The sequence below is a fragment of the Strix uralensis genome, chromosome 2, assembly GCF_047716275.1.
Source record: "Strix uralensis isolate ZFMK-TIS-50842 chromosome 2, bStrUra1, whole genome shotgun sequence".
Taxonomy (NCBI): domain Eukaryota; kingdom Metazoa; phylum Chordata; class Aves; order Strigiformes; family Strigidae; genus Strix; species Strix uralensis.
Genome location: NC_133973.1, coordinates 62,711,749 through 62,834,987, shown reverse-complemented (window position 1 = coordinate 62,834,987; position 123,239 = coordinate 62,711,749). Strand labels below are relative to the sequence as shown.

The 123,239-nt window shown below is 40.2% G+C and overlaps 3 protein-coding genes across 10 annotated transcripts; 1 reads left to right on the top strand and 2 right to left on the bottom strand.

Moving 5' to 3' along the window:
* Positions 1-2,011: 2,011 nt before the first annotated feature.
* CYFIP1 (cytoplasmic FMR1 interacting protein 1) lies at positions 2,012-86,424 on the bottom strand. 3 transcript variants are annotated; one of them, XM_074858966.1, is made up of 31 exons: positions 86,305-86,424; positions 61,236-61,359; positions 60,969-61,058; positions 59,490-59,567; positions 58,350-58,451; positions 56,937-57,118; positions 55,509-55,605; positions 55,246-55,374; positions 53,855-53,959; positions 53,588-53,679; positions 52,238-52,355; positions 51,422-51,544; positions 48,816-48,941; positions 48,393-48,559; positions 46,853-47,000; positions 45,274-45,421; positions 43,427-43,583; positions 42,755-42,851; positions 42,335-42,411; positions 42,134-42,242; positions 41,405-41,524; positions 39,165-39,364; positions 32,203-32,290; positions 19,895-20,038; positions 17,593-17,683; positions 9,546-9,676; positions 7,203-7,275; positions 5,964-6,058; positions 4,577-4,815; positions 3,545-3,692; positions 2,012-3,073 (listed from the first exon to the last, which is right to left on the bottom strand). In XM_074858966.1, exons 1-31 carry the CDS (start codon positions 86,355-86,357, stop codon positions 2,909-2,911), a joined length of 3,816 nt encoding a protein of 1,271 aa, XP_074715067.1. In that variant the 5' UTR covers positions 86,358-86,424; the 3' UTR covers positions 2,012-2,908. The 3 variants fall into 3 exon arrangements, with proteins under 3 accessions (XP_074715067.1, XP_074715066.1, XP_074715068.1); XM_074858965.1 differs by lacking the exon at positions 45,274-45,421 and adding an exon at positions 44,816-44,969; XM_074858967.1 differs by lacking the exons at positions 46,853-47,000; positions 48,393-48,559; positions 48,816-48,941; ... (10 more) ...; positions 61,236-61,359; positions 86,305-86,424 and adding an exon at positions 44,816-44,969 and having other exon boundaries at positions 45,274-45,393.
* Positions 23,269-28,083, top strand: LOC141940178 (fibronectin type III domain-containing protein 9-like). Its single transcript, XM_074860951.1, has 2 exons — positions 23,269-23,724; positions 25,714-28,083. Exon 2 carries the CDS (start codon positions 25,848-25,850, stop codon positions 26,511-26,513), a length of 666 nt encoding a protein of 221 aa, XP_074717052.1. The 5' UTR covers positions 23,269-23,724; positions 25,714-25,847; the 3' UTR covers positions 26,514-28,083.
* Positions 86,425-87,848: 1,424 nt separating the features above from the next.
* Positions 87,849-114,104, bottom strand: TUBGCP5 (tubulin gamma complex component 5). Of its 6 annotated transcripts, none has more exons than XR_012627568.1 (25): positions 113,906-114,104; positions 110,816-110,869; positions 110,630-110,738; positions 108,443-108,539; positions 107,741-107,851; positions 107,108-107,187; positions 106,495-106,630; positions 105,333-105,450; positions 103,842-103,931; positions 103,210-103,303; positions 102,658-102,904; positions 102,258-102,460; positions 101,421-101,536; positions 99,596-99,864; positions 98,427-98,625; positions 96,816-97,004; positions 95,714-95,896; positions 95,351-95,435; positions 95,132-95,252; positions 93,947-94,125; positions 93,078-93,203; positions 92,394-92,482; positions 89,889-89,989; positions 88,773-88,890; positions 87,849-88,487 (listed from the first exon to the last, which is right to left on the bottom strand). XR_012627568.1 is itself a non-coding variant. In XM_074858969.1 (25 exons), exons 1-24 carry the CDS (start codon positions 114,067-114,069, stop codon positions 88,844-88,846), a joined length of 3,207 nt encoding a protein of 1,068 aa, XP_074715070.1. In that variant the 5' UTR covers positions 114,070-114,104; the 3' UTR covers positions 87,849-88,487; positions 88,803-88,843. The 6 variants fall into 6 exon arrangements, 5 of the variants coding, with proteins under 5 accessions (XP_074715070.1, XP_074715069.1, XP_074715071.1 ...); XM_074858969.1 differs by having other exon boundaries at positions 88,803-88,890; XM_074858968.1 differs by having other exon boundaries at positions 87,849-88,890.
* Between the last annotated feature and the right edge of the window lie 9,135 nt (positions 114,105-123,239).

Sequence of the window (123,239 nt, the reverse complement as noted above, 5' to 3'; positions counted from 1 at the left end):
CTGCTTGGATAGGTGAGGTGGTAGCTCCTGCCATGCCAGGTTATGCAGGAGGAAGGATTGGAGTCGTTAATAGTAACCAAAAAAAGCTACTCCCTCTTCTGTAAAAGAGGTCAGGTTCTGTCTGTCTGCTGCGCTGCCGGGGTGCAGTAGAGCTGCGCTGTGTTTTTGATGTTACAGCTTCAACTCCCAGAACTGCAGTTTTGTTTGCAGTAACAGTTAGTGTCACAGCCAGTAAGTTTTTAAAAAAGGGCCAAAAATTGGAACATAATGTCATTGCTTAGAAAAGGGGTGAGACAGGTAGGTGGTAATTTAAGTTTGCAAAGGCAGAAAATAGTGATACAGTTCTTATAAGCACATTTCTGCTATAGATGCGAAGGTTAGAAATTATTTGGGACAGACACAACCAGTTACTGCTGTAAGGTGTCAGTTTTAGGGTTTTACTGTTTAAGAGTAGAATTTAAGATTATTACTAGGTCAAAAAACAGTTCCCACCTGTGAAACTAACTGCTGCCTTCCTTTGGTACATGTCATATGTGTCAAGCAAGAAAAAGCTGCTTTAAATTCTGATTGAAGAATGGGACTTGAACTTCTACCTAATTTTAAGAGACATGACTCCAGCAGTGCTCAGTTATGGAAACACGGCCCTTGAATGCTGAGGCAGCAAAGAGCACAGGACCAGGGAGCAGCCAAACAGCCCCGGAGTCACCAAATTCCAGGCTGCCACCTCCAGTACCAGAGCAGCAGCTTATCCAAACAGCAGGTTACGACTTCAGGTGGTGGAGTCTGTTACTTTATGTTGCAATAGGCACTTTGGCCTCGAGACCCAGTTTTTGATGAGAAGTAATGAAAAAATGAAAAAGTTAAGGCTTTTGTGCACCTTGCTGCATTTTTCCTTTTAGGTAGGAGAAGCAGTTACACCAGGTGAAGAGGTTTTAGCTCCCGTCAAGTCTAATAATCCTGTTAGAAAAAAAAAAGCAACCTACCTTTGAACAACAGGAAACAAACATCTCATAGGACTAATGTTTGAATTCTCTTAAACTCATACTAAATGGAAAAAAGTGATCATATAATGCTAGTATTTAGAGACCAATTCTCTTTCTTCTAAAAGTTAACTGGTAGGAATTAGAACTTACTTTACTCACAGCGTTAGTTACTTTAAATTGTTCTTGAACAAAAAAACAGGCTTTATTAATTAACCACAGTGCCAAGCCAAAGCCTCAGGTGTGTGAGACTTATCTGAAAACCAATGATTATCTGAACAAATTAAGGAACTTGTTCATTTCCTTAATTGAAGCCTGAAGCATAGGGAAGTATTTGGTTGACTAGAAGTCGTCTGAGAACTAAAAAGAAATGTTACTTAAAGAAAACTGTCTGTTAAGCACCTTGTGAAAGAAATCCTGCAACAAGCTGGTGTAGCGAAGCACAATGTTTCCTACTTGTATCTCCCACGCACCGGGCAGCCTCCTGTGTGCTCCCACGACAACAGCAGCTCTTGAGCACAAATGTCTTGGGAAAAATGGTGGTAGTAGAAACTTGCTTATAGGGTGCCTGGCAAATCTCTATCCTCTCTTTATTTCTTTCCTTACAAATCCAGTTCCCTGCCACCCCGGTACCTACACGTTCCTCATCTCTTGTGCTCATTTCTACCCATTACTGGACTCAATTCCATTGCGGTGAAACAGCTGAAAAGAGCTAAGCAGGACAAGAGATGTGCTGTAAACTAACCTTGAACTAGTAAGAAGGAAGGGAGAAAAAGGCGTTCTCAAAGGGAGGTGTTCTTGGTTTCACACTGTAGGTTAGAAACATTAACCAAATACCATCTCCAGAAATCCATATCCTGGGTAAAATGGGTAATTATCCATCTGTGTGTTCCAGCCATCTTAACTCACATTTCTTTTTGGGTTGATGCTGATGGCCAACCAAAAAGCGCTGCTAGGATCCTGCAGTAAGCAAGCAGGAGTTAGTACTTTTGGCTGAAGAGGTTGCTTTAAAATTCAGCTTTTACAGTTGCAAAGTTTTACAAACAATTTTACTGATGCAGTGTTTGCATGATACAGTAAGTGTAATTAAACAAATACTTTCCATAAGTAAATCATGATTAACATCGTTAGAGCTTATGTACTGGGATAGATTACACCTGATCACTGTAGTCAAGATTCCTGTAAACAAGAATTCCTTATCACTTGTAAACATGTATTTTGGTACACAGGTATGTCTCGCCAATCAAAAATATAAATTGTGTTAGAAGCTCTCATTAGTAAAAAGTAAACAGTCCCCATTCCAATCAAACTACTGCCTTTTAAAAAGATCAGAATACTATCAGTCACCTCCATGTTAAATAACTTTGAAACAATCACCTTAATTAGCCTTCATTTCCGTAATTACTGATCTCAGAGAATAGTTTTACAAAGAGAAAAAATAATCAACTGACTAGAAAAATTATTCACAAAGCACCAGCAGAGTTTGTTGGTTGTTTTTTAATAAAGGCTAATTAAGCAATTAATGCTCTAATACAAACAATTAGGAATTGATTTCTAAATTTTTTTTCCTACAGAACCCAGTTTCTTATCCTCCACAGCTATTATTTTGACAGCTTCAGGGGAAAATTACACCAGTCCAGTCGAAAATGGCCACCTCAGTACAGGAATGCAAAGAGATTTCAAAAATCTTTTAGAGTCGCAAGTTTTTAATCAGTGTATAAAATTTTAGTCTAGAAAAATAAGTATGGATTGTATACAGTTACTGTGCTTGGAGACTGAAGAGGACAGTGCACCACTCAAATGGCACAGGCATACTGAAAAATGCTGATGAGAATATTCCTTGGAACTGTTGGTGTGGGTTTTGTTTGTTGTTTTTTCCTCATACTTTCAGCCTAAATAGGTGCAAAATGTATTGTTAGGTGGGAAGTCTAGTTGCTGGCAAGGGACTGATGAATAGGTGGCTGGAAGCAGCGCACGTGTTCCACGGGTGTGCTCTCTCCATCGCCAGACTTCAAATACTTGTCCAAAATAGCAATTATTTCATCATTCAGAATCTGGAACTTGCGAATTCTCTCAACCATTTTCTTCAAAGGCTGCAACATCAAAAAAACAGACACAGAGGAATTAGCTTTGGAGATAAAAAGTCTTAGACACAAAAGCAGCAAATGCTGTTACCTCACCTCTCCCAGCAATGTTACGAATGTTTCCCTTCCACTGCTAAACCAGTGAAAATCCAAGGTGCATTTTGGTTTTTGACAGTCCTGCTTTTTGTACAAAGAAGGGCTATTTACAGCAGCCTTGTCATAATCTGAATGCATTTATATGAGATGGAAAGCATTAAGAAAATCCCACATATTGAGGAAATCGGAATTCTCACTAACCAGTCGTCAAACTCCAGTACTAATGCCTTAATCTTTTGCTCCTAAAGCCCCCGGTGCCCTCATTTTCAGCATTTCACTCTAAAAAGCGATTGCTACATCTACACTGCATCCAAGTACAAACAGTTCTGATCTAGTGTTGTCTTTTTTACTGCAGCGAATACAGAACAGATGTTTCCAACTCACCACATTCTTTATAACCTCGTCTTTGCCATCATGCTTTTGGACTTTCAACAGGTGGTAGCAGAAATCCAGCACATCAAAGCGACGCTGCTGTCCCAGAAGCACGATGATCATACAGCCAGCCCAGTGCAAGCCGTCTCCAAAGCACTGCCTGAGACAGGAAACACACCACGTAAAGCACGTTTCACCTAAATCTTCAGAAACGTATCCACAGGAAATGCTCACTAATCGGCCATTATACTAAATAATGAATATGTTAGACATTAATCCAGAAAATACTGCAAAATCTCTAGTAAATTCTCTTTCCAGATACCACAAGCGATGCAAATGGATGCTTAACCAAAAAAAAAGTTCCCCCCCTAGTTTTACACAAAGCAATTACTCCAAAAACATTTACTCCCCATGAGACTCCAGCAGCATTACATTTCATTTGCAAAGGAAACACCACTTGCAAAGGAAACAAAAGTGGGAACACCACTCTGCTCCTTTGGGCTGCAGGCATGAAAGGAAGCAAACGTCCTATGCTGTTGCCTCCATAATTGCTCAGTGAAAGCACGTTACAGCTCAACGGTTTTTCAAAATAAGGGTATTATCAAAATTAACAAAACCAAGAACTACAGTTCCTGGTTAACTCGTGTTAATCATGTTAACTTCCAAGTGCTCGTTCTTGCTCTTAATTCAGAGAAGAAATACTTGTTAGAAATACATGCACGAATGTTCAGCTATTTTATTTAAGTTCAGCGTCCGTAGGGGTCTGACTACTATTGAAAGACGCCTGCTAGGGCCTGTTTGTTGTGGGCTCATTCATTATACACTGGCAGTACTTTAAAATAGAGGGTTATTTTCAATAAAGATACAATAATATCTGTGTTCATGAATTATGAGCCCCTCCCAGCGACTGCAACCCTCTCCCTTGTTTTCACACTGAGCTCTTGCAGACGGGCAAACAAACGCCTCCATTCTAGGCCCCCCGGCCAGTGACAAGCAGAGGGCTGTTGCCCGCAGGCGGACCGCTGGCAGCTGGGCAGTACGTACTCCACGGTGAACTCGTGCGTTCCCACGGGGATGCAGTAGACAAACTGCATCGCGCTCCAGAGTCGATGGAATTCCACGCACTCGTCCACGTGCATCACCCCATTGCTGGGCAGGGGCCCACGCCAGATGGGATCGTCCAGGAAGGAGCGGATCCTCGTCAGGATAACCTCAAACATGGACAGGCCGCAGCAGAGGCGTTCTTTGGTCAGCAAGTCCCCTTCCCTTGCGATTGCTATTTGCTAAGGGGGACAGAAACAAAGTGAAAAATCCTGCTAAAAGCCACGTGACCACAAGACTTTCTTTAGAAAAAAACAACAAACACGTTTTTCACTTTCACTTGGTTTATTCTAGCAGCAATTTTTTCTGACTTTAAGTGAGGTCAGAGGCCGCTCACCTGGAGTTCAGTTCAGTGAAAAAAACATTCGGAGAAAACTGTAAAAGCCCTTTCAAGCAGACAGGCTGGAAGGTAACATTAACTGCAGTAATGCTAATCTGGGACTCGTCCCAGGGACCATTAAAGAACTCTTTGCCTGAATGGAGGCAGAGAGCAAAACCAAAGAGTTCAGTGCTGTGCTGCTAGTACGGGCAGCAGCTCCTGCCTGCGCTCTGCTGCACGTCTCCCACGCCTGCTGCTGTTAGAGACGGGAAAGCTCCACAGGCAGCACAAACAGGCTCAGACAAAACCCATAGGAGGCAAAGCCGGTTAGGGCTTGTCCCAGCTCGTGCCGTCACACTGAGAGCTCTCTCCTGCTGCAGCAACACCTGCCAAAATGCAGCACCTATGCTGACAAAAGCAGTCTGAAGTCTGCTTCAGAGCACTCTGCTCTTAGCTTCTACTATTCACATCTCAATCGCTTGTAAACTGCTAAGGTTAGCAGGGAATGAATGCACCCCTCACACTGAGAGAAAGGAAAATAGTGCTGAAGCTGCAAAGGCAGTTCAAGAACGTTCTTTTTCGTCACTGTTTCCAGGAGAGCTCAGCTCAAATGACAGCTGATTTTCCAAGAGTTTCTAATCATCTGGCTGAAAGAGGAATAAATTGTTTTAAAAAAAATATATACACATGCACAAGAAAACTGATGGCTTTTGGTGGAATTTGCACTAAGACCTCCTAGGCTGGCCCTTACACTGAGAAGGTATCACATAGCAACAGACATACAAATTAGCATTTTCCCCAAAACGTGTCACCTCCACGCCACTCTCAAATGTTTTAAACTTCTGAGCTTTAACAGCTTTACCAGATCCATAGATCTAAAAAAAAAAAATAAAATCCTGTTGCGTGAACAAGCTGGATGTGAAGGTTCTGACACAGCACATGTGAAAGGACAGGCTTTCTAGCACTCAGAAATTTCTTGGAATTGCTTCTGACACAAATGAGAGAGATTACCTGGGGTGTGCCCAGTCTTTCAATGAGAGGAACCAAATGTAGTGGAGCATATTTTGATTCCAGTCTCTTCATTTTAGCATCAAGTCTTTCACCCTCTGAAAGGAAAAAACCAAAACAGAGCACTGATAAATTGCAATTAACCAAGAAAATTCTTATTTTCACACAATCTTTATTCAGTGCAGAAGAAAACTGGGTGTATTACTTTTATAGGTAATTTTACTTCTAAATAGCTGGTTAATCTTCAAATATATTTATATTCTAAAATGTTGCATTACATGTGCAAACAGAAAGGATTTGTAGTAGAATACATTTAATTAATTAATTCAAGAAAGAATATAAGGCTCTATTATGCTGCTGCTGCGAACATATTTGACTCCCACTTGTACTAAGCCAAGAAAATTGTCCTTATCATCCATAAAATGCTTGACTCTAGGAGGTGGGGTATAATGAGGGTGGAATCTTATGTGTAGCAAGGCTTAAAAAAGCAGCTGGCACCCCCTCATCACTGGCAAGTAAGAAATGTTCTCTGGCAAATGGGAAAATACTGTTTACAATGGTCTGGTTAGTTTTATGCAGAGATGCAAGTAGCTAATGATGAGCCTGGACATATTCGCAAAGATTTTTAGCTGAGAGGATTTCTCTGAGCAGAACAAATCAGCTGCTCTGGCAGCGAGAAACGGAGAGGAAAGGAGACAAGAGGAGCAATGCAGAAAGAAGCGTTAGGGGGGAAAAAGCTCATCATCTGATGATGAAGGATGAGGAAAGCAGATACCAAAGGAAGCAATCCTGCAAAGATTCACCACTGCATGCCCAGTTTAGTAAAAAGGCACGTGAAAAGTCTCCTGGGACCAGGGACCACTTGTATTTACTTACTCTGCTGACAGACTTCCTATACTCTGTATGATCAAGCCCACCCCATGTAACTGACAATCACATAAGCTAAACAGCACCTTTGGAAAAGTCTCTCACCACACCCACATAGAGGGGTAATACTATCCTGGGTATCCATCCCATGTTCTCCTGTCAGAGCATTCCTCCTCCTCCTCTTGTAATTTGCACTGAGCCTCACTAAGCAGCACATATTTTTCAGCCAGGCAATCAGGCCTGAATCCGTTACCTCTGTCCTGTCATTAACAGCGGTGTTGTAAAGGATGGCTGGGGACAGTCACAGAAACCGCAGCAACAGGCAAGAAAACTGGAAACCATTACCCCAGGAAGGTGTTTTCACTTAGTCAATACCTTTGACGTGAACTCTGGGCAGGATATTTTGGAACGGCGCCGCGTGCAACAGGTCACACACTTCCTCTAGGGACTGGAACAAAAAGGAAATGAGAGGCATTTAGGATGGAAGAATCCCCAAACCACACCAGATCCCCAAAACGGGCTCCCAAAAGCACACCATCGCAGAAACACCAGAGGGCAGCCAGCCTCCATCGCCACCGCACGGCCGCTCCCAGCCTCGCTCTCCTCAAGGGATCGCTCCCAAAGACGGATTGATTTCACCAGGTTACCCTGGATTCCCAAATAAACTCCAGCAGCTCTCCTCTCACCTTCAGATGGCAGTTCGTAAAGGACAGGGTATTTATTAAAAAAACTAATGCAGAGTGAGTAATTGCGGAGTGAAAGCAGCAGACGGCCCCTGCACAGACAAACAGAGCGGTGAAGATGATGACTCACTGCTTGGTTATTTTTACCAGCCCTATACCCACAACCCAGTATCGTGGTGGGGGCATCTCCCTGCCAGGCGGGCTGAGACGCAGGACAGCAGCAGTGAACCACCTCTCAGGAAGTACTTTACATCTTTAGGGACAGGGTGAAGGAAGACGCATGTCTCCTGGTTCTTGGCTGCTGTAGGTATGTGCAGAGAAAATGCAGAGATGACCAAAAGACAACACGTGACATGGTAAGCCCCTCTCCTCATTTTTGGAGTGAGGGCCCTGCTCATTTGTAATCTCTCACCACTAGTGTTGGAATAGGTGTTCATCAGCCACACCCTTGGCAAGGCTGGAGTACCAGGGCTTGTGTGCCTTTCCCAGGTCTAATTCCTTGATGCCAACACCATGAAAATACACGTGCTAGGAAGTCAAGATTACAAGACCCACCCACTAGCAGAGATGCACTACAGACCTACATTTTGCACCGGGGTAAAGTCTAGTTTAGTTATGATGGATGACCACAGTGGAAAAATACTGAAATACGTGATAGGACATTGGGGCAACACCAAGGGCAAAAATAAGATGGGAAGCAAGCAGAGGTGTATGACTAGAAAGTGTCACCAAGGTGGCGTCCCAAAGAAGGTACCTCCAAGTGCTGGTGTCACTTTGGTACACCCTCAGGCAATCCTCCCAGAAGGTAGTGAGGGCCCTCACCTGCCTGGCCCTTCCTTACACATCCTCCTAACCTGAATCCAAAGTAATCCAGTTCCTCATTTTGTTTCAGTTATCCCATTACTGACTATGGGTTTGCTGCTTGTCACCTGGCCCTCCAATTACTCTCCACCACGAGGGAGGGATCCTCTAACACCATGAGCAGCACTCTGAGGAACAGCGTGTCTTCATTACCTTATCTAACATCAACAGCTTTAACACACCCTAGAGAAGGAGTCTTACATGAGAATTTATTTTGGTGCAGAGGCAGGCCCCCAGCCAGCTTGCTGAGGAAATGCCATAGCTGGTTTGCAGTCAGAAGAGATCTCAAGGTGATGGGCAGCCCAGCCTCAGCAGCAGCATGTGCTTGCACAGCGTGGGCAGATCGCCCTGTGTGCACAGGCAGGGAGGAGACTCCACACCCAAGTCCCAAAGGCATAACGCAGGTAGAGGAAGGGAAGACAGCACACCTGTTGCTTTGCTGGTCCATAAGCAATGCCCACCTTTCCCTCTGTAAGCACCCAAAAGCATGAAGACAAAGAAATGACACGTCTGGCCATTTTGCTTAAACAGCAGATAGTAATAACGCGGAAGAAGAGTGGGAAAAGAAAAAGAGAGGTAGGGATAAAGAGCACCATGCCCTCAGCAGCGGGCAGCTTTGCATGCTGTAAGGTAGAGGCTAGGCTTATAGGAAGCAGCTGAAAGACTGGACATGTTTCACAGCTTCACTCAAACTAGGACAGATGAATTTCTGGCAGAGCGGGCACTGCTGGTAGCCATCCAAGCGGCAAGAAGGATGTCCAAGGCTGTTCACATTAACTCTGCGATATTTCAGATGACAACAGGAATGACAAGCAGGAAAGGAAAACAACAGTACCAGATGCACAACTCATTGACATAAGAAAGTAACCACCCCGTGACTGACTGCAGGAGTACTATATGTGATCGTAATTTATGATAAAGGTCACAATATTTGATCCTCAGGTACCATACATGAGGCAAGGTCTCTCACCCAGCAAAGTCAGGCATCCCTGGCACCTCGCAGCCCCTCCAAGACCGTAAGAGATCGGAGCAGGGAACTGTTTCTATCCATCTGCCCACTAGCAATAGCAAACTTGCAGATTTCAGCCTTGTTATTTATGACGTTAGTAACAAAAATTTGAGAGTACATTTTGAGAGACAGATGGGTTTTCAAACTAGCACAGCAGGCACCTACCAGGCTCTGTTCAATGAGGAGACAAAACAGGACGGCATTTCCCACTTCCCGCAAATTCTGGAAGCAGACGGTCTTCAGTTCGGCATATTCAACAATGTCCTTCAACTGATGGTGAAAAAATTCCAAGATACCTGAAATCAAAAGAGAAGAATAAAAGTTAAATCTGGGGAGCCAGAACAGAATCTAGTGATGATCACACAGGCACACCTGTTACTTTGGAAAAGCAGACAAAAGATTCCAATCATGTGGATAAGAGTCAAAAGGATCAGGATTAATTTTTCTTTCTGCCTCAAAAGCATACCAACTTTCTAACCAATCTGCCTATTCAAAGGTTGCATCGAATGAGCATAAATACACAGTATCAGAGCACAACTAACAGAGGGTGCAGGTTTATAGTTTTCTCTCTCTGTGTATCAGCACATGAGATTTTTTTTATCTCCAGATGTGCAGCCTAGAGAAAACTGAAAGGAGCAGTATTTAAATACATTAAAAATCAGAGGTTACGAAGTGTTAAGCCAGTGGTGTGCTGACTTTTTTAACTGGACAAATCATGTTAAATGGAGTGCCTAGCTTCTCATTCCTAGAAAAGGGAACCAGTATAAGAGGTAAGAAAATAAATTCCAGGAGCGGGAAGAGAGACTAGGGCTCTGGTCTGCTATTAGTCCTGTTCCAGCCTCTGTCCCCCAACCTGCCACACCACCCGGCACGTTCAATGTTATTTTCAAGGATGACAGAGGCAGAAAGGAGCCAGCGCTACAGATACAGGGAACAGGTGTGGTGTCAGGCTACAACTCTGTCAGTGTCACAGATGGCCAGAGGTGATCTGCAACCTCACAAAACAAATACAGAAATCACAAGTCAAGCTCTGCTGGCAAGGGTACATCAGATCCTGCTGACAAGCACAGTCAGAACACTGTTTCTGTCAAGTTTTGCCAAAAGCTGTTAAAAACCAGCTAAAATTATGATTTTCAAAACCACATAATTTACATAAACATATGTCTTTTCCACCAAACCCATCCCAAACAACGGTGATGCGTAACATGCTGGTGTATTTCCAGCTCCTTTCCCCCCAGCCCCAGAAAGGTTGTGCAGTCCCTTGGTTAGAGACAAGCCCAGGAAATCCCAGGCTTGGCAGCTTCTGCAGAGACCCAATCTGGTTAGCACCGTGGAGGTTAAGGCGATGTGCAGGGTGGGTGAGGAAAAGCAGAGAACTACAGAAGGTCAGACAGCTCTCTGGCTTTTTACATGTCAATTTTTATCAGCATTTTTCCATCTGTCTGCACAAGCCTGGCCCTTTAAAAAAGCCACCAAAAACCTCGACTAATGACAGAGGAAAATATATTGTGCAAAGCTTTTGAATTGCGTGCTACATATGGCAGTTCATTTCCATTACATTGAATTAACTCAGACAGTTAAATCACCACCCAATCCCATCTAAAGCAATTGAGAGGAGACAAGGAAAGAGAGCACAGATGCCCCCCACCACCTTCCCATGTGTTCCTTGGACACAACAGATGAACACTTCCCATGCAGGAGATTAGGCTTCAGTATTTACCCAGCAAGGCAACGGCTGAGAGGGGAGTGCACAAACATGAAATACAGCCTGAAGCGTATCTATTCCAAGGAAATCCCTCAAATTCAGCAGAAGAACTTGAAAATGTACAGTGAAGGAGGGAACTGTGTAGCTAACCCACACACTTCTACTGAAAGCCTCACATCATTAAAATTAGTAACACAAAACATCAGTAAAGTGCATGGCAAGGGGATGCAAGGCTGAATCTGATACATCTCAAAGAGCTGTTTGTCAATAGAAAATCTGCAGTAAATGAGCGTTCCCACATGCGTTCAGTGGAGATAAATTTCAGAGCTAACTTTAGTAGTTTAGTGACTCAGTAGAAAAACAGAACTGAAAAACTAATGGAGAAAGGTCAGATGTAGTGAGTGCTTGCTGAGCTTGATTTATTCAGAGAAAACACATTTAAATCTAGCTAAAAAGCAAACAAGTCATGCCAGCGCAACACCAACTCCCTCCTTCCCATAACATGGGGACTATGTAATGAAAAAACTCTGGAAAAGACTGTCAGTGTTCAGTATAAAGGCCAATTGCAATTCCCAGGTGTTTGAGCAGCAGTGAGCTCTTGGGTTTATTGTTTAAACACACCTGCCCACCATGGCAATGGGATGCTGCAGTGCTGAATACTGGGGCTCCTGTTTTAAAGATGAGGTTGAAAAGGCAGAGTGATACAACAGAAAATTTTTCACAATTCTTGATGCTAGGAAAAAAATGCAAAGTGAGGGAATTGAAGCAAGCTTTACCACAAGTCTACAGTGTGTTTCAGTTACACGCCCTAGTATTTCCTTTGTTTTTTCTCTGCTGATGCAAGGGCTTCCACGTCTTGCAAGAAAAGTCTTCTAAGGATCAACTGCTAGAAGTCAAGTCCAATACTTTCCTCATACCAAGACTTTCTGGAAACAAAAGTCCATCATGTTATCCTGAACTTAGATCTGTGCCATAGAGGAAATCAAACTAGAATATCTACCTACATTTCTGGTCTAAGTATCCATGACATGTACACAGAGATTGATGGTGAACCAAGAGGAGGGCTGGAAGACTCCCTGAAACACAGTGAGTAACTGCAGACTTCTCCACATAGTCACCATGGTGAGAAAGCACTATCCGAACAAGCAGGATATCGGTGACAAGGACAGACATGGGGATGTTTTCCCCTTTAGCTTGTATGGTGAGTGGGGAGCAACTTGGTGAGAAATAGAAGCTGAGCACAGCAGCAAGGATGATTCTGCTACTGCAAAGGGTATCAACCATTGGTCATGACAGGGATGGAAAAGAGGAGGGGTTTCAGACTCCTCTCAATCCCCCGCCTGGCCTGTGGATTTTGTGGGGTTTCAGAAAAGAGATTGATGTCTGATAAAATTTTCTCATCATCTTTCCAATGTTATATGGGCAGTGAAATCCTGAGAATAACCCATGTCACATACAGCAAACATAAAGGAGCAAGATGGCACAGAGAGAAACCAGGAGCAGCACAGAGGACTGTGACCGGCAACAAGGAACTCATACTGAAGGTGTGACTAAAACCAAAGCAAGACAGTAAATCCACCCAAAAGCAGCAGAATAGCAGAATTCAAAGAGGCTTGAGGTTCATACCATAAAAATTACATATTGTCTTTGACGATCACTCCAGGTGACAGAGTTTCTCTCGAAGTCCTTAACAAAGAACCTTATTTCATCACCCAAAGCCCCAGTGTCCGTACACGGATATACAAATACACACACACAAACTGTGTCATTATTTTGAAAATATGACACCCAGTTATTTAGCATGCAGTTGTTCCAAACGTTGCCATCAACAGTGCATTACTTCCCCTTAGATGAAGGGCTTGATTTACCAGCAAAACAGGCAAAAGTTTACAGCGCTACAGAGGCTATTTTTGGTGGAACAGAAATGACACTGAAAGCATGATCTGCTCCCCAGTGGAGTCCTGTGGCAGAAATACATCATCATGTTTTCATTAATGTTTGAGCAGTGGCATTCCTGGTTTCACCTCCTTATACTGTGCAGGACACAGAACTGTATTTTTATCAAAGACTACGCTTGCATACTGAAGCCCCGGAAAAAGAACAAGTGTCTTAGGAAAGTTTATTTCACTTCACTGCCTGCAACCTTCCTCCTTCCCCTAATTTTATTTGTGGGTACAATTCACAAATTACTGAATTAGTTATATATACATAGCATTTTTGCAAGGCAAATGAATCAAGGTTTTCCATTCCTTCTCTCCAAGAAAGCAATTTTAATTTAACTCCTCTATTCCTGCAGATGGGATGATGTTAGGTGTCATAATAATCGATGTTATAATCTCAGTTTCTGATTTACACAGATCTCAACAGAAGCATAGGCTGTTGATATAAAATAGATCCAGTAAAGCATAGAAGATTAGTAAAGGATTAGGTTCCATCTCTGCTTCCAAAATCCTATCTCAACAGCACTCAAACAGCAGATGCCAGGTTTCAGCTGTGCAGCCTGTACAGTAATTAATTTAGGAAGTCAGACCGAATCAACACATGCAATGCAAAGCTGGTGGGATTTCTTCACTTCATTTTACAGAAAATGAAAGGTGACCAATCTCAGTTCACACCTACAGACTCAAATGAAACACGTTCCAGAGCTTGGAACAATTCTGGTTCCTCAAAGATTAGGACATAAATTAGCTATTAATTCTAGAACTGAATTGCTGAGTAACAACAAACTAGATCTTGAATATAATTCTTGGTCTAGTTGTGTTTTGGGTTATTTTCTGCAGAGTACTGACTTGACTATTGTCAAGTAAAATCTGCTAATCTGCAACAGCAAAACTGCTCCCAAGAAACTGGGTGCTATAATGACCTTTAGTTTATGTTCACTTTCATACAGACCTTCAAATGATAGCCACAAATACCTCTTTGGCTCACAAGAGAAATCGTTAACTCTGCATATTAGCAGTCATGCCATTCCTTTCAACAGAAATGTTCATAAGGTTTAAGCATATCCATGTATCTGGGAATTATGATCATGGAGCCTGTGCTCTGTGTTTATTTTGCTAGAAAGAAATATCCTATTATTCTGCATATCTAATGAGTCCTTACTGCCCTTTCACAATCATCTAGGCGACTCCCTCCCAAATCTTTCTCCAATGGACAGGTTCCAGAAAAACCTGTGAAAAAATTCCTTTCACATTCTTCCCTATGAGGACTCAAGCCAAGAAATTAACTTATTCTCCTACTCATCCAAGTTTGATCAAGAACCTGGGATAATGGGAAGCATTGCTTAACCCTTCCTGCTGTGCCCCACGCGATGCTTCCCCAGCAGCCTCTAGCCGCTGCTGTCCTCCACCACGCTTCCCGGCCCATGCTAGATCCAGTTACCACTAGACCCTGACCCAAAATACTGCAGAAAAAGGAGGGGTTGAAGACTGCTTTTTTGCCAGGTTGCTGTGCTGGAGCAGCTCAGAAGATGTTGACAGCAGCACAATCAGCCCAGGGAGGGACAGGAACACTGCAGCCAGCAACATGAGGCACTGGGAGGCTTCCCCACTGCTGTGCGAACAAGGAGGATTTCAAGAGATCATGGCCTGGTGTAATGAGTATTTTGCCTTGCACCAGCTTTAGTTTTTTTGTTTCCTTGATTTTATTTTTTTTTTTTAAAGAAGAAACACAGAAATTCTGTATTTAGGAAAAAATACACAATTGGGCTAATTTCACACCAAGTTTATATCTTACTAAGCTCATTGATTTCTTTTTAAAATCTTTCTTTTGGACGGGTGATATACCAGTGACAAAAATCTAAGCCTCATCTCACAGCAGAGCTGACGAACTAGTTTCCTCATCGTGTCCAGTGACACTTCAGAGTGGCAGGACATGAAATACTCATTTATTAAAAGCAGGAACGCCATATTCAAATATTCAAAAAATAGCATAAGAAAATGTTACCTCCAAGATGAAATTTCAGGCTAAAACTCTTACAGGCCAATACTCCTTTAAGAGCTTTAGTGACTTTAAGAGGTCCCTTTAAAAATCCTTATGCTTAATGTATTTTTAGACAAATATTTTTATGACTACAAGATGAGCAAGTTCCGCAGTGCTTTAGACTGTTCCTATGGAAACAAACCCATTGGCAAACAGGACTCCTGAACAACTCTGATGCCACTGTCTGTACCCTGCTCCTTTTAGGAGGAATAAATCACCATTGAGAAATCCACAAGTCTAGAGGGCTGATTGTGTAGGGCTCAAGGAACTGCAATCAACAGAGTCCAAACAAAGCTCTCTAAATGAAAAGTCGGAAGTGTATGCAATAACTAGAGACTTATTTACTTGCATAATTAAACTGCTTTGCATATAGAGAATGGACTCAGGAAACTAATTCTGAATTGCTAAATGTACGTTACGTCAAGACAGATGAGAATCTACATATTTAATCTGTGGATCGGAATCACATTTTTGGTCTGTACATGTAGTGCGTGCCAATTATAAAGAAGTGATTAAATGATTTGTTATGAAAGAATAGAAGCAGCACACAGACATGCTCCATAGCACTCAGACTTACTACTACAACTACTAGCTTCTGCAGGAAGCTTTCAGAGGCAGAGGAGGGAACAGACAACAGTTGGCATGTATTAGCTTGCATTTTCTGTGGCAAATCAAGTAAACAAGGTGTGGCAAAGACTACTACAGGGGAGAATTCAGCACAGAAAGGAGAGGACAGTGATTTCAATCAAGCACGGTTTCAGCCTGCCCTTCTACAATCTGGCAGTTCCTCTCAAGATGCCAGATGAGGGCTAAAATCTACACATCCCCATCACAGAGAACATTTTCCTTTATCAGTCAGAGCTGCTCCATGAGCAGACAGCTCCATGATGGGGAGGCATCAGAGAGCACAACGTGATTCTTCAGTGATGCGAGAGAGGAATGGAGGTGCCCTGAGCTTCCACACACCTCTTCTGTCTAGTGTGTTCAAAAGGAAAGGGAGAGGTAGTGTGACAGTGCTATAAAGGCTGTCTCTGCCATTTCTTGGAAGAGACTCTCCAGAAGGTTATTAAGTGTCCACTGCTAGAAATAGTTCAGAAGAGGAAAAAAACATGTGTCAAGAGAAAACCTGTCAGGAACAGGGGCAGTGAAGGAGCAGAGAATCAGGCGAGTTTTTGAGATCCAGTCCAATTCTAGTTGCTATGATCTTCCATCATAAAACCAAGAGTTACTCTGATCTCTCAGTACAGTAGGCATCTAAACATACGGGACTTCTTTTGCAAGAGTAAATACAAAGTCAAAGCAGTTTGTGATCTCTACAAAACAGGAAAGTGATGAAGGACTTTAAAACGTTTTTATCAATCCCGTGAAGGCTACCATTGCCTAAGTAAAGTTTTGCCTTTCCTATAGGATGGATTGCCTTTTAACCTCAAGAGAAAGCTTCTGCTTAAGCTCCTGGGCATCTCCTGCCAAATACTTACAGGTGAGGATTTTTGGCAAGAGACTATGAGCTTCCTAATGTCACCTGTAGCATCACAGACTCTGGTGATGCATAATCTATATTTGAGAATACCTACTGCTTTTGCGATCAGACCTTAATGAATGGCTAAAAACCTCAGATAGATTATTTTTATACTGCTAACTACCATGATTCATCCATTTCTACGTTCCAGGGAGAAAAACAGGAAGGAAGCACTTAGTAAGTCCTCGATTTCATTTAACATTGGTAATGAACGTCAAGCAATCTGTGGGAAGCAGAAAAAAACCAACCTCATTCCAGTTGGAGTGGCATTTAATAAACCTAAGCGACTCTGGAAAAATAAAGATATACTCAGGAGGTGGGTGGCACATGGAAGGATTAATTTGTGTTAATTAGAAGTTGTGGAGGAGGAGTATTTTGAAGGGGGGGAAGCAGTTTCAGAATTTCAGTGAACAATGTGATAAATACTAATTAGCCAATTATTTCTCCACAGTGGCAAGCAGCTTTCAAAATCATTTCTTCATCTGCAACTGTCATACCTCCTGTTAAGTGGCTAAAACGTGCCCCACACATAACTATTCTGGCAGGACCAGTTTGCCTCTCAGCAGTATCTTACATTTGATAAGGGCAAAGGAAGAGGGAATAGAGCTTTTCCAGAGAATCATGGTTATCTAAATTAGACATTTAAACAGAACAAGTGTGAGAGGCTGACTTGCAGAGGGAAAAGATCAACACACTTATGAAAAAAGACTAGAAATAGAAACTATTGTGAACATCCCAGCTCAAGATCATTTATGTCATAAGGCTGTCTATATACAGGCTGTCATCCTTTTATTTGCCCTACAGAAGTCTTAAAACTTCATTAAGTACTTCCAGAAAGCCCAGCATTGAATGATTCTTGTTATGAAAAAAACCCCAAAACCTGACTAAGTGCTGATTATTGGGAGAGAGAAGAAAGGGAGGGGAAGATGGAGGTACACATGATCCAGAATACAGTCATTAGTATCATTGTATTAAGGCTACTGCAGTAACACCAAACAGGAACTAACCTGGAGAACCATACTCATGTCTTGGTAACCTACAGATCTTAGGCATCACTTCCATTAGGGTCTTGACATACTGAAGAATCGTCCCTTGTAACTACAAGAAAACAGATGGTGTAAACATGTCAGCGTTATTGAACTGAGAAACTTTACAACAAATTGCATTCCAACTACACGTGAATTGAACAAGCACTAAAAATCTTGCGCTTAATTCTGTCAGTCATCATCTTCAAAAAGGCAACTTTTTCAAATGAATACAGTTGCTAGTCAGAGAGGGACCTGGGGGTGTTGATTGACAGCCAGCTGAACATGAGCCAGCAGTGTGCCCAGGCGGCTGGCTAAGAAGGCCAATGGCATCCTGGCTTGTATCAGAAATAGCGTGGCCAGCAGCGACAGGGAAGTGATCTTACCCCTGTACTCAGCACTGGTGAGGCCGCACCTCGATTACTGTGTTCAGTTTTGGGCCCCTCACTACAAAAAGGACATTGAATTACTCGAGCGTGTCCAGAGAAGGGCAACGAAGCTGGTGAAGGGTCTGGAGCACATGTCGTACGAGGAGCGGCTGAGGGAACTGGGGTTGTTTAGTCTGGAGAAGAGGAGGCTGAGGGGAGACCTCATCGCCCTCTACAACTACCTGAAAGGAGGTTGCAGAGAGCTGGGGATGAGTCTCTTTAACCAAGTAATAAGTGATAGGACAAGAGGGAATGGCCTCAAGTTGCGCCAGGGAAGGTTTAGACTAGATATTAGGAAGCATTTCTTTACAGAACGGGTTGTTAGGCGTTGGAATGGGCTGCCCAGGGAGGTGGTGGGCTCCCCATCCCTGGAGGTGTTCAAGAGGCGGGTTGACATGGTGCTTGGGCATATGGTGTAGTTGGGATCTGTCAGTGCTAGGTTAACGGTTGGACTGGATGATCTTCAACGTCCTTTCCAACCTAGATGATTCTGTGATTCTGCATTTTCCTTCATATGGCATTAGCCACCTTTTGCTACAGGAAGAGTGGCACAACAGCTAAGGCCAGGAAGGTGAAAAAGAGGAAACCATGTTCTTCTCTTGCAGACTGTCTCTATTGCCTAACCAACTTTTATTTTTTTGGTAAAAAAAGGTAACATCTGAATGCTTTCAAAAGCAACATGAGAAAAACCCTCAGCATTAAGTATGTCTGTAACAGCTCACACTGGCTATTCTGGACATACCAGTTAAGACACAGTCCCAGCCTACAGTCGTCTGCCTTCCTCCCACTAGACACCTATCTCCTATCTGTCTCCTTACATCTGAGAACCTGCATCAGGCATCAGCAGGATACCTCCCCCAGCCTTTTAGCCTTCTTTATAAATATCCAAGCTTTCAATGCTACCTTTAATGAATTGAGATGATTTACCACCTAAATAATAATAAAAAAAATCCCCCCCCCCAAACAACAAACCAACACAACCCCAAACTATGAAAAATATCTGTGTTTTCCTCCTTCCCTGAAGATTAGACCTCACCACCCCTTCAAGCAAGCTCCAGTCTTTCTAGAACATCAAAAATGTACTTAGAACATTGTGGGAATTACTGTAAGCAAACTGCCAAATGTGTTGAGTGTCTGAAACGAGATTATGAATACTACAGCTATCCCCTGGTATAGTTGGATTAATCTGGCAACATGCTCCTTACAGGCAACAGGGACAGGGAGGAAAAGACAATTTCTTTGGCTTAAACTTAACTGCAATGCATTATGCCTATATACATAGATACTAAAAATACAGCAAACAGCCAGTCCCTCAACCTCCTCCTAGTTACAGAAAAGACCCTTTCCTATAAAAGACACTAAGGCTGTAGGGATAATTTCTTCAACATTTGGTCTGAGCACTCTTCTAAATAGGCTTGATGCTATCCATTGCTAGATCAAGCACAGATTAAACCTCCCCTGTTATTAAGGTGTCATCTATCAATGATGTTATTAATGAAAACCCTGAAGTTAGGCAAAGCAGAAAGCACACCACAGCTCTGCTCCAAAAATATCGAGAAAGTGAATTTACAGTACAATCTTTAAGTTGAAATCAACTAATTTGAAACATTCATACTCCAGAGTTTACCCAGGACCTAACAGCATAGGTTTTCAAAACATTGCTCAGGCTACCAAGGCACATCATCTACCGCTTCCACAAGACATTGAGTGCTCTCAAACACAGCTTATATTGAACTTCAAAGGAAGTAACATTTTAATTAGTTTTATCTGAGATCTTACTTTCACTTTGTTTTTCTTGAGATATTTCCTACCAGAAACCATTTGGAATAGCAGAAAATGAAAGACAATTGGCATACCAGGCTCTTGACAACTTTCAGCAACTCCTCCATCACCACAGCAATACCCTGATACCCAAGAAGTCTACAGATGACTTTAAAGTGAGGGGGACCAACAAAATTCCTGTAGTTGCTGTAGATGCTGGAATATGCCAGATTTAATGCCTAGAATGAGAGAACAGATATGATTAATGACAATTTCAGCTGACTGCTTCTTTATAATAATCTAATTTAAAGAACATTTTAAAGCATGTTAAAAATAAAAGAACAACTTTGTATTTCACTCTCTCTCCAGGGAGTTAAAATACAAAGCTTCCCTTCTGTAAGGCAGGAACTTCAACCAAAATCTCTGTATTAGCAAGAAAAACTTGTAAACACTTTTTAAATCACCAGGCATCTTTCACTTACCATTTATAAAGCCATGAACATTTCCTTTTTTTGCATTTTTCTATTTACACAGTATAAAAGGACAAGAATAGTCAATGCCAATGTTCAGATCCCTGAATTTAAAGCACAGCTTCTATTCTTATATAGTCCATTTTATGTACAAAACAACTTGAAATAAGTTACTTCAATTTTCAGTTCATAATAGGTGTTTTAAGTATCTGAGGACTAAACTACAAAAAAAACAGTCTTCAGCAGTTACTTTTGGCTCTGCCACTAATTAATAAGGATTTCTCTTTTCTGAACCCCTTAGCTGTACACCAGATCAAAGCAAATCTAAGTCTGGGATTTAACCTCATGAAAAATTATTCCAGAGTTGTATAAATAGGACTGACAGGGTGCTGTGCCATATTAATGACTATTTCTTCAAAGTGAACACAACTGTACAGTCTGATGCTGTGTAGGGATTTAGGAACTGTTTGCTGAAGCTGTGGATCAAAGAGGAGTTAGCTAACCTAACATCCTCCATTTCTGTAAGTGGGTTGTTCTCCTAATATCCTGGAATTTAATTCTAAAGGGGAATCTTGTCAACCTTTCTTGCAGAAGGTCCTGTTGTGTTTCCTTCTCTTTTTCATAGTTTTCATTCTCTCTAATACACACATGACAGTCAGGATACTGCTAGACTCTCAACTCCACACACATCAGCTGTAACAGAAAACCTTCCTTCACCAGTACCCAGGAAGAACATTGACCTTCCCTTCAATGCAGATCCTGCCCCAATCATCCATGCAAGTCAATGCCAGATACTGCAATACATGGCACTGCACAAAGAAACTACTAGGAACTCAAAGTCATGAAACTCTATCAAGCTCTTGGAGGATTTTAGTCTCATAAAAGAAAAGGACTTACATCTTTAGAAGAGATCAGGATAGAAGATACACATTTTTACTTATGTTGTATATTGCTATATAAACACCAGTTGTCAACATGTTTTGAACTGCTGTCTTAGAAATTTAAAAATTGGATTTGAGACTGATATATAGCGAATGCAAATTTGGCAACAGGTTAACAATTCTTGGCCACCTTTCATGGATGCCTTAGATGTACTTTACAAACCCTCATGGGTCCAAAATTGTTGCACTATGAAAGAAAAACATGAAAGCACAGGCTCAGAAGAGACCATCTAGGTCATAACAAGAGAGACCTAGAGATCCAAAACCAATTTTCTGAATCAGGCAGCTCCTGAACTAAAGTGAGAAACACTCACACATAGAAAAGTACATAAATTTTATCATGCTTCAACAGCCACAGAAAGCTAGAACCAGTAATTTATTTCTGCAATGTGAAAATTCAAGAAGTTGCCAGTACTGAAATTTACTTAAAGGTTTAGTTGTATTTCTTACATGCCTGAACTTCTGTCTCCATCAGTGTGATGAAACTATACAGCAAGACAGCCTGACCTGCAGAAGGTGGATTTGGGGTTTGTTTTTTTTCTTATCTTGAGGGTCCTGATGAACAAGAAGCTGACCACGAGCCAGCAGTATGTCACAGAATCACAGAATCATCTAGGTTGGAAAAGGCAGCCAACAGCCATTGGGGGTGCATTAGGCAGAGCACTGCCAGCAGGTCAAGGGAGGTGATCCGTCCCCTCAGCAAAGGTGAGACACAGCTGGAGTGCTGGGTCCACTGGTGGGCTCCCCAGTACAGGAGAGACATATGGGAGTCCAGCAGTGGGCCTTGAAGATGATTAAGGGACTGGCATCTTTCCTATGAGGAAAGGCTGAGAGGTGGGACTGTTCAGCCTGGAGAAGAGAAGGCTCAGGGGCATCACATCCACAAGCGTAAGTAACTGATGGGGGGAGTAAAGATAATGGAGCCAAGTCTGCTCAGGACAAGGGGCAATGGGCACGAACAGGAAATCCCATTTAAACATCAGAAAAAACTTCACTACTCTGAGGGTGGTCAAGGCTTCACTACAGAGAGGCTGTGGAGTCTCTGCCCTTGGAGATGTTCGAGAACTGACTGGACACGTCCCTGAGCAACCCGCTGCAGGTCACCCTGCTCTGGAGGGTCCCCTGGCCTCAGCTGTCCTTCAGTCCAGGAAGCTCTGTTCTAAGGACTGTGGGCTTGTGTTCATTTTGTGGAGTAGGGCTCCTTTCAAATACTCTCAGCCACCCTTTCTGTGAACGCAAACTAAAACAGACGCTTGACTAATTATTAGACTCCTAATACCCAACACAGTCCTCCTATTAGATCAGAGCTGGCTAAAAGGTTAAACTCCAAACACACCCCACCAGGTGGAGAGCCTAAAGCTGCATCCCCCTAGTACAACGTGTGCATTTCCATAGCTCTCCACACAGAGAAAAGGGGTCTGGGGCATCAACAGGGAAGAGAACTGTTAAAACCTCCAAAGAATACATGCAGATGAATGTCCGGATACACTAAGCATTTATACAATTGTCCCTAAAAGGTGAGATTTCATCTTTTGCTTTTGATGTTTCCAATCAGAAAAGTCGCCACAATAAATGTGTCCAATCTATTTCTGCTATAGCACAAGGGGAATTTTATTCCAGTAGGTTAAAGCATTTTACTGTCATGAGGTTAACGGGAGAGAACTCCTCTCAGCAAAAATTTGTCATAAAAAAGCAAGCCTTAAAACATGATTTCAGTATTGAAAAACTCACCCATACATAACAATAAGATGTCAGCCAATCTAAAAATACATCTTTCCTTAATGTAACCCTCATGAGAAAGTGCCTAAAATGGTTCAACTGTAAATGCTGGATTAGCACAGCTTTATAAACCATGACAAGGAATTTAGAAAATACCATCACATGCCACCGCCGCTTCCCTCCCATGATGCACAGAAGTATAAAATGCTTAGGGAAGAAGCCACTAACAAAAAGGGGGTGGGAGTGGAGAGGGAGGGAAGGAAAGAGGGAGTTCATTATTTTTTAAGCTATGCTTGCTCCCTCCCCTACTTAAATTTAAAAAAAAAAAAAAAAAAAAAAAAAAAGAGTTGCTAGTTGCTGATGTCATCAAAGTGCTAACATTAATCACTCACAGCATCACTGGTACACGCACAAGAGCATATAACAGGGATGTTCAGGCAGTACACTGTCCAAGGGGAGGCAAGCAAGAGAGGAGGGGAGAAGACATTATTTTTTCTCCTGTATGTTCTTTGAAAAGCAAGGCAACATCACCAAGATGTGTTCTTGCATGAATTTAAGTGGAAGAGACAAAGCAACCATGCCACCAGCAGCATCGGAGAAAAAACCTGAAAGCAATAAGCAGTAAGAATTCAGTCCAGGGAATCTGAGGGGAAGAAAAGCAAACTGGCAAGCAGATATCAGCCAGGAAATAACTCTTATGTGAAAAGGGATACAGAAAACTTAGTGTTTCTATAATTTTCACAGCAGCATCACCATATGAAAATTCTGTTCTGAAATTTCCATCAGGAAGTGACGGTAAGTACTGACTTTATAATCTACAAAACATCAAATTGGTTTTCCAAACATTTACATGTCAGTAATGATGTGTCTTCTAATAACTCGTTTTGTAACAATAGAAATGTATTATTGTTATTTAGTTAAAATGCAAACATTCTGCTTACAAAATGTTATGAGGATGAAACTATTGTTTCTAGACTGTGTTAGTCTAGACTGTGTACCTAAAATAAATTACAATTTTAAGTAATGGGGGTCTACCAGATAAAGAAAAGACAACTGAGTAAGTAAAAGCTCTGACCCTACTAATGTACCAGATTTTAGTATCGGCACAAGTTGGTTAGATACCAAAATGTGTCTAATAAGTTTATTTGATAGCAAAGTCAGTTCCTTATATTGTTACTGTATCAAAAAGTGTGCATTTACCACACGATTAGAACAGCAGCATCTACCCATATCTAAGGTTTTACATTGTAATGAAAATAAACATACATCTTTGTCCTCCCACTTCCCAGTAAGTATAATCCAAAAGCCTCGAGCATCAATTTTCATGCATAGTCACAGAATTCTTACTATTAATGTAACTATCAAAATCCCACTAAAATAATATATATTTTGCCAGCCTCCTATCTAATATAAAATACAAAAAAAGTATTACAGAATAATTTCAGAATATGTTATGAGCCAATCTTACAAGCTTTCTTCATCAGGAGAATTTTCAATAGTCAATTGTTATTTAGCCAGGAGACTTAACATTTTAAACCTGATCGTAAAAAAAAATTAATTAATTTTTATAATGAAGTCATAAACCATGAAATATACTGTCATGGGCATTTATCTTCACAATTAAAAGTAAGAAACTTTCACAGTGGAAAAAACTTTCACAAGTGCCACTAGAAACTGACTATTAAACTAAGAGAATCAGATCAAATTGCTGAGGTAGACTCTTTTTCAAAAGTTACCCTCACAAAAGTAAAAGCAAAAAACCCATGCCAAACAAATGAAAATACCCACTGGTTAACATTATATATTCTTTAGTAGATGCATATAGAAAATTGCAGAAAATAGATGTTTTCCTTTCACTATTTACAGTGGTAACACAAACTAAGAATCTCGAAATACTAGCCGTTTTTCCAATTCTAATTTTATAGGAGGAGGAGTATAAGTTCAAGGCAGACACACTATGGAATTACATACAATCACTTGGAATAGAAAAGACTATTAGTCATTTTTTAAAAACCCGCTATTTATCCAAAAGGTATGCTATAGTGAAAGCTGTATTTCACCAACTTAGCTTAGCTTGAGAAAGCTTTTCCAAGAGGCTGACCAGCATCAAGACTAAATATTGTGATACTGACGTCACCAATGTGTCACAGTCATCACAGCCACTGCTCTAGCAGAGGGTACAGATGTGCTAACTCACCACCAAAAAATGGAGAGCATCGGCAAGTAAGAATCCAATGTAAAATGGTATTGGAAAGAAAATAATATCTGGTGGTGTTTCCACATACTGTTTCGGTTTTCAGTTGATTGTGACTGGCAAAAGTGAAGACTTGTGGATGATAGAGGAATTTATCCCTCAATATCCACCCCTGCCACCCCTCTCTTGCCACTTAACATAAGACAGTTCATTGCTCACAAAAGCAAGCTTTGAGATTATGTAAAACACCAAGTAAGTATAACAAAATCCAAGATACTCAGACTAGAGAGAAAAACAACTGCTGCATTTCTTTTTCAGTCATCTGAAAAAGAACTGTGAAAGGAAGCAGCTTCCCGATCGCAAATTCTGCAAAAATACATCATCTCTCATGGAGACAAGATACAAGTGGTCACCTGTACGGGCAGCAGCTCCAGCTGAATTTCTATAACCATATGTTTATCCTTTCACTTGGGAAAGAAATACATGGTTTAAAATACCCCAAACTTTATGAACTTCCAACTCCCACTTTTACACAGCAGTACCAAAGATAAGAGCATAATTTCCTAACAAACTCCTTTCCTAAGTTACAGAGCACTACAATTAAGATCCAGACGACATCCCCAGTGCCGCAGCTTCTCAGTTACCTCCCAGGGAACATCTTCCCTTTCCACAGCGAGATCAGCATCAGGAGAGAAAAAAAAAAAAACACCTGAGCAACATCCCGATGGGAATAACTGTCCAAAACATCACAGGAAACACAGCAATGGTAATTTGGCCAAAAATGGCCAGTTGTGCTGACAGCTTTTACAGCATCATGTACCACCCTAACTGGAACAGCATGCTATCCAGTTACTCGAGAAAAAGCTTTCAGAAGGAAGAGAGGGTGCCTGCTAGTCGCTCCTCCTTTGTGGTTGAAAACCTAACTCCGCTAACGACATACATCTTGTGCGTAACCTGCCAGTCTGCAAACCCCTCCAGTGACCAGTGCAGAGTTTTTAACACACTGGAACAAGACCCGGCATCTGCGAGCAACACCAAGAAAGAGCTGGCGCTGGGCATCTGGCTCACCAGCAGCATCCTGCTCCTCATCATTGCTGCAATCCTCCTCTACGGCTGCCTGCACCTACTATGCCGTAGGAGACGCGACCATCTGCAAGGGCAAAACGGGACCTCCAAACAAGACTGCAGGAAGGCACGGACCAAAAGCGCAGCGTACGCCTCAGAGGAGCTCGGCAGGCAGAGTCAACTGATGCGAGACACCAAGGATCCAGGTGGCATCCAGCTGTCCACAATCATAGAGAATCCCTCAGCGTGCAAGGAGCCCGCCACACTGACTTCCAAAAGCTGGGAACGAGTGCCAATGACAGGACAGTGCTCTGCTATAAATTAGAAACTTTTTGTCGGGGAGGAGAGTTTTGTGACATACAACATCCCAACTGCTTCAAACGCATCACGTGTGTTGTCGGTGCTCACAATGGGGAGCTCCGGCTGCTCCCCCCAGCACTCCTGGCTGTACCTCCAGTGTCACATCCCTTTCCAACAGCCCCTACGCAGCCAGAGGTACTCAGAGGCAAAGGCCCAGATTCCCAAGAAGTGAATATTTCAGCTGCACTCCTCTACTTAAAAATGAAGTATGTAGCAGATAATCGGTTTACATTTTGAGGGGACTTTTTGGTTGCTTTTCTTTAGTTTAAACCAGCAAACAAATATAAAAATGAATCAAAAGTGACCAGAAGACTTTTTTTTTTTTACTAGCATAAATTAAAACTGAGTGGAAGTTTTCGGATGGCAACCCAGACTACTATACTACAGGAAACTGGAACATACACCCCAAGTGTTTTGCCAGTGTGAGTTTTACCCCCACCATCCCAACTGCTTCTCAAACTATACGCTACAAACTACTACACACAGACTACGCACTTCACCAACCATGGTGCTCTCCGAAGCTCCCATCCAAATCAGGTCAATCTCAGCATGTAAGCTAAATTACCAGGATTTTAATGGTATCCTTTTGTCTGTCTTTGAAATTTCCCCTTGGTCTAAAAGCATATGCAAGATAGCGACTCTGTAAGGACACTTCTAATCAAACTAAGGAAATATCCTGGGCTATTCTATTTTGCACTCTTCTATACCCACCACAAGCCACCTTCTGCTCCACAGGCAAGTGACTTCCTGTAGAGAAAACAGAGTTCAGAGAAGCAACTCCTGCTCCTTCCTTCTCTCTTTCCCTTTCAGTTTTTTAGTGATAAAACTCATTCAGCAGCTGCAAATTTCTATCCAACATTGGAGTACATTTTGTGTAATGAAGGGGCAAGGAAGTAAAAAGATGGCAAAACACATTTTATTTTTGTAACAATCAAATCTGCTTATCATCTCACTCTGCCTTGAGCTTCATGGCAAAGTGCCAAGAAAGGCTCTTCAGACAGAAATCCATTCACCCTCACAACACAACGCATCTTGTCTGGCTTACGTGTATAAGTCATCCTGTTTTAAATCTCTTAAGTGCATTTGTGTCCGTAAAAACATAATAAATCTTAGTATTGCTGTACAGTATGGTATGTCCAAAAAACAAAGATATACTGTGACTGTAGGCATTTTAAACTGCTATTGATAGGAACGTATGCATAAAGTCAGCTCTTGTTGACACAGCTCAGTAGAAGCTAGAGAACTGCTGGCTAGGCAGCTGCCATCCCTTTCCACCGTGCCCTGGAAGCTGAGGGGGTGTACAATTTTGGCACGAAAGTGGCTACCGAATATTTCACAGCAGGCAGTGGGTCTTTTCAGCTACTGTATTTTGACAACATTTCCCACAGCGTGTGAAAGACGTCAACTCTCATATTGCTAGGAAGACAGGAGCTGGCATAAGTTTGATGCGTCGTCCTTACTTTTTTCTACTAGGATAGGTACGACACACAGAAATGTGTGCTGAATGGGGGCGAGTATTCCTTTTAGAAAACACTTCAAAAGGTGTCTTTATTGTGTTAAGTTAGCAATAACATGTTCTCCACCCCCTACATAGCATTTCCTCCAGCTGACACATGTTTTTCTTCCTCTGATACATCAGTCTTAAATAAACTGTGAAGATGAACAGTTTACTGCTGTTTCAAATGAAGGTGTTTCATGAAACAGACACTGAAAAACTCTCTTCAGAGCATGAAGCCAACTCTATAGGTCTACTGCCAAAAAGAGGCAGCTGGGTAGTGGGAACAAAAACAAATGCTTTAAAATGATCTTGTAATCAAATTAACAGCAACAGTTCTCTGACTAGGATTGCATCAAAAAGAGAAAAGATAATTTTAATGTTAAAGGGATAGAGCCAAGAGATATATTCTCATCTCCGCCAACATCTTAGGCCCTTGAAAATCTGTTTACTTCTCTGCATACCCGTTTCTTTATGTGGGTTTTAAGGCAGTCCGATACATATATTTACATGCATTTATATGTTACACACACATGTATATACCATACTGAGTACAAGGAGCAGTTCAGTCTCAAAGCAGTTTTGAAGCAATTCACCTACTGAATTTTGTTACTTATACACAAACACATATATACAAAAAGACACATGTATATATCAGATTGAGAAGGCAAGGAGCTACCATGGAAGTGCTCCCAGGAATGGAATTTACCTCATCTAAATATAAAACCATTCCACCCAAGGAGTTTACTGTGCACTGCTTAGACACACATTTTTATTGCCTCACAAGCAACAGACCATCTTGCACACACTGCAAATGAGCAATGCATAAGTAGTGTCATCTGACTTCTGCACTAAGTTTGAAAAACTCATGTCATCACACACTCACAGAGCTACGCGATTCTTTTGTCTCTTGCTCAGAAAGTTTTACTACAGATTCATTCTGGTTCATTCTGGCAATTCTGTGTTTTGGTAGCTCACTGTCCAGTTTTAACAGTGACCTAGTAAGGGACAAATATTCTAAGTGATTACTAAACTGATAACAAGATGCAACATAGTGCAAACTGATGTTAATTTGTGCACCAGCAGTAGATAAAAAACATTATAATCACATTCAGAAGTATTTTCCAAAGGGGGCTTTTTTCACAAAACAAGTGAGTTAGCATCTACAAAATACAGAAGACAGACAAACATGAAAATGCTGTATAAACCAGAAAGGAAGGTCTTAAATTCTGGTCTACACAAACGGGTACTTCATTAACATACAGTTAGTTCCAAATCCCCAGAAGAGACTCCTCCTTACATGCACATTAAGTATTTTATACATCCAGTCAAATTTCAATCTGCAAGCATTCATTTCACTAATCCTACACACTCTTCACCTGAGTAAAGGGATTTCAATGACCATGCTCAATGAGCTTCTAAAATACTCCAGCTCACTTAAAAGGCTGACAAGCTTCTGCAGGTTGGCTCCTTCCCACCTGACAGCTCTGCTCCCATGCCAGCCAGAAGTAAGTTGTATCTGTGGGCTTCTGTTTTGATAATTGGATGAAGATACTGCTTAGAAAACTTTAGATGCAACAGAGAACGTGGACACAACTGTCTAGGCTAAGCATCAATACACGTTAATATAGACCAAATGCTTTGATCCATTTAGGAATACCTGAGAATCAAAACCAAAAATTTCTTTAATTACTCTTAAACAAGCACACTGCTTGTGCAAAGCTTCTGCACAGAAAATGTTTAGCCATTACAGTCCAATACATGCATGTATGAGTGTACATATACATAAGAAACCACAATGCTCTTGTCTTGACCTAAATAAACACCACAGATAGCCTAAAAAAAGTCCAATAAGGAAAATAAAAAGTCATATTCCTTAGCTATATGATCAATACGAAGTGCTCACCTGAATATCTTGAGTAGTTCAAGAACTCAAAGAAGACAATAAAATAAAAAATACATAGCTACACTATATCCCACTGTTACCCAGTCAGGAGGCAATTCAACAATATAACCATTAAAGGACCCAAAACAAGGATATGCTCTGTGACAAGCCTGGCTGTGTAGTACACAGAATAATATAATGCAATTACATCACATGCTAGAATGTGTAGCCTCTATCACGTAAGAATTACTATCAGTTATTTGCTATATACAATAGAAACGTCCTCCTAAGATTCCATTCAGATATCCTTAATTCCAAAACACATAAGACTCAAGAATAAAAACATACTCTTGTAAAAATTTATAACAACAGTCAGGAATATTTGCTAATATAGGCATATCTAGTTATGAAACTTGCTCCAGAAACGCATCTAAGAATCCCCTCGATTGCTCCTGCTCGTATAGAAAAATAATCAAATTTCTAAAAATGTATAGGTCTCAGAGTAAAGATTACTAAACTCATTTTAATAATGTAACCTGACTGATAAAAAAAGGGTTCCTCAGTTAATCCTCTGTCACTTACCCCACTGTATCATCACTTAGATAAATTAAGTTAGCAATCTCTACTAAATTCAGTGGAGTTTTTGTTCTTTACACTGCATCTGGTGAATTCCTAAAATAGTAAGGAACACATTAACTCTAATGTAGTTATCCCACTTTCCTATAATTTACTGTTCCCTGTTGGAGAACAATTATATAAAACACTATTCACGGTACCAGACAATCAGCTGTTACATTCCACATTAAAGACATGTGAATCCTTTTCTACCTCCTTTACATTTTAAAAGCATAAAAGTTTTACAAATGTAGCAGATGTATTAGGACTGAATTAACTTCTGAGCTATCTCTTCAGTTCTCAAACACTATCTTGCTGGGCACATCACTTCACGGAGATTGCACCATATAACTAGGATATGACGTGCAGAAAATAACAGTACGACAAGGACTAATTATGCTCATATTAAGTAGGAGATAAAGTAGCTAGACATGAAACTGACACAGTGCACTTGTATAAATTACAAGGATAACAGAGTACATAATTTTAAAGCTTTTTTTTAGTCAACAATCCTCTAATTTGATCCTTACATTTTTATTGATCTTTTCCATACTTTCATTTTGTCTCACTGATACTCAATAACACAATGCAAAATAAAGAATAACATCTTGTTAAATATTCTCAAATGACTTGCTGAAGATACCACTGCTGGTTTTTACTGTTGTTTGAAGTAGATCAATATTTCTGACTGGATATTAAAAATGCAGATATATGTTAATGTGCTATGCCTTTAACTGTCATTAAGACTCAGGTAATAATTCTAAAGCATAAGAAAATAAATCTGCAGTGATCAGGGAGAATAAACCTATCCCTTCAACATACAATACTGCACACATGAGCATAGCATTGGTCCTGTGAATACAGGCTAACTTTCCTCACTTGGGTAGTTCTGCAAAAGCCCACAACTATTCTCTTGTGCCAAGTACTCTCTCAACTGGTCAGCCACATAAGCTCCTTTCCAACATCAGTATTTGGCACTGCCTTAAGGCACAGAGTATGTGACTACATATCATGTGCACTTCCAATGAAACCTTGCATAAACCTTCTAGGCACTCCTAATCTGCAAAGCAAGAAAGATGATGCTAATACAGGAGATGAGATGGCCAGAGGACAAGTTCATCACAACTTTGAGGTCCTTGGATTGAAGATGCCAAAGAAATACTACTTCCTTTTTTAAAAATAATTTAAGCAGTTTGGTATCTGATAGTTTAGGATGGTCAGAATCTATATTCCTTTTAAGTAAGATAACATCTGAAGCAGTTTTTCCTATCTGTTCCCTTTTCTCCTGTCATCACAGTCTTCATCACTGTAACAAGGGAGCAGCTGCACCCAAGATGGTTCTCACTTCACCAGATGTCTAATTAATCTTTTCTTTGAGTCTGCACTGCCACTACAAGCAACTGTGCAATGCAAGGTGGTTGAGAGAAGGACTTATTTTTAGTTATGTCAGATAAGACTAACCATCAGACTAATCACCTGCTCTTTGGCTGAAACATATTGTAAGCTTCACAGCAAAGTCTGAAAAAAGTGTACGTTGAATTTAAAACACTCACAAAATGTATTTGAGTCCATTTTTAATACTTTTCATATTCCGTAATTTCTATAATTAAAAAAGATGCCTTTAAACATTAGCAAATCATAAAGTGAATTAAATCCAACCTTCGATCCATAGAGGTACTGTGGCTGTGCATTAGGCTGCTTGTCTCTCTGAAACTCCTGAGAAAACGGTAGCACGGTCCGAACAAATCTATAGAAACAAAATAAAGAATTCATTAATTACACTTAGGTTAGTAAGTGTGCACCTAATGCACCTTACCCTGTATAATACTGCTTTTGTCTACATATAAAATCAAAGCCAGACTGGCAGCCTTTCAGCCCAAGTTGAAACTGGGGAAGCACATAGCCTGCATTGCTCAAAAGCCTGGACACAAATCATAATGCAATTCTTCATTACTTACTGGGACCCGGTTCTTCCAGTGGTGTGTATGGTCCCAAAATATTTCTCACCTCTACTCTAGCCCAGCCCAGCAAAAAGAGAAGCAACTAACAAAGTAGCAATAGCCTATGACAGACAGTAAGGAAGTTCCTCGTGCTGCCAAAATTAAGTCCTTGAGAATGAACTACATCTTCAAAGAAGAACATGACATTTCTATTTAACATTTTGGAACTTCTTCCCCCCAAAGAAACTCACAGCAGGAGAGATGCTTTAGGTCAGTACCTTTAAAAAAAGCCAGGAGGAAGGGTATAATCCTTGTAGCAAAATTAATGTTTCAAAAGTTTGATCATACTTTAGTGTGAGCACGTGCCAACACAAATCATGTTTAGCTTTACCTTTGTATATTGTTAAGAGGAGGACAAGAGAACTGCAAAGACATGGAGTAATGCAAAAGATAGGATCAAACAGCCAACTCCAAACTGAAGGCCCCAGAGTCTGAAGAATGGTGCTTGGGCAGAACTCTGGAGGCACAAATCCTCTCGTGAACAAGCAGCACAGACCCACTCCCCTGATGTTGCCTGTTGACTGTGTAATGCACATTTTGCAGCGCTACAGTTTTAGTGCAGAAAGAAGTTAATCAACATCTACTACAATTCTGATTCTGCTTAACCTTACTAAACTGAGCAAAATTATTGGTGTGTGTGTTTACGGGGTGGATGGCTACTTTATTTTTTAACTTGATAAAAACAATTTCTTGGTAAATTGTGCAAAGCTGTATATACAGGCAAGACGAAAAACAGCTCTTTAAGAAGTGTACATTAAATGTTTGTATCAGATCAAGCTGTTCTGAGTGATAGCTGAGTAAAATAAATGCATCTAGGAAAACGTTTCAGGAAAGGAAGTTTGCAGTACATTGTAATATCATAAGATACAATTATATCTTGATCTGGTTTTGTTTAAAGTATGTATGAATTTAATCAGCACACAAAATAAATGATTCATTAATAATTTTTCCTAGAAAGAACAGAGAAATTCTATTTTTAATACATCCATTTTCTAGCTGAAAACAAAAACAGCCATGCTAACCAAAAGATGTTTCACCCAAACATGTATAAATTGCAGCATGTTGCTTGCAATTATTTCCACTGTGCTTTATCTCTGAGCAATCTGAATCATTCTTGTGAGAATCTATAACTTCAGGACAAGGTTTTCTGTATTCTTTTAACCTGCTCAAAAATAGGTATACCCACAGTTTCAGCTACTTGTTCATGTATTTTAGCTCTATCTTTCCAAAAGTAATTGTACTTGCTCAAGTACAGAAAGTGCTTACATTTAGAGGTTTTGAGGAAAAAAAGATCCCTTATGTGTATTGGTTTTGATACTATATATATTCTATACATAATTTAAATCTCCTTACATTTCCTCAGTTTACAAGGTTCCCCCTTCTCTCTCACTTGCATAGTAACTGAAAACTTCCTCTTGAGATTACTTGAATCTGTTCTCTGCACAGATAATTCATTAATAAGTTTACCAAATATGTTGTAAACATTTGATGGAATTCAAAGTAATCTGCAACATATGATAGTCCCAGAGACTACTCTATTCCCCCTTCTTTCTCTCCAAATGGTATTCTTTTTTAAACTGACATCAATTTTGAAGCCCTAAGAAAATCTCTAAAATGAAAAAAATCATTAGAGATACCATGTCATTTGAGATAAGAGGAGTTTCAGTGTGCAAATGTATTGGGCAAGAGCTGATTTGTTATCACTACATTAAAATCCTCACAAGGAAAAGAGTGTTTCAGAATATAAATGTGGGTGCATCCCATGACTCTGGAAGCTGTAACTATAATTCTTAGTCTTTTCAAAAAGGTATTATGAATATATTTGAATTACAATGTCGTTAGTGTCTGGGAGCAAACTAGTCAGACTGTATTTGGGTGGAGAAGAAATCACAGTCTCAGAAATCAAATACTGGAGAAACACTTCTGAGACACAGTCCCTAAATTTCACTAGCTTTGTACAAGTACAAGTAACTCTTGCGTGTTCCCCAGTGCTCTTCCACATTCTTGGGGGTTCCTCCATCTCTAATGCTTTAGACTAGTAGCAAAATAGTCTTAAAGCTTTCTTAAAGACTTGAAGCAAGCACCCATTTTATACTTCCTTGGGAGAAAGATGTTGAGAGAGGAATAAAGAGGTTAATAAGAGATACAGTCACTTGTTATCTTACGGAGGGGCTATGGCTAAGACTGAGGATACAACAGGCTAAAGAGAGTGCATCATTCTTCATTCTAGGAGGTATGTGACTAATCCCAATATATCGTTCAGATAAATATTAAGAGATTTCTTCCCTCAAAACTAAGAGCTATATAGAAACCTTTACAGTTCAGCATCATCTGCTATTCTTCAAACTTTTTCAATGTCTGTGTGTGTTTTCTTTTTGGCATCCTGCTGGTTGGCTTCCTTCTGCTCCTCCTCCAAGAAAAAGAAACATCTCTTTGAAGGACTGAAGCTGTTTGAGTATCAGTGCTAAAGTTAGGCAAATTTTTACTTTCCCTCGGATACTGCTGGATGCAGGTTTTGGCATACTCCAAGATAATCAGTGCTTTTCATTTTTAATCAGTGTTGATGATCTCACAGCAATTAATGCATTTTAATCAACACAGGTTGTAATCAAAGTAGATTAAGCAGATGAAAAGCTTGCTGCTTTACCAAAGCTTTGCATCAGCAGTTGCCAAGGGACATGAGCCCTGAAGTAAGTATTTTAGGGATTAAATCATTTTGTATCGGTGTTTCTGTGATACCTACCAGGAAGGAGTTCATAGTGAGCACTTTACAGACTAACCTAAATGATTCTATGATTCTATTTACCATAACCTATTTAAGAAAATAAGGAGAAATCTAAAAGAGACCGCTTTAGTCAATGAGCCTGCTGCCCTGCTACTGCAGGCATCAGATCAGACAATCTCATTCATAAACTTCCTGAGCTTCATCTCAGAAGTAGTAAAATATCACAATCCTCCCTCTCTGCTCATTTCTGTCCCTCTGCCTTTCCCTGCTTAATTAGTATGAATGAACACACTTAACTTCCAGCCTTCTCAAATTAGTTTGTCCTGTTTACCAGATCTAAGGGTAGACCTACACTTCCTCTCTTAATGACTGCAAGATCTAAGTCACCCTTCTTGAACATGAATGTCAAGATAGAGAGAACAGGAGGCTACAAACTGAAGTGTGAGGAAACAGCAGACAAAATGGAGCGTGAAAGAGTAACAGATATCTGCCACTCCATTGCTATTACCTTTCCTCTTGGCAGAAAGGCCTTTTTTGTTTGCTTGCTTGTTTTTTTAGGTGGCTGAAGGTAGTTGACAACAGTCACCCCTACTTTGCATGAGCCTATATCCCTGCACCATTTGGCTCTTTGTAGCAGAAACTAGGTAGTTTTCACCGCCAGTGCTGCTTTTCAGGTTTGCTCCAGCAGTGTCTGAAAGGGCTGAGAATTTTTCTGAACAGTGACTATGAGAGTATACGCAAGACAAGAAGACACAGCTGTTCTCTTGTGAAAACTAGTCTCAAAAGCAGTACGAGAGAGCGCTCACAAAAGGAAGGGGGAGAGGCAGGCAGGAAGGAAGACTGAAAAATAAAAAGCTGGTCTTTTTGTTCATTCTGTGACAAATCTGTATCCTCAGAAGAAACATGTCATACTGCATTTGGAAGAGTGCTATACACATGAATTTTTAGCAGAGAATACAGGTTTGGATAATGTGTTGAGAGGAGATGGAGCTGCAAGTCTGACTACTGTCCCCAGAAGCTTGTATCATTTGTGTCAAGAAAGCACAGAAAATCCTCAATCCAAATAAGTATCTAGGCTGTCTCACACTTATTCCTCTGTTAGCCCTCAGCACAAAACAAGCTATCATGGAAGGAAAAGATCAGCTTAGAATTAGTAAAGAAAATAAAGCAGAAAAAGGAACACAACAGATAGTGGAAAATGAACAAAGAACAAAAATCTGGAAGTTGTCCTCATGTCATCTGAATCTTCTGGACAGCCCTAGTCCTCCAAGAAGATACAGAGGAATAAAAAAAGTAGAGGATGCAGGCATAAGCATGACAAAGATTCTTGGTGTGGAAAGACCTTCAGCTTGGAAAAACATGCAACTGAGGGTCAATGTGAGAGAGGGCTCTTTAAAAAAAATCCCAAGCAGCACAGAACAAGTGGGAAATGGCTGTTTATGGGGGTAAAAAAAAATACCTGTAAAGGGCCAGAAATGCACTAACATGCCACCATTTTTGTTTTACAGAAACACCTGATCATTGCTAGAGGCTGGCACATTTCCTCAGAGAAAAGTCACCACAAGCCTCCCTTGTTTTCATACTCAGCCTCTGCATGGCTGCTGCTGGCATCAGGACACTGGACTAGAGAGGGCTTTGACCTCACCTGCAGTTTATATGCTCATGCCATTACCCAAAAGTTTGTTCTCTTTCTTTTGTGATCAACAACAAGTGGATTAAAAACACCCTTGGATTTCACTGCTAATGCCCACCTGCAGAGGTCCCTTTGCTCACCTCTCCATTCCTTCTCCACAAACTGTTGTACCCAACTCTGGACACAGCAGTGCAGCTGGCCAGCACTAATGAGACTAAATTTCAGAAAACCAGCAAATGCAATTATTAAATTGCTGAATCTTTTAATAGCAGCCTCACTGTTTAATCTCAGTACATTATCAGATATGAAAAAAAAAAAATCCTAAATCCAAAATAATTAAACATGCAACATGTTTCAATACTTCTGCATGAATAGCCTTAGCCTTTGAACCAAACCTGCAGGGCTTCTAAACACTTAAAACTCTTTTACAGATGTTTGAAATCATCACATTCAAGCATTCTTGGGAAAAGAGCTTCAAAAGGTACTGGATACAAGTTAATCTGACCAAAACATCTTTAAAAGAAGGACCCTTACACCTAGGCTGTTGTCAAATTAATAAAAGGCAAGCCACACGTATTACACATTTCCTGGCAGCTCTACCTCGAACCCATCACCACCAAGTAACCTCTTTGCTTTTTGTCATGCTTATTTCTTTCTTTCAGCCTTTCGTTGTTACTTTTCTTCCCTTGTCTACACATTGCTTTCATGCAATACATTACCTATCGAGAGTTAAGAATTAAACTAGCAGCTCTCACAGAGCTCCTCACTGTGTACTCCTGTATTTGCACACAATAAAAACCCGTACAGTTGAACACAGAGAGAACTCATCAACATGAAGTTCATGCTAACAGCAAGGCAGCAATAGACATCATGAATCTGCTTAAGAACAATAAAAGGGCTAGAAACTCCTTGTTCCCTCTCTCAGCAAAAATATCAATGGGCACCATATAGCACGTGCAACACACACATTAATTCTCTCCACACTGCTGTTTTTGACTGAAACCAAAACAATTCTATGATGAAATTGGACACATGGTACACATACTGCCTAAAATCTGGCTCCCTTTATCATCTCTTAAATTAATTATAGTGAATTAATTACCCATCACACTTGAGGATCAGCCTAACTTAATTCATGCATACAGTTTTCAAACAGACAAGCAACAGTCCCACAGGCTCCTGCAGTGCCCTTTGGCATTCCACGCTCACTTCTCAAGCACTGTGGTCTGCAGTACGACAGTCCTTATAGCCAGGATGAACACAGACTGAATTGCTATAGGAGCTATTGAATGTCTTTCATTAAAGCTGACAGGTGAAGGATCAGCATTTCATCAAGATTTTCTTTTAATCTTATGCTTATATGATTCTTAATACATCACACTGAATATTCCAATATTGATCTCCAGATACACCAACTGCACAGTAGCTTCCTCAGAAATACATTCAACTCTCCTGCGCAAACAGATTCACGTAACAGAAGTTTCTTGGCTAAAACTTAACCACAGAAAACACTCCTTTTTTTTCTTTTTTGCAGACAGAATCTTGGATCTAAAATGCAACGTAACCATCATGGAACATGTCAGACAGGGAAAGCTCTCCAAGGAGACAGTGAAAGATGAGAACAGGCTTCCTCCTCTTCCTACAGCTCCATATTCAGTATCACTTTACTGTCACTTCAGAGCGCTTTAACCAAAACCTGAGTAAAGGCTAAATGCAGCACAAATCCTAAAAACAGCACACAAGCAGGAAGCCCAGAAATCCAAAGTCCCAAGCACTGTGTTTTCCACTCATTCAAACTTTAGATCCTACCTCTTTCTATTTCCATTACTCACTCCTCAAAGGCTGTAACTGTAGATGCAGTGAACACTGCACTCTTCCCTTCTTCAGTAAACAATCCTTTTCCTCACATTAACACAGAATCAGGAATATAATTTTATTTCCATTGTCTCACAGTTGAGGATCCTGTTTACCAAAGTATCTTCCTGATACGCACTTTGCAGTATTTTTGGACACACTTTATTTTTCAGTATGTCATAGCTAAGTCATTAAAATGTCAGAATTTGGATGCTGCGGTTACAGTTGACTTCAATTGTGGACAAATAACAGGCTTTCATACATTTTACAGTACTTAGTAAAATGACTCATGCTGCATCATTTCAAGTAAAGCATTAGAAGTGGAAAACACTTGTCACCATTTGCTAGGAAGGAAGTTGCAGGGCACGTGGTAGAAGAACTGATGCAAAGAAGAAGCTGTCATGTTAACCTGTTAGTGGATCCATTGTAGCAGTAGTTTGGAAGGAAATCATAATTGAGTTCCCAAAAGACATGAAGAGTGATTCTTCCATAAGGGGCTGACACATTGTGATTGGCTTCTCTGAACATGGCATCAAAGCTGTCCAAGGTCATATATCTACTCAGAAGCTTGTGAGTCATTTTGTTTATCTCTATCAAGCCATCCAGCTCCTACAGAAACAAGAAGAGAGAGAAACTCAATAAGTACATCAAGAACCTTGACCGAATAGAAGACTAAAAAGCAGCCAAAATGAACAACTGACTGTCCCCCAGTCTCTTACTATAATGATAAGAGCTGGAAAGAATCAGTGGTCTTGGGATTGTTTTGTAACTTATCTCCCACCAAAACTCTCTGAGACTTTAAGCGTATTTATTAAAATCGATCCACACTGCAGATGGGTCTCAAACACAGATCTGTGCAAACTTTTCTTCCATTGAGCAAAAGTTAAAACTCTGACGTTTAAATGGCATCAGACATAGGCCAAGAAGCATCTTCTGCATTTCCTACTTTACAAGGTATCACAAAGTAATTTCTGCTCAGTAGGGCAACTGGTGAACTAACTTCTGTAGCAGTACTGGTAGGGATAACATCACATTTGTATGTCTGAAGAACAGCAGAACTTAGTTATAAGTTCAGCTATTAGTATCAATTTCTCACTGAGGAAAACAAGCAGTTTTCAGCAGAAATTATTTTGCATAAAACAAAAAACAAGAAGAAAAAAAAAGGACCATGTTGAAGGGACAAAACCTTAGCCCTGCCACTTTATAACTCAAGAAAGAGTGAGCACCTGTGACCTAAGAAACACATAATCAATGGTTTCTGTTCACCTAGCCACTAAGAAAATCCTGCACATAACAAAGAAAAACTACATTTCAATAATTCAAAGGTTATAACACCAAGCACTGAAAAGTCAAGAGGCTCTATGCCCTTAGTATTTGATTTATCTTCAGTAAAGAATGAAATGACAAAATCTTACTGATAAAAAACTTATTACAGAAAGACCAGTGGTAAACTTTCTTGCATAACTTCTAATTTATTTTTCATTCCAGCAGAACTGTTTCTGATATTTTTCTTGTTGACTGCATATCTACTTGTCAAATTCACGCAGTCTAGAAATAAAATTTGGTTTTTAGCATTTTTATCAGGAGACTAACTCAAAAAGACACCTCAACATTGCACAGATGCTCTTCTTTCGCAGGCACAATTTAGATGTCGTTCCTCCACAAAAAAAGATATTTTTGTCAGGCTACAAAACCAAGCTGCCTGGGTAAAAAAACCTCATTTTGATTCTACCAGGCACCAGGGTGTTTTGTTTTGGTCTGCAATTTATCTATAAGCACAGACAGAAGTGGGCATTTACAAAAATTCAAATCACAAGAATGCTCATTTTCCTTGTTCTTCATGGCTCCTAGTGTATGCCTTCTCTACAGGTGATGTTTACACCTTAGTCCCAAGGCCCATGGTTGCAGCAGGTTTATTTCTTTTCTGGGCAAGGAAAGAATAAGATTCTCAGTCTCAACGGGACTGGGACTTGCACGATCCCATATAGGGCAGCATATCCAGAGTACTGCATCAGGACAGGCCAAAGCACTGTTTGAACAGAGATGTAGGTTAAGGTATGGGAAGAAAAAAATCATAGCACATCAGAATTAATTAAGTCCACAATATACTACAATGGCAACAGATGATTTGCCAGTATAATTTATGATTTTGCTGGAGGTGACTAAAAGAATGCCTTTTGCAATACTAAGCTGCTTCTCTTGGTAAGAGGTTTTGTCAACCTAGACTTTGTAAACCAGACAAACTTACAGAAAAATTAAAACAAAATATCAGAGGGAAAAACGTTGTTATTTTTCTATAAGACTGCTTAAAGTATTTCTCATTTACATATATTTAACTAAGGTTAGGATGAAACAAGTTTGCCTGCTAGTCATTCAGCCTTTTCTCCTGTCAGGAATGACTGTACAACTATTTGTTGAGAGAATACTTAGAGGACTTCTAGCAAAGCCTGAGAAAAATTTTTTGCTTCTGCCATTATAAAGCAAATACAGATTTATAATGGGAAAAAAAAAAGAAAAAGTCTAGATGTCTATCATTCTCAATGCAAATAAAAGAAATAAAAATTAAATAAAAATAAATTAAAACAAAACTAGCATCTAGACCCCAACTGCCGTGTTAGTACTCTGGCAAAACTGCAACATAACACTCACCACAATGGAAGTCAAATCCTCACTTTCAAATCGACCAATTGCCAGTTCCATTGACCTGTACATGGCTGCTGAAATTCGCTGAGTGATCAGTCGGTTCAGGTCTATTGACCTACCAAGAAGCTAAAGAAAAACATGAAAAAAAACTTTTGAACTGAAATTCAAATTACAAGACAAGCTGCACAAGGACTATGAGACTCCACAGATTAACAGACTCTCACATGGTGAACCTGCATTCCAAACACACAAACAACGCAGATGGACAAAATTTATAAATTCATGAACAAATGAGGTACTACAACTTACATCCCAATTCTCACAAAAAGAAGTAAAATCACATGTTGCATTTACATCTAAGTATTTATATCAGCATTTTATGCTTCCATGACATTGTGCCAACAACATATTGAAAACTGGTGAAAGACATTACTAGGAAGACAACGCTACCACACATGACATTTCTATTTGGCTTGTGTTTGCTTAACTGCAACAGACATTTGCATTAAAACAGGATCTTTGAAGTGTTTTTTTTAAATTTACTCCTTCATATGACAAAAAGCTGATCTCAAATGTCAGTTATGCCACTTAGATGACAGAACATAAAGCACAGAAAGAGTTTTATATACTTTATATATTTATATATAAATATATACACTTTATATATTTATATAAACCAACACCATTGGAAAATTGCCAAAGAACTCAAATACAACAGGGTATGAGTTAACTCACTTGGACATGTCTCTGTTTCAGCAGCGTCTCGTAGCGGTTGGACTGTAGCAACTGAATGGTTGCTCCCTGATTCTTGCATTCTGATCGTAATCGTTTATCCAGAAGTAGGCTATTAAGAAAGGAAGAAAACGCTTACGTATATTGGACAGCAAAGCAGAGCAGAAATGCATGAAGAAAAGTTCTCACTACTGGAATAGCTACCTGCCAGCCATTGCCTTGTAGTATGCAAATATTTGGTCTGCCAGCTTGTAGACAAATTGGTCAAAACACAGGTTTACCTTGAGGGAAAAATAAAATTGTGTGTTTAGAGATACTTAAAAGAGGGGAGTTTATCCGAGACCTCCCACTGTTTATCAAACATAATTAAGAAAGTTAATGCATCCAAATTTCCCAGCACAAAAGATGACATTCAGTTTTCTGCATTAACGTGAAGAGTTTTGCACATGTCTATAGGTTTCCTCACAACATATCAGCCAACCAGTTATCCATCTTCTGGTCTTCATTCTCAGTTTGTTTATTATCTCCAACTGTTCTGAATCTCTTATAATAGGTCTTGGCCTTTAGCATCATTTTCACATTCAGGGACAGACTATTTTTCTCCAGTAGGTAAGGTAACTTTACCTCTGCCTCAATCTCATCATAGAGGAACTGCTTCTTAAATTTAGTAAGTGCATAATGAGCACTGTCATTATAAAGGTCCAAAGAATACAGAACATACCTGAATGAAAAAGAAGAAAATAAAAATGAGTTACATGTCTATAGAAACTATGATTCTTTAGGATGGGTGCAGTCAAGACATTGTAAGCCAGCCAATATTGTAACCTATATATGGTTCAAGCAAACCGGATCATTGGTTTTGTTTGAGTTTATATGAAAAGTATCACAATTTCTCCTTTAGGAAAGTCTTCTGCTAGTTCAGGAAATTGTATAGATAAGTCTGCAGTCTGAAACTTGTTTTCTAGATGTAGCTTTCCATCAAAAGGGAACTATGCTTTTACCACTATGCATTATATTGACATCTTTGAGCAGTAAGGAAGGAGAACTCACTCAAGGAACAACATATTTGGCTGGTGCAATGATACTTCTATGAAAGGTTTCGTAATTCAATTATTCACTTCAAAAAGAAAACTTTGAGAATCTGGAAATCGGCAAATGTAAGAGGAAAATTTTATAAAGGTTTAGAATACCTTCTCGGTGACTGCTTGATAAAACCAATTAAAGCAGTAACATTATAATAAGGAATGGCAATCATTAAGAATAATCATTCAGTGGAAGAGCACAAGTAGATCTTACTCCATCATTGATGCCTCTTTGGTCTCCAAAATATGGTCCGTCAGAATCCAAGGCATGGACATCTCAATGGGAAACTGGATTCTTCTGCCCATGGTCAGCTCCAAGAAGAATTCCCTGAACCACAGCTGGGACAGATCACAGCATTGCTGCAAGGTTTCTTTCAGAATAAATAAGGAAGAATTACACTTCTTATGGAAATACATCAGGAACAATACAACTGTAATTCTGATGATACAATGTGAAACAAAAAAAGCAGGCGTGAGTCACTAGAGCTATACATAGGCCAAATATGTAAACCAAATTCAAAACACAAAGCCCATGACTTTTTTTTTCAGGGTTTTGAACTCCATGTTGGCCCCTGAAGTGGTGCCTTATTACAGAAAAAAGCGTGGAAGTGGACCAGACTACCAGTTAAACAGAAAAAACATGTACACCAGTAAAAGGGGATTTTGTTTAATTTCTCAGCTGGGGGCTGAGAAATCCATACACTGAGCTTGGGAAGCAGCACGCAAAGGAGACAAAATTGTACCGGATCCACCGGTACCGTCTCTCCCTCTGGAGGACTGAATCGCTCCACACGTTCCTGTTGATTAGATGGGCAGGAAATGACAGACAGACACATGAAGGAGGGATTAAAACAAAAAGTTTCTGAGGCTGCTGTCAACGGTGCAGAGGTGTGCTTCCCACCTCTCCAGAAAACCCTTAGCACAAGCCTTCTTTTGCAGAAGGCTTGAGAAGCAAAACAGGAATGAACTTTTTACATTAAGATCTTCTGAAGACCTTCTGCAGTGGTGTTCCCCAGTAGCATTATGACCAACATTAACAGGTTCCCCATTCTCTGAGGGTAAAGGAGTCCGGTAGCAAAATAAAAATGAAAGACAACACAGCATGGTGATGACAAAGACTAGATACATTCAATGTCAGTAGGTGAATTCTTTAGGACAGCATGTTTCCGATTACAATTAACCGAATAGTAAAAGCAGTGAAATGACATCAAATTTACCACAACAGAGAATTTGTTTCCTCTGTACTTAAAACAAAAACAAAAAAAATCCCAAAAAAGCCCAAAACACAAAAACTACTTCCTTTTTAAAATTTCAATGTGTATAGACTTATCTGTCCCTTGTTTATATAAATACGTACATAAAAAAAATAGAAAAGGGAGGTAACAATATGAAATTTGACGCATTATAAACAAATGTATAACAAGTCAAAATAAAAATCCCACCACAATACTGAATATCATGTCTCAGAAAAAGTTTGGACAGACCAAGGCTCTTGATAAATAAACGAAAGGTAAGTTGACTTAGGCAATCGGAAACATTTTCCAGGTCGTGTTAGAGGTGTTAGGACATGCTAAGCTGGACACTGATCATCTACATATCTTACCACTGAAATTTATCAAATGAGTGTAGAAGAAAGACTCGCGATGGAATTTTTCTATGTCCAATATGGTGGGCCCCTCAAGGCTACTTCTCAAGGTTTTCTTGGAACCACTTTTGTCAGCAATGAGGGACTCTAACATAGTTCTCACCATGTAAAGCTGTATCATTAAAGGAAACAATTATGGTGGAAAAGGGGGGGAAAAAAGGAAAATACACATGGTACATTAGTTGAGCAACACTGAGAATTACTATCAGTAAGCGACTGCTCCACTTCAAATTGAAAACTGGCACTGTGTGGGTAAAAGCCTTTCAGGCGAGAGGAACAGATGCAACGCTAGCCTACACACCAGCACAAATGCCTACCCAGGCCAAGGGGACCTCCACTGACACTTAGCAGCAGACCATTTGCAGTGGAACAGTTCACATCACCACAAAAAGTAAAAGTAATAAGTAATGTCTTACCACCAAAGTTTAAAAGAGGCGGATAGATGTAGGACTGCCTCAGAAACTTGTGTGTCACATGCAATAGCTTTTCCAATCCCAGAGACTTGAGCTGCTTCAACAGCTCAGCAGAGTTTAAGGACTCTGTCATAGTGCGAACCATGTAGAGCTAAAAACCAACAGACAGGGGCAGGCAGGGGAGAGAGAATCCGTTAATAAAAACACGTGGGTAAATAAGGAAGGGGAAACAGAAGCAGAGAAAACGTGTTAGTTTGTTAAAAACGAAAAGCAGCACAGTAAGCATGCAGAGGAGGACATACAGAAAGGTTTCTTTGTTCAGAATAATCACTGCAATCTGGTGCTCCCTCAAGCGAAGGAAAAAGTTCCTGCTCATTTCAGAGGATGCTCAGAGAACCATTAGCTTCTCGAATGATTTTGCAAAGATTTCAAATTCATTTGAAAGATTACCAATTCATACACAGCCATTTTAGAACTGCATGAAACTGAGAAAAACCTATCCAAAAACAATATATTTGACCTCCCTTCCTCCTGTCAGCCAAGACAGACAAGTGTGCCAGCCCAAGAGCAGAAAAAGCAGACAGAAGTGTGTACGCTAAACAGCCTGTTGCAGCCAGTGAAACAAAGCCCTTAAACATACCAAGCACAGGAGAAGCACACTGGTGGTGATATTTAATTTTTTTCCCCCAGAAAATTAGAAATCAAACCATTTTTTTCCAATTCCCAAACCAAAATCTTCATTAAACCCATCCTACCACAATTGAAGCAACTTTTTATTACCCAGGATTATTTTCCATACATGCTCTCTTCCCCACAGATTTTAGGTATTAAAAGATTGTCTTTACAAACCACAGTTGCCTTCAATTTTTCACTCAAAGTGTTCAGTACCTCACTTTCTCAGATGAGCTATGAATATCAGACCATACACTCTCCAAACAAATCCCCAAAGAAAATAAAAAAGACAATTATATGGAGGTAACAAGAAGGGGCATCTAGGTATGGGATTCATTGACTACCACAGACAACACACTTGAAATATCTCTTGTTTTAGTGGCAGTGGCAGATTAAACAGAGTTTAGGGAGCAGTTTTATCATTCATTACTGAACATTAAGAGGGATTTTGTCAGAAGTCAAATACTCTCCATATTTTACAGGCAATCATGTATATTTTAAACATATTTTAAAACTACATAGACATCTATTGAATAATGGGATTTAACCAAAAAAAAAAAAATCCACCAGCCATACAAGAGATGGGAGTCAGTCAAGAAAAAATTTAAATAGTTCAAAAATACTATTTAAAAAACATCAGGAGCTCAATGAGAAAAATATTTCTTCCCAGGAAACCAAATTAAAGAGATGGAACACTTAGAAAAATTATGCAAAGTAGAAAGTGACAGCAACCCAGAGCATTTCGGTTAAGTATATATAATTTTGCAAATATAAATTTAATCAGAGTAGATTTTTAGCACTTAAAAAAAACCAAACCCAAACCTGCAATTTTTAAATAGTTCAGGCCAGAGAGAAAATATTTCATGCAATAATTGTTGACAGATATCACAGCCACCAGACAGGAAAATACCTGAGTGCTAGAGGGTCCCACTGCACGCCTTGGGACTTTGATGTCAAAACCACTTTTGGGGTCCTTCTCTCCTCTTAGAGCTGGATCATTGAACGGCTCGTGACCCGCTTCCCAGTCACAGACTGTCTTTCTGATGGCCTGCAAAACACTGAACACAATTCACACTACTTCAGACCAGTATGCATCCAAGGGCACTGATGAGAATATTTTATTTTTTTTAAACACTCTTCCATGGGCACAGAAACTTTGCAACAGCATTTGAGACCTCAGGGTAACTCAGAGCAACCACAAACAATTTTGCCAACAACTTCAAGAATGCCACAGCCACAAAACAATCGTTCCACACTGTTTATCAAAAAGGATAGTCCAGAGCCCTTCTCCTCTGTCAGAATAAAGTTGACCTCTGAAACTGGTTTGCCAGAGCAAGAATTCACCTCTGGGATCCTTAGCAAGTGCATCAAGCCATTTTGTTCTCCTAAATCACAAAAAGCAGATTATTCAATAAAATCAATGATGATCATTAACCAAAGTGAAGAGAGACAACTCTGGCTTGAAATAAAAAGAAGCAGCAGAATTCCTGTTTCCAGCAGAACTCCAGAATTCAGCTGGAATTTATACAAACAGCTTCATACTTCCAACTCCAAATACTGAACTCAGCTTCAGATACTTGTCAGAAACACAGCCAGCCATTTGGCATGCTGAATGATCCTTTGGCATGCTGAATGATCAAGCAAATGTCTCCTCCCAGATCTGAGTGGGTATGAAAGTCATACTTCCCTATCTCATGAAAGTCCCTGAGACAAAAAGAATCTACCTGCAAACTTAGTAATTTGGAATAATTTATTTTTAGCTTATGACAGTATTTTTGTGTCAGTCAGAGCATTTAGCAATAGTCTAATTAGCCAGAGGCTTTCACCTCTAAGATCTTTGCAATGAAACATGGAAGTAAGAAAATGGTAAACAAATCATGATTAAAAGCAAACAATTACAGACAAAAAATAAGGTCAGGAAATGCCACCAATCAGTGTGAGCAGATGGAGCACTTGGAGGAGAAGTGTAAGGCTAATAAGCCAAAAGCAGCAGAAGCTGAGAAAGAAGGCAGGATGCTGAGAGGGCAGAGATAAGACTCTGGGGTGGGATGTAAACATGAGACACAAGGAGAGGAAACACTGGAATCATAAGAAAGGTAGACAGTAACACTTCACAATAAAAATACTAGCCTTGCTTTCAATATTACAGTACTTATCTTTCCTTAAAATAAAAATAAACTCCAGGGAACACAAGACTTCGTGCGGTAGTCCTAAGTGGCTCAAGACAGCCTGGACTCTTACAGTAGCCATGTTGGCAGCCATTCATTTCTGACTTCAGACTTCTTCAACTTCCAATACGTATTCAACCAAGCTAACTTTGAATACCAAACAGACTAGTAGGGGAATACAGACTTACAAGAGGCAAAAATTTAGAAGCTGTGCAATTCGGCAACAAATTTAGTAAGACTTGGGAGACAGAATATAGGAGAAGATGAGAACAAGAATGCTACCTCTGAATGACATTTTTCTTCTTTTTGATGGCTTGTCTTAGCGGCTCTCTAAGTGTGACCTGGGCAAAGTCTTGAAGAGCTGCATAAATGGTATGGCGAATGGCATGATTGAAAACACTTTCCATCCTTCCCATCAGCACCTGAAGACCTTTGATCATGGCAATGACCTGCAAAAAATATTTGCGTATTTTTCTTATTTTGTTCAAAAAGCCCTTTTTTAAATACAGAAAATGAGAAAAAGGGAATTAGTAAGTTCCAAAAGATAAAGAATAGTTTTCCTGTGGTCCTTCTATGTACTGGATGGAAGAAAACATGCTCTTTCAGAGTCAACACAGGGCATGCTGTCTTTTTGCACTGAGTATAGAAAATACTTTGTAGAGAATTAATCTTTGAAAAATCCCTGTCAAAAAAGATTTACCTTACCTCAACCAAAGCAAACTTCTCCTCACTAGTATAATTGTATCTTGTTGCTCTTTCATACTCTTCCGCATTGTCAGGACAATCTTTATTAGAATATTTGTCAGTTGGGTGTACCAGTTTCCACGAATACTGCAGTTCATACAGCAGAATTGGGAGAAAAAAGATGGGGGAGGGGGGGAAAAAAAGGCCTGAGAAACACAAAACATAGCTGGACACAAATAACATGCTTTAAGAAATACTTCAGTGTATTCAAGAATATCTGAAAAATAATATTTGGTACTATTCTCAAAACCTGCATAAATTCTGAAACTACTATCTAGTGCAAATGCCAAACAATAATTTTCCTAACAAATTTCTTGAAAGCCACCAATCCCGTATTAGCTCAAAAAATGCAATTCACACTCAGCAGGTAGTGCACTTCAGGGTATTTTTTACTGAGCAGATGCTAGCGTAGGCAAAAGTTTCTTCTCCACTTCAAGCATGAGAAACAGAGAGACCTTAGAGCATAATGAAAAAATCCATCACACCCACACACAAAAAAGAGGAACTTCCAACTTGGTGAAATAGTCACATTTAGAATTCAAAAGACAACTGGAAAACTACACAGTTTTTTTGGTTTTTTTAAATGTTTACTGAGCTTAAAAGTGTGGAAATAACTGTATTATCTGTGACACTATCATCTGCATAGCATGCACTTCTCTTAAATACTGCCTTTTCCGTCACTGCAAACACAGCTCAAAATGTTCCTGAGCGGTGTGTCAGGCTGATCTAACATCCATCAGGGTACATCTAGCAAAAAATCCTAGTCACATTCAAATACAATTTTCTCAACTTGAGTTCAGTGAATAGTAAGGTCTGGTTAATATTACCTTTGCATAAGTGTTAGATTACAGACCAATATATATTTGCCTATTATAATGGATTAATATTTGCACCAATTTACCCATGGCAAAGTAGAGCACCCCACACTGCAACCTAAGTGCTACAAAGAGGACACTGAGGAAATTATTAAACAAAGATTAAGTATTTGGGGAGAATTAAGGTGACAGGGTTAAGTTGGATAACAAAAGTATGCTGAAACTTTTTATCTGAACATGATGCATGTAACAAAGTTCATGGGTACTGAATGAATGCAGAAGACTGGTAAATAAGTAGGATACTCCAGATTGCAATAAGTTCTCAGGAGGGGAGGACAGGGGGAAGGTGAACACGAACTTACACAGGAAGTGCTTAAGGGAATCCACAGAAATCATAAAGACAAAGAAAAGCAGCGATAATAGGCAAAAAACCCTGCTGTAGTCCTCAGAGGAAGTTTGTTCTGGAACCAGGAGGATAAAAACAGAGCTAAAGAATGAGATACTTTCTACAGAGATATAATAGAATATAATTTCTACAGAGATATAATAAAATAGGAACACTGTCACCGTGAAGAGAGAGCCTGAATGCAGCAATTTGCAATGACAGAAATAAAGGGAGCAAGTCTGGGAGTTGCAGAGGCCAGAAATAGACAACAGCAACCTCTCTTAAGAAGGAGAAAAGGAGAACAAGATTTTCACCATAAAATACACTGTTGATTTAAATAAGAATAGGATAATACAGGAAAAAGCACGACTCATCTAACAGCTTTGAAAAGAGGCAGTTAAAAATACAGAAGGAAAGGAGACTGGTTCTCTAGCTATGACCACTGACTGCACTGGATTCACACAGTGCAAATGGCTTGACGCTCCCTCAGACATCAGAGAAAGAGTAGAAGCAAGTCTGGCTTCTCTCATACAACACGTCATCTGTTTCAAACCCTTCTAGAACATGCTTTGGTGCAGGTAAGACATGCAGCTTTTATCTAAGTGTCTGCAGTATAAAAAGGACTCCTGTATCTTCCACTTCAATTTCTGCCTTAAGCAGTTTCTTACTGGAAAAAAAGAGCCACTTTTCTAACAGGCATCTGTTTTTAAAATAAATTATTAAAACATAAACAACTCTGCAGGTTCGCAGGTTCTTTATTTCCTCTCCCTTATCTTCTCTCAAATTTTTCTTCCCCCACGTTTACTTTCCTTTTGACTAAAAGCCTCATCTAAAGCCAATGGGAGCCTTTCCATCCATTTTTGAGTCTTTGGTTAAGACCTTACATGCTTCAATTTACTAAGGGATGATGTCTAAACACAGCCAGTTGAAACTGTTGAAACATCACCTCCTGTGTGACTGCATGTTGGTATGGGTATTTCTAACAATACGATTTTAAACAATGTTTAGGAAAATAATGAAGTATTACTCTACAATATGTACATATCAAGAGCAACATAAAAACATCTGGTCAAGGCTCACAGGTGATCACTTATCCATTAACTATAACAAGTTGAATGTACTGTATAAGATTGTACATGCTACTGGATCTTCAAAGTGGCAATATTACTCCTAGCCGCAGAGAACTTCATGTGCCTTCCTCTGAAAATGTGGTTTGGAGCAGGAGGAGAAAAGGAGTGAAGGAAGAAGGAAGAGGGGAATTACGGGAACAAAACACAACACACATTTTTCATTCCATTAAAACAAAGCCTGTTCAACCTCACCAAGCCGCCTCTTTTTCATCTGGTTTTATTCCCCAGATAACATACCACTTCCATGACATGTGCACTCCACTGGGAGAGAAGCTGCAGGCCTTGGAGAGAGAGATCAAAGAGCTTCCGATACTCTGCATCTGTTTTTTGAGCTTCCTGTCGACCAGATCCAGTCACCACCTAAAACATTATTAAACAACAAAAAACCCCAATCCACATCAGAACATGCTATATCCAGCATCCATAGCTAAATTTCTACACAGATTTCTTTTAAGCATTAAAACAGCATCATGTACCAACACCTGTATTAATATCACCTCCTTCTTCTAGAGACTTACATAGTTAAACTTCACAGATTTTGGTTGAATGATGAAAACCACTGGTATTCCTAATCACCAAAACATTGTTGCAGATGAATTCAAGACACTGATTTTTTATATATATATATATATATATATGTTACAGATTCTATATAGCTATACGTATGCATTCTTTTATTTTTTTAAATTTTTTTTTTAGCTAACCTCTTAGCTTTTTGTTTCATTTAAACTGCTATGAGCACCCATTTGGAGTAAGGGCTAGACAACCTATTTCAAAAGAGACATGCCAAAAGTTCTAGGATATTATCCTAGATAGGTAAAGATATAGATATATACACATACAAGCAGAATAATACTGCAGTTTGTATGATTATCATTATTATTTTAAATTTAAATAGTGTAAATATCATGCAGAAACTGGGTAGTAGTCCTGCAGCCAGCTCTTCCTGATTCAGATGATCAAGCTTTGTCATTTACCTAGCCTGAGGTTTACTGCTCTTCAGATATTTAACAGTGACATGAAATTTCCATGAATAGCTCTAATTCCACACACCTCACTGTTGCTGTATCGAGCCAGTTCTGATATGAAACGCATATGGTCTTCTCTGATTTGGATCATCTGCTCACATATATTGTACTGGGGACTGCTGCTGGAAGATGTGCATGTCCATCTGTTTCAGACAACAAAAAAATCCACCTAGATCAGTTTAGACAATAAATAGTACAACTGATACTGCAAAGAACCAACCACAATGCATAATTTCTTTTAAAAATCTTCCTTATCCTCTGAGGCCTTTCCTCTCCTCACACCTCTACCTCTGACCCTGCACAAGCCATTAGTGATGGATTGCTCTTCTGAGTCCAAACAGCACTTCTTCTAAGTCTTAAAAAAAGCTTTTTCCTTTTCTTTTCTTTTTTAAAGGCTACTGCTATGAAATGCAAACCAGCATTTCTCTTCAGGAGCATACACTTAGGGACAGAACTGAAAAGTATTGAAAGGCAGGGCAGAAGTATAGGTAAAGGCTGTAAGATATATCCAGCTACCTTCACATTGTTTTTTGTTATTCTTGTTTAACTATGAAGAGCCTACAGTATGCTCCCAACTATAAAAAAAAAAAAAAAAGGCATTATTAACATGTTATCAAGAGGGACACAGAAGACATGCTACCAAGAATGTCATGTTAAGTATGCTCATATTTTTAGTAGCTCAGTAGGCCCGCTACTGTTGATTTTCTTTCAGCAATTACATGCAGGTTATGTTTTTTTCTGCAGAAATTAAAATGCAAAGCACTACATTCTAAATTCATGTAACTGCATGGAGGGAAGGTCTTGGAGGAGCACAGAAACGTTCACTAAAACAAAGCAATAACCATAAACAAGGGAACCATTTATGTAAAAACTGGCTACATTTTCCAGCCATTTTGCTGTGCTGCACACCTAGCCAAAAAAAAAAAAAAAAAAAGAGAGGGGAGACAAGCTAAGTTGCTGCTCCATATACAATATAAACATGCCTATTTACCCATGCACTACTACTGCTCACCTTGCTTAGTAATTCCTTCATTTCTTTTAAAGAAAGTTTCATATTTAAAGGAAAAAATAAAAATGAAATTAGTATAAGATAAAATTCGTTTCCTCCAACCCAGGTGATAAGAAATGTCACAGATGCAAGAATGAGCTCAGCAGCATAGAAAGGTCTTTAAACAACCTGCTTCTTCAGTTGTATTTATTACATGAAGTACATTAATAGTAAAATACCCACACCAAAAAGTAGACCGAGGCAAAAATCCTATTGAAGTAATTACCACAGGCCCATAGACTAATGGGTGATTATGAAAATACACTCCGAGGGTCTGAGTTTCCCCGAGCCCAGAACCTCCCCTCTTTGTTTCCTTCTCCCCCTTACCTGGATTTATTTTCCTCATAATGGGCACTGGTCTTAATATATCTTGCAAGTTCAATCTGCATGTCACCAAACAGTGGGACAACCTGCAATTGCTGTACACAAGGAACAAATCAAATTAGATAAATTATTAACCAGAAATCTTAGTGAAAGGAAACAATTTTTTACCCATATGAAAGTCCAAAGTGATCCTTATTCTATTTAATTATATTTAAAATGCAAGATAAATGACCCTTAAAATCATGTATTAAGAAACACCTCTTAACCAACCTTGAAGAACTTGTCTATCTTGGCTAAATTTATCCTTTTCTTCGCATCCAGCTTATAGATGTTACTGACACTTCCATCCATCAGGTACAATCCAAAGCCCATAACCTGAAAAAGAAAAAAACGAAGCTTCTCTGCAAAAGGACTTCAGAGATAAAAACCTGCTGCTGTAAAACCATTCTTCATATAAAAAAAAAAGTAATACTTTAAAAATACAGTCCTGAAACACCCACCCTCCTTCAAACAGGATATATTTTCAAATACATAGATTTCTGTAGTATTCTTTTATTATATGTATATTAGTAGTTTTTACATTAACATTAGCCTGATCAGTTATCCTTAAAAGATGCTACTTGTTTGTATAAAGGTTTAGCATACAAAAAAATCTCACTGAAACTAGAGTCTGGCTGGTTTTAGACAGGTTTTTTCACTTCCATTTTATTAAAATTCTGTGCAAACTGATCTGTAACAGAAGTTTAGATCGAACATCTCTGAGCTATTGCTTTTTATGGCTTTCAGCACATCTCTGAATTATACACTCAAGAGCTCAGAAGCATCCAAAAAAAATCTAATTGAATTTTGTCCGAGTTATTCATTAACATAAAGTTATAATTGCATATTTACAACAGCAAGAGCTGAGCATCAGCAACTTAATGTGTTCTAAGTGTGAATTAACCAAAGGCCTAAATTTGAAAGACATGTTGCACATCCCTGCAGACAGAATGCAAATGTTCTAGAGTTCATGTACTGTTTCACGATGCTTTAGTTTGTTCTTAACAAACAGAGCTCTTCAGAAGTTAAGCACTGAAGGGACTCAAAACATTTTTCATGAGGCAGATTTTCAATTCTAACTCTATACCTCTTCTTCCATTGCAAGACACGCAGCTGATAACATTACTTCATGTTGCCCAGCACCCTCTTATCACATGTACATATACCAACTAATCTACTTATAAACCCTAATTTTAAGCTGCTTCTTCCCTGAAATCTTTTATACACCAAAAACACTTCAATATCTCCAAAAGCCTTTTATACAAACTTGCCACACATCTAAAACCAAAACATAGTAGTTCCTTTCTGCTGTCATTATACTTCATAGAGACACAATACCATGGAACTGGTTTCCTAACAAGGCTGCCGTTCCATTAGGTCAACTTCAACTTCAAAGCAAAAATGGATTAGAAACTTTCTAAACAGATTTAGCATGTAATAACATAAAAAGACAATGGAGATAGAAAAAAAAAAGAAAAAGGAATCATTTGAGTTTTTATTAATTTTGTTCCATTTAAAAAAAAAAAAACAACACAAACCAAAAACCCAAACAAACAGGAATTCAAATGTCTGTGTCCTGCCACAACCATTCTTTTTAAATTTTGTACCAAAAAGAAACCTACTTTCAAAAGCATATGTTTCTCACTGGGTGTTAGATACATTTTGTTTTCATAGTAGTCCACACACAAATTCACAATATCCGCAAGCAGCTCTTCATAGCCAACGATCACCTCCAACTGCTGCTGTAAAGACTGGGAAAAAAAGAAGAAAAGGGTATTAGTCAACTATATACTCCCTGGGGATCAACAGTTACTACAAAACTGTAAGAGTTTTATTTTAAGAGTTTTGTAAAGCATTAGGTACTTAGCAAAAAGACAAAGCTTACTTGTGTGATCTTGTTGTGGTTGGCAAGAAACATGGAGAGGTTCTGGGATTCTTGAATGGACTGAGGATCTGCCATTTTCCTCAGGAACTGAGCAGCTCTTTGAAAACAGAAGAAAAACCAGTATTTCCCCTCAGCAGGACTGCTTGTAAGCAGATCTGTCCCCTCTCAACAGAAACACACTCGTCCCCAAATCTGCCAGAGGAACTGTAAGGTGTCAGCAGATCTTTAAGTGCAAGTACAATGGCGTATCATTCACTGCTCGTACAGGATTGTCAACCTCATTGCATCTCCCACCTCCAAACTCATGAATCCAGCAAAAAGAGAACTTGGCAGACAGAGACAGTACTTTTTTGCCACAGCTTTATAAATGTGACTTATCCAAACACAGGCTATGGACTCAACAAATCTGTGTGAAGAGCCTGTTTCATAAGAGATAAAGGAAAGGCTTTTTAGGAAAATAGCTGAAAAGAACGGTGAAAGTTCACTATAAGAGAGATATGGACTTAATTTATCCCAAATTAACTGTTTTCCAATCCCAAATCCCCCACTGCACTCTAGTTAAAAGATCCAATCCAATCCAACCCAACAAACGCTGGGTATATCCCTCAGCTGATGAGGGCAGCAATGACTCTATAGACCCAAGCCATGCAACAACCCAGGAAGTCAGCCTTCCCAGAAAACAGAGTTTGTCCTCGAAGCAGGCCTGCAAAGAAAAAAAAAAAACCCACAACCCCAAACCAAGTAAGTTAAATGGTCTCCATGCACAACAACAACAACTACAAAAGGTAGAGGCAGAAATTAAATCTCATGTAAATGGAAGCAGCATAGATAAAACTGGCTAATCACCGCCTGAATGGTTCTCTTTATGAAAGACCACAGATGCTACAGGTGGCATAAAGACTGTCTTCCCCTGCTGCTCTGACCGTCATGTTCGACAAAAGATACCCGATACTATCTGGCAGCTCAAGCACAAAACTTGGCCACTGATATCCCACCCTCCTCCCCTACACCTGTGGTCACGACAACCTTGAACAGTACAGCTGAAATGTCTTAAGAACAAGAGTTAACAACTCGGTGACAAACGCCAAGGATGGGAAGGGATAGGCACAAGCGACCAGAGAGCTAGTTCCCTCTCAAACATAAAAAGAAAAGCTTTACTGAGCAAAGTACGTTTAGCATATACCAAGACAGAAGTATTTGACAGCTTGGCATTAAAAGGCAGAAGATCCTTTTGTTGCTGGAAGAACAGAGTAAAGAAAATAGCCTAACTGCAGTCAATGCATCCCTAGTTTTGAGGTAATCTGGCCCACGTGTGAAGGGACTACTTCTGAAGAGAAAGCTGTCAGAAAAAGAGCAACTGCTGCCATCTTGCGGGAGGCCTGTATCCTGGCAGCAGAAACCCGGGTCCTGGTGCTTCTTACCACTCACCGCTTATAGGCTGAATGGTCGTTCTTCACGCTGCACTTCATATTTTTCAGCTCATCCAGTACTGCAAACATGTTGATGAATTTGCCCAGCGTGATCAGATATGCTTCAGACACAAAGTCCTTCCTCCTCTCCGCATGGCACAAGCGTCTTACCTCCCCACAAAATCGTTCAATTGCATTTCTCTAATGGGGAAAAAAAAAAATAGAAGAAACAGGGAGTAAAAGCCATGACATTTCCAGGAAAAAAGTTTCATCGGGTAACTGGAGCTGGTCCAGTGAAGAGAGCCACTGAAGCAGAAAAATGTTTAAAGCATGCAAGGCTAACAAGGCATCAGCACAGACTTTCCAGCTCCACCTCTGTGTATTTGCTGTGTGCTACAAGTGTCACCAGTAATTTTTGCCACAGAGCTTGCCTGGCACAAGACCCAAGGTTCTTCTTTGCAGATAAAAGTCATAAAACTTTAAAATCCCTTTGAAACAAGTGATTTCATGCTCTTTAGTGAGGGAGTATATATGCATTAAAAGGCAGATGTATGTTCCCTTAAAACAAAAAATCCACCGCACACTGTTCATGCCAACTCTCAAAATCACCCTGGCACATGTTTAGTTTATTTGAGGGCTTATTTCCAAGTGCACATCAGGGCCATCTGAGATGGAGATTACAAGCACAAACAAGACAGCAACTTTGAACGTAAGGAGGAATCTGTTCTGACTTTAGAGCACTAATCTCCTTCAACGAAAGGAGATTGTTTGTACTCAGTAAGTTCTGCCAGTTGGGAAAGACGACAGGAAATATTACATTTCATTCAGTCTCCTCTTCCTGTGTGCTCTGGAGCTCGCAGGCTCTAGCTACTCCAGCTCCCTCCAAATAATGCCTGGAAACATCCTCAGTCCATTGAACCAAATGGCAAGCTGCCAGCATGGGAAGCAAAAGCAAGACAGACTGCTATTCTCCAGTGCCCATGTAGCTCGGGGGGCTGGCAGGTCACAACAACTGGGTTAGCTTGCCTCCATTATGGATTTCCATAGCAAAGTTGCACCTGCTGCTCTGGTGTCCAGACTTGTGGATCCCTCACTCCCCAACAAATGGTTTCTGTTCCGAGATGCTTTATGTATACATCTGAAACATATTACATTTCTATTTCCTGTCTTCCTAAAGTGCCAGATCTTTGTCCCCATGTGCTATGTAGGGACCGTATGCAATTACCTTTGATTTTATGCCCAAAGTCTTAATGGAGATTGCCTGAAGTTTTTAAGATAGGCATTAGAAATTCTACCCTTCTGTGAGACAATATGGGGTTTTTTTTGAAAGTATAATGCCTAGGTTCAGTATCTGAGCACACAATATCAGGCATACAAAATAGGAATGTAAAAATACAAGCCTACTGACAAATTTTGTTTCCGTTCCTTTTACCTGAAAATACATAAAATTCATCAGCTTGGTGACTTCTGGCTCCAGAACTTCCACAGTTTTCTCATAAATTTCTACTCTGTTAGGCTGTTCATTGCACTTGACCTGAGGATAATGAAAGACATCATTACACTTGGAACTTTCCCTGATAAAGTCTCAGAAACTAAGATCCTGAGAAAATCCATTATCATCCTAAAGACACAAACGTAAGGAACAAATTTCTGGGTTTGGTAATATTATGCTAGTCTACTAAGCTTAACTGTGTGTAAAAAAAAAAAAAAAAAAATTTCTATTACCTCACAGCAAATAATTTAGTTGTCAAACACCTCTTTATGGTTAGGACAATACTCGTTCCACATTAAGCCACTTGCTCAAAATCATGCACTAAAACAGAGCCAGAACTAGAAATTAAGACTACCTGACTTCCATTCTAAATATTTAAACCACAGGATAAGCTTTCCTTGCATTTCAGTACAAAAATAATTGCATTACAAAGTCCCTATAAAGCAGGCAGGTGTCAACTCATGGTTATAATTTTGTTCAGTTTTCTGATGCATCTTAGTATTCTTCCCGCCCCATGCCTGTACAACCATTCCCAGACACTTGAGGCTGACTTGTCACCTATTCACAGGGGTTTATTTTTGTGTACAGATCAAGAAAACACTAGCTCTGACATTTAGAAAATGACTACCTAGGATGTCTAGAAACTTAAATGTTTAACCAGAATGTTAGTTGTTACATGCTATGCTATTTGTTAAACCTGTTCTGAATTTAAAAATTGAGTTGGGGAGTGGGAAGAGTCTGTTGTCTTGAATGAAATTTTGACCTCAAACAGATCCAACAATCAAAGGTGTTCCTTCTAGAGCACATTACCACTGCACTACTCTCGAACCCATCAGTAAGACTGACACAAAGCCCATGAGATATTCCTATAGATGCTTTATCAAAAGAAAAAAAAAAAAAGAGTCCAACTGGACCTCAAGTGCTAAAAGACACTACTCTATGGCATGCCCAACTTAATAATTCAGGAGTCAAAGCAGACTAAATTTCAGAGCTCATTAACAAAGCTCTATCTGTGCAACTCCACACCAAAACAAGACAGAAGTTCACGTGTTGCATGACAGTTTAATTTTCATCCTTTACCTGAGGAATGGCTCTTGAGCAGCTTCTCCATGTGTATAACATGACTGCATATTCCTGACCTTCTTCTAGCATTTCATTCTGTAAGAAAGACACTGAGTATAATTAGGCATTGCAATACAAAAGGGTTAAATCCACTTGTCTTCCCTCATTCCAAACCTTTGTCCAAATGAACCTATCTCGTATCAGAACAGATATGTACAAACACACATATATTGCAAGCTGTATGTATGTTAAATAACATTACCATAATTCATGGGCTCAGCTGGCATATTACATGTATCAGAGCTGACCAGCTACTGACTTCCATCTTGTCTATAATTCAAAAGCTAAAAAAATTCCATTTATTCTCAGTTATCTGTTTTAGCACCCAACCTAATTCTGAGACAGTTCACATCATCATCTTCATACCACTTAAGCCAACAAATACCTATCAGATCACTAATCAACAACTGCAGCAATTATGCTTACCTAATAACAAAAATTATTATCTCCCCAGATCAGATTGTTTTTTGTGTTGTTCTTTCTTCCCAAAACTAAAGACACTGTGATCTATAAATACAAATAAAAATGCTAATCTGAGGGGGGAGAGTAGTGGGGTGGTGTTTGTTTTTCTTTTTAAACTCAGGCACTGCAGGTCAAATAGTCGAGGATGAAAAAGAGTCAACACATGCAGAGCAATACTCTTTTTTACAGGTCAAAGGAGAAGTCCAACAACATCCAAACAATCAAAACAAGTTAAGGAGTCGCCAGATAATTTTAAAAGTAGATTGGTGTAAATTTACATACTTTTCAGCAGCATGTAATCAGGTGCTTAATCTGCCCATTTCACTGTTTGTGAACTGGCCTCTAGAATTACAAGATGTATTATTCCTCATTTTCCAAGAGTGCCATCAAACGACAACAAGTTCAGTACAGACCAGCATTTGCAGCCTGCAAGTTTTTTTGTATCCCAAAACAGCTACACCATAAGAAGAGACTGAGTTACTAGCATAAAGTCTTATCTTCTATTGTGGAACTGTTAAAAACCACAGAACACCTTACACAAAAGCAGGCCAATAAACCACTAACATACACTCCCTCAGTGAGGAAGCCAACAAAAACCCTTCAACACCACTAAACTGACAGAGAAATAGTGGAAATTTGGGAGGATGGAAAGTAATTTTTCATTCAAGCTACAGAAGCTAGCTGTCAATACAACTAACTCACCTCAGAATACTGGAAAAATATGCAATGAAAGCAGGAAACTTTTGAGCAACATTGGTTGATCAAGAAGAAAGACAATTTAAAAATTATCAAGAAGTACATGTGCGAAAAAAGAAAAGCCACACACTTTTTCATCTTACTGCCTCTTGGAAGTGTTATAGATAACCTGGTTTCTGGTTTTCTGAGACCACAATTCTTATAATGAACTGCAAGAAGACAAGTTCCTCTCCTTTTATTCTAAGTAATACAAAACTATATATCTGAACATCTATTTACCATGCTCGAATGGACTGTAGCTTGCTCGATGTATCTTGCAATGCCAGTGACAAATGCATTTCTGTCTTCAAAATTAGTGTTGAAGTTTGGCTGCAGAGAAAGCAAAATATACAATTAAATCTTCAGTAGGAAAAAATAATTTTTATATATATTGCAAACATAAACACTTTTTGGTTTTGTTTTGGGTTTGGTTTTTTTTGAAAAGCACATACTGTTTTTCTTAACAGCAATGGGAAATGGAAATTTTTCCTACAATGAACAACATACCTGGTAAAGCAGAGATGATGGCGGGGGCTCAATACATGGTTGCTGATCTGGCAATGGTAATTCTTCCAAGAGATCCACATTGGACAAGGCATCCTCCAGTGTTACTTGAGCAGTCATTTTGCACCTGGTTTAAAGATACATACATGTATGTATGTATGTATAGACACGTATATATAACTTTTTATGTGTTACTATATACACAGAAAACAAACAAGTATGCAATGAAAAGCAGGGAACTACTTATGTTGTGAGAAATGTGCGCTTTCCCTTCAACCATAACGGAAGGGAAACAGTCAAACTGAAACCCAGTTGGTTTTAGTATACAAGTTTAAAGAAGACTTTTAGGACTAACATTCTCCTCCTTACTTTTATGAGTTGAGGAATGTTTCTCTTCCCCCACTGCTGCACACCAAAAATAGAAAACTAGAGGGAAGGATGACCTCTAATGTTCAGTTTTGAGCCAAGGTGTCTTCAAACCCTTATGCACAGATACTACTACCATCTCATCTTTAGGAAACCTCGCTGTCAAAAGGTGTCAGCAGTCTCCAGTGTTTCATGTCCTAGGACATCGAGATCCACATTGAGTAGTTAGTGATAGAGAGGCCCCAAACCCCTCAGGGTCATGGCAATCCCCATACACCTCTGAATGCTGCCACCACATGGGGTTTTGCACCAAGAACAGCAACAAGAAGAAATTTTAGGAAGAAAGCGTGGGGTGGAACAACTCAATCATCCACTTTTGTATAATATATAGAAAACTCATCCTCCTCGGTGGAGTAAAAAATTACTTGTTTTTAAGGCAACATCTCTAATCAAGCTGTCTCTTTTTCTCTATAGAGCTTTGCAAGTTATTTTCCTCCACTTACCAGAGTAAAACCATGCACCTACTGTGAGAGGAGCAGCTGAGCACTGCTCTCGACTAACCAGGAGGGCAGGAGCACTAAGCGCCCACACCCCAGAGCAGCAGGGCCCTGCCTGGCACACGTCACCCCCCTGGAGCTGTGCCATCCCCACATTCAGGGCGGTGAACAAGCAGATCTCACCACAGCTTTGCCAAAAGCTCACCGAGAGCCAGGGCAGGCTGGCAATTCCACCACGCACTGCACTTTTAGCGGCCTGGTAGAAAAACCTCCTCACTTTCTCTTACCTAATTACTGGTTTTCTGGGGAAAGCTCCACAGAAACAGCAGCTTTACCTCCAAGGAAGGCCTCAGCTGACAAAAAAACCCCAAAACCCAAAGCTAAGGGAAGGAAGCAGCCAAAAGCGATTACCTATCTACCTTTAGAGACGAACTCTGCGTCCCAAGCCATTGCCACAAAGCTAACATACCACACACAGAGAGAGCTCGCCGACAACTTTAAACAACTACCATCAGAAAGGCCCAGCGGCCTTTTGCTTCTTGAAACACCAGCCCAAACCTTGGTTCAAGCCTAAGCATGTGAGTTTTTGTTAAAATAAATAAATACCCATATTGTGCAATTTGTGATCCCTGCCAAAAAACGAGGAAGGACTGGACTGACAGGAGTGCTGGCTGGCAGACCTGTGCTGGGACGCTTGCCCAACACCTGCCTACACTCAGCTCAAGCTCCATCACAAGAACCACAGTTATTCTCAAATTAGAGACCAGCAAAAACCACGGCGTCCTCCCTTCGATAAATAAACAAATACCAAAAAAATTCCACATGTGGGCAAAAGTCCTGCGAGGAGGTCAGACTCTCAACAGTTTTACCCTACAGCAAATGGAGAAGAGATGCCAAGAAGTCAGAGCATTTAAAATAAACAGTATTTTAACTTTCAGTCTGAATATCTATAGATCAAGCTTTAGCTAAAAAAGAAAACAACACAACACTCTACATAGGTTAGTTTAACTGAGAGGCTCCTTACAAATGGAAACTTTTCCTCCTCCTAGCCTCTCTATCAAAGCAGAAACACCAGGCTGTGCGGCTGCTCTGGGACGTGACAGTGATGGGACCGATGGGCCCATGGCCCTCTCCCCCACTGCACCGCACGACAGGCAAAATGGCCACAAAGCAATGGCTCCAAGCAAGCACAACAGGGGCATGCTACAAAAACCTGCTCCACCCATGCTTCAAAAACCATAGCAAAAAATGGTTGCCCATTCTACACCAAAAATTACTGCTCTTTTCCATGTAAAGGGGAGCTGTCGTTGAGCGCAAGAAAAGTATCAACACTCTCTCCCCAATCCACACATCTTCCTTCTCCTCCTAAAACACAGTCCATCGATGACTAAGGTCCCTGCTGCAGGAGACAGCCAGGTATTCACAAAAGCCAGGCTCCTGACTTTGTTCCCTCAGCACTACAAGCAAATATTCTGAAGGTATGGCCCTTACTCCCCATACATGCTATTTCAGAAAGCATATCTGCATGCTTTTGGCCTCAGTATTTACAACTGCCCAGGAGTAATCCTCCAGCATCAGCTATGTTCAGACTATCAGACATTAAACTATCCATGGATTTTTTTTAATAATTGGAAAAGAATGTAAAAATACAAGCCAAAGCATAAGCAAAACAAAAATGCCATCTCAGTTACACTGACATCTATTTAATAGCAGAAGTCTGGGAATCCCCTGTTACTAGGCCAGAGGCACAAGCTAAGAAACAAAAGCTTCCTGCTGCCTGGGTTGTGAAAAGAAATACGGGAAGGTGCATTTTTCCAAGTCCTTCAGCATGATTTCCCAAAGACAGATCAGCATTTTTTGAACCAGGATTACATAAGTAACTGGGTGAAGACTCTTAGAAAAGCCTTCTTGTTTTAAGGTGGCTCACTGACAGCTCCGCTTTGTAATTTTGCCAAAGGTATCCACACACCTGATGTTTTGTTGGCCAAGTTCAATGCTCCTGTCATTCAGCTTTTTTACTCTGGTACCTAGCAAGACTTGAAAGAGGAAGCAGCCCCTTCCTGCCCAGCTTTGACACATTTGCAAATGTTGTGAGGGCATGATATGCGCTTTCCCTTTGCCCCCCAAGAAGCCAGCAGCAGCGGCAGGGTGCAGCTGGAGCTCTGTTACACTCACGCCCTGTTAGCTGGGAGACAACGTCCCACAGTGAGGTGACACCACCACACGGTCCTTGCCACATCCTCGCCTGATGGGGAAGCCCTGGGACCTGGACAGAAAATATTTCCTTGAAGTTTGGGATTTTTTCCCCCTTCTTTTCTGCTATTGTTGATAAAACCAGCTCCAAAAGACAATGGTTGTTTCTAAAGTACAAAGATGGAGGGCTGGCAAAACCAGAAATTTTTTCCCCCTAAGTCTCAGCAAAATTAATCTAAGAAATTTAAAATTCCCAAGACACAAAATTGGATTGTTTTGCCTCCTTAAGAGTAATTCACTACGAGTTCTTACAGTTGAAATTACTGGGCAGGAGAGCTAATACTTTACTAGACTTCTTTTTGGCAGAGAACATAAGAAACTTCAAAGACCTACTTAAAAAAAAGTCTGATTAGGAGTTAACCTAAATGAGAACAGATTAAAACGCTGGAGTCATACTGATAATTATAGTTATACTAGTAAATTTACCCAAGCTGTGAGAATTATTTCTTACTAAATTCCTCAATGTTGTGTTTTCAGCTTTGTACCTCCCTGAGATTTTCCAGGACAGATTTTTCTCAGGTAGAAGACATGTAAGAATTACTACTGAAATCATCTTCTTTTTGTTATTTTTGTATCATGACCCATCATTACAGCATTGAAGTAAAAATGCACTCCAGGAACATGTTTTCCTGGACATACACAACTTAATTAAAAAACATTCATTATCTAACATTATGTCTCTCCAGGAGAGAGAATCACATACGCCAGCAAGCTGTTCTGCTAAATTTTGGAGTTTCATGAGCACACACAGCTTTCTAAGCAGGAGACAGCACCGTCTGTGCCAATTCTCAGGTCCTTTTTCTGGATTTCAAAGCAAGTAAATCTCCATCTTCTGCACAGACAAGCTTCAGCCTTACAGTGTCAAGTCCCACCATGTCCAAGGATCGGATGTCACTGGGGGTTTTTAGGGAAACTTCAAGTATGTTAGTGCAAGGCCACTGACTATCTTAAATTAAGATATTCTTCTTTTTCTTCAGTTCTGAAGGAGATGAGCATCGGGTGGGCCTGACCTGCTCAGAAGAGCTTGTGCTGTAGAGAAGGTTGCTGAGCTGCCTCCATCACATTTTATCTACAGAACAAACAAACAAAAAAAAGGCACCAGACCTTGAAGCTCCTTTAGCATTGTTTACATTTTGATTTAACTGCAGAGCTGGATTATTACTGAAACATATTCAGACAAAAGATCTGCCAATCTTTTTTAGATGTTGTAATTCTGTACCATTGTTCTCAGCCATGCAACCCCGTGGTAAGCAGTGCCCTGCTCTCAACATTGCTTTTGTATGTCAATCCTAGTAGAGACACTGTTTTCACATCTCCATCCTTACAGGATAATGCTGAAGCCTTTGAGAAAGATCTATATTCTTAATTCCAAGCATACCAGAAAACACCCAGCATGCATTTCTCAGCCTTGCTCTTTTAGGCCTCCTGAGGCTTCAGACTATTTGGAAAAAACCAAAAAAGAACAGGAGCAAATTATGAGGAAAAGTCTTTTGGGCAAAAAGAAAAGTGACCAAAAGAAATAATAAAAAAACAGAAGGTAAGGGCTGAGAAAGCAGAGAGAAGAGAAAAGAGCATTAACTTCAGAATCACTGTGAGAGAAAGGACTGCTGTAACACTACTCAAGCTCAAGCTCAAGGGTAAAAAACAAACAAAATGTCCCCAGATTCTAGGGAGTTAAGGAGTTACAAAAAAAACTTTGAGTTTTTAAGATTTCTTCCAGTGACAGAATTAAGCAGGTCAGATTACTTACCAAAGAGAAGATCAAAAGACAACTCAAGCACTCAGTCTATAAATAGCTAAAACAGGAAAATGATGCTTGATGGTAAGAGATAGTTCTTAAATGTGTTTAGCAACGGTGCACACAATCAAACAGATGTAACTCATAGCTAGCAATCAAGTTTAAAAAAAAATAAATATGGGTAAAACAAATGAACTTGGGTAACTGTAGGCTTCTTGAGACCTTGTTAGAAATGCAGAAATTACCACCCAGTTCCTCTTTAGCCTCTGCCACAGTCACTTGGCCAAGACTTCCCCAGAAACAGCCTCTAATGGCCTCAAGAATTTATCCAGCTGAGCTTTAAAAAAGGTATTGATGCTCAACATAAAAAAATTCAACCTCAGATAACTGGGTTTGATGATTTCTACTTACAGATGAAAAAGAAAGCACTTCACTACAAAAATTATCAGATTAAATTCTATGGCTGTGTTAGACAAGATAAGGAGATGACAAGGATGGTATCATGTTATCACAAAACATTTTTAAAAAGTCAGAAGGTATACTGAGTATCCTGAAAATATATAGGGAAAGAATGGGAAGTAACTACTTGGAGAGGTACAAGTACAAACACTGTTTAAATTACTTGCAAACTCGCATTATCCTTTGGACTAAGGTTGTCAAGTGACCATTCCCACAGAAAGCAGATAAGTAGTATAATTCATTCCTTTGGTGTAAAAAAAAAAAAAAAAAAAAAAAGTAGAGAGAATCATACTACAGCAAAAACAACTTTTCTTCAGAAGACACTGATTTAGACTATTACGCAACAAGCAGAAGCATTCACTTTATGGCAAACCTTGCTCTCCTTTTTGGAAAAACGAGTAACAATGTTAAACTTCTCTCAAACAAACAAAAATAATTAAAACCTAAATCTCATAGCTGACACGAATTTTTTCCTTTGCATCACTCACTCAAACATTTGACACCCTGAGAACACCTAAGCACCCTCACTTTAAATCTTTAAAGACTTATCCTCACACAACCATCAGAGCGGTAAGCCAGCAGTCTTACCACTTGAAACATGGAGGGTTGCAGCAGGTAACGATCTGGACACAGTGACAACTTCCAGGTGGTTTTTGCTCCTTACAGCAGATCTTTTGCCATACTGCTGCATACAGGAAAGATCAGGTAATGGACACAACAGAGTCTATTGCTACCACATGCTCATCTCCTGCCCTGGAAGGTAAACTGCCATGGAAAACAGAAGGGTTTGGCTGAGAGCACGACAAGGGAATGATTTGAGGAGTGAGCAGGCAGTGCCACAGAGAGGGAATCTCTCCTCAGCCAACTTCACTGTCCAGGCCACTCAAGCTGATAAGGTGAGCAAAGGCTCATCTCATTCAGGCAACAGATCAACTATTCATGGACAGTGATTTCCTTTTATCATTAACCTCCGACAAAAGAAAAAAAATAAGTATGAAAGAGAGGACTTAAAGGATCTGCACTTTCTTCAGCTGAATTACCAGAACAGCCCCAACAGTCTGAGAGTAAAACAAGTGCCTGTGTTCAGCTGGGGTGGGTCAGGTCCTCAAGCTGCCCTGGCATGAAGTGCTGCAGCAAGTTAGCAATGGTAGATGAAAAAGTGATGGATAAAGTAACTTTCCTCCACTTGTTCATCTCACTTGTCCGATGGACTCTGAAAACAGGTGCTGAAAAATGAGGCACGTCCCACCAGCTCCTGAACAAACTGCCAGATGCCCAGGCTGTCCCCGCGGCAATGACAGCAGAGCAAACCTCTCCTGAGGTCCTATCCTCTTCAGAACAGCCCTCCTACCGCTGCTTTCTCTTTTGACAGACCCCGTCCCTCCCTGCCCTAAACACACACCCCACCATCTCTGGTTGCGCTTGGCCAGGCAGATTGGAAGAGCTAAATGGGCAAAGAGCTGAGCAACGCTGAATCTCTGGGTGAGAAGAGTCAGAGAAGCAGCAGCACTGGCTAACCTCCAGCTGTAATTAACGAAAAGCAACAGGGCACACAGGAAAACGCAAGAAGTGCTTTTCCAGGAGCAAAGCATAAAACAAAGACATGATTCAGATGCAAAAAAGAAGGTTGAGCACTGATCATAACTCTTCATTATCATAAACTCTTCATTTTTACAAACCCTACAAGTCAGACCACAGGGACTCATTTACTTCACCATTGTTGGACATCTTAAATACACATCTCAAAAAACAAAATCAAGAAATTCTGCAAAGCTTATATTTTCAGTCATTTAACCACAAGCACCAAGAAAACTTGAAGTTTAAAAGAAGCATGAATCCACTGAAAATGCAGATAGTTACACCTCAAACAGCCTGAAACAGTTCAGGAAAAAGACATTCGATGGACACCATAACTGCAGGGCAAGTTCCCACTGCTCGCTTGAGAGGAGAGGTTGGGGCCCCCCCAGTCACAAAAGGCTGGATCAGCAGTTCTGGGCTGCAGCTGGCAGCCAGGGGACACACGCCACGCTCTGAGCTGGGATCAGCAAAGCCTGACCCGCTCGAGCACAGTTTCTCTCTTTCTCCACTGCGGGAGAAGTTCCCAGCATATGTTCCGCAATGTGCTAGTACAAGTGCTCAAGTGGGGCAAGAAGAGATGCTGCAGCACACCCCACCTCCTGCTGCACAGAACAGGCACCCAGTACAATGTCAGATCTTGAAACTAGCATCCATCCAACACCAATAAAACACATGCAAATACTAGCGTGAGAATACAGCCCAAGAAAGCAGAGGTGTTTTGGGACATTTAGGGAATTGGTTTTGGTAAGACCACGCTCTACATAACCCAAAAAGATCTCAAACACTGAGATTTTTAAGTGGAAAAAATTATTTCATATCCAAAAAAATGGAGAAGGATCATGCCAAAGAGTGAGATAATTAAGGTGGAGTTTAAACGACTAACAAAAAAATGCTGGATTACAGAACTTTTAGAATATTTTATGACTTTGCAGATGAGAACAGTTTCATTTGACTGAAAACAGGTGTGGGAAGGGATGCCCCAGGCCTTTTTGCAGTTCACTGGAAACATTTTTTCATTTTGCTTTTAAATAGATGCATTTGATCTCCAAGTGCTTGTACATGTTCCCAGGCTCAAAATAAGACAAAGAGGAAGTCTGTCTGCACTTTAAACAGCACTTCCTTTGACATTGCCTCTTTTCTTTCCTAAGTCTGCAAAAGCATCTTGGAATCTTAATTTAAAACAAAATCTCAAGCCTGGCATGGATACTGAAGATTACAATTGCCGTGCAATCCATGAATTGAAATATGTATCCACATGAGTTGCTTTGTCTTTTTAAAACAGGCATAAATAAATAAATAAATAAAGCAAAACTTACCCTGCTTTACAGGACAGAATACCATGATGAAAATCAGGAAAATACTATGTACAACAGCTTAAGAGGGAGGAACAAAGGCGTTCCACAGTCCATGCATAGGAGGAGATAAATTAAAAGAGAGATAAATTTTAAAAGATGATTAAATGGCCTGCTGAACCAATCTCAGTGAACTCCATGGGAACCAATGACAACATTCCCACAGGAATAGGCTTGGTCTGCACAGCAGCAGAAGTTAAGTTTTATCCCTATAGCAACACAACATTTTTAGGTTTCTCCTGTTCCACTGTGTCATTCTTCTATATCACTGGCTTGCAGAAAATGAATTAAATCATTTTCCTGTGAAGAAAGTTTGATTCAATATTCTGTGTAATGTTCCTGCCCAAGTTAAACCGTAAAACTCTGATCACAAAAGGCCCTTGTGAAGGGAAGAGCTAACAAAAGGAATGGATTTTCTCTTCCAAGAACAGCACAGCAATTACTATAATATTCACTTTTCTTTCGAACATCCAAGATCTCTCTCAGTTCTCTTTTAATTAAACTTCAAAAGCCTCAGCTGTTCAACTGCATACCTATCAATTCAGACTGAGCAGAAAATATTTTAACAGACTGATAACTGAAGTGCTTCAGAGAATAGCAATGCGCTGGATCTTCTCCTTTTGAATGATCTTTTTCTGTGCTCTGGACAGCACGATCTGTCTTTTTGCCAAGAGGATCAGCGTAGGATGTTCCTTACGGGACTGGAGCTCCTCTTCGTTCCTAAGCAACAGATTTGCATAAGCCGAAGGAGTGAAGAAAAATGCTTTTCACATCATTTACTGGCCTGCCTGATTAAAGTAAAAGACAGAAGAAAGCAAACAGCAGCTGACAGTCTTTTGTGCAACAGATTTGACATACTGTTAGGCTTTCAAAAGTACATCTGCGATTGGAATAAAAAAAGGCTCAATAGGTGCAAAAGAGAAAACAAAAATTCCGGCACTGAATTATCCCATTCCAGCACCACAGCAAGTCCCAGAAGAATGGCCACATAATGCAAACAATTAATTTAGTATTAGACTCCTACGGGGCAGCATGGCTCACATTAACTGCTTTGCCCTGCCATTGGAGAGGCACATAGGGGGAAGCAAGAGCAGACACAGATTTGGGGGAAAATGTAAGGCTAAAGCACAGAAATTTATTTTTATTTGGGGGGGGGGGTGGGGTGTCTTTTTGACAAAATCTCGACTTCTCAAACGAAAAGCTCTTTGTGTTCAGTCACATGTGATTTTTTTCACACAACCTTCTTCATTAATGTAGCCTACATTGTTACCTGTCCAGCTTCTGTCCCCTGCAGGGAAACATCAGAACAAGCAATCCACATCTCTTTACAGAAGCAATACCTATGCTATGACTGTGCAATCAAGGTTCAATCACCCAGTGATACACCAGTCTTATCACCTCGAAAAACCAAATTCTGTGCAGTATCAGATACTTTGGTAAGCAGTGGCAGCACCATTAAAGCAACCTAAAAGCCATGCTTTCATGAGTCAGTACTGTTCCTCCCTCTCTCTCGCTGACACACAGACCACCAGCACTCAGATGACAATCAGTCACACTTGTCAAGCAACTATAGGCATTCCTTTCCAGTGTCCTGGATGAATTCAAGCACTTTTCCATGGACAGGAAGGCCTGACACTCTACTATCATCACAACAGGTTACAAACAGGAACTCTCAGGCTCTTTGGACGAAGCCTACATCAAGACTGGTGAGCCACGGAGTAGGACAGCATCACCTTTCTTGATGCCTGCCACCCAGTGCAGGTCTACTAGCTACTCCCTTTTAAAGCATCAGTAAGAAAACTCTCCCACATTTAGAGAACACTGTGTAACCCTAGCACTCCTGTATCATAGTACAAGGCTGGAGTCACTATATTCTTGCTAACAAGTTAGCACAAGACTGGCTTTATCTTTTCCCACTGTGTTAGCAGCCCGCAGTAGCACATGGACAAACACGTACTAATTCTACAGCAGCAGCACCTGCAGTGGACAATGCAGCAAGTTATCACCAGGTATTCTGACAGGCAGCCTGGCTAGTACTATGCAACCTCAGTATCATTCCATATCTTGGAGCTTTGAAGGACAGATGCAACTTCCTGATGATAAAATGTAGGGTCAAATGCTATCCCATGCAGGAATCTCAAGTGCCATGAAATGCACACACTTCAAAAATGGGAAACTGATTCCGCTCATCCCCCACTCATTTTATTTGAGAATCCATTACGATGATATGGGAGAAGCCTAACCCTGTCAAGTTTGCTCCGAAGGCATCCCATGCATGTGAACAAGGAGGGAGGGCCTGTTGCTGCAGCCTGCTCTGCAGCATGCAACCCCCTATGCAATGGCACTTGTGCTACAAGAATTCACAGAGCGGTTTTGCTTGCTTTGTTTTATCTGTGTGCCTAAGCCTTAAAGTCACCAACATAAAATTTTAAAAATCTGCTATTGGTGGGGCTAGATGGCTGAGAGGGTTGGTGCTGATTTACTAATTAATTCTTACAGAGCTGAGTTAGTTCTGAGTGAATATGAAAAAAATTTATTAATCCTAAATGTACGTACATATTAAAAACTCTTCTGCAATATTTGGCCTTTCTTCAGGCTGGAATGAAGTTAAAGATTTCACTAATCTCATTGTAGGTTAAGTGTGCTGAGATCTGGTTTGCTACACTTATTTGCCTCACCCCTTTAATACTCCCTGATATTACATATTTGAGTTGCAACTGCAACTTACATTTTGCTTGTCCTTCAACTTCCAGTTCTTTCTTCTTACTGCTTCTTGACTAACTCCCTCCCCTTCTCTTTTTCACGTTATTTTCCTCTCACCCAGTTCACTCTGACCCTCCCCTGTTGTTTAATCTTCTCGTTTTGCTGCTTTGGCCATTTTGCTGTGCTGCTGCTGCTGTTGCCTCCTGCAGCTGTTCCCAACATGGATTTCTTCCATACTTCTGTTTCTCATTCTTCCTGCTGCTGCATGGGTATGTTAGGAAGCAATGCTGCACCACATCGCTTTGGGCAAGACTAAAGTTTAGCACGGAAGCTTAATAGTGAAGCACAGCACTTATGGCATGTTCAGCAACTGTGAAAAGCTCTCTCATTTCTTAGCAAAGATAAGATTCCCAGTGTAAGGATTCTGCAAAGGAGGAGGAAGGAAGCAGCAAGAGCAATAACCGCCCCAGAAAGAAGAGGAGAAAGTATGTGCACATGGAGTTAACCTGGCATTGCTCGGACACAGAATCTTTCATCCTGCAGAAAGCCTACCGTCACAGACTGCTCATGCTCAGGCCTATTCAACATGGCCTTGGTTGGTTGTCCTTTGTATTTGGTGTGGAGGGACTACTGTTACTGTGATCAAAAAGGGCACACCATTGTGCTTATGCTGAAAGGAGCAGTGGATGGTGGGCTGAGCACCAGTCTGCCACATTACAGGTAAAGGAGATGAGCCACAAAGATCAAAAGACAAGAGTCTAGAGTCTTTGGATTTCAATCTAATAAACAATACAACCCCTCAGCCTCAGACAAACCATTTAATCATGTGAGTTCTTGAACTGTACTATATTTTTACCCAGTCTTGTGAAATGAAAGAAGAAAATACTGTTTTCTCAGGGGGAAGGAGGATAGCATTCTCTTCCCAATCCCAGTTCCAGACGTGGTTGCTCCAGGGTCAGCCTTACCACTTCTCGCCAGCGCCTGCCTGACAGCAGCCCCTGCCTGCAGGGTGACCACCAGCCATGGCACCGCTGTGGGCAGCTGCCTATGTAGGGGCAGCCCCACGATTCCCTTCGCAGTGCCTCGCATTATGCATCCTGCTCCGTCTTACGGCACGTGCCCCCTCAACAAGACAGGCATTAACTATATCCAGCAGACTTTTTCAATGCAAACCTGCAGCTGAAGCTCTGGCTTCAGCACTGCCATATTTTAACTGTAGGAGTTTCAATAAGGCCAAATGCCGGGTGCTGCACTTTGGCCACAACAACCCCCAGCAGCGCTACAGGCTTGGGGAGGAGTGGCTGGAGAGCTGCCAGTCAGAGAGGGACCTGGGGGTGTTGATTGACAGCCAGCTGAACATGAGCCAGCAGTGTGCCCAGGTGGCCAAGAAGGCCAATGGCATCCTGGCTTGTATCAGAAATAGCGTGGCCAGCAGGGACAGGGAAGTGATCTTGCCCCTGTACTCGGCACTGGTGAGGCCGCACCTCGATTACTGTGTTCAGTTTTGGGCCCCTCACTACAAAAAGGACATTGAATGACTCAAGTGTGTCCAGAGAAGGGCAACGAAGCTGGTGAAAGGTCTGGAGCACATGTCATACGAGGAGCAGCTGAGGGAACTGGGGGTGTTTAGTCTGGAGAAGAGGAGGCTGAGGGGAGACCTCATCGCCCTCTACAACTACCTGAAAGGAGGTTGCAGAGAGCTGGGGATGAGTCTCTTTAACCAAGTAATAAGCAATAGGACAAGAGAGAATGGCCTCAAGTTGCGCCAGGGAAGGTTTAGACTAGATATTAGGAAGCATTTCTTTACAGAACGGGTTGTTAGGTGTTGGAATGGGCTGCCCAGGGAGGTGGTGGAGTCCCCATCCCTGGAGGTGTTTAAGAGTCGGGTCGACTTAGCGCTTAGAGATATGGTGTAGTTGGGAACTGTCAGTGCTAGGTTAACGGTTGGACTAGATGATCTTCAAGGTCTTTTCCAACCTAGATGATTCTGTGATTTTAAGTTAAGTGAACAAAGGCTTCAATAAAAATGACACTTTAAAACAGAGGCTGTGTGCTGTCATTCCCACTCCTTCCCTCTACCTGTAAGTACTTAGTAAGTCAACGACACAAGTCTCTCAACTTTCATTTAAGCAAAAAAAAAAAAGTTACACTGCTTTATCTGAAAAATAAATTGGAAGATATTTTAGGCGAATTTGTACTATTCATGTTTAAAAGTAGCTTTCTATTTAATATCCAGCACAGTACAAGAACAATGTACAATTTTGCATAATTACAGTATTTTAAAAAGACAGGTTCCAGAAACTGTTAAAAAAAATATACTAATAGATGCATTTCAGGGAGGAGGGAGAGAATCAGACAAGAAGTTATAATTTAATAGTTCTTGTAAAAAATTAAGGAAATACTACAGGACAGGGTGGAGGAGAAAGCAGAAATAAGCTAATAGTTTTTAGTTTCTTAAGCTTTCTTATTCTTATGAAAGAGTTCATCATCTGCAACATTTTATACTTCCATTTTCATACATGAAAATATGCAGTTTCAGTGAAAATTCATTGAAAGCTTTACTGCTGCTATCACCCAATAAGCATCCACATCTATCTTGAGCAATGTGTCATGACAGTTTACCTGAACTTTACATTCAGAATGTATAATTCAGTGTACTCTCCTTATTGATTTAAGATAGGTCAGTGAACCCACTTAAAATAATTAGAGCTATACTGAAAGACTATAAATCAAGTTCAGGTCTATAGCATTTCTATTTCCTGCCAACAAAGTGTCCATGCCCCTATCAGAATTTAAGTATTTTAAAGTGACATACAGCACTACCGTATTTTTATCTAAACCCTGTAAACAAATCTCTTATATATCAGTAGTGCACAAACTAAGCGTCTCCAAAAGCTCCTTGTACCACTTACACAGCTGGAATCACTACTTAGCACGTCAGCTCGAGACTCATGTCCTAACGTAAAACCACAGTACTGAGTATTTGTTTCTAAAACCAAAAGTACCATTTAATTTTTTCTTTTACTTAATACTGTATTCATTCATAAGAACATTAGTGAGACTCAACCCTGCTAACCATTTGTAGAGAGTATTATCTAGTAAGCATATGTCTACACACTGCCTGAAGTCTTAAGATGCCTTTCAGTGGAGGGAGGCGTGGGGGAATGGCATTTTTTGCATCAAATGAGCAATTCTTGGCTTTAAGAAAGTTGCTTGGTCATTCTACTGTCTCCTGACCAACAACATTCCTGAAAAGTAGACCTGCAGAAACCAGCCCTGTGAGAGGCTTGCTGAGAGACACCCCGTTAAACTGAGAAAAATCTCCCAACATCTGGTCCAAGCATAGAGAAATCATGAAATTTCACTCCATGGGATAACTGCTTTGTAAACCAGGAGTGCTCACGAACCAGGGAAAGGAGGGCACCACAGCTGCTGCCCTGGCATTTACCTCTAATGAAAGCAAAACCAGAAGATCAGTTCCTCATGTGTTACCCAATTACTTAAAATAAGAAAAGCTTTAATGAAGTCAGCAAGTAGAACCTCCCCTCTCGCAGAGGACATTCGCTTTAAGCTGTGCCTATGCCAGGGCACCTGTCCCAGCAACACACATGTAGAACCACGGAGCAACCACTCAACTGCAGGACCAGCACGTTTACCTTTACTTCTCTCTGATTATTAAGAAGTTTAATGGGGACCTCACAGCATGACTGGGAGGGTTGCAAATCCACACCTAGCAGACCGCAGCTGGGTAAGTCCCACACAGGGAGTCCTCAGCCAGCAGGTCATTTAGCTATGAAGGGATTTCCACCCTGAAAGCCCTCCCTGAGCTCAGTGCCTCACCTGGCCATGAGACTGATGCCCCATTGGAGTCCCTACCACAAGGAGCAGAGGTCTGGCAGAACGAAATAGCTACAGAAGATGTGGGGAAGGGATATGGCAGCAGGGCACAAGTGCTGTTCCTAGCTAGCCCTGGAAGCAGGGACCACCACCTCCCAGCTAGGAAGGCTTAGAGAGCTGGGCTCCCTCCCCAGCACCCCCAACCAGATCTGCTCTCAACTCTGCTGCTCACAACCTTAAACCACCTCTCCCACAATGGTCTTTCTCTAGAAAGGCTACAGAGCTATAAATTCACTTGCTGTCCTGCTGAGGGTCAGCCTGACAGGAGAGGGGTTTCTACTGAGGTGACAAATGCCTGACAATTCTTTGTGCCACACCCACCTTTACCACAACCCTACTTTTTGCAGTTAGAAGTCCAAGACTGCCACTTCTTCCAAAAAACACTGAACTGTTTCAAGATGGGATTTTCTCCACACACACATATTTATGAATGCAGCTATATTTATAGACATAATAGAGAGCAAACAGTATGTACTGACATAGAGAAAATCTTTTAAGTCCTAGGAAGAAAACAAGCTTCAGAGGTTTTTTTGCCATTGTGTTTACGAGAGATAAGGAGCTACCCAAAAGATGAGCTACAACATTTTTGGTGTCGATATAGAAAGATTATCTGCTATTCTGGACGCTCTGCCTTCCTGTAGCAAGTCTCATCAATGCATCATACGTTAATTTTACCACTAGAAAGGCAGGTGATGTGGATTAATGGAATTACTACTAAAGCAAGCAAATGAATACACACTCTCAGTTATCAGTATTACACAGCAAAGCATAACCTTGAGCCCTACAAACATCAGCTTCTAAGGACAGATGTATAGTAAAGAAGAATCCTAAACTGATGTCTGTAGCATTAAATAAGTACCATTACAAAGTTCTCAGTCAGGTTTTGTAGGTATACAATCCTATTCCACAATGTTGAAATGTCCTTCTTTCCTGTTACTGTGTCAGATCTGCACACATGCACGAAAAACCAGACAAATATAGGTGGCTTTCATGTGCTATGTATTCAAATAACAATGTAGCCAAGAACTAACAGAATGCTCTGCAACAATAAGGTCTGTCAGAAGCCGCTTGTAACAAGGTATATGTTCTAAATATCAACAGTTTCCAAATCTCTTATATTTATGCTCCCTCTCTGTGTGATCTAGCTGAGAGCACGTCCAAATGGAAGCTCAGGACTGTTTAAATGAATCACATTCCCAAGTTCGTGGATGGACCCACCACCGGCCATTCATGCTTTGGGTTGTGCCAGGCTTCTGCAGCATCCCCAGGTAAACAAGTGCTTAATTTGGTTCAGGAATAATTGCTTATTAAGTTGAGGCTTGTCATAGTAACTACATCTATTTAAAAACACATAAATAATAAAAATTCAGAAACTCGCACTGTCACTGTTTCAAGAGAAGCGAAGTCAATCATAAGGCTGACTTCCGATTTACTATGGTATAACACGCCGCCCAACATTAAAGTTTATTTTACTTGTTGGTACAGCAAAGGAACCACATGAAGAACTTGCCCTGAGAACGTAGAGCAACAACTGTAAAATTAAACTGTCTTGATGCGCACATGTGTGGAAATTATGCTAAAATTAATTTTCTCTTGTATAGCACTGCAAGCAATTCTAGCAGCTTTCAGGCTAAAGGATGAATAAAACTGAATCCAAGAAAAGGAGCTTTGTGGGGATTTTTTGTTCCACCTTTTTATTCCAGCTTTGCAGCTCAAATCCACCACCCTGAACCTTCCACCTCAGCCTGAATATCTTGGCAATCTCTGAGAAATGAAACAAAAAATAAAAAAATCAGATGATTCTGAGAAGAGACTTAGGACAAGATTGTAAAACCTATCCTCAGGAATGAGCCACCTTCCAAGACCCCTCTCTCACAGAACGAAAAAACAAAGCACTAACCAAAACTTAAGGAGTATATCAGACAAATTTCTAACCTAAAACACGCAGCCAGAGCAGATATCTGTTAATTATTTAATTACACTTTAAAATCTGTGTAATGGGTCAACAGAATTTGTGGGTTCAAGCCCAGGGGCTGATTTCCACCTAAGGCAAACTAAAGAAACAAGAATTTTATTAATGAACTCTTTGGGTATTACAGATAATGTTACTAAATGACTACCAGTTTTTTGTAAGTCACACATTCAGAAATTAAGAACTAAGAAGTCTGGATTGCTTGTGGAACATTTCCTTTCTTATAATGCAGAAATTTTTTTTTTTAAACAATGTATGTAATCCAGCTCCACTTAGGTTTAAATATTGTGATATCTGTTAAGTGACAAGTTTTAAGTTAACACTGCTGAACACATTTCAAACACCACTCCACTCTCCTCATCATGATCCTCAACAGGAACTGACCAAACCCAACGTCTGTACACAAAACACATGAAGTCCTACTCATCTTCAGCAGGGAGGGGGGGCAGCATTATTTCTCTAAGATTCAGAGAGGTTTATTCTTTAAATAAATCAGGTATAGTGATCTGAAAACCACAAACTACAACTGAACTATTCCATCAATCAAATCATCCTTTACCAAAAAAAAAAAAAAGTCTCTAAGCTGCTGCGGGGAAGGACTACTGTACATTTCTTAAGAGGACAAGCTGAGCAAGCTTTAACAATACTGGGACTAAGCCTTCCTGCTATATCCCAACGCTGTACAGGCTGCTTCCGAATTCCTCCTCCTCCTTCCTGGCAGCTACAGAGACACAGGCTGCCTACACCAGCCAGACTTCACAGACCAGTTGGCTGAGAATGCTTAAAGAGCCTTTTACGTCAGATCAGGAGAAACTCTATGTCTACAAATGCAAAAGAGTTCTTAAAAGGTAAAAGTAGGACTTAAAGCCAAGAACCAGAACACTTAAGGACTAGCAATGCATTTTCTACCATATAGCTCAGAGATACTCAGTCTGAGCATAAAACAGTTCATGTAAGTGCAATTAACATAAACATAATCCAGAGATCACAGAATTGCATTATGGTATTATTAGAAGTTCCACTTTGAAAAACACACTAACCAGCAACACTGCATGTGTACGTGTTCAGTAAGCTTATTATAATAAAGTTATGGCAAATAAGTAACTGGCACACAATAAGGACTGGAATCACTCATTAGCCTAAGCTTTCCATTTCCCACAGTTTACAGCAAAGGGTGGTATGACCTTCTAATTAAGAAGAAATTCCTCCAGACAGCTTTCCTCCCCCTCCAACGCGCACTCTCCAGCCACCACTTCAGGCAGACTGGCTACATCCACAAAGGCAACTTCCTCCTAACAGGCTCCCTGGCCCAAACAACCATTTACATGCCTAAATGCTCCTCAAACCTGCCATCAAACAGCGCAGGAATAAAAATCAAAGCAATGAGAACCTACTGAACGGCCAAGTCGATTAGCAGAGTTGCTGATGAACTCACACAGATGAAGTATGTGTCTGTCTCCATCTCTTTGCTTGTCAGAGACAAGAACGGGATGGGTACTGGACCATCCACCTGGGGAGTTTCGTGCTTACGTTGCTGCTTTCACTACAGCATATTTTAACTGGATAAAACTCCATTTCCTCAAGACACAGTTACTCTATGTCCTTAGACAGGCACTAGATCATCAACTTCATCTGAAGAGCGGGATGAACTTGCATAGGGCTTTTTACTTTTTTTTTTTTTTTTTCCCCATCTGATCCGCTCCTGGACAACCTAGGAAGCAGAACTCCGACCACCCCTGTGTTACAGACACACGGGCTAACCGTGAGAGAGAACAACTCAGACCCCCACACTCAGAAGAAGAGACTAAAATTGGCTTTTAGGTAACAACGAACCCCTGAGGTTTCACCCACTGGCGGGGCGCGCCTGAGGGAACGGCCACCTGCTTCTTGCCTGCCTGCCGCCGACTTGACCCTTCCCTTCCCTTCCCTTCCCTTCCCTTCCCTTCCCTTCCCTTCCCTTCCCTTCCCTTCCCTTCCCTTCCCTTCCCTTCCCTTCCCTTCCCTTCCCTTCCCTTCCCTTCCCTTCCCTTCCCTTCCCTTCCCTTCCCTTCCCGCCGCCCCACCACAGCCGCGCCTCCAGGGCGACGCCCGGCACCCCGGGGCCCGGCTCCGCCCGAGCAGCGCCGGCCCCGGTCCCTCCAAGCCGACGGCCCCGGGGAGGCCCCGCAGGCCCGGCCCCGCAGCTGGGCGGGCGGTCAGCCCGGGGGAGCGCCAAAAACAGCGCGGGGGGGGACACAAATAAATCAACCGTAAGCGTATGGGGCTGGCGGTGACGAGCGAGAGGGCCGCGGAGGGGCCGCGGAACCGCCCGGCGCCTCCGATAAAGCGCCCATCAACGGGGGAGGGGGTGAAGCCGCCGCCGCCGCTGGGGGACGGTCCCCCCGCAGCGGGCAGGCCGCTCCCGGGCCCGGGGAAGCGCTGCTCACCCGCTCGCCGCCAGCTCCCGGGAACGGCGCTTCCCGGCGGCGGGAGGGGCCCGTCTGTCCGCCCGCCCGGGGGCTCCGCTCGGCCCGGCCCGGCCCGTCCGCCGCCGCCAAGGGTCGCGTCGGCCCGGCGGCTCCGCTCCTGGGCCGCGCCTGGCGGGGAGTTTCCTGTCTGAGTCACTTCAACCGGGAGCTGCGCAGGGAAACACCCTTCCTGCCACTCCAGCTCCTCCTCCTCCCGCCTCATCCCAAACCTGCCGCCCCTTCCCCCCGCCCCCGGCAGGCTCCGGCGCCGGCTCCTCCTCCTCCTCCCGGGGAGCCGTCCCGGGGCTGCCGCGGGCGGCAGAGCCGCGGGCTGGGCTGCCAGGGCCTGAGCTCCCTCCTTGCTTTTAACGAAAGCGACCCTTTCCGTGCCTGAGGCACAGGGACATCTGTATGTATAAGACGACAAATCTATAAGAGGACCGCGCCCCCGCCGTACTTGTATCCAAACCAGAGAAAGTCCGACTGGGCGCCGGGATGCCCCCAGCACCACCGCAGAGCCCCCCCCCCCCCCCGTTGGGAAATCCCCGGGATTCCGGGGTCGGCGTTAGAAGTTTCCACTTTTACACTTTTGGAAGGAGGGCGAGGGAAAGAGCCCAGCAGGACCTAATCCTAGAGGAGCAAAGGGGATCCCGTAGGAAACCCTTTTAGATGTCCTCTAGAGGGTGCTCCTGCCTGTCTTATCCGCATCCGAAATGCCACTGTTGATTGAAACTAAAAATAGAAAAACCAAGAACGGCTGTTTCCCACTGTCTGCTGACAACCTCCCGCTTTTATTTATCTGTAAAACACAACAAACACGTCCATAACTTGCTCATTCTCAACGTTGCTTACCTTTTCCATGTAATGTGCTCCCATTTCAAGTTCTATTTTTCTTTTATTTCTTCAAGATTCACCTAAGGAACTTGATGCTGCACCACAAAATGAAACTGCCAGCTCTTTTTCACTGAAATTTGTCAAGAGTATTCTTTCCATCCACTATTTTATGGCAGACAGAATCCACAAACCTACTATACATAGGGTTACAGTCAGTTGACAGCATGGGAACATCCAAACAATTTTTCCCCAAAGCCTACTTGCTTGTCTTTGACTGCTTCAAGTTGCATCCAACATTTTATTTACTCTTGTAAATCCCCTCTAATCATCAGAAAACTACACAGTATTGCTGCAGCAAGCAATTTTAGGTCTCTCTTTTCAACAGCTGTTAGTGGGACACTGTGCTATTAATGATTTTTGTGCTGAGAACAGAATAATTAGTCTTTTACTTAATCTATTGTTTTTCTCAAACAAGTTTCCACTGTATTAAGTTTCCTTAAATAGCCTTTTTGTAACAGCATCTACAAGAAAGCCTTTGGAAAGTTGGGATAAATTGCTAAACCCCCTAATTCTCATTATTTCAAGTACTCTCTAATCCAATTATTCCACCCATTCCGTATCATCAAGAATTCCCACAGTTTGTGGAGAAGTTATGCATCACTACAAAATGTTATTGTTACCATTTCATCATATCACAGACACATCTTCACAGTCATATTTTTGCCAGTGCTGCAATATAGTCTTTTCTATGAACCAATTTCGTTTCTAGGATGTGGCTGCTTATTGTTCTCTATTTGTTTATATTCATAAGTATTTCGAGTGCATATACCAAATTAATGAGTTTCACCCATCACAGCTCCTTATCAGCCTAGCTTCTAAACCCAGCATAGGCAAAACTGTAAAACACAACCAGAGCTGGATGCTTCATTTCTAAAATGACAGCTGACACTGTCCAGTGCAATCCATCCTACGCCCTTTCCACAGACCCTGATTGCGGCAATGAGCTCACTCAGGTAAAGAATAACTCACCTCCGTAAAAAAGGGATTGCTTTTGTTTCCTTGTCCTGGGTGAACGCAAATTCAGCACAGCCTTGCCTTGATGCAGCTGCTCGGCCAACATCAGCAGTGAGACCTCCGTTAGCAAGCCACACCAGAGCAGCAAGAACAGGTCACTCGCTCCACGCAAAGCCAAAAGCTCTGAGCGAGATCAGATCAAGAGCAGCTTGCCCCCAGACTGGCAACACTCCACACTGCTCCAGTGCCGGACTGCCACCGAACTCCCGGCCTTGCCGAAAGCCACCTGGTGCCAGGAGCGGCTGCTTTGCATGAAAGCAAGGCGCTGCCAACCGGCGCCGTGCTGTCCCAGCAATAACAGCTTGTCCTGAGGACTGGCTGGTGCCCCAGGTCTCGCTATGCTCTTTCTCAAGGAACTGAGTGGGCAAAGGAGCGACTTCCCCGCTGCTGGAGCAATCTGCTCTTTATTGACATTCCCATACTCAAATTTAGAGCTACCCATCGGATCGGATAAAATAATACCGACAACAATTGATGGTGACATGCAGCTAGTCAAGTTTTGTGCTGTTCTTCTATTATTTGATACTGGAATTAGAGGACAATCACATTTTACCATCGGGATGTCTATGTTCTCATGTAACATGAGGCATGCTTATCAGAACCCCTTTAAAAGAGCCCACATCACACCATTCCAGCTGCCTGATTTAATTCTGCAATGGCCCTACGACTCCCTGCTCTTTCCAGTTTCAGTACTGTAATGACAGTACTTGATTAAAGGCATTCAGCAGGCCTCTGTGACCTGCTTCTCCCTCTACTGTATCCATCTTTCTTAATTATCCTTGCCACACTGAACGCGGGCATGCCTTCTGGACCTAGCTAAAGATATATGTATCTACATACTCCTGTTCAAGCCATTAACTGATCTATCCACTGGAAGTTAGGTGTGGTTTTTATGAGGCCAATGGCTAGACTTAGGATCTCAACAGACCTTTCTTGGGTGGTATTTATTTAAACCTGGTATTTAACCCATGCCTGTCAACAATCCTTGGTGAGATCTATAACACTAATGTATCATGCTCCTGGCAATTTAGGTACCCTACACCTAAACTAGATGAATATCAGATCATATGGTTGTTAACAAGCTTAATGCGATTGTCTGCAGACTAGATAAAGCCTTTGTTCAAGGCACTGTGCTAGCCACAGACACCCACAAGTCTGCTTCCTGAATTCCAGCTATTTTCATTTTAATTTCTTTCTCTGGGCTTTATTTATCCAAAGTCAATGAAAGAAAATCTTCCACAGGAGCCCACAGGAATCCACAGAAGACTTCCACTCCACAGCAGCCTGAGAGGTTCAACAGGAATCTTGTGATCCTGCCAGGAGGTATCTGCCATGTCTAAGGTGCTGATGTACTCTGTGGTTTTGCACATTTCCACTCCGACATTTTAGCGATTAAGCTTAATAGCGTATCTAGCTATTCATTTATTTTTATACCTGCTGAGTCCACAGAAATCTTTTCATCCTCAGAAAGGATGTAAGGCAGCACAGGCAACTGTCATGACCTGACACAGAAAGGTATTTATGAAGTCACGACAGGCAATGGCTGCAATGACTCCAAGAATAGGACATGATGCAAAACTACAAAGAAAGAAAATAAGTAATTGTCTATAAATCAGTTTAAAATTAAATCTAATCTCTGGCAACACCAGCCACTTGTCCATACTCTAAAGTACTGGACAAGGTTTTTCGCACAAGAAGTCAGCACAGACTTCATTCAGCATCAGACATGGCAAATGGTTTAAAGCATAGCAAGGCTACAGAAAGATTACATGCTTCCACACTACATAAAGCAAACCCGCTGTTTCACCTCTCAGGAGGAGACAGATGCCTACGTAAAGGGCACAGCACTTGGGAAAGCTTAAGCAGAAGAGACCGAGCAGAAAGTAGCAAGTGTCTCAGAAGTCTCAGTGAGCAGCGAGCTCAGAAAATGGGAACATGCCCACAGCAGGAAGCCTGCCCAGCTACATTAAAATGTAACTCCTACCATCACTACCAGGAGCTCTCCACTTCACCAGGCCTTACGCAAACACAGAGTGATCTGCTCACCTACACCTACCTCTAACTCCAGGAAAAGTCAGATTCCTACTCGTGAGAGCACACGTGCTGCCAAGAGCACAGCTGACAACAGCAAGCGTGCTGCATATTCATAAATACCCACCAGCAGCCGACGACACATGCAGCGCTCTGGCTCCCATTTCCCTCCAAGTGCTAAATGCCACCATCTCAAATGGATCTGAGCAAGCAGGGTTTCCTAGTTCTGCTTTCCAGCTCCCTGAAACACTAGACAAAAGTTCTGTTGCTAACTCAGAGGGATTTAATTCTTCATCTGTGTATCAGGCCCACATCCCCCCACCCTGCTTTCCAAGAATGCTGCACACTGTGCAGAGCCCACCCGCCAACTCCCTGACAGACATGAACAAGCATGAAACCCCTTCTTGAGTTTATTATAAATTACATCCACTTTGCTCATGCAGGACATCAGTACAGAAACTAGGGCGTGAGTGTCAGAGGCAATTCACCACACCCACTCTTCACCCCAGTCCTGCCCCTCTGAAGTTACCCACTGGTAACTTTATTAGCCATCTAGACCCCAAGATCTGCGATCCCCTACAGCTGTCCCAGCAATAAATGCACGCTGCAGCAACAAGACACTGCACGATCCAATAAATATGAATAGTATCAGTGAGGAAAGGTTTTTTATAAGTGTGCAAAAGAGTATAGAAGGAAAGCTGGAAAATGTGTAAATCTCTGGACTTAATAAGATTAAAAAGCACATCAGAGGGATCTTTTTATATTTTTAATCAGCCTGCAATTCAGAGACGCTATCTTTAATCTATGCTACCATGGAAACCATGCAATCAACAACTGGTTGCTAACTTTTTTTAGATCAATAGCTTGACACAAACAAAAGTCCTCAAGGACCTAGTGGTTAATTAGGCGTTATTAAAACTAAGCAGCAAAGGAAGCATTAGAGAATTTACTAAATCTGCAGTAAAATGTGGCCTAAAAATTACAGAAGCCCACAGAAAAGGAAGAAAAGTACCGAACCAGATAGATAAAGGCTTCTATGCTGCAAATTTTATGAAAGTTAAAGAGAACAAATAAAGGTGGAAATGAAGTATAGATGAAACTATGACAGCATCCAATAATGCAGGGTGTTCTTTTCCAAAGAATTTTAAACATCAGACATAACATCTTACTGTGAATATTATAATCTTCTCTAACATCACCTAACCAAAGCTTTACTTTTAAGCACCCAAATCTATGTTTGCCATTCCACCCATATCAGTGCTGCTTTTAAAAGCCACTCACTTCTCCCTTGTACATCATTTAAGTACTTATTCTCATGTTTCAAAAACCCAAGCAGGCCTTTTTGTGCTTTAGCATAAAACAGAAGAATATGGCTGAGACCAGGATCGAAACAGTTTTTTCTCTTTCTAGTTTCAAGTTCTCTAGGATCAGAATAGTCTGGCTATGACTATAACCAGATAATGAGTTACTGCAGGAGAGAAAACAAAAATCTCCATAATAATTATTTTTTTAAACTATAATTATTTCTTACTTTATGCTTTTTAGATCAGACATAATTAGGGGAAAACACAAGCCTTCTCTCATTTAAATACAGATGAAGGCTTTGATATTATGAAAGCAACAGCCATGAGCTCAGAAAGAGATCAACTAATAAAATTGCCTTGAAATTTTAAGGTCTGCCACCTAGTGGGCTTTTTAAAAAATTTGGTTTTAAATTAGAAGATACCCCCCCCTTGGAAGCATATTTTTTAATGCTTTCTTTTAGCTAGACTTGACAATTTACAAAAAGATAGATGATAGAAACCCCTTAAATCTATACACACATGCAATAAATTAGGCCTCATTTTTCTAACATCTCTGCAATTGCTTACTTGAAATTCCAGAAGTGCAGGTAAAGCATACTCAAATGCAAGGTCTCCTCCATCAAACAGGAAGAGTATCCAAAAGTTAAGATTCAAATCAATTCAGACATAACTCAAAAATGGGAATTTGGAAACAGGGTCAAAAAATGTCCAGAAGGAATGGACCCAGGATAGAATCCACATAAAGAAATCTGTAAAGAAATCAGAAAACATTACAAGGAAATTTGAGCAAATAAATAGCTAAAATATCCCAAATCTAAAAGCTTTCTTTTTTCCAAACAGGTAAATAGCCATTTTAACTACTGCCAGGGGACTGATGAAAAGGTCCTGGTGGCATCACATGGCATGTACACTAAAAGCAAGGACTTATTTTTCTGTGGTTCTAAAGAAAGAGAAAGGGATGCCATACAACAGACTCATTCAAGGGAATCTGTCAGCTGAGTATTACTGACACACAAAAAGCTAAGCATGGAGGATGTCCATGACTAGAATTGACCAACACTGCCAGAGCTACATTTTCCACTGTGCTTTTGTGACAACAGAAGAGCAAACAAATATTAGAAGCTGGCTGAAAAATGGTGTGTAGGCATTACCCACCTCTCCCTGCAGAATGCAAGGTTAATTCCTTGCAGGAAATTGGGTGAAACAGCAAAATCTTTCACTTGTGTGTGATCTTTCAAATAAAATAAGTAAAATCCGCAAAGGGATTTACTAGGAATTATTGTTTCAACAACACGAAGGATTGAAGGATTTTTTCTCCCCTATCTAGATAATATTATCCAAGGACAGTCTATGAAAAGCAGTAATTTCACTGAAGGTAACCACTGTGTAGAAAGGAGAAATAAAGCAACCACTTGTTAGATTTTTTTTTTTTTTTTAAAGCACGGAGTACAAGACATACATATAGCCAAAACATAATGAACCAGTGCATACAAGCACTGAACTTCCAACCACAAGTATGCCTTTTAAAACTATTAGTATGCTATTCAGTACTACTCTGAGCAAGAAACAGTTAACAAAGAACATACGCTGTCTCTGCATGCAATAAATACCATGGAATTTCAAATGAGAGCCAGTCATGGTAAACTGGAAGTACAAATTACTTTTCTTAATAGGTGTTCACCTACCACAAAAAACATTCACTTGGAAAAGTGTGTCATGTGGTAGCAGAGTTTATACAAACAGCAGGTATAATACAAACATAATGTTCTCTATAGGAAAACCTCCACTCAACCAAAAAAGAACATGCTACAAGGCAGCAGAAAAAGCTTCCCAGTGTTATACTTTAAAAAAAAAAAAAAATCTTTTTGCTAAAAACATTTTATGGCTATAATTTGAAATAACATTTTGAGATCTCCTGTTCAGACTAAAACCCCAATATTCATTTTCATATAAAGTAATTATTAGTTCACCGCTGAAAAAAAACCCAGTTTCATAATGTGAGCCACACAGTGTCACAGCTGGTAGCAATATACTTCATTTACCTTGCAGAAAAAGACCTCAAACTTTAAGTTACCAACTAGATTTCAGCAGAAACACACACAATGACAAAATTCCAATTACTAAATCTTGTATTTATTCAAATAAATAAATTGGTAAATGTCTATGATTGATTTTCTCTTCTTAAAGGCAGATGTACTGATGCCAGAATTACAGAGAAACTTTCATGGGGAGGAGACAGGGCATGTCATCTTGTGCAGAACACATTCCACATTTAATTCTCTAGAACTGTACCCTTCTGTGCTACAACCTACCGCTTTACAAGAATTAGCTATTAGATGTAAGATTTGTTTCCAACATGCTTAGGAGAACAGTCAAATCGTATCTGACAACCTCTGAAACATCTCAACAATCCAATAGTAAAAATTAATATATTACACACCGTGATCATGATCCTACTTAAACTGACAAGAGTTACCACTAAAATTAGTATTTGAACATATAACAAAAAATATTGGTATTTTATGGTCCGCAATAATCCATTTTGATAAGTTAATCTTGTATTTTTTACATCAGCTTATTGTAACAGCCATAACTGTTCCCAAAGAGTTCTTAAGAACCATTAAGCAAATAAGATGAATGCTTCTTAGCCTTTTTTCAAAGGAAAAAAGGACAAAAATTAACTCAACCAACCTTTTGAATAATATCAATTGAGTCACATCAATCCACAATGCCCTGTGACCTATTCACAGCTGCAAAATTAAATCAGCAATTATTCATAATTAAACAAAAAACAAATCCTTTTTACAGCATGAAATACATTTTATGTATTTTCAAGTTAGATTGTTTACATGGGATGCATTTCACACTGTACATGTTTTTTGATGTTGAAGCATATACATACAGGGAAAAATACTGCCACAATCAATACACTTAAATACCTGTACATTATTTACATTTTAAAGTATTTTACACAGCTCCAAACCATTAGCGTCACTTAGCTACACACACTTCAAACTGGAGTGTAAAATGCTTACAGTTTTTTAACTTAGGGAATTTCAACATACGTGCTGCTTTCAGTTCTTTATTAATTCAATGGACTCAGGCGTTAACTTTGTTCCATGCCAGCCATCAGTGACAAAGCTAAAGATTCCACTGCGAACCAAACCATAAAAAAGTAGTTACTATGTGCATCTGCAGCAGTCTGCAAATATTTATTGCAATATTCAATTCTGTAGTTTAAAAGGAAGATACCAGCTTATTTTTTAAATTGTAACACTTCAGGATTTAAGACGGTATGACATTTTATAAATCTCCAACAGTTTAGACAATTATTTTACCGCTTTCATCATCGGTTATCCATTAGTTATTTCAGCTGGTAAGAACCGGTAAGAAATTAGCTTCTTTGTTTGAAATATTAACTGCCGTACACAAAAAAAATGAATAAACGTTGTGGGGAGTTATATGCAGTAAGCCATTCTCACAAATGGTTCTTGCAGACAAGCTCTCGTGGACCAAGTAGCAGTAATGTCAGATTAGACATTTAGAAACCCCTTACAACATGCGTCTACATCCCAGCTAACCCCATTCAGCAGTTGCCCTCCTAACTCAAACTGACACCAATTAGCAATTTAAGCTAATACCAGGCTGCAAGTAGAAGCACAGACATGTCATCTTCTGCTGTTTCTGCTACCGAGGAAGTAACTTTCAACAGATAAGCAGAGCCAAGAGCTCGGAGCAGTTGCAGCTGAGGCACCATAATACTAAAATTTTATCTGTTCAAGATGTATCACATCTGTCATACAACAACAACAAAAAGAATGTTTTTCTACGCCCTCCAGAACTTAGTTTCATTCATTTCTTTAGAAAACTGCTTATCACTTGCTTGGCTACATCACCATCCCCTCATCAAGAAAACAGGTAAACTGAAGGTAATTGTCATAAAAAAAGAAAGCATGCCATGAATACTCTAAAAAAATAATGAAGTTAACTTCTTAAGAAGTAAGGCTTCATGTCCCTCTGTGAATACCTCACAAAATGAGATTCTTTAAGATGTAATTGACAAACATTAGAACAGATTAAAGTGCAAATACATTCCTTGTGAAGCTTGTGTCCCAGGAAGTGCAGATAAGTGAAAAGCTTCATGTACTTACAGTGAGGAAAAGAGCCTCGACAGACAGCTTTGTTGAGAACAGTTACAAGAAACATGTGACAGTTTTTAAAATCAGATTCCATCTTCTCTATGGATTCCATCCTATGAAACAGTTTAACAGAAGAATGCTCAACAGACTAGCCACTAAATGTTATCTTCAAAGTATGACCAAAACTTCATAGTAAATGACAAAAGTACTCTTTGCAGAGCATTCTGGCTTGAACTTAACAATATTTCAGTTATGGCTGTGCATGCTACTAGAGCACAAAGGCAATTTTGACAGGAGCATCTGAGGACTACCACAATGGCGTTCATTTCCTCATCATCTTCAAAATCTCTGCAGTAACTAGGAGGAACTGCGTGGTGCTAACTGACCACTATTATTCCTATGCAGATTTGTATTTCAAGACAGCCATTCCTGGTCTGTATTGCTTCAGAGCTCCTTGGGGTAAACCTACACTGGCAAATACAACAGGGACCCCCATACTGCTTTACTATCAGCCAATTCTTAAATTCCACTTTGGACTGTGCCAGCTAGCGCTCACCAGAGGAGGGAGAAGATGTAGTTCACAAGAGTCTCTCCTCTCCTTTTTCCCCTCTCCTAAGAGGATTCAGATGACACGACATCAGCTATGACTTTTTCCTGCAAGAGCACGTAACCACATGCCCTGAGTTTCAGTCTTTATCAACAGCCTTGACAAACTATTTCTGACACTTCAAATTGGAAAAGCACTTCAAAAATAACAACTTCCTAATGCCACAGGAGAGTGGGATCCAAGTTCTAGGTACTATCTGTGCCAAATTAGTCCTGACAATTACGGATGTGAGCCAGTCCACACTGGCTGGCCTCAGGGCCACAGATCAACTCTTGAGTGTCAGACACAGCCTTGGAGACTTGCCCACTGTCATTCATCCTTCAAGTAGTGGGTTACACAAACAGTAGTATAAACTGGGAGAGAAGTGGCTGGAGATCAGCGCTGCAGAAAGGGATCTGGGGGTGCTGGTCAGCAGCTGGCTCAGTGTGGCAGCCAAGAGGGCAAACGGCACCCTGCAATAACCAGCCGGGAAAAAGAGGTGCTTACCCCCCTGCATCCACATTGGTGTGGCCTCACCTTGAGTCCCGTGTATAGTTCTGGGCCCCACAATTTCAGAAGAACGTTAAAGGTCCTTGAATGTGCTCAGAGGAGGGCAACAAAGCTGGTGAAAGGGCTGGAAGGAATGTCCTGTGAGGAGCGACTAAGGATTTTGGGCTTGTCTAATTTGGAGAAAAGGAGGCTGAGGGGCGACCTCATTGCTCTCTACAGCTCCCTGAGGAGGGGAGGTGGAGAGGGAGGTGCTGGTCTCTTCTCTCTGGGATCCAGTGACAGGACGTGTGGGAATGGTTCAAAGCTGGACCAGGGGAGGTTCAGGCTGGACATTAGGAAGCATTTCTTTACCAGCAGGTGGTCAAACACTGTAACAGGCTTCCTAGAGAAGTGGTCGATGCCCCAAGCCTGTCAGTGTTTAAGAGGCATTTGGACAATGCCCTTAATAACATTCTTAAAATTGGTCAGCCCTGAATTGGTCAGGCAGTTGGACCAGATGATCGTTGTAGGTCCCTTTCAACTGAAATATTCTACTCTATTCTAAAAAAATCAGATCTTCATTTTAATCTAGTCTATGGTATGGCTTAGAGAAGAACAACTGATTCACAGACCAACACATTAATCTTATTTTGGAAATTACAGGTGGGTTTCCAACTTCAATCATGGCATATAAGGAAGCACAAATCTTTTCTAAAAATCCCAACTACAACACACATCCCAAGTTGTTTCTACAGAAAAGGTACTATAGGAGAGGATAGGCCAAAAACTTCAGAATTTGAGCATCTGAACTAATGGAATCAAACATTCTGCATGAAAATCTTGACTCCAGAGTCAACAGCAGAACTTTCAATAACTTCAACAGCTTTACATTTTTACACTTTTTTTTTTTTTACAAAGGCTTTATAACTTGGACAGTTCAGATAAGAAAAATAAGGAGGTTTAGAGATCAGATTTACATTATTTTTTTTTTTAAAGAAAAACAAAAATGGGCCTTCATTTTAGAAGGGAATACAACTAAATAATCCCACTTTTCATAAACCAATTAATGAATGTCAGCACCCAGCTGCCTACAATTTTAAATCCTAGCCAGGAAACATTATCATAAACCGAACTTGTGAACCTCTCATCTTACCATTACAAACAAATACAAAAGAAAACCCTCTTTGTTGCTAACACTTAAAAGTTATATATTGACCACCTTTTTAGTTAGAAAATACTGAACATACACCGACACAAGTGCATGAAACTTGTTAAGCTCTATCTAACAGAAATTTCACTTTTGCTAAGAAATAGCAATTAGCCTCTGGTATCTGCTGTTAAACACTGAGATTAGTCTTGCTATTTCACACAAAAACTATTTCAAAAACATATTCTGAGCTGTGAAATTATGACCATGTAGAATTTTAGGTATGTATACTTACTTCCAAGCCCCCAAACCAGCCTGCCAACGGTCTGCAAACATCAATACTAAATTCAACACTTTCATTATAGCTTCTTTCACAAAGCTGACCTAAAGTAACAATTAAAACAAAAGGAATAACAGTTAGAAATTCATTGTTAACCATAATCATTTTCATTATTAAGCTGCAATACAAAGGTATCCCATGCCATTCAATCTGATCTGTAAAAACAATCTCCTACATACAATGTGATTCTTCCAAATTTAGGATGTGTTTTGCATTCGCTCCCTAGTTCAGTTCATGGCTGACTACTTCCATGAGGACTAAGCACAGACAGTATGTGGGATAAAAGGCTACAATGCTATCCATGTACCTCCATTTCCCGCCATACCAGTATGTATCATTCTCATTACATTACCAAGCCTCAGTTTGTTCAAATCCTTCCATCTCTTAGAAACAAATGAGTCATGTAAAATCCAATATAAATAATTTAATTTTTATCTTCTCTCCTTGATAGAATTGAGCTGAGACTTGTAAGGGAAACTGGATCTCAGTGTTAACTCTGGAAAAGCTACCATTTCCTCAAGAGTGCCTATATATTGCTTAGTAGGTATGAACTGCAAAATAGGCAGCATAATTAGTACTAAACTATTTTGTTGTCCTGCTAAACTCAATATATCAAATACGTCGACTTTTTTTACCTACCTTTTCCCTCAGTAGGCAGCGATCATGGATTGTAGATAGATATCTGTAATGAATCTTTATCAACTGATCTAAATCTTTGGCTTCTTCTACCTGATGCTGAAACTCCAAGCCTGTACTATGAAGAATCTTAAAGAGAAGACCATAGTTATGAAACTCCACGTTGCATGCAAGTGCTTATGACTCTCTTCCAACATTTTTTTAAGAGTCTAAAATTGCCTGATTCATACACTCTTCCCTCTCAAACTTTAGGCTCACCCTCCAAACTACCATCAATACAGAAAAAAAAAAAAATCATCAAGCTCTTCTCATAAATGCACAATGACACTCCTCATATAAATAGGAATACTGCCATTGCACAAGGGCAGCCAATCCCTGGAGAAGCTGATGTGGAGTATACATAGCTTTATTAAAGGCAAAAAAAGGCAATAGTAGAGCAGATATGAACCTACAAACATTGCCTTTATATTTGAGAAGTCATGTATACACTTTTGGATCTCTGTATTAGAGATTTTTGAGAAGGATCCATTTAACTAAAATGTCTGAAGTTATACTTTTGTAAGCATAATAGCTCTTAAGACAGTAACAGCTTATAGAAACCTATTTTTACATGATTGTGCTTCAGTCATCTAGCACTGGGAGAAACAGTCAGAAAGAACTAATATCTGAAGGGTCAATCATATGTATGCAGCATTTTTAAAATTACGGATTTAAAACTGAAACAGGTTTAGCTCTAAATCATTTTGCAGAAAGGACATTAAACTAAGATTTTGCATTTTATTTTTGGTGTTTATGTTTTAAATGAAAATCGATAGTGCATCATCTCCAGTTACAAGTTCTTAATATAAATGAAATTGTTATATAACACAAACCCTAGTCATGATGTAGTTGTGCAGGCTGTTAACAAAATGCATAAGTTTCACTCTTAAGAGGAACATGCGATGTATTTGTTGTTTTATACTTTCTGGTTGTGGTCCAAATAGAGGAAGTGTTCCTTGTTCTGATAAAGTTCCTTCCTTAACCTGTGGGTTTTCTGCAGCACAGACTAGTTCTAAAAAGAAAAGGCAAGAGTATCATATTGAAGTGTTTATGAAGACAAACTGTAGCTAAAATGTTACTTAAAACTGGAATTTGTTATTTCTTATTATTCTGCACACAATACTGATTTAAGATTTTTCTTGCAATTCAGATGTGTTATTAAAATATAGCAACAACATACTGAATAGTTTGACAGTATATGTGCAATTTGATAAATACTAGAATAGGAAACGCTATTTAAGAGCTAAAGTTTATGTGAAAGGATTAAAAAAAAAACATTAAAAATAAATGTGTATACTACCTCCACAAAAGGGAAAAGACTTAAGCACAAAGTCATACCCATGAAGTTTAAATAATAGAAAAACACATATTTTTAGGAAGAGAATTACTTAACTGATGTAGGAATCATAGATGAACCGATCCATCAACTTTCCAATTTATTTTTCTAGGACATGAAGTGTATATTCACATTATATGGGACAGGAAGAGTATTAAAAACATTAACCTGTGAAGGTTAATGATCACTAAGAGGTGTCCTTCTACAATCCCAAATATATAAACTGTAGCTTAGAGTACGTATTCCAAACTATTTAGCTTACTGTTTCAATCTCAAATAGAGTATTTTTTTATTTTGTTCTCTTAACTTGTTTGCAAAGTATAACTCATAGAAACTTGGACTACACATAAAGCAAAACATTAGGGTATGGTAGACAGACCTTCTTTCAACAGCAAGGTCTGAAGAATGAAGTAAGAAGTTTCCAATATAACTAACTAGACCTCAATCATAGAGATAAAAGGAATGCATGAATAAATAGTGTTGTCCCTGAGGCTGAAAAGAAGTGAAAAACATGCCCTGCTTCATATGCCTAATTTGCAAAGCTGATAGAGATTAGTATTTTATGGAATGAATCAAAATTCTCACTTGTTTATACTACTTACTGCAGAAAGCAGCTGACTATTTATATCCTTAGACCACAGAACAAGTTTTTAGAGTATCTTTCATTGAAGAAGTTTCTTACCATCAAATCGTAAAACATCTAGACTATACTTGGCCCACTTTATTTGTAGCAAGAGCAAAAAAACTTGATTGTAAATTTTTTGGCACTCTAAGCTTATAACTATATCCACAGGCCAAGGAACCTAAGAAGAAAAGATAATCAAGACAGAAAATGTAAGTCACTAATACAACATATCAAATCTGTTCTGGAATAAGAATTACAGCAATATTAACTCACTACCTTGTAACTCAATGTCAAACCATCTAAGGTGTGGACAGGGAGTTTCTTCTTTGCTGTATCAACACTTTCAAATGATATAGACAACCTATGCAAGGAAACAAGTGATTTAGTTGGCGATATTCTCTTTTAAATGAGTGGCTGTTTAATTTTTTTTTTTTATTTCTTATTGATAAATACGAACTGTCTGAATTAATCTGGTGGATTTGGATAGAAGAGATGGCAACAGCTCAAAACTACATTAAACCAGATTCTTGTAATGAGTACATAATAACTAGTATTGCGCTATGCAAGTTAAGCACATTAGTATAGGTAAGTGTGAAAGAAGCATAACTAAACTGTATTTTGCAGCATTTTGCGTTTTACCTTGAACTGTCCTCTGGATAGCGTTGCCCAACTGCTTCTTGAAGTTGAACATTTAAGAAAGCAACATTCTGCCAAGTTTCCTTTTCTCTAATTTTGTCAAAAATCGATGTATAGAAATCATACATGGTATCTCCAGCTTCAAGTAAGAAAAAGTTTCTCATTGCCTGCAAGTACTCTACAAGCCTAAACAAGGAACAAACATACAACATTTCCTCAGTCTTAATTGTACAAGTGAAATCAAACACAACTGTTATAGAAACAAAAATCTTTAAAACTCTTCACTACAAGAACTCAGTATCGAACACAAACTTAATGAAGTCCACAGTAAATTCCTTGCTTAATCCTCAGACAGCCTTCACATACATTCAAATAAAATGAAATAACCAAGCCATTTTTTCCTGTAAGCTTGAACAGCCCCACTAACTTCAATGGAAATGCTCATGGTATTCAGCTATCTTACAGGCCAGGCAATTTTCAAAAATAGCTTCGAGTTTGAAAATCCCGTCCCTCTCCCAAAACAGAATTTAGGGTAGGAGATGCAATTTCAGGGAGAGTTCTATCTAAGAAGAGACTTTAATACGGAGCCCCAGAAAATTATGACATGGATTTTCCCTTTTGGATAAAGTAGGAAGAATAGTACTGCTCCAACTCTCACAAGAACCGTGACTCTAAATACATTAAGCACTTCAGACAGATTAAAACCATGACGACTTATGAAAAATAAAAGGAATAGGCCATTTTACTCTGTAATATAGAAATACTGCATAATATTCTTGTCTGATTTTACAGTATCATAAATGAATCCCGTATTAAACAAATATATTCCAGCTTCCTAAAATTTGTCTTCCAGTTTCCAATGACAACACTATTAAAAGTACCGTTTGAAACAATTTCCGTATAGAACATCCACTGAAGACAAATGATAGCTTTGCTGTTGATTTAAATTAGACCAAGTTTTCACTCGGATTCTATCATATTAGATCCCCCTTTCCTCCTTAACAATTTTATTGTTGACTGTCAAACTGGAGTAGAAACACAACATAAAATTCCTGCATTTAGTGATTAAAAAAAGTGTTAAGGAAAACCAAGTCTACTTCCTTACCTATAATCCTTCTTTAAAGTTTGCATTAGATTACCACAGCATTCCAAGTATTGCTTGTCTATGTGCGGATAAAGGCAGGACCTCAATGTCAGTTCAAAAGTCTGGCAGGTCACAGATTCTGAGGATCTATCCACACAAACATCCCCACCAGTAAACTTCTCATGGAAGTCACTCTGTTCCAAATACAACCTTCAAAATAAAACAAACTACTTAGGGAAGAAGGGTCATGATTTATACAATATATGGAACAAAAATGTCATATCTTCAAAGATTTTAATCAAAATTGGATCCTCTGCTCTAAAATATATGACGCAGAAGTAATAAAAGCTGTTTCATAAATCTAGTATCAAACCTATTAAGTGATCCTTCATACTGTTTTTATATGACCAGGCATAAGAATATCAAGAAGGATGGCATACTGTAATCACATAATTGCTCAAGGAATAATTCTGAAAAACAATGTCAAGTTCAAACACTATACAGCTTAACAAACAAAACCATTTTCATAGGAAGTTTTAAAACTGTATTGTGCACATACAGCAGTCAGATGAACTTCTCAGAAAAAAAAATAAAATTAAAGAAACAAAGTAAAAATTTGAACAACAAAAAAAGCAGCAAAACCTAACAACAACAAAACAACAAACCAAAAAACAAACAAAAAACCACCACACACACAGAGAATTGGTTTGGGGCACCTTAAATATGGGGGTCCCTATATATCATCTATACTATATTATGGGAAGAGAGTATATGCAGTCTACACTTGGTAAGTTTAATTATTTTGTCACAGAAAGATCAAATTAGAGTAATTTGTAAAAAGCTACTTGCTAGCTGAATCCATTGTAAGAGGAAGGCGGCTCATAGCAGCTATTGCCTTGATAGACTGGATGAGTCAGACGCTGAAATAATCTATCAGTTCTGACAAATAGAACAGTTCCAATGAACAAGGGAAGTAATAGAGTCTTATCTACTATTAATTATGGCTTCTTTAAAACAAACTCCTCCTAAGACTGAAAACACATAAGACACCAACTAGTATTTAGGAAAACATAAATAGCAATTTTCTTTTTTGTAATCACAAAATAAGATTTTCAGAGTTCGTCCTTTCCTGCTAATCTCCAAGACATTTATAACCTCTGTATGACTTCCCTCATTATGAAGAAGGAAGAATTTTTATGCAATTAACATGAACTTTGGAAGGCCTTCAAAGTTAAATTATTTGAGCACAGCACAACTGAAGCTGCATTATTCAAAGAATATACTTGGTGCAAATCAAAGACACTGTGTACAGATTTCAAGGAAACACATTTAAAAGTTTAGATTTTACAACAGCATTCACTATTAAAACACTTATTTCCTAAAAGCCTGTTATGATAAAGACTACTCCCATCTTCTATGCTACAGATGTGAGTAGCAGACTCTTCAATGATTTTAATTGTTTTTCTTTAACTAAGCACAAGAGTAATGTTTATTTAGCTTCTGTCACTGATTGTTGGTACTCTTTATTCTGCGCTTGCTTGTTTTCAGCAGCAGCAATAAAAATTTTGCCTACCAAATGTCATCAGGCAGAACATGGCTCTCAACAACACAGCAGGAAGATCATTCATTTACCTGGCAAAATTAATAGCCAGCAGTGGGTCGTGGACATCATCCAGTTCCAAGTGTCTTTCTGCTATAGACTGCATCTTTATCAGGCTCTGCTTTGTGGCCTGCTGTTCTGTAATAATATCTGGAACAGACTCTTCCCCATGCCGCAGACGAGACTGCACCGATTCCAAGAACTGCGTATACAAGCTCTTTCGTTCAGCATCTAAATTGGGCAATACATTCCACAGTAAGATTTTGTACTAAGAGAAAATATCATCTGAACTGAAAGAAGAACTCCATAGACCAATATTTACTGGCTACCTTTTAACATACTAAATTTAGGCCACTATTCAGGAAAAAAACTTAAATACATATTTAAATAACTATTGCTAAAACAATAGGACTACTCCAATGCCTAAGGTCAGGCATATGTTCAAATGGATTGCTGAATGGGTGTCCGAAATATGAAATATTTCTAAGACTGTTAGAGAACTTCCTCCTTCAGGTGCAAAGGCAGTTAATTCTCAGCAGCTGAAACAACCCTTCAGTATTCACTAGAATAGATTACATTCTCACAAAGGGGGAAATAAACCTAGAGAGTCTCCAAAGTAATTTAACTATCTACTTCTGAACAGCAAGAAACAGTAAAACCAAAACATTTATTTTGTTTCCTAAAAAAAAAAAAAAAAAAAAAATATCAACATTGGTTACACTGATGTACTATGTTTTACAATCATTCAAGACAAACATCCTGAATATCCAAATATCTTTTATCTAATTATTAGTAAGCTTTTTTTTTTAGGAAAAAAGACTTCCACATACTATCTCAGAATTATTCAACCACTTAGTAATGGAAAACAACGATTTATCAAAACAAAAGAGCTTTACTGTTAGAACATAGAAGGGGTTTTCCAAAGTTTTGCATGCACATGAAAACAAGTTTAACAAAAATTTAAAGCAATAAAAAGCCAAGGGAACACTCAATCTTTATTCACTTTGCTCTTTTCACTTGTTTGAACTGGAAGAGTAAGTGTTTCCAATCAGACCTGAAGCTACCAACCACGATACTGGCATTCAACATGGGGTGTTACATTATTCTAAAACCATGGAAACATTACTACAAAAAAAAAAATAAAATACACCCACACAGTTAGACACCCCAAGGCAGGACAGTCCACAATCTGACATCTCACCTCTTGACGCAGCCAGCTGCGGAGAGCCATCTTTGCACTGGAGATTCTTCAACAGCTGCATGGATTTTCCAGCCATGATGATTTGCTTTAGCACTGGTTTTAGAAAAGAGACCATAGTGTGTTGCCTGCTTGAAGGGGCCTGATCACTGCCAGAACTGGCACTGGCATTATCACTCATCTTCTCTTCATTCTCCGTCTTCTCTGACACACTATATAATGTGTAGGTAGCATACCAAAAATCTCTGTGGTTAACTGGAACATTTTTGTTTCTGCAAAGAAATAAAAAGTTGTTGAGTACTTCCCTTTTCAAAAGATGAAATTTCATTACCAGAAGATGCATATAATCTTTTCTCTTTGCTTTGCCTTTCTCTTAGAATAGTGTCAAGAAACACTTTCAATGCTACATAAAATAAGCTCATTCATATCACAAACTATCTAGACATCTCTAGAATGGATGACAGCTTTAGCAGGATAAAGAATCAGCTCACCAGAGATAAAAAATGTATAACCAAATAAACCTCCAAAACAAGGCAAATAGAGTAATTATAATTAAATTTGTCCAGGAAGTTAACTGTTCACAGTGGCAAACATCCTTAATAACAAAGTGATTAGTGATTGACTTGCAGATTTATTTAAAACTCACAATTATGCAAATAGTACTGGGAAAGCTGAAAAAAAACTAGACTAGGTGAAACTTGATTCTTAGTTCACTTTGCTTTTTTGTGTTTGGTTTTTGAAGTCAGATGGAAAACAACCTAAATTAGATAATTAAAATGAAGCACAAATATAAATAAAAGTTGAAATCACCCCTGTTGGTAGTCCTGAAAACACAACCACAGAACCACATAAGGATATTAAAGGTCTCAGCTACTACGGTGTGGTGGTTTAGGCCCTGCCAGGACTCGAAACGTTGCCGTTGCCCCTCCCCCACCCTTGGACTGGACAGGGCAGGGAGTGAAATACAAATCCCAGGGTTGAGATAAGGAAAAATTTAATACAACAGTGTAACAACAACAAACCAAACAACAACAAGAACAATAACAGTAATAACAATGAACAGGAGATATACCGCACGGATACAGCGGTGAGGGGACCGACCAGACAAAAGCCATCTCTGCTCTTCCCGCGCTTGGGCACCTGGACCTGACCTCAGCATGGTATCAAATAACCCAATAACCCAGCTAGAGCTCCCTCCCCACTGCGGGGGAAATTTAACCCTATCCTAGCTGAACCAGGACATAAGGATTTACTACAACAGTACTAGAGCTGCTCTTTTACTTCATGCTCACCTCGACCTGCCTTAATAGACAGAGGTTTGATTTAGGTTTGGCAGATAGGGGGAAATGGATTTCTAATTATGAGCCAAAATTCTAACTTTTATATTCACTTTCCACTTCAAGCTGTCAAAAAAGGGACCAGCAAAATGTAGCATACAAACAGAAAAAAATTAACAGGTCAAATAATGTTTAGGATATGTGCATGTAATTCAAGACACCATATTAGGTTGTACTACAAGGCTAATTGCTTTTAAAAAAAGTCAACACACTCAAAGTCAGACTGCTGATTATTTATTATAGATGGAAAAAATAAAACAATTTATTTCTAGTCCAGAATAATACCTGTTAGGGCTCCATATCTAATGCAATTTCCCTAATGGGAAGTTTGAGACAAGCTATAAAAGTATGAGTAAGAAATTAATTCTGCTTAAGTAAAATAACAAATGTGAAAACCTACTTTTATTGTCACCCTTTACTTTCTACGTTCTACAGCAGTTTTATATTCATACTTGCACAGCATTATGTTTGTCCAGTATCAGCATCCCTACCTCTGAATGATAAATTCCTTTGCAGGATCAAACAAATTCCCATGGACTATCCACTCATCCACTGTCTGTAAGTATGGCCTCACAGTTTCAACCCAGAGAGAGAACAGAAGGGAAACCTGAATTTAAAGGGAAAAAAAGTGGCTGAATGTTTTTATACGAAGCATTAAGAAACAATATGGCAAAGCTAACCTCTTAACTGTGCAATTATAGTTTCTGAAATACACATAATTACACCTAAGGGTTTTTAAAGATAAAATGTTAAACTAAAAATTAGAGCTTTAGTAGTTTTAATGGAAGCCCATATTGTGCATGCTTCCCCTTGTTGCTTTTGTCATCACAGTTAGACCCAAACAGCAGTTTTAATTTTTTTCACTCTAACATCTCTAGAACAGTAAGGGATAATCATAAAACATTGTGGTTTTATAACACAGAAAACAGGAAAACAAAAGGACCTAATGACTTCCACTATATTTTCAGTAATATAATCAACAAGTTACTGTAAAAACCCAAAAGCCTACATTTCAGCATTAAATGAATTATGCAGCTGCAGAAATAGGAGGAAAAGCTATTGCAAGCTCCCTCTTTTGTAACAGCTTCCCAGCCTCTGATTCCCCACCGTTCCTTCCCTCAGTCCTAAAACCACACTGCTGCTGATCTCCTCAAAAATCTGATTTCATTCAGGTTGAGCGAACTCATCTCAGAAAACAGTAATACATTATGGCTATCAAATTTGTCCCCAGCTCTCTGAAGGCTAGGGTACTCCATCACCATAAAGAAATTTAAGTTACTACATTTTCTAGTGTGTCGTTCTATTAAGGAAGGAATGATTTCCCCTACCGTTTGCTCAGATGCTTCTCCAACACTGTCATATTCAAGAATAGCTTTGTAGAGAGTATTAAGCAGATGAGATGCTCGTACAACATTTCTAGTGTCAGGTGGCACTTCTGCTACTCCTGTGCTGAAAACTTTGTGAAGTACCTTCAGCTGTGCCAGTCGGGGAGACAACTTATCTATTACTATTGAAAGTGTGACTGTTTTATCTGGAAAAAAATCCCAAATATATATAAAGGTAACATCCAACAGAAGATCAAATTTTGTCAGTGTTATTAATGAGGTTTTAAAATGCAGCATGGCATCTTTCACAGTTTCAAAGTATCTCCATAATGGTTTTCATGTCTCCCTCTTCTAAAAATTTCCTTGTGTGCCCCCCTCTTGTAAAATTGCCCTTGCACTGTACCTTTGTTGATTATGCATTTTTCAATTTCAGTAAGTTCTTCTTTAAAGCTAATGAAGTATTTATACAAGGCCCACATAAAAGCTTGGTAGGTTCTGAACGGGGCTTCAGTAGTTTTCTTTGGAGTGGAAACTGCTCCATGCATTATGCTTTCCGGGCTGTGTCCCATCACTTCATCAATAAACTTCTGTAGTCTAAACACAACTTGACCATATGCTGCTATCTGCTCCAATACAGATCTCAGGCAATTCTAGGGAAAAAAAAAAAACTTTTTAGAATCATGTAATAAAAATTTGTATTTTATAAAGTTCAAAAATTAAATCACAAGCTATTTCTATGAATTAAAATATAATAAAACTCTGCCATCTCTACTGCTTCATCACATTCTCAGATACAGGAACACCCCGTCCAGTTTTATTAAGTCAGCTGTTCTTAATTTAGTCAAAACACAATTATGGAAATATGATTTTTCCACAGGCAGTTTAATTTCCTATTCCCCAAAATTACATCTTCCTAATGACAAATATATTCAGCTGAGATTCAGAAGCAACTTACATGGGTTAAATGTGTTACAATAATATCATTCCGCACAGCCACTTTTCCGTCATTCAGCTGAAATATAAAAAGCTTTTTCACTCCTGAAAGTAGCCTTGAAAAGAAACAAAGAGTAGTAATTTTTCCCCCTTAATGGACTCATAATTATACAGTTAATAAAAGAATTAGCTCTCCCTTGCCTAAAAGTTTATTTTCTTCAAATAAAAGGGGACTACAGATCAACTACACTACTGGTACTGTAAGATGTTGCTAGAACAAGAACAAAAGAACCACAGTAAACATCTCCTAACGTTCTTTTCCAGTTGAGATAATTTCCAGCTATACGATGACTCAAACCTACTTTCTAAGTTTGGACACTGTATTAAAAATCTATCGGGGCAGGGTAAGAACAAGTTGGCTCCTCTTAACAGTTAGACTTGAAGAATCAATGCATGTAAGTAATAGTAAGCCACTTTATTCTTTGTGAATGCGAGCAGTTAACACACATAAGCGGCATCTTTATCGTCAGCAATGATGCAAGCGAAAAGCTCAGTAATAATTCTTTCTTCAGACATAACTTCAAAGATAAATTTCTCATTTCCTTGAGAGAAACACTAAAAGGGAAAATGCAAGCTTTGTGATGTTGCTCTTACCAAAGAGTTTCCCGTATAACCTGAGTTTCAGTGACTAGTGTTTTCTCTTCTGGCACATATAAAGGATCACTGGTGTACAAGTGGTGGTCCCTTAGAAAAAAGGAAATTAAAACAATTTAATGGCAGAAATAACAGCTGAATCACCTGAAAGTAAGAATGAAGAATAACCTTAAGGCTCAGTTTTGTGCTAATTATATCTGAGTAGATTCAGTGCTCATGGGGGCATTTCAAGTCTATAAACAAAAGCAGAGTTTGTTTTCATATTGCTAAGCAAAATACTATGGAAAGCATTCAAATATCACCTAGTCATACATAACAAGACAAGCAATTCAGTAGCAAATATGTGAAGTACTGAATCTGCGTTGATTTGGGTTTTGTGGTTTTGGTTTTTTGGGGTCTTTTTAATTCTTGATTCTTGATTATTTTATTTCTCATTCAATGCTTGAAAAATGATAGTTACTTTCTGTTAAAAATACTAAGCTAGAAAGTAAAACACCAATTTCCCTAACCCATATATGAAAATTCACTTTAACACAGAGGTTTACTTAAGAAATGGAAACTTTCACAGCCACCTATGAGCTTTCTCTTATGATTCTGTGTTACATAATTCTTTGTAAACCTTCCACCGTATTTTTCATATTTTAGCGAAGTATAGATTATTTGCATTTGCAGTATTTTGACCCATTAATATCAGCAGCAGCAGAATTTAAGTAATCATGTTCAAAATTCAAATCCAAATTAAGTAATACTGGTTTTATTTATATATATATAAAACATACATTTGCTAACAACATTGCAACAGAAACATCATTGCTTTATTTATGTTACTGATTTCCTAATATTCACTGCAAATTTTCATTCATAACTGGCTAGATAACCAACCTACACTAAAATAAATTTAACTCCTTGATTAAGAAATTCATTAAATTAAGGAACCAAAGACAAGTCTAATGATCTGTATCGATACATCAGAATTTGGGACAGAGGGAAGAAAACAGAGGGAAGAATCAGGCTTTTCTTTCTTTTCCTTTTAAACTGAACTTCCTTCTCATTTTCTTTCCAAAACCACAGCAGATCACAACAATATACTGCTTTATGTTCCTTCCCCAAAATCTGTGTTTAAGGGAGGCACCAAAACCAAACAAAAAGTTAAGCTTTAGGGAACTCCTCATTTCCACGACCCACTTGTATTAGTTCCTCAGAGACCTTTGTGAGGGTCCACCCAAACAAAATTCAACAATAAGGTTTGCTTCTTTGAAAAAGGAAAACCCTCTGATACAACAAATGTAGTAAAAACTAAATAAAAGAATCTATTAACAGAAAACCCAGCTCGTTTCTTCAACTTATTAGTTCATAACCTTTTAATTCTGTTTTTAACTAAATCAGTAGTAACTATACTATCTTTATGCTTCCATCATAAAGATGCTTAATAAAGTCATTATTTAGCATTATATGCCAATAAGGAATATGTCAGCTATACTGTTTTCTTACCAGACTGCGGCTAGATTGGAATGCAAGTGCAAGCTATGTGAAAAGCGAGGGGCTCTTCCTGTCCAGTACTGAGGAACTACATGCTGCTCCAGCCAGCTGCGGGCATCAGGTTCACCAACTGTGAACACACGTGACAGTCAGTGAGGTATTTTTATTTATTCAGGAAATGCTTATAAACCACAGGCAAAAGTTATTAATAAGACTATCCATATTAATAAGACTATCAGCTGCAGAATCACAGATCTTTTCAAATAAGTTACAATTTATAACTATTTACACTTTACTGCACTCACATATGATACTGTCGTGTACAAATTCAGTTACATTGAAATGCCTCATCTCCTAAAAGCTGCAAAAGTCCTAAAAAATAAACTTGGAGATTTATGCAGTTTCCAATTCTTCCTCAGAAATTGTGCTTCTGTCTCAGGCAGTTCTCAAAGGATATATACAAAACCAAGCTGACTTGAAAAATAAACTGACAAATATCACCAACTCTGTCACTGTGTTTCTTTTTGCTACGCATTTAGTACGTTACCTAAAAACGTTTTTTCTTAAATGTGATTATTAAGAAAACTTTACTAATCCCAGTTAGATAGCTACTGCTTATACAACATATGAACATTATGCAGTCTTCTTATTCAAGGTATCCTCTATCCTACAATATTCTATCCAAAAATAACCAGCTAGAGTTAATATTCCCTGAAGCTATTCAACAGTAAGCCACTAGTGTTTTAATTACATAAAACTATTCTTTTTTTCCAAAAATGCTTCATACCCAGAACTGAGTCAAATGTTTCTGTTGCCAACAAAATTTTGTTTCAGCATTCTGATCTACAGTAATAAAAATTTACATGGTTTCTATAAAACCACATGCTACATTTACTGTGTAAGTTTTCATATCTATATGGAATATCCACCTCTATTTCTACAGAAATAAACAAAAGTGTTCTCCATCAGCATCAAGAAAAAGCAGACCAAACTTTCCATATTGCTTCTTTTCTGTTAAAAATAAAACAAGCGAACACTAAGGTGCACCTTAAAACTACAATTCTAAGTCTAAAACGTAACATCTCACTAAAAAATAATAAATTAAGCCACATTAGCTTCCTAAACTTGAGTACGTATGACCGTAGCAGAAGAATTATAGCTTATTCTAACTAACCTTTCCAGGAAACATTAGGTACTGTTTTCTTATTGGGATCTTGGTCTTCTAAGGGTGTCCTGTCCACTTGAATACCCGAGTCCTCCCTGCTTAAAGGCTGAGTGTCTTCCTCCTCTTCACTTTCTCCAGACCAATCCTATTAAGTGCAACAAAACCCAGTATGTTTCAATACAACATAACGGACAGATGTATATTCACCTCCTATTGATCCGAGAAGCCAAACATGAACTCGTTTTCTTCTTTCTGCCACTACAAAGTAAATTCAGGACACTAAGACTTAACATCACTGTCTGCCAGAGACAGGTTTAAGTTATACATAATATTAATAACCAGACAAATGAGACAAGTGGAGAAGATCACAGAACTGCAAAAAGTTCTGATCAGGAGCAGGCAGGAGTCAGCAGAAGGAACCAGTTCAGGTGCAGGATTAAGTCAGAACACAGTGAAGAACAAAAGCATTTGCATTACTGTTCCTCTGCTTAGGTCTGTGTATTTGTTGACATTCACTAAGAAGCAACATATCAGGTAATCCTGTGAGAATCATACAGAGCATACAAATCAGGTCTCCACATACTTCAAACAGTTGGGTTTTTTACCTTCAGAAATTACTTACTGGTGTATCTACGCCTGGGCCAAAGTAAACTTCTTCTCCTTCCATCAGATACTTTCCCCAGTCAAATTCTTCTTCCTTTTCTAAGAGAAGTATAAAGATAAAAATAGTAAGTATCATAAAACTCTGACTTCCTTTGTCCTCTAAAAACATTTCCAAAGCTAAAATTATGTTGTTACTCTAAATCTAAAAGGCATTCCCTTCCACTTAAGGTTACACCACTGTTCCTTTAACAAGGTTATACACTTTCAGACACGTAAATTGTGACATATGAACCACGTATACTCCTTATCAATTTATTCTCAACTTTGTTACTTATACACTCAAAATACGCAACATAGCGTGCCATCAGCACAGTTATCAGTACTATGTTACACTACCCTACGCTTCAACCCTGGAAAAACATGCAAAAATGCAACACATCACTTATTGCAACTAGACCCATTTAGCTCAGTGCAAACATTCTAAATGTACAGTTTACATATGCACAAGGATCCTGGACTGCAAACGACATAAAGCAAGAACTGTCTTACTCTCCGAAAAAGACACCAAGTACTCATGATGTGATGTGTAATACTTTAAAAATAACAATCACACTTACAATATATTATATCTTAAACATGAAGCTTACTCAACTGTAATTAGTGTTGTTTGAGATAACCTCTTCATATTCACATTCCTGGAATGGGCTGAAAGTGCATTCAAAACACCGCCGAGGGAATGTGCAGAGATCATTCAAAAAGGAATCTTAAGATGCAAGATTTTCTTTAGGTTAGTCTGAAATATTCTTCTTTCAGTCTATGATACAACACTGTAAACAAATGGGGGATGGTATGCACTCAAACTTAAGCGCAAGCCTCATTTTTAGGCACTGAGTGAAATAGTCCTACTTTAGAAAGCAGGCAGCTGAGATCTCCTTCTAGAAACCTTCAAATCTCCCTTTCCTTGACTACATAGGGAACACTGGAATTTACATCACCAAAACTGTTTCAACAGACCTCCTATTGAGGTGCAAGACAGACACTGAGGATGGAAACCCGTTGTCTGTCTTTGAGCATGTAGCCACGGCTGAACAGTCGGAGAATGTAAGTGATAGCAGTACAAGTCAAAAAGAGTTCCCAAGGTACTTTTGTGGCTGCAAAACTTAATTAGCTGATGTAACATAAATGGGGGTAGGAAAGATTTGCAGGCTATTTTAAATGCATAAATCATAAAAAGACAATCAATAAAGCGCTTTGAAGAGGAGATAATAAAATGGAGAGGAAAAATGTCTTTCTTATCAGATTGCGTTAATGGATTCTATCTTTTATTAGCAACATAAACATCTTGCAAACTTACCCACTTCTTTGTCTCTTGGTTTTTCCACATAGGTGGTGTTGGATGGAGAATCAGACAAACACAACAGAAGAGACAGTATGGAATAGTGCGTATCTGTCTTTAAAACACATTAAAAAAACCAAGTCAGTAAGTAGTCTAAAAGATTTTGGTTAGGAACAAACTCAGCATATTATCTGCAGGAATGCTCCACATTAGTTTCCATTCCCCAGTCCTGAACTACAAAAAGAACATCTGCAACATGATATTGAATGTTATGCATCCTCTTTTGCCTCCTAATTAGCCAATCAATATACAAATAGCAATTCAAAAGCAGCCACAGCATAAGCTGCCTCTTACTGAGCTGACAGTCTGAGAATATGGAAAAGAAATAAGAACTCTTGAAGTATTATGAAAGTAAGAAGTCACCAGAGGACAAGGGATAATGGACAGCTCCACTGGCATGGATGAGGGGGAAGGACACAGGTAACGGGCCTGCAGGAAAGCAAGTCTTAGTTCCCTTAATTGTACGGCTGATTATTTCAAACAGAGGCTAAAATGAAGTCAGCTAAAACACTTTACCAAAATCGCTACATTTTAAGATCACATTCACTTTATCTTCCCTCATCTGAAAATCTACACAAAGCATTGAGGATGCATCTTTAACTCCAATATTGCACTAAAGCGGTTGTGAAACAGAGGCCTTCAGTCAGGTTAGAATACTGTGCCAACACTGGTATGCTGCAGAGATCTGTGTTATGGTCTATTCCCTAATATCTGCTTCCAGAACAAGCATTTCTTACTAAAGTAAAATTTTTCTTTGGTCTGATTCTAACTTTCCAAAGTTCTTCAGTAGACCATTTCATACCTAGATATATGGAGATTCTGCTATCTACATCCTACATGCTTTGACACACGTACACACACGCACTTACAAAGCTGTTTAGAAATGAGATTCACTGGTATTTTAAAAAAGTCTCAAATTTCTGATAAAGCAGCGTCATACTCATCTAGTATATATGGAATATAACATGTTTCCACTAAACATTACTGACTCCATAAGAGTTTGTCAAGAGCACTAGTAGGTTGTTGACAGAATCACACGTGCGAGCTAGTGTTTTACTTACTAGTCATAAAAATGATACTCAATCTTTCCAGTTACATGCCACTGCTAAAAACTAAATGCAGTTTAACTTCCCAAATATGAGATATTATCTCCAGCTATATCCCAGCTGCGTTTTCAAAAGGGGGAAAAAAAAAAAAAAGCTCTTTCAAGTCTTAGGATACTTGCAACATTCAAGTGTAAGTGCCTGCTTGGGCTTTTGTTTCGGTTTGCTTGTTTTTCGTTTTATTTGACTCTCAAAACAAGCAGAACAAAAGGTACTTTTTATAAAAATCTACAGTATAATAACTGAAGATATGTGTAAGCTATTGAGGGTTCCAGGATTTTCCCCCAAAATTAGAGGGAACCTAGAACAATGCAAAGAAAGGTAAATGTTAGTTCAACAAGAAAAAAAAAAAACAAAAACCACCACAATCGAACAACTCAGCACACACAGCCCTATCAAAGAATATCATTATATGGAGCACCACATCTTAAATCACAAGCTTAAATTTCCCAATAGCAGGAACGTCCAGTTTTCAAAGATCAAATTCATTATTAAACTACCACACTGGAAAGTGTCTAAACAAGAGAACTTCTGCCATATTCATCCAGTCCATATCATAAACTGATTTCATACAAAGTCTATCAAAGGTGAAACATATACATAGTCTCGATAAGGAAGCTACAGGGCAGGAGCGCTCCATTTGGAAATACTAAAACCAAGACATATAGATGCATTACTTAAGGTAAAAAAAATTGGACATAAGAAATGCCCGGTTCACTGTTGTTTTAGAACACACAGGAATCTAGACTCATTGAGATTCTAGCTACATTTGTACAATGTACATAAAACATCTGCTCTGTAATAAGATGTCCTTTAAGTCATGAAACTACACATGCTGAAACCCTGACAAAACAATAAACACATTTCTAAAATAAATGGGAAAACTAAAGAATACAACCCTGAAAATCCATGACCTGAACAGCAACTGCAACCCCACTGCTAAGTCATCTGAAATTTCCAACACAACATTACAACTGAAGTCCTCACTGTCAGTAAGAGTGCTGGAAAAAAAAACAAAACAAGGAAATTGCAACATACATACCTTTGTTTCTTCAGTACTTGGGAGTGGCAAATTCAGAAATTTTTCTGTTAGTCTTTTCCAGCTTGCAGCTTTTCCAAGGTCAGAATGAACTATCAATTTTTCATGTATTCTAATAACAAAAACAGTATCAAAAATGCTTCAAAAAAGTTAACTAATCCATTATTAATCCATAAGCATGAAACTTACCCTTCTATCGTCCTCTCTACTTTGTGACTGTTCACATCAAGGAAACGGTGAAACCTGTGTAAGAAATCTGTATTAGAATGTGTTTAAAAAACAAGCTTAAGTAAGGAAGAACATAAAGCTGATTTATATACATTAGGACAACACTATTAGTTTAATAATGCATGCTTAGTTCAGCAACAGCATTAAACATCAACAAAATTTAATTTCAGTGTCTCTCAGCTCAAGAAGGATTAAATACAATTGACCTTAAAGATGGAAAAATGGAATGCAGCTTACATTTAACCAGCACTTTAAGATGAATGGAAAATTACTACCCTATCAGCAAACTAAGCAACTAAAGTATGCTGTCAGTTAAGTCAACTGGAGCAAGGAGATCAAGAACTGTATTGTCAAAGGCATCTGTGTCAAACGCACAAAAAGTATCTGGGGCTTGCATCACAAGCACAGGCAAAACAAAGACCCACATGGGAAGGCCTCTAAACCCAATGAAGCTCCTTTATAAATAGTAAAGGAGAGTGTCTAAAAGAAAAGAGAGCTTCATCAAAGTAAAGAAAGATACACCACCAAAGGCAGCACGTATAGGGACAAAATAAGAACTCATGAAAGGTAAAATGGACTTTGGAGAAGAAATTAGAATATGAATAAGGTTCTTCAGTTTATACAGAGAGAAAAACGAGGGAATGGGATGTGACAGCAGTGAACACAAGGTCAAGAAATTCTTTATGTAGGCTCTCAAATTCGTCAACCTAACATTTTGCCTCAGCTTCCAGCAACAACCGTACAGAACACCGGGGTAAAATTCTCATGACCACAGACAGAAATGAAAACTACTGGATCTGAATCAGGAGCAAAAGTTAAGCTAAAAAGACTGAATTTGGAAAGACAATCTAAAATCACCTCAGTGTCAAAGTAATGAAATAGAAAATGAAACTGTAAAGCAGGTAGCAATGATTTTTAATAAGTATCACTGGAGGATGAAGATATGCCCATATTAAAGGAAAGAAAAAATGACTTTGTTAACTGCAGACCCATTAGTCTGCTTTCAGAAGACTTCAGAATAAAAGCACGATAAAATGTAACATTAACTAGGTAGCTGACATTTAGGTTAAGAAAATATAGCTTATCTCATTTATTAGAGCACATCAGCTTACATAGGAAATCATTAGTTCAAATGGAAAATGGTGGTAAGTAGAAGAACTGGGAAGATTTAGAACAACAGGATGGAAAGACAATATAAAAACCAAACCAAGAATCTGCATTGAAAATAAAAATTAAGCTGAAGGGAAACTGTTAGTGAAATTCCTTTAGTCTATTACTTAAACCTTTAATTAATGACCCTAACACACACACAAAAAAAAGTATCAATTTTTTTAGGCAAGTTGGGAACATCATGCATAGGACTATGGTGCTGCATGGAAACAGACGGATCTAAGAACTATGGCTCAGAAACATCATCAAATCTAACAATACAAACCACAAGTTTCACAAACTTGAAACTGAAGAGAGTTCCTGCTACAACCTAAGGTCTCATGGTTTGGAAATACACTAATCAATCTCAGACTGACATTCCCCACATATTTCTTAGACAACAATTCTGTCATAAAACTCTTCCTCTTCCCAACCCTCCCTGTCAAAACAGTTCGTTGTCAACTCTGCATCACACCCTGTTTTCCTGCCATGTTGTTTTCCAAAAACACCCCAACCCAACAAAATTGCCCAGTCTACAAGAGCACAAGCAACTGGGTCACCAAAACAGAAGGAGAAATATCACAAGAAGAGATGGGAGACAGGGCACATTTACCTGGCTCAAGAGACCCCGCTGCCATTACCAATCTGCAGACTCAGAATAATGACTGCTACAAGCAACTATTTTGATGCAGCTACAAAACCAAAAAACACAATCCTATGATGCACTACACAAAATATTTGTGGCAAAATAAAGAACACAGGGAGACAGCAGTTACAAATACCACATTCCTACATTCCCAATGAATACAACTAGCCTCCTCAAAATTCAGCAGTTTACCTTGTCAAAGCACCAGCTACAAGTTATACACAGCTCTCCCACACCTCAGACTCACCTTTGCTGTTGACCAACAACTATATAGTTATTAAAATAGTCTTATTAAAGCCTATTAGTTGTTAGGATTCACCACCTGACTTGATGCAATGCAGTTATGCTATTGTTCACCCCAAAAAATGCATTTAAATGGCATAAAAAATTGTAAGTAACATTGATTTTACATGGATTAGGTACTTGCTGCATAAAGTTAAGCAAGTACGTAAAACTCTGAAGTGATATATGGGAAACTGGAAATAGATTGTGTAAAAACTGGCATCAGACACTGAAACCATTAACTGTGGTAACTGCAAAAGCAGTGTGTTAAACTTTAGTAAGGACATTTTAGGTGGTAATAGAATTAAAGGGATATTGACAATATACATTACAGGTTAATAAGGACCGTGTTTATGACAAGTTTGAATAACGTCAAACACGTAATCTTCTGCAGATTGATAACCTTTCATATCAGCAGCACACTATTCTGTGCGGATAGCAGAAGCGTTATCTTCATTTGGTGTAGTTTTGTTTACTTGCTCTTTACATATAATGATTATTTCTTTACTTCCCTCCCACAAACAAAATTTCGGATGGCTAAATGAAGATGTTGGAAGGTACCTTTTCCCAGATCAGGAGAAAAGCCCTAGAAGACCGAGATCGAAACGTGATGGAGTACCGGCCGCTGGCCCTCTGGCAGGGACTCGCAAACGGCCCCCGGCACTACCCCAGACCCCGCGCAGGGCGGCTACGGCAGGACAAGGCCCCGTCCCACAGCCCAGCAGGCACGGGGTACCTTCCTTGATTTCGGGCGGGCAGGTAGCAGCCCCTGCCAGGCGGGTCACACCACCCCGCAGCCCCTCAGCGCAGAGGCGGGGGCCCGGCCCGGCCCCGCCGGGGGCTCCTTCCCTCGGCGGCGCCGGTGGGCCGCGGCGGGGCCCGCTCGCTCGCCCCCAGCCCCGTTGCTGACGGGCACCGCGGTGGCCGCCGCAGCCGCGGCGCTTCTCGCCGGGGCGGGGTTGGCGGGCGCTGACCTGAAGTTGGACCAAGCGAAATTCAGCGCCGTCTGGAAGCGGCCGCCTCCCAGCTCCTCCTCGGGCAGGCCGGTCACGCTGCGCACCAGCGCGCGGACGGCCCGGTCCTGTTCCTGCTCGAACCGGCTGCGGTGGCCGGGCGAGGCCAGCAGCGGCGCCGCCATGGCCGCACCGGCGGCCGGGGGGGGCGGGGGGGGGCGAAGAAGAGGGCGACACCTCCGGGAGGCGCCACAGAGCCTCCCCTCACGGCCACCGCCGCGCGCGCGGGCAGCACTTCTCGCGAGACTTCCCCCTGACTTCTCGCAGAGCTTCCTCCTCCTCCTCCTCCTCCTCCTCCTCCTCCTTTGGAGGGTAGGGAGGTGGGGGGGCGCATGGGGGAAGCGGGGCGGTGGCGGGCGCGGCCCGTCGCCTCCCTGAGGGGTGGCCGGGCGGAGGGATCGGGCGGGCGGACAGCGTCGGCCGGAGTGACGCTGGCATCCCAGCCCCGCGCCTGCAGCATCTTCCTGTCACGGAAGTGTCACTTATCTTCGAAAACGGCCCCATAAAGGCACGATCACCCGGGATGGGTAATTGGCTATCAGTAGCTGTCCAGAGAAGGGCCCGGGTCTGGCGCTGCGTTGCAGAGTTCGTTTCAGCAAACCAAAATGCGATGCCTGTCTTGATAGGAGGATCCGAAGTCGGTTAGTTAGCGCAGGACGCTCCATCGCTCAGGTTTTCCCGAGGGCTCTGCGCTCCACATCACGCCGGCTGCGCCGTGACCCTTCCCAGTCGTGCTTGCTTAGCACCTCATTACTGCCGAGGCTGCAGCTCAGCGTCTTGCTGCCACCACCCTGCGCCAACAGGCCTGGCTGCCACCCGGCTCCTCTGAGGCAACCTGGGTGTGCATGCTCCTCCCTGACTGAACCTCTCTGCTTTGGCACAGCTGGATAAACCGCCGGGAGCGGATATTGTGTACACAGGACACGAGCGTGCGTGTCGGGAGTGGAAGAAGAAACCAGTTTTGTCCTAGTTCTGTGTCAGACATTTGCTGAGCAGCTTAAAATGCTCTTGTCCTTCTGTATGATTTTACAGGGCTGCAAGGACAACAGCCTGGCCATGAGCTTCCTTCTAGAAATAAATTAACCAAATCGGTGGGAAATATTACTGACCAATTCCTATAACAGTCCCTGCTTTGGTATCCTTCATTGTTGGGCTTTGTCTTCCTTGATCTCATCAATAAATACTGGACTGTATTCAGCCCCGCCAAAAATTTTTATTCCTCTTCTCCATTAAAATATTTGTATTGGCACAACAAAAGGAGTAGGCAATGGATCTGGAGAAGCAGTAGAAAGAAGGCCTCAGAAATGTTCTTTTTCAGTTAAAATATATTTAACGTACCAACATAATGTGAAGAAATATGTAAAAATATAGTAGTATAATTTCATAATCCTAACAATAATAAAATAACATTGTCATTCTTATAAGTTATAGTGTATTAAGAAGCCCTAGTACATTTTTACTCAGGTAGGCTAAACCTTACCTTAGGGTTCAGATGCAGAACTGCAAGGAAGTGATGGTGTCAGTGCACCTGCAGGCAGGATGCTCAGCATGAACGCGAGCTCAGAAGGACTCTGTTCCACCGTCTTATAAAGCTTTAACTTCCGAAACATTCAGAGGAAAAGTCTATAAAACTTTACTGGTGTTCCTACATCTCCTCTTAATTGTATGTCTTTCCTACTTTAGATTAGCAGCAGTCTTTTTACTCTTTAGCTGATGTAGCCAATGTTTTGAGCCATAATTTGTTGTCCTAGATGTTATCTAAAGGTCTAGATAGTCCTACGTATCTGCACAACGCTGCAGTGGTGTGTACAGTAGTAATTAATAGTTGGAATACTGTGAATGGCATTTAAACAAAATTATAGCTATTAAGGCTTGGAGTGTTCTTCATACAATGTAACTGTGGTTATCACCTAACTCCTATATATTTAAGCATACCCATGCTCTCGCTTCAATCACTGTTCAGAGGGGAAGTTCCAGGCTTTGCAGCGTGACAGGAGCATGTGTGTGTCACCTGTGCCCTTTGTGGTGTGAGGAGTGTGGCAGCCACTCATTTCATCACCCTGTCAGAAAAAAGAAAAGAGATTTTTGCAGTGAGAAGGATTCTAGACCTTAACAGCTGCCTTGTGACAAGCTGAGTACCATGAAACATGGGCTTTAATGACAGCACTATCTGAAACGTTTCCTGCTTCCCAGCTGCCCCATACAAGTCCATTTCCCCTCACACCACACCCTCAACTGTGCTGTTTGTGGAGCAACATAGTGAACCGCATCAGGGAATTGATCCAGGTTAAAAACAGGTTTGTTTCTGTTTTGCCAGGAGTTTTAACCCAGATCAATTCACTGATCCATTCCTTTGGAGGCGTCAAGAAGTGAGAGAAGAACTGCATACCCTAAAGCCCCCAGGCACTTGAAGTACACCCTCCATAGCTGGTGAATCAGAAATCTGTGGCTGGTTTTCAAAACAGGATACAAGGGCTGGGACAAATGTATAACATCTGTGCTGCCTCAGTCATAAAAGGCTTTAATGCTATAAATCTTCATCTTTTTTTTTTTTTTCCTTTCCCTCATCATAAGCCTCATTTCTATTTTTGTTTTGCCAGTTTACAGTGGCAAGACTTGGTATCTGGTTTCAGCTAGGGGAGGGAGCACTGGGCAGGGAGAAAACACAAAGGCCCTCTCTAAAAGTAGACTTAAACTATTTATTTAATAAGTTTTAATGCTAGGAAGCTCAATAGTTTATATTCCTTGATTTTCGTGTGGTAACTGTCACTTCTAGCTTTCCTTCCAGGTCACACTGCTATGAACTAGATGTATTTCAAGTAAGATCTCCCTTGCTCATAGGATTAGGTCATATTTGGGAGATTTGTCCCTCTCTATAATGTCATATAAACACCTGTGTCCAGTCACATATCAGAGGAGGAATTGCAGTGAAAGTCTTTTGCTGAACTGTGTGTCCTTTAGAGAAACTTCTCTGAGCAGACACTCTCCCCTGCTTCTCAACCCCCATTGACGAGCCAATTTGTTAAGCAGGATTCTAAGGCAGGAGGAGGGAATGCATGAGGTGAAACATGTCGGGCTGCAGTGCACCATTAGACAAGGCAGCTACGTGAGGTTCACGCTTCATGCATGAGACTAGTCAGGTCTCCCATCACTTTCATCAGTTATAGGACAAATTCCACAGAATGGATGAACAGTATATTTAAAATACTGTGTTTAAAGAAGTACTTAAGATTTTAAGTTTTTTTAATTTTCAGTGCATCTGTAGAAATAATTATTTATAGCTAACTGGAGGGGGTTACAGAAAACTGTTATTTATCATACATATGTTGTGGCTATACTTCCCTTTAGCACTAACTTTAGGATGTATGAGACTAATGTGAGTGCTGAGCTATCAGTAAAGAGTAAAGGCCTTTATGGTCACACAAAAATCAATCCAGGTGACTGAATACCAGAGAAGGCTCATGATTTACACCAGAAGTTATACAAAAATACCTCTCTAAAGCAACAGGAAGATGATGTACCTGATCTTTATCCTTAACAGGAAGGAGGTAATCTGATAATTTACTACTACAATAGTTTTTTGAGTGCACCATAACTTCTTATTCTCAATTCTTCGTCTGGTGGAGTTTCACAACTGAATATAACATAGGATAGATTTCAAAAATGGATGAAATTGACTGTAAGTCTGTAATTTATAATGGTTTGTTCTTCCTGTTAGTTGGATGTATGTTTAAATAGACATTTCAGGGCTTTAGTTAAGAGTATCACTAATTGCAGATCCAACAGATTTTTGTGCAAGACCGGTAAAGTTTTGATGTTGTCCTAAAGGAAAAAGAGGGTAAAGGAGTGCAGATAAATAAACTGTAAGGGTACCAAGCTGACCAAGTGGAAAGAAGACAGTAGGACAGTAGGAGTAATTTGAGGAATTTGCTATTGTATTAAAGTCCTGCTTAAAAATTAGGATTAATGTGCAGTTAAATTTCCACGCAAGGATGTTATTTGTCTACTGAAACGGAATGAATACTGCCAATCTTCTAATTACACCATTATCATCAACTTCAGCAAAGATCATTGTACACTTCTGATGCACCTAAGGCATTATTTTGATTACAGAGTAGAATATTAGATAAAATTCTAACTATGTGTAATTTATTCTTACAGACCTTGGAGGACAGGGTGGGCCAGCCATCACCCTTCAGGTATGCATATTGCTGAAACCTTACAGACTTGTAAATTTTTCTTTATAAACCAACAAAAAACCCCACAAACATATATGACATGCTGGGTAAAGAAAGATATAGAAAGCAGATACTGGGCTTACTGGACACCTTAAGGGATGCAGCCAGTACAGAGAGAAAAATGAAGACAAGAACAGCTGGGCAGGAGACTTCAAAAAAACCCCTTTTTCAAAAACAAAGAACAAGCAAGAGATGTGTGATATTTATATAGTGTGGTACAGATTAAATAACATGGAGGTAACGCTGGGTAAAAAACTGGCTGGATGGCCGGGCCCAAAGAGTTGTGGTGAACGGAGTTAAATCCGGTTGGCGGCCGCTCACGAGTGGTGTCCCCCAGGGCTCGGTTTTGGGGCCACTCCTGTTTAACATCTTTATTGGTGATCTGGACGAGAGGATCGAGTGCACCCTCAGTAAGTTTGCAGATGACACCAAGTTGGGTGGGAGTGTTGATCTGCTCAAGGGTAGGGAGGCTCTGCAGAGAGATCTGGACAGGCTGGAGCGATGGGCTAAGGCCAACTGTAGGAGTTTCAATAAGGCCAAATGCCGGGTTCTGCGCTTGGGCCACAACAACCCCCAGCAGCGCTACAGGCTTGGGGAGGAGTGGCTGGAGAGCTGTCAGTCAGAGAGGGACCTGGGGGTGTTGATTGACAGCCAGCTGAACATGAGCCAGCAGTGTGCCCAGGTGGCCAAGAAGGCCAATGACATCCTGGCTTGCATCAGCTATAGCATGGCCAGCAGGGACAGGGAAGTGATCTTACCCCTGTACTCGGCACTGGTGAGGCCGCACCTCGATTACTGTGTTCAGTTTTGGGCCCCTCACTACAAAAAGGACATTGAATTACTCGAGCATGTCCAAAGAAGGGCAACAAAGCTGGTGAAGGGTCTGGAGCACATGTCGTACGAGGAGCAGCTGAGGGAACTGGGGTTGTTTAGTCTGGAGAAGAGGAGGCTGAGGGGAGACCTCATCGGTCTCTACAACTACCTGAAAAGTGGTTGCAGAGAGCTGGGGATGAGTCTCTTTAACCAAGTAACAAGCGATAGGACAAGAGGGAATGGCCTCAAGTTGCGCCAGGGAAGGTTTAGACTAGATATTAGGAAGCATTTCTTTACAGAACAGGTTGTTAGGCATTGGAATGGGCTGCCCAGGGAGGTGGTGGAGTCCCCATCCCTGGAGGTGTTTAAGAGTAGGGTCGACTTAGCGCTGAGGGATATGGTGTAGTTGGGAACTGTTAATGTTGGGTTGATGGTTGGACTGGATGATCTTCAAGGTCTTTTCCAACCTAGACAATTCTGTGATTCTGTGGAGTGTAACAGACTGTGAGGTTCAGCTTAGGTTTATGTGCTCCATCCCATCAGGGCAGTAGTGGTAGCACTGCAATACCTTGTGCTGTTTGGTTTCATGGAAGACTCGGTCACAGAACATAGAAATCATGTTGTATCCCAGGTCACTACCTCACTGTCAACAGCAAATTGTTAGAATTTTGAGACATCTCTAGTGTTAGTGAATAGTTACACTTCAACCCTCAGGCTGTAGCTTAGTGAAACTGGATCCATGGAAAGCCTCTTTACTGAAATGATGACATGTTACTCTGAATTTTTACTTAGATTTTCCTTCAGTAATATATTTCTGAAAGGTGAGTGGGGTTGCCCTGGGCCCCAGGTTTTCTTACCTGTTTGTGGATTAGGCTGAGGAACCATTCTTTTAATCCTCTGTGAGAACTGGGCTCGACCGTCATGAATGCTATCAAGTGTTTCAGTTTGTGGAGCTTGTCACAGCCATTTGTATTCTCGTTCTGCTTTCTTCACTTTTCCCACCCATTAAAGCCTTCAAACTTTCTTAGACAGTTTTACCATATGCTGCTTTTTCTTTTGCTAAAAAAAGTAGATGCTTTCTTCTTTTATTGTACCCTTTCCAACTAACAATATTTTGCTCTTCTAGAACTGTGTTGATTTTTCTTTTAATTATAAATGCACTGGTTTAATTTTCCACCCATGACAGATCCTTCTGGGAGCATGTTGTTATTCTGTTCCTATGTGCAGAAATGTTGTAACTTGTATAGTATGGTTGCTTGGTTTTGTCAGCTGCAGTGATGTGCAATCACTTTACAGAGAAACAAAAATGTGATAACAGCTTCTTCCTTCATACAGAAAAAATACCTTATACATGGGCTTTCAAGACCATCTAAATCTTTTCAGATTTAAATGCAGATTTCTCTTGTTTACAAAGGGATCTGGCCATATAAGCCTTCTTTGAAAAACTCTTCAATCTATGAACTACTGCACCATCTAACTTTCAAAATCTTTTGATCAAAACTGTCTTAAGGCATGTATTGGCCTGGTAGACAAGAGGAGAGCAGTGGATATTGTCTACTTGGACATTAGTAAGACTTCTAGGACTGTCTCCCATAAGATCCTTCCAGAAAAGCTTTTGAAGTATGGGGTAGATGAGCAGACAGTGAGGAGGATTGAAAACTGGCTGAACGGCTGGGCCCTGAGCATGGTGATCAGTGGCACAAAGCCTAGTCAGAAGCCAGTAACTAGCAGTGTACCCCAGGCATCAATACTGGGTCCAATGCCATTCAACACCTTCATTAATGATCGGGATGATGGGAAGTGTACCCTCAGCGAGCTTGCTGATGCCCAAAAATGGGGAGGAGTGGTTGATACACCAGAGGGTCATATTGCCATCCAGAGGGACTTTGACAAGCTGTAGAAACAGGCTGACAGGAACCTCCTGAAATTCAACAAGTGAAAGTGCAAAGTCCTGCACCTGAGGAGGAACAACTCCAAGCGCTATTGTATACTGGGGGCTGCCCATCTGGAAAGTAGCTTGGCAGAAAAGGCCTTGGGGGTCCTGGTGGACACCAAGTTGAACATGAGCCAATGTGCCCTTTCAGCAAAGAAGGTGAATAGCATCCTGGGCTGCATTAGGAGGATCGTTGCCAGCAGGTGAAGGGAGGTGATCCTTCCCCTCTGCTCAGCACTGGTGAGGCCGTAGCTGGAGTGCTGGGTCCAGTGCTGGGCTCCCCAGTATGAGCGGGAGACATAGACATTGTACCGGGTCTGGCTGAGCCAGAATTGGTTTTCCCCTGTAGCAGCCCTCATGGTGCTGTGTTTTATGTTGGGAGCTGGCAGGGTGTTGATAGCACACTGGTGTTGTGGCTACTGCTGAGTAGTGCTTACACAGCACCAAGGCTCTTTCTGACATTCCCCCCCTCCACAGTGGGACGGGGTGGGCAAGATCTTGGGAGGGGACACAACCAGGACAGCTGACCCGAACTGACCAAAGGGATATTCCATACCATATGACATCTGCTCAGTATAAAGCTGGGAGAAAGGAGGAAGGGGTGGGGCCACCCTTGGTCCTCCGAGGCAACCACTACGCGTATTGGAGCCCTGCTTCCTGAGAAGGCCCGACATCGCCTGTTAATGGGAAGTAGAGAATAAATCTGTTTTCTTTTTTTTTGCTTCCGCGCGCGGACCTTTGCTTCGCTTTGCTTATATTAAAACTGCTGTTGTTTTACCCACAAGGGTTGTTTTGTTTTCCTATCTTATTTTCTTTCCCTTCTTTGCCCTATTGAGAAAAAAGGGGAAAGGGGGGGAAGTGATAGAGCGACTTGGTGGGTACCTGACATTTAGCCAAGGTCAAACCACCACAACATACTGGAGAGAGTCCAGCGAAGGGCCACCAAGATAATTAAGGGACTGAAGCATCTCTCCTATGAGGAAAGGCTGGGAGAGCTGGGACTGCTTAGCCTGGAGAAGAGAAGATTTAGGGGGATCTTATGAATGTGTTAGTACCTATGGAGCGAGTAAAGAAGATGGAGCCAGGCTCTGTTCAGTGGTGCCCAGGGCCAGGGGCAACAGGCACAAACTGAAACACAGGAGGCTCCTTCTGAGCATCAGTAAACACTTTTTTACTGTGAGGGTGACCAAGCACTGGCACAGGCTGCCCAGGGAGGTGGTGAAGTCTCCATCCTTGGAGATATTCAAAAGCCATTCAGACATGGTCCAGGGCAACTGGCTGTAGGTGACCCTGCTTGAGCAGGAGGGTTGGACCAGATGACCTCCAACCTCACCCCTTCTGGGATTCAGTACCCATTGTAACCTCTATGCGCCACTGGCTGTGGATGCCTTTCTATCTTCTAGCACTACTCCGCATTCGCTAGGCTTTTTCCTATCACTGCTAGAACTGCAGCACAGCATGCCAGGGCCTGCACCATGGCAGAAAATGTCCAGTCATTCACCTGGGAAGAAAAGAGCTCCAGAGAGATCCTCAACTACTGTAAATTGCCTAGCTCTGTGATCCTAACAGTTCACATTATCTGACACGCTGATATCAAGTTCGTGACCACTGTTTCTCACATATGGTAGACCAACCAGTCAAAAATGAAAAGCAAGTGTTTGCTCTTGGACCTCTCTGCATTTAAGAAGAATCTAATCAAGTGAAGACAATCAATAAGAGGCCTAGGATTTGCTATTATGTTACTAGTGAGCACTCCCTGTCCTATCTGAAACAAGTGAGCGGCATTGGTCCTAGTACCCAAACACACCTCAGTCACCTGGTCCCAATTCTCTACTGCCTTCCGCAGTCATGTACAACCATGCAAAGGGGAACGAAGTACTACAAGGTCCCATTGACTTGACTGGCCCTCAGAAGTTTCCAAGGGGTGCTTTTTGGAAGACACCTCTTTATACCTCTCCAGAAAAGCGTTTTAAAATTTTCAATTCTTTCCAAGCATTGTGCTTAGGTGAATCTGTCACTAGCTCCTGGATGTACAGGTAATCAGCAAATCTGAAATCATTTCAGGTGCTGTGGTGGAATAAGTAATGCCTTGTCTATTGGGCTGGAGAGGTTTCCCATTCCGAGCTATAGTACTTATAGTTAAGGGCATTTCTGTTTATTCAGCTGAGTAATGGAATTGCAGTGCATAGCTGGGGGCTCCCAGTGGTGGTGGTAGGGTTCGAATCTGATTTCCAGGCATAGAATGGAAGACACAGTGTAAGGATGACATTCAAGAATCAGTGATGTACAGGAAATTAATTTGGGCTTGTCC

Bases quoted from the DNA above. Each gene is read 5' to 3' on its own strand.
- LOC141940178 (XM_074860951.1), top strand. From the start codon at position 25,848: ATGGGAATAACTGTCCAAAACATCACAGGAAACACAGCAATGGTAATT.
- CYFIP1 (XM_074858965.1), bottom strand. From the start codon at position 86,357: ATGGAGGAGACCTTGCATTTGAGTATGCTTTACCTGCACTTCTGGAAT. The intron at 32,291-39,164 runs GTTAACATGACA...TTGTTTCTATAG, and splicing joins TACAATGGATCCACTAACAG to ATTTGTTCGGACCGTGCTAC. The intron at 4,816-5,963 runs GTAATCTCTCTC...TGTCCCCCTTAG, and splicing joins AAAGACTGGGCACACCCCAG to CAAATAGCAATCGCAAGGGA.
- TUBGCP5 (XM_074858968.1), bottom strand. From the start codon at position 114,069: ATGGCGGCGCCGCTGCTGGCCTCGCCCGGCCACCGCAGCCGGTTCGAG. The intron at 107,852-108,442 runs GTAAGTTTGCAA...TTGCATCTTAAG, and splicing joins ACCAAGAGACAAAGAAGTGG to ATTCCTTTTTGAATGATCTC. The intron at 102,905-103,209 runs GTAAGTTGCTTC...TTTTTTCCCTAG, and splicing joins TTGTAACACATTTAACCCAT to AATTGCCTGAGATCTGTATT.